We start from the raw sequence: 144,179 nt of genomic DNA on the forward strand, positions 1-144,179 counted from the left end.
TTTCAGTTCCAGAAAATATGTATAATAGCCATTTATAATGCAGGCATTGGATATAGAAAGAACAAAGAATATAACTTGAAATTAGTATCAATTTGAGATTTGATAGACTTCATAAATGCTAATTTTATTACAGATAAAAAAAAAAAAAATGCAATGAGCTTTGTGAGAATGCAATTGCCCAATGCTGAAGCAGCATTCATATGCTAAATCTAGTTCCTGCAGATGGACTGTACATGTGCAGGCACCACCCAATGTGAATTTTTTTTTTTTTAATTACTTTCTTGGTCAGTTATGAGAGAGCCATCATGCAAAATTCGAGTTACAAGAGAAATTTAAGTCTTAATCCCCTAAAATATAGTTTGATCGGGTGTAATGCTTGTACTGTTTAGCGAATTAATTTTTTTTTAAAATTTAAATTAAATGCATCAACATCCCATTATAATAAAATAAGTTGATGTTCTAAACCATTTGTACATCTAAGAAAATGAAACTCGTTTTCTATTTTGTCTCGTCTTTTGGAACACTTTATACTGAAGATAATTTGACTATTAACAGATAATTATTTTTGTTTTTGACTTCAGTAGCATTATCGTGAAAATCACTTACTGTACACACTACATCCCACTTAAAACTGATATGAAGTGAGGATTATGTAACAATACTTACATGCCACTGGAAAGTTGTTAATGCAAGAATGAATTTAAAAAGTTTAGGGTCACAAATACATAGAAGCATAACTACTTTACTTTCATTTGCTTTCCATTATTGTTGCAGAAAACATGGCAGGTAAAATTAAGACAAGACAGTAGAATGACAAAACTTCCAAAAATTAAAAACTTCCTATGGAGTATATAATCTGACCAGATCTTTCAATTTCAACATTATACATTAAACTTATTTCCACGTGTGCTATAGTCAGATCATGACTGCAGTAGCTGAAAATCTTTACCGATGATTCATTCTGATAAACTGACACCACACGATATTTCACGGCCATTTGATTTTTTTTTTAATTTTATCTAGTTCAACTTACAGTTATACAATAGGAAAGTCCAAGAATTTTTTTATGGACTATGATTCATGCAACTTATAATTTGTCCAAATATTGATCAAGATCGGGTAAAGCTTCCTTCAGGCCTTTGCGTTTACGTGTTTTCATTACAACTTCATGAGGACGAGACTTGCCATCAAGTGGGTCTCCAGGAAGAACTTGCCAGTGATCAAATACACACTGAGGGAATGCTTGACCACCAGTATTGGAACGCAGATCAGCAGTGAAACCTAAGGAAAAAAATTAAATAAAATGAAAAATAAGAAAATTGTCATTAACTGCAGACAAATTTTTTAAATGCAGTGATATCTTAGCAGACGAACATTCACAGATTTCACTATGTGCTATAACAAAAGCTTAGATCTATCATTATCAAATTTCTGCCGTGTATCCTCAAGGGATGTACAGAATATGATAGTACCACATGAAAGAATTACACCATTACAAACTGCCTATCTACAATTTTCCTCCAAATCAATCTGTTACCTGTCAAGACTCCAACATTATCATATCTTATATTTCTATCATCTAAGACTTTGTACCGTATCAATCCACTTATATCTTAGTCTTCCTTTGGGTCCTTTTCCTGCCAACCTAGTAGTGAACACTTGTTTTGGTAATCTTTCCTCTACCATTCTGTTTAAGTGACCAATACCACCTGAGATTAGCTTTGCTAATGCATTCCTGGATGCTGACAATGTCAAGTTCTTTCCTAATATCCTCGTTTTTAATATGATATTGCTACTGCCATCTGTTCACGCCTATAATCTTTCTCAGGACTCTCATATCTGCAGTCATTGGTCAAGTGTGTTACTTCTGATTCAGCTCTCAGATGCATAGTTAAAACTGGTGTTTGAATACTCTTGTATACAGCTAATTCCTCTTATTCCACATGAATTTATTCAATCGACTTCCTACCATAGTAGCTTTGTTGATTCGGTTGTTTATATCCATTTTTAATTTACCATCTTCACTAAAAATCGTACCTAAGAAGGTGAAACGTTTCACTTGTTCCAAAGGTTCTCTGTTCAGAACGCAGCTAACATTTTCAACGATTATGAACATCGTCTGCATAAAGCAAAGAGCTGACATTAACATTTCCAATTCTGATATCACGTTTAATACCACTTTCCTTCATAATGTGATCCATATACATAATGAATAACAGAGGGGATAATGTACATCCTTGTCTCACACCAGATTTAACATTAAGCCATCTTCCTGTACTTCAATTCTAACTGCTGACTTACAAACAAATAAAGACTAAGTATTGCTTGATATAATGCCCCATTGATACCATATAACTGTAACGTATTGAATAGCTTCTCTCTTGGTCATATGCCTTTTCTAAATCGACAAAACTTGAATACAGATCTTTGTTATATTCCCATGCTTTCTCGGCTATTTGTTGTAAAGTGAAGATTTGAAACTGACAACCTCTATTTGGCCCGAATCCAGCTTGTTCTTCGCCCAGCTTTTCTTCCACAGTTCTTCTCAACCATTTCTCAAGTATACTTGCATAGATCTTGCCAAGAACACTCAGTAGGGAGATACCTCTGTAATTCTCACATTCAGTTTTATTTCCCTTTTTATATATGAGTACTATGAGAGTTCTACTCCAATCATTGGGAATTTGTCCCTCTGTCCAGGCTTTCTGAACTATGCAGTGCAGCCACTGTAAGACTTTTATACCAACATACTTGTTGGTATAAAAGCCTTGCAGTGCACGCCCGAAACTAGCTAACTTGGCTATGTCTGAGAAAGATACTCAAGCTTCTCACGTCTGCTACGGGGATCGAACCCAGGACACTCCTTTCCCAGGCATATGGTTGCAAAGTGCATAGCCACGTGGCTAACCGTGCAGGTATAAAATATTAAACACTAAAATCTACACTAATATGATTATTGAATTACTTAAGGAAGTAATTCAATTCTTAAGAATTGAATTACTTATATGGATCACATTATAAAGGAATGTGGTATTAAACCTGATATCAAAATTGGAGATGTTAATGTCAGCTCTTTGCTTTATGCAGATGATGTTATACTTCTAAATAAATCCGCTACAAATCTGCAAGATTCTCTGACTAAATTGAATAGCTGTTGTAATAGATATGGTATGAAGGTCAGCAATAAAAAGACAAAGACAATGAAAATAGGCAGAATCATTGAAAATGTCAACTGTGTTGTGAATGGAGAACCTGTGGAACAAGTAAAACATTTCAGCTACTTAGGCACAATTTTTACTGAAGAACTAAATATAGAAATAGACAACAGAATCAGCAAAGCTGGTATCGTGGGAAGTCAATTGAATAAATTCATATGGAATAAGAAAGAAATTAGTCGGAACACTAAATTAGCTGTATACAAGACTGTGTTCAAACCAATTTTAACTTATGGACCTGAGAGCTGGGTCAGAAGTAAAACACTTGACCAAAGACTAGAGACCGCAGATATGAGAGTCCCGAACAGATGGCATCAATGGCAATATCATATTAAAAATGAGGATATTAGGAAAGAACTTGACATTGTCAGCATCCAGGAATGCGTTAGCAGAGCTAATCTCAGATGGTATGGTCACTTAAATAGAATGGGAGAGGAAAGATTAGCAAAACAAGTGTTCTCTGCCAGGTTGGCAGGAAAACGACCCAGAGGAAGACCAAGATATAGGTGGATTGGTACGGTACAAAGTGCCTTAGACGATAGAAATATAAGATCTGATAATGTTGGAGTCTTGACAAGTAACAGACTGATTTGGAGGAAAATTGTAGATAGGAAGTTAGTAATGATGTAATTTTTTCATGTAGTACTGTCATATCCTGTACACCCCTTGAGGGTACATGGCAGGAATTTGATGATGATGAACTATTGCTGTTGTGTTTCAAGCCAGGAAAGATACAAATATCAGAGAAAGTAAACTGAGATCCATCTTTGCAACAATCAATTGTATTTTGGTTGCAAAGACCAGGTTTCTGTCAACCCACTTGAAAGATGGTATGGAGAATGCTGTTTAATCAACTAGCTGTAAAAAGATATTCATTGATATTCAATCCTTCATTGATGGAGATGCTTACAAATCTATCCACATAATTATGAAGTGATCAACCAGATAAAACTAGATATCTAGCTTTCTACATCTAGATTAACACGTTCGCTGCTACGTTCCTCAGGCATAGTTTGTTCCTACACACCAAGCCCTTTTTACGTCTTCAAGGTCACTTTGAGTAATCTCGTAGCCAGCTTATCAGACAGAATTTTGTTTCAAACGCCAACTATGAGTAATCTCGTATTGATGAGTCAATGGTGTTGTGGCACGATAGACTGGCGTTCTGGCAATACATACAAAACAAAAAAATGGTGTGAAATTCTATGAACTATGCGAATCGAATGGATTGGTGGTAAAAATAAAAATTTGTACAGGAAAATCAGAATCCTCTGTAGTGAAAATGGGTCACACATATGATATTGTATTCCACTTGATGGAAGAATATTTAGGCAGGGGTTATGTATTGCATATGGACAATTTTTATAATTCTGTAGCTCTGACGGACTCGCGTACCGACAGAAAATTGTGTGTGTGGAACGCTGATAAATAATAAGAAACACAATCCACCAGATGTTATTCAGAAGAAACTAAAGAAAGGGGAATTTGTCTGGCAAAGAAGAGGTCCTGTTGTAGAAAGCAAATTGAAGGATAAAAGGGAAGTTCTTTCCATTTCAAATATGCATAAATTTGAAATGTTTGAAACGCAAAATCGGAATGCTAAATTTCAATTAAAACCAAACATCATTAGGGATTATAATTTGGGGATGTCAGGCACTGATCTTTCTGATCAAATGCTTTCTTACTGTTCCACCTTATGAAAGACAATTAGATGGCTTAAGAAATTGGCAATACGCATTTTTGAGGTATACATTCAAAATGTGCATAAATTTATAACATGATTACTGGAAATGCAATGACTGCGTTAAAATTTAGAGATCAATTTATCTCAGTTTTTGTTGGAATGGATGAGCTTACAGCATCAGAGAATATCAGGATTTTCATTATTTGGAAATTTTTTTCTCTTACCACCAAGAGAAAAAAAAGAATCGCCTGACAAAGCCATGTCGTGTGTGTACACGAAACAAACGAACATGCGAAGCACATTATTATTGTCCTGTTTGCCAGGAAAAACCATTGTGCGTGAAAAATTGAATGTTGTACCATTCTTAATTTGAATAATTTTTTTTATTTATTTTATTGATTGGTTTTTATTTTTACTGATTTACAAATTACGTGTTATACTACGGATTAACTCGTGCTTGGCATAGGAGGTTGGTAATCGACATATGAGTATATTCATAGTTGGCTTCTGAGGAACATATATAATATACAATATTTTAGTTGAAATTATTTCCCATCTACCAAGGCCCACAGACGTGCTATCTGCTTTATTCAGAATTCAAGGGTCCAAATTAAGGTAAATATATTAAGGGTTACCTCGTGTTTGACATAGTAGGTCCCTAAATCGACATACGAGTATACTCATAGTTGGCAGCGAACGTGTTAAAAGACAAATTTACAGATCAGTCAAAAAATCTTTTATGGTATATGTTCGATGATAGGCTAACAGATTTGCTATTAATCCAGTGACAGAAACCATACTGTTGGCAAGCATGAGAACAAAGGTGATGGCAACAAGAAGAAAATCTTGCTTCCATTTACTGGGATAGATATCAGCTGAATCATAAATGTGGAAACAGAACAAATGCAGTTATACAGCAAAATTAGTGTAACTGGGGAAATACTGTCAAGATCTGACAAATTCTTGGTTTGCAACATTTAGAGCTCGTCTATTTTATTTCATAGGTATTGCATCGAGTAATAATAAACTTCAAAAGCCAACGGGAGGAATATATGAAAAAGATAGTCCAGCAAATGCAATGCTATAACACATGAAAATTATTCAATATTCATACCTTGGCACAGAATGAACTATATTCTTAACACTGGATAACAAATATAGATCAATTACACAAGCATTTTAAACCTGATATCCAACTCATTATGTTTCTATAATTTATAAATCCACTAAAAAATCCAAATTCAAATAAATATCAACAATAAAAAGATAAAACCTGAAAATAGGTAGAAATAGGAAAACTACTGGGGGTTACATTAAGGATCAAAGCTGTGATTATGTTTATGGCTTAATATGTGATTAGTAAATTGAACCAAAAGATTTTTTAAACTTTATAAATTAGTGTAGGAGTGTTTAAGGGTCAAATGGATAAACTGGTAGACCTTCCCATAGCTTTTTTTTTTAAGGAATATAAAAAACCAACAAGGCTTCTTAATTAATGTGCAATCCTCAGCTTTGTATTTTGCCTTGTTAGTAGATATCTATCCAAATAGCAAATGAACATGAACTGGCCATTTAGTTGGTATTTAGCCAACCAAATTGAATTCTTATTGGCTTAAACCAAAAATAAAATGGCAAGACAGAATCGCATGCCAGTTGTAGCAATGACTGGGCAAATAAAGTCCATGATATTTTCATGGACTTCATTTGGGGAAGCAGTGAAAATCAACTAACAAAATGAAACCCAACTCACTCACTCACCACCATCAACATAAAAGGCATCAATAGGAAAAGAAATGAAACTAGCAAAATTGGATGATTGCAATACCAACATTTTACCAGGTAAGTATTCAATACTAAATACAAGAATATCCTGTACTGACAGGTAATATCAAGTAGAGTGATCTTGGCAAATATCAGAATAGAGAACTGTACAATGAGACAAATGTCTATGTCCAATCCTAGTCCCACAGAAGGCTTTAATAAGAAAAAAGTGGAGGACAAGGCAGCTGACAAAAAGGAAAAGTTGCTTCTTACAGCTGTAGGAAATGGATACCAGACAGCAATATTTTGAAAAAAAAAAAAAAATTGAAGAGCAAAGTTAATAATAACAGTAATTACTCGCTGGATTTCTGTTCAGGACATGGACAGAAGAAATAAGAAAATGTCATTGGTGATATATCTTTATTATGGTCTAGGATAAAAGTACACAGGAGATTTTAAATAAAGAGAACTTAGTTTTAAACATGAAAAAATGAATATCACAATGAAAAGGAACAGTCGAGTACATTTCAGGTGAAAAGTAGACTCAAATATACAAACATTGAAGAAAAAATTTGTTTGAAAACAAGAACTGAATATTGGAGTTTCAATTGCAGGCCCTAAAGAAAAACACTAATCTGGCCAGGAATGTGGCAAGACTGCTACAATAGATAAATCAAAACACCATGGTGGACTCAGGAAGTCAAGAAACGTTGAAAAAATAACTAGCTAACAAGTCATGGGAAGAGTGGTAAGAACAAAATAAATCAGGAGGGTGACAAAATATTCTAGAGGTTATTAAATCAGAAATGAAGGAAAGTACTGCAAAAAGGAATCAGATTAATAAAGGTGGCATAAAACTGCCAAGAAAGATATTCTAGACGTCTGAAGTAATTATTGTGAAAGATTGCTAAATGAAACAAGAAGTCATAAAATACTCAAATGCTGTGGAAAGGCAGTAAGACAGAAAATCTGCAGAACAGTAACTTGAAACTGAGTTCAGGCCAAAGACAGGCTTGTCAGGATCAGATGTTAACATTTAGACATAACTAAGAAATCACAGGAATATGACCATGATCTGTATTTAAAATTTCGTAGATCTGGAAAAAGGCATATGGCAAGGAAAAGCTGCTTAAAACAAATACAATTATAAAGAGCAAGTCAGCAGTTAGAATTTGGGATACAGGATGATAAATCAGACATGAGAAGAGTACACAAGATTCATTGTCTATGTGAATCTCAGTTACAGGAAATCCTAACTAAATAACTGCTGTACTAAATTGGCATTTAAATCATCAATAAAAGACTGAGAACAACTAGGTTGTAAATAGGGAAAAGCTACAGAAGTAAAGCATCGAGTAAAAATGGTAGATTATATATGGAAATAGACAACAGAATTAGCAAATATGGTACAGTAAGAAGTCAATGAATAAATTTATATGGAATAAGGCAGAAATAAGTCAAAAACACTAAACTAGCTCGACTGAAGACTACAGATAAGTTCTGAGAAAAGGTGGCATCAATGGCAGAATATTAAAAATTAAGATACTAGGAAAGAATCTGGCAGTATTCATATGAAGTTCCATGTCAATGCGATTTGGTCTACTATGGGTTAACAGAAAGATCTGTTAACTTCCTCTGAGAACAAAAAATACATTAGCTATCATTATTATGGTAAGTTGAGACTGGCAGACCATGCTTTGGACTGCTCTTCTTCACACAGGATTAGAAGAAAACCAAAGTGCTATTTACAAATCGTTAAGGTCAGGAAGATTATTTTTTAGTAAGCCAAGGGAGATCTTAAGATAAACTCCTACATGGCCATATCTCATTAGGATGCAATCAAATGATAAATCAGCATAACTTTTTTGTGATATGTGAAAGTTTATGCTGATGATAATGTAACTAGCACAATTCTAATGATATTTCAGATCCAATATATTGCATGATTTAGCTAAACATGCTCATAAAAAGGCAGTAAGGGATTATGCTATGTACATAGTTTAAACATTTTGTAAGTTCAGATAGCTCCTGTCATGGCACACCAATATTATAACTCCTATGCCAAACATCCTTTTACAATTCATCTGCTGATGCACTGAAACTGCAATTCATCTTTCAGTTTACCCCAGTTTTGTGAAACAGCCTCCCAAAGGACTACAATCTTCAACTCTTTAAGAGAAATATCAACAGAATATTTTGCTCTTAATCCCAGTCCACACATAGGATTTCCTATAGTCTTGTGGCTTTCTTGTGTGTGTGCTGATATAAGAGGTATGGTCCACAGGTTAATTAAATTGAATTCTTTGGAAAACAATTCTCTAAATTCGAACTAACAATGAAACTACTTGTATAATGTTGCTGTCCCTTAACTTTTATTCCCAAACAAATCTGTTTAGACCTATTTAAGGAGACTGAGGGGGGAAAGTTCAATCTCCACCAGTAATCAAATAAAAAAATAACTAGCCCAAAATAACTGCTAATTATGAAATGGCATCCAGTGAAGAGATAGCTGACAAGTGCTGCCATCATGTGGTCCCTAATTCTTGGATAGTGTGAGTTCCACAGTCAATTTTCCAAGTTTCCAGGAGAAAAACCCTCTTGCACAAGTCAGAGGCTTAGAAAATATTCAAACCAAGGTCTTTCTTCGGATGGCCAAGTGCAGCAGAGCAAATGCCACTTCTGATCTACAGGCACTCTGTATAATGCCAAAGATTAAAAATTACCTACCACCTAAACTAAATACTTTTGAAACATTCATACATCAACAAGTCAAAATTCTAATGGGTACCTTAACCTAGAGTTAAGGTACAAGGTTCACTGTGAATTATTTGCCACAACGCAATATAACAGAGGAGTGTTCAGTGTAAATAAATGATTTTCTAATAAGCTTCAAGTTATTAGAAATCAGTCACCACAACTTTTCCATTAAAATATGGCAAGCTTCCTTTCAGACAAGTGCCATGTTTTGTAGTAAGGGTCACTACCCAGACAGGTTTCAACATTTTTAGTCTCATCAACAGGAGCTACACCTGTGGAGATAGTAAGAGCTAAAATGAATGCAAAGTCATTTTTCATATACAAAAAAAAAAAAAGGTATATGCTGTAATAATGAGGCAAGATGTTTTAGGAAGTCCCCTTCCCCGAGGCCATTTTTGTTCACACTTAAGGATAAAAATGGAATGTAATTTCTGATGAATATAATTTAAAGACTTTTCTCTTCACCATTCTGACATAGAGTACAGAGAAAACACTCAATGAATACTGGAAACAACGATCATAACTGGGAGCTGAATCATGGTAATTCTAGAGCTATGACTGCAAAACCTACGACTTTTGCAGTATGTGCAAGTGTGTGTAGACATTCTGGAAGTTCATAAATATACTGACTAGTTACCAATGATACTGTACAATCTTTCAGATAATGCAGCATTACTAGATTCATTTGATTTTTCTTTCAAATTAATTATTCCATTGGCTATGATATCCAGCACTAATTTCTGTAGAAAAATACTAAGTGGACTTATTAATTTTAAAATTATATTAAAATTTCGAATTAGATCAAGCTAACATTGCAAATTCTTACATATACTGCAAAACTTTAATTTATAAGAAATAATTATGTTACAAATTTTAAAATAAAACAGCATACCAAAGGATTCCATTACAGGTAAGTATGATTTAACAATGAACATCGGTGTGCCAGCAATTTGTCCTTCCTCTATTACATGGCCCCTTCTGCGGTTTAATACACCATAAATGCCTCCAACAGCACTCTCAGGACACTTTAAAGAAAAGAAAAATTCTATAACAATACATTTACACAACTTACTAAAATGTATATTCTGGAAGTATAGAAACAAGTAGCAACTTAATCCTAAAACTTCAAAAATAGGTGTCTAAAACTATAGTGACATCTGATAACATCAGAAGGCACCACTGTCATTACAATGAAGCTCACATATTTTTCATTTCTAGGTTAAAAAGAAACTCAAAATTTAAGAAGGACAACCCACCTGTGTTTCAACTAGATATACTGGTTCCAAAACACGTGGTTGTGCAGTAAGTACACAAGCATAGAGACACCTTCTAGCAGTTGGAATTATTTGGCCACCTCCTCTATGAATAGCATCAGCATGCAACGTGACATCATAAATATTAAACCGAACACCCCTCATGTTTTCTTCACATAAGACACTCTGAAATATTAACAAGATTTGTAAAATTTCTGCATTAATGATTTTATAAGGATGCAGAGTAGAACAAATTGTAAAAGAAAGACAAAATACAAAATAATCTTAAAAATAATGAGTAGAACAGCATAAATATAGTGCGACACCCCCTTCATCCAAATTAAAGCTAACATAACTGAAAAATTCATGGAATCCTTCACTGTTATATAGCAATGTAAAGCAACAATAAATACATTAAAAAGCGATTATTGCCATGCATATATGCAAGTTGATTCTGTCGTACAAACACACAAAAGGACAAACAGAACCAATAAATGACAGTTTAAACCAAACAATTCAAGATAATAAAAATTTAAATTAGGCATATCATCTGAATAGTGTACGAGGTCTGTGCGAAGACAAATACGAACACAGTAATGGAAACAATAATGAAGCTTTAAAATGAACTTAAAATTCACATAGTAGATAAAGCAAGTTACTTTTCTAAAATGAGACTGTACAAGGAAAAGCTTCATGTTAAAAATACTTACCTCCTTTGTTGCCCACTGAAAACCTGCTATCACACTATCCTTTATTTCATTTAGATATTGTACACCTTTGGTAACATCCACTAATAGGTTTGGTCCGGTACCTTCTGGACCAAAGCACCAGATTTTACGTGCTTCAGTTGCATCCCAATCATATGTGTCAGACAAGTAACGTGCACGTGCCTTAAAGTCATCCTTTGGATTAACTTTGCCCTACACAAAACAGTGAAATATTTAAAATCTTACAGTGAGAATATTTTTTTATATACAGATATTAGGACATTATGGAATATTGACAAGGATGTTCTCTAAGTCTGAGAATGCCCTATAAACATTAAATCACAGCCACTAAATATAAAAAAAAATGCTGCTGAAAGATTAATTTAATTCATTATAGTTCAAATCTTCAAATTTTATCAGTTTAGTTAAAAAAAAAAAAAAAATTTAGGTTGAATGATGCCATTTGACTAGAGATGCTCAAATATGGGTAAACTTCCAGTTCCTGCACATCATTCTGAAGGTGTCAGGTCAAATTCTGGATGATTGGACTCGTTCGTGGTATCCCCATATATATAATATACAGTGGTAAGCTATGGAAATTTTAACAAAGGGCTCGCATCGCCAAGCAAAAAAAGCCTAACTTAGCCCTTATAATACTTATATTGTGACTTTATAGAGCTACTGACAGATATAATTCCTATAGGATATCGATCATTAATGCTAGATCTTTTAAAAATTCTGAATTGAGAAGTCGGTTTAAAAAGCCCTTATATTTATTGTTGGATGCCAAATGTTTCCATAAAGCTGGGTAATTTCTCCACAAAGCAAGAGCCGTTCGTAAACTGCAAGCTGACCATCGTGGGCCAAACACACGGCCGATCTTTAAAATTCTGATACCAAGGTCTTTTGCAATCTTATTTAATTCTCGTTGATTTTTTGGTGATTGATGATAAAAAGCATATAATTTATCCATAAATATCTCAAAATGATTTATTTCTTTAATGTTTTTTTTTTAGTGAGTCGTTTAAACAAGAACAAGGGGCTCGCGCGAGCCCCTTATAACTCACCAGTGTGTGAGTGTGTAAAGGAAATAATGTCAAGATCAGAAGAACTTCCATATCAATTGTTTCAGGTAAGATTCAAGAGTACAAACAATGAGTCTTTGGAGGTGCCATGTAATAACAATAATACTCGAGAAGATGAGAAAACCCGGATCCAGGAAGAATAGTTTGTAAGGATATCTCAAACAATTCTGTAAATCTAGAAAATGCATGTGACAATGTGCCACAAGAATAGCTGTTCAAAATGCTACACAGAATGCCTGAGTTGTAAATCAAATTAAAATTGGAGGTGTGATCTAAAATAAGATGCACGCATATTCACTGCTATTCATCAGCACTGATAACAATGAAGGAAAGTTATATTAGGCTTGATATCAAACTGGAGAACTCTGCTTTTTACTTTATGCAGATGTTATATTCTTAAATCCACTATGCAGGAAACCTTAAGCAAAACATTTCTTCAGCTAATCTTGGAGGGTAGGCAATCAATTGAATATATTTATGAGAGAAATGTCAAAATATTGTATATAAGAATTCAAATGAATTTTAACTTATATCTAACCCAACTTTCAGTAATGTAACATTTCAAAGATGGAGACCATATACAGATCTGAGAAAATAAGATTCACTTGTGTTTAAAGGAAACGGATCTCATCCACAAAGGATGGAAGTTGGACAAGGTTGGCTGGTAAGTACTCATCTAGAGAGAACATCAAATGTTCTGCAAATATCAAGAATAACTGACCTTTTACAAACCTTTCTATGGCTTGTATCCTACACCGTTGAGATGGAAACAGTGAGATAATAGATATGACAGCAATCTTCCTTTGGAATGGACTGAATATAAGCTTGCCTCCAGTAATGTATGAATATAAAAGGGAAAGAGTATCATTAAAATCAGAATCCACTGATATTGAAGGATTCCCGATGGTTGTTCTTTGTACATTTGGAGGCAATCTGCTTTGGTTTTATAGAAAGAAGAATAATGCCAAGAAGCCAACTTAACCTTTATTTAATTTAAAGATAAGCTATACTGCAGGCCCAATATGAAGATGGAGTTTGTCTAGTCATTTGATATCTTAAATTTGAGTGCCTTCAAGATTTCTTCTGGAGAAATCATCGTCTCTTCAGCCTACTATGTGGAATGTAATTTAGCTTGTCTCTGTATATACAGGTATCATTTGCTCAATGCGGCCAAATTAATTGAGGCAATCCCTTGACAGACGCGACAAGTTTTGATTAACGCGCCTTTAACCCTACGGAGCTCGCAGCTAATGATAGATACATGCAAAATGTTTAATATAAATATTCTTACAAAATCCAGTGTATAGCTTGGAGGACATGAGTAGTTGTGCATTCATGTTACGAGTGATATTCCGCACTGTTTGTTGTTGCTGGCAGTTTGGTTTAACACGTTATGTAAAGGTTTGTGATATTTGACAGTAAATTGTATCTGAGAGATGCCACAATCAGTATGGTATGGCTTAGCTTTTTTTTTTTATTATTTTTTTTTTTTAATTCTTTGTTCAATAATTTCTAGATTGTAGCTGAAAATAAATAAACCATCATGTATTACTGAAATAAAGAGCCAAAGGCTTATTTATCATACATGTCCTAAGGAGATGTGCTTAACATTATGGAAAATACTAAGGAAAGTGATCTGGAGCTTACCCCACCTTTACTACAAATTGCTCATAAGGTTGCTTATACTTGCATCTGCAGAAACTTTTAGTTTCTATATTCAGTTATGAAATAATGTTGGATTCAATATCCACTTAATTTGTACCATCATGTATTATATTTGCAGTATTTTTTCTTTATGGTTTATTGCTTGTTTCCCGAGGTCTAGAGTCATTTTGCTTGCTATAGTAGAATTTATGTCGATAAGAAAAAAAAAACCTAAAACTGTTCAAATGACTCTTGATAACTTCTTTTGATAAAAAAAATTTGCATAAATAATGTAGGTACAAGTATTTATTAAACATTTACTTTGCATTCATTTTTTATCTTTCATAAAAGAGTACCATATAAAACTAATTATTAACACAGTAATCGATCATGGACGAATTGCAATTTTTACCATTGATTATTGGATTTGATTAAAGCAATTTTGATTTACGCGGTAACATCGAGGGATACCTGTATATGTGTATACTCCAGATGACCTTAATATGAAGGTCGAAACGTCAGGAAATTAAAATTATTTATAACTGTTTTGTTAATTTGTGTAAAATGAATGGGAGAAATCTTGATTCGAATTTTTATGAAGAGCTTTAACTGATTTTGCATAGGATGATAAATCAATATGGCATGACATTCAGTACAAGATAACCATATAATTCAAGCTTTCTTTCCTTTTCTGGAGAAGTATGCGACCATTTATGAAATTTAAGATATGCTTGACAGGAAATTGACTATTATAAAAGATTTATGTTAAATACTTTTATCTAGAATAATCAGCATTAAATTAACTGAACACTTACAAAATAGATCATAACAGAAATATATTATAACTACTTTATTGACTTACTTTATCAATATCTTCAGGAAGGCCATCAGGCATTGGCATGGCTTTCATGTACAAACGATTATGCTTATTTGGAGATTTAGACAAGCATGTAATACCAGATTCTTCTGAAACACTTTCACGATATGAGACAACAGGATCAGATTGTTTAATTGGAATGCAAGCATGGTCTTCTTCAAGATCTTTCAAGCAAATCTCAAGGTGGAGTTCTCCAGCACCTGCAACTATATGCTCGCCAGATTCTTCAATAATGCACTGGAAGGCAAATTTTCTCATTACTTATAAATTGAAGGTTTAAAGCTTTTAATACTACCCAAATAATTAAGAAACTGATTATTTTACAGAAGTAATATTTTACTGAGTAGGGGGGGGAAATGAATATCTAGAAAGATACACATACCTGAACCATGGGATCTGACTTTGCAAGGCGTTTAAGTCCTTCTACTAACTTAGGCAGATCTGAAGGATTCTGTGGTTCTACAGCAACTCTAACAACAGGACTCACAGAGAATTTCATCACTCTCATATTGTGAGCCTCCTTGAATGTAGAAATGGTACCAGTCTTCACTAAAAATTGGTCAACTCCTACAAGGCCACAAATATTGCCACAAGGTACATCTTCAATGGGTTCAACATAGCGACCCATCATTAAAACAGTCCTTTGATATAAGAAACAACAAAAAAAGTATTTCAAATTGGGAAGGAAGAAAATATTTAAATATGTTTACTCAAAATAAAAAATTCGTGATAATTAAAATATTTCAACAATAAAGATATAACTGGTAATATAAAATTTGAACTCCTTTATTAGTTTCCAATCATTGAAAGTATTAGTATAAATATTTCATTGTAGAATTCAATTTTTGTGTGCTGAAGATAAATTATTGCATGTGTATATATTTGTTTACATATCTGAACAGTTTTGTTTCAGAGCAACATCAAACTTCATTTTTAATGCATGCAGCAAAATACTAGTATCCTGACCAGGGTAGTTCATTTCTCAATTGCAAAATTTTACTGCTGCCAATAAGAAAAGGATTCCTTCATGCATGAAATTTTCACAATCAATGTTTTTTGATTGAGAAGAATTGGGTTCAAATCCTAAGTAGGAACCTGAAATTTTAAAAGGGCTTATTAATCAAAGGTGAATTGTTTTACTCTTGTAAAACACAAGATTAAGTATTTTGTATTAATTAGGTTTCCAAGGATCCAAGTTACATGGCTGTTACAGTTTCTGAGAGAAACCACCACTATGAGACTGGTTAACTCATCCACACATGAAAAGCTGATTAAGGTTCTTGGCATCTTAGATGAAATTTGAACCCAAGTCTTTCCCTCAAGGGCATTGTCAAACCAACTGAGTTAAGTAGGCTGCAGAATTAATATCGGTTAAATTCCAACAAAAAATGAAATGAGAATGTACTTCAAAGGATGTCTGAAAAACATTAAATATTCACCAAGACAAAAGTTACCGCTTGCCAAATTTTTGCAAAAAAAAAAAAAAAAAAAACCCTAGCCTGAGCCACAGAATAACATGCATATAAAATGAATCTAACACACCTAAAAATTTTGCAAAATACACTTGCAAATAGACAAAAGGTCACATCCTGCAGCTCTTATGACTATCAAAACCTCAACAGTATGGCTATATCAAATTGCCTCTCATATGGGAAACCCTCATTGGCAGACAGTTAGCCCAACAGCTAAGAACACCCAACTAAAGACAATAGATGGCATAATTATAAGACTTTAGGTCTTCCTGTATCTCTCCTGATTCCACCTTTTGTTACTGAAGTGTGCCTGAATGTATGTGTTTAATATCACTGTATTAATCCCTAATCATTATAGTAAATGGTGTTTCTCTTTTTTGGAATCAATTGAAAGAAAATGCATACACTAATGTTTAATTTGTAAGGCAACCCATCATTTGAGTCCTACAATTATTATAGTCACTCAAATTTGCAAGAATAACAGGAATAGTTTGTTAAGGTAAAACATGACTATGTTAATTCTATAATCAGTCATGCACTGCATGGGATTCTTTAGTAGCTTGGTAAAGAGAGAAAGTTCAGTATAAACAGTAAAGAGATGGCTTAAAAAAAATGTTTGAATTATGAAAAAGTTCCTTTAAAGCTTTCTTTCCCCCTCTTTTTTTTTAACGCAAACTTACTGATAAATCAAGCACAAAGTTCTTTGAATGAAATTACAAAACATCAAAGACATTTGTGTTTTTTATGTTTCATACAAATCAAAACATTTCCTATGAATATACAAGATTTGAGTAAATTTTATAGCCAGAAAGTATATAATAAGACATATCCAGATTTAAAACACAATAAGTAATTTAACCCACAAAGCTAAGGTAAGAAAGCTAAACACTGTACAAAACTAGCTAAACAAAAGTCATGGGGGGACTTTGGCAAGAAGATAACAAAATATTCTGGAAGTTGTTGAAGAAGCTTAGAAACAGAGGAAAGAGTGCTGTAAAAGGAGTTAGAGATGATAAAGATGACACGAAAACTGGAGAAAAAGATATCCTTGAAGTATGGAGTAATTACTTCTAAAAATTGCTAAATGAAACAAGCACTGATAGCACAGCGGTAAAAAACACTCAACAGGCATACATATCCATACTTGAAGTAGAAAAAGCCATTAAAGTCTTGAAATGTGGAAAAGCAGCAGGAGTAGATGATATTCGACCAGAAATGCTGAAGTATGGGGGTATAAAAGTCTTACAATGGCTGCACTGCATAGTTCAAAAAGGCCTGGACAGAGGAAGGAATTCCAGATGATTGGAATAGAGCTCTCATAGTACTCATACATAAAAAGGGAAATAAAACTGAATGTGAGAATAAGAGGTATTTCCCTACTCAGGGTTCCTGGCAAGATTTATGCCAGTATACTTGAGAAATGGTTGAGAAGTATTGTGGAAGAAAAGTTTGGCAAAGAACAAACTGGATTCAGGCAAAATAGAGGCTGTCAGGATCAGATCTTCGCTTAATGATAATTAGTTGAGAAATCGTGGGAATATAACAAAGATTTGTATTTAAGGTTTGTTGATCAGGTAAAGGCATATGACAAGGTACCAAGAGAGAAGCTATTAAATGCGCTACAGTTGTATGGTGTCAATATGAAATTATATCAAGCAATACTTAGTCTTTATTTGAGTTGTAAGTCAGTTAGAATTGAAGGAAGTACATGAAGATGGTTTTAATGTTAAATCTGGTGTGAGACAAGGATGTACATTATCACCCGTTATTCATTATCTATATGGATCGCATTATGAATGAAAGTGGTATTAAACATGATATCAGAATTGGAGATGTTAATGTCAGCTCTTTGCTTTATGCGGACGATGTTATACTTCTAAATAAATCCGCTACAAGTTTGCAAGATTCCCTGATTAAATTGAATAACTGTTGTAATAGATATGGTATAAAGTTCAGCAATAAAAAGACAAAGACAATGAAAATAGGCAGAATCATTGAAAATGTCAAATGTGTTGTGAATGGAGAACCTGTGGAACAAGTAAAACATTTCAGCTACTCAGGCACAATTTTTAGTGAAGATGGCAAATTAAATATAGAAAGAGACAACAGAATCAGCAAAGCTGGTATGGTGAGAAGTCAATTGAATAAATTCATATGGAATAAGAGAGAAATTAGTCGGAACACTAAATTAGCTGTATACAAGACAGTGTTCAAACCAGTTTTAACTTATGGATCTGAGAGCTGGGTCAGAAGTAAAAACACTTGACTAAAGACTAGACTGCAGATACGAGTCATGAGAAAGATGGCATCAATGGCAATATCATATTAAAAACAAAGATATTAGGAAATAACTTGACATTGTCAGCATCCAGGAATGCATTTACAGAGCTAATCTCAAGTGGTATGGTCACTTGAACAGAATGGGAAAGGAAAGATTAGCCAAACAAATGTTCTCTGCCAGGTTTGCAGGAAAAAGACCAAGAGATATGCGGAATGATACAGTAAAAAGTGCTTTAGAAGATAGAAATATAAGATCTGACAATCTTGTAGCTTTGACAGGTAACAGATTGATTTGGCAGAAAATTGTAGGTAGGAAGTTAATGATGATGTAAATTTTTCATGTATTACTATCATATCCTGTACACCCCTTGAGGGTAAATGTCAGGAATTTGATGATATATTCAAAAAGCACTTCAATTTTATGGAAATTTCCAGAAATTCTAATTTCAACTGGACAAAAACTTGTATTTAACCTTAAAATTTAACAAGCGCATGCACACATACATACCTCTGAATTGCTTTCTCTGCTAAATCTTCTTTCTTTCCAGGTGTATAATTAGGTCCCATAATTCTAACTTTCTGACCAGATGACACGGTTCCTGAGAAGACACGACCAAATGCATAAAACCTACCCTTATCTGATGTAGGTACCATTTTTGAGACATACATCATAAGGGGTCCATTATGGTCACAGTTCTTGATAGCTATGAAAAACAAAACGAAAGCATTTAGTTTTTTTCCTCTTTGAGAAAGTCATTCATACTAACTACATACAAAAAAAAAAAAATTACAGCTAATGCTATGAAAACCTAATATAGTTAAAATAGGGAATAGCACAAATAAATATACTTTCATGCATGGAAATTAAATCAACGTAATGTTATCCAAACAATTATTATAAAGCAAAGATGATATGTGCCTTGGATGTCATAAGCAGCTTTCAAGGTACATGCGATTTAAAACCCAATTTTTGAAGTAGTCTCAAAATCATAGGTTTAGGCATTCGCATGTAGTTCTCTCCATCTCCTGTGAAAATACCCTACACTTCGGAAGTGGTTTTTCTTCACGTTATTCTTCAATCTCCTCTCATCTCTTGATGTACTTATTACCCTTTGACTGATATGGCAGCGATTTTGAAAACTTATTAGAATACTGTTTCAATATTCTACTCACACTTGCTTAAGAATATTTCAATTCCTTAGCTATAAACTGATGAGTTTGGCCTTCTTTGTGTAGAGACACCATACAAAACTTCTTGGCTTCTAATTACATTTTTATGTCAAGTACATAGATTTAGATAATGCCAATTCATATTTGGTAACAATTATTTTCTATGAAATAAATTAGAATTGCAAATCACATTTTCTCTGATTATTCTATTTTTTTTTTTTTTAATTCAAGTGTATTATCTGAGTCAAGGACCTCAATAATAAACACTAATGAATATTTTTTGATCCCACTGAGAACAGATGCCATCTAAACAAGTGGCAGAGAAGCCTGAATACCAAACCTTATGTTAGGAAACTTATTTTCCCATCCAGATGAAAGAAAAAATATAGTACAGCAAAAGTTGTCCACAACAGCTTTGGCCAGGAGACCTGAAGGCTTGACTTCAGGTCTCCTGGCCAAAGCAACAGGTTGGTTAGTCTGAGAAAAATTCTCTCCTCTTGCTATTATGGTTACTGTTCAACTTTCAGAGATAATCAAAATCAAGAGTAGCAAAACCCACCATAGATTACAGGTCCAATAGTGTCCCACTCCCTCAAAGCATTATCTGGCAGAGTAAAAAGCAACAGAATTATTCACCAAATGATCAGAAAGCAACCAAAATGCTATCAATGGATATGATCCCATGTATTACTGGCAGCTGGCTTGTAGAAATCATTACTGTATTTTTGAACAGAGGAAGTATCTGCTCCCAGATGAATTATGGTGCAAGAAGTCCCACTTGCTGTAAGAAGGGAGGACTAGAGACCCAAGTCCCCACTCTAGAGAAAGTCATGTCTTTAATAAGCAGGGCAGTTGTGTAATGTATTTCACTAAGTTTTTTTGAATAGTTCATGCAGTATGTGTTGGATTTCTGTTGTCCCCATTTAAACAGATACAAAGGCAGAGAAAATAGGTGAAAAAAAATGTTGATGGAACAGTGATTATGTCTTGAACAGAAATCTGTAGGTACTTTAAGCCTTGTTCTTTTTTTCAAAATTTTCCAAACATTTGTTACATTTTCTGCTGGTTAGCTCTTCATTTTGAATTACCATTTCCTTTTCTCCAATGAAAAAAATCCTTTGCTTTTTTCCAAATTATACCTTTTTCTAAAAGGTGCGCAACCTCAACAAATTTGGATGCATGAGACTGCCCCAAATTTGGGAAATGTACATCATCAGAACTTCAGCCCAACGGCCAAGAATACCTAATAGCCTGCTGGGGGGGGGGGGACCATCAGAACTTTAGGAATAACAGTAGTCTGCTCGCTTCTATCCTATTTGATGTTCTAATGCCTGCATGCACGTGTCTTAATCTTAAATTCCTATGAAGATGGCATGACATTGCCAAAATATAGAAGTATATACATTCAAGTTTATTTTAATTTATGTTCCACTTTACGTTGTGAATTCCTTAAGTAATTCAATAATCATATTAGTGTAGATTTTAGTGTTTAATATTTTATACCTGCACGGTTAGCCACGTGGTTATGCACTTTGCAACCATATGCCTGGGAAAGGAGTGTCCTGGGTTCGATCCCCGTAGCAGACGTGAGAAGCTTAAGTATCTTTCTCAGACATAGCCAAGTTAGCTAGTTTCGGGCGTGAACTGCAAGGCTTTTATACCAACAAGTATGTTGGTATAAAAGTCTTACAGTGGCTGCACTGCATAGTTCAGAAAGCCTGGACAGAGGGACAAATTCCCAATGATTGGAGTAGAACTCTCATAGTACTCATATATAAAAAGGGAAATAAAACTGAATGTGAGAATTACAGAGGTATCTCCCTACTGAGTGTTCCTGGCAAGATCTATGCAAGTATACTTGAGAAACAGTTGAGAAGAACTGTGGAAGAAAAGCTGGGCGAAGAACAAGCTGAATTCAGGCCAAATAGAGGTTGTCAGGATCAAATCTTCACTTTACAACAAATAGCCGAGAAAGCATGGGAATATAACAAAGATCTGTATTCAAGTTTTGTCGATTTAGAAAAGGCATATGACCAAGAGAGAAGCTATTCAATACGTTACAGTTATATGGTATCAATGGGGCATTATATCAAGCAATACTTAGTCTTTATTCGAGTTGTAAATCAGCAGTTAGAATTGAAGTACAGGAAGATGGTTTAATGTTAAATCTGGTGAGAGACAAGGATGTACATTATCCCCTCTGTTATTCATTATCTATATGGATCATATTATGAAGGAAAGTGATATTAAACATGATATCAAAATTGGAGATGTAAATGTCAGCTCTTTGCTTTATGCAGATGATGTTATACCTCTAAATAAATCTGCTACAAGTCTGCAAGATTCTCTGACTAAACTGAATAACTGTTGTAATAGATATGGTATATAGGTCAGCAGTAAAAGACAACTACAATGAAAATAGGCAGAATCATCGAAAATGTCAACTGTGTTGTGAATGGAACAAGAACCTGTAGAACAAGTAAAACATTTCAGCTACTCAGGCACGATTTTTAGTGAAGATGATAAATTAAATATAGAAATAACAACAGAATCAGCAAAGCTGGTATGGTGGGAAGTCAATTGAATAAATTCATATGGAATAAGAGAGAAATTAGTCGGAACACTAAATTAGGTGTATACAAGACAGTGTTCAAATTTTAACTTATGGATCTGAGAGCTGGGTCAGAAGTAAAAACACTTGACAAAAGACTAGAGACCACAGATATGAGAGTCCTGAGAAAGATTATAGGCAAGAACAGATGGCATCAATGGCAATATCATTAAAAATGAGGATATTAGGAAAGAACTTGACATTGTCAGCATCCAGGAATGCGTTAGCAGAGCTAATCTCAGGTAGTATGGTCACTTAAACCGAATGGGCAAAGAAAGATTAGCAAAACAAGTGTTCTCTGCCAGGTCGGCAGGAAAACAACCTATAGGAAGACCAAAATATAGGTGGATTGATACAGTAAAAAGTGCCTTAGACAAAAGAAATAAGATCTGATAATGTTGGAGTCTAGACAAGTAACAGATTGATTTGGAGGAAAATTGTAGATAGGAAGTCAGTAATGATGTAATTTTTTACATGTAGGAATATGATGATGAGAATGCAAGTGTAAGAGCAAGAATGTTATATAACTGTGTTAATGATGGGAATGGGCTTTATCATGGAAATGTTGATGAGGAGAGAATGATTTCAACTGTGTTCTTCTTGTATGGGCCAATCAAATGTGTGCAAAGATGTCACACATGAGGCACTAAAGAATAGAGATCTGCAAGTTGTCCAACTGTGTCATGCAGACTGCCAACAGGAGTATACAAAACAACATGTAGATTATGTCTGTACACAAATGCTAGGAGTATCAAAAACAAAGGGTTAGAATTTATTGCCTTGGTTATATGTTGCGACCTCAGATTGTAAGCATTAGTGAGACCTGGCTATCAAGAATCAGACATACTAACTATATCAAGTGTAAAGGTACAGTATTTTTAGGAAGGATAGGAGAGGATTGAGTGCTGCTAATGATATGGAATGACTTGAATTCAGTTAGAGTTGAGACCTATGATTGTACTACTACTAACAGCATGTCATGTGGCAGCAAGTTTGAAGCCATCTGGTGTGACTGAGAATCTAACAAGATCACTTATATAGCAGGAAGATTTTACAGATGGGTGGATCTGTTGCTAGTGATGAAGAAATGCATCACCAAATACAAAAGATGAGTGCAAAAAACAGTAATCATAATGGAGACTAATTATCCAAATATTGATTGGTACCAGTAATCTCAATCTCATGAGAAAAATGAAATTGAATTTGAGCTGTTGCAGGACAACTTCCTCAAGCAGCATGTGATAGAAGGGATGAAGTCAGAATGTTTTGTCAAAATCAAAATGTTTGATTTCATTGTAGTGTCAGAGGGCATTTCAGGTAAAAAAGGTAATTATTGTGCCTGCAGTTGGCGACAGTAATCATGTGGTACTCACTTGGGAAGTGAGTAAGTTTATGAGTACTTCGTTCAGAAAATGGTACATGCTGAACTATAAAGCAGGAAATTATCACCAACTGAGATCTGTTGCTAGATGGGAAGAATAGTGACAGTGCATTTAAATCATAATAATATCAAAATGTGTCCTGAAAGTTCAAAGAATAAATAGGGTAGGAGTTAAATGGATGTGTAATCTTATTAATCAAGAGATTCATAAAAAAGGATGTGGAAGGAATACTGTGTGCATAAGGATGCCCATTATGAAAATTACAAGCAGCAGGCTAGAAGAGTCAACTGTTGTATGGAAAGCAAAGTCTGAGTATGAAAAGAAATGCTCTAGTTCGGGGATTCTCAACCTATGGTACACGAGTCACTGCCTTACTGGTATATCCAATATCTTGAATTAAATATAGTAGTACGTCACTGGAAAAGGTTGAGAACCCCTGCTCTAGGTGCTAAAGACAACCCAAAAGAATTCCATTATGCTGCAAGTAAAACAACAAATATGAAAGTCTGCTGAACGCAGAGTGTGTGAAGGTGACAGATGCACAAGATTGTGAAAAGCTATCAATCTAGAGTACGCAACATTGAGCTCACTGCTACCTCTTCATGGGATGAAGAAACTTGGGTGTATGAAGATGAGGTATTAAAATGAGGTATGCTGCACAAACTGAATAAGAATTCAGCAATAGGTACTGATGGGATATTAGCTGTTCAGCTGAACTGGTTATTCCTTTGACCAGGCTGTTTAATAAGTTTCAGAACAGAAGATTTTACGGGAATGGAAAGAATGCATGGTAATTCCACTGCACAAGGGTGGTGCAAAGACCAATATATCCAATTATCCACCAACTAGTATCTCGAGTGATGAAGATTTTCGGAATGTTGGTTAGGGCTGACAGTGAATCTCCTTTCACATGATCAACATAAGTTGACTAATGGAAGGTCATGTTTTAGCAACTTGCTCACATTCTATAACAACGTTACCATTGAACTAGACAAGGGGAACAGATACACCATGATACCAATCAAGTTTAGCAATGGCAAAAAAGTCTTCCCATTGGAAACAGAGGAAGCATCGCCACTGCATTTACTAACTTGTATGAATATTTCTAAATGTGAACTTCATAACCACCCAGAAAAGGTGCTATATAAAATACACGAATTTGACCTCTATGATCTGGTGTAATAATACCATGGGATAATAATAAAAAAAAATTTGGATTTTGCTAAGGCTTTTGACAGAATACAGTATGGTAGACTGTTGCATAAATTGGAAATAAGGATTTGGATTATAAAATTAGTGGATAAGAGGATAGCTGACATATCAGTGGTATATGTGCTAGAAGATTTAAGGTAACCAGTGGTGTACCACAAGTATCAGTGCTTGGTCCACTGTTATTCATCTGTATATTAATGATGCTGGGAAGGAATTGACAAGGGACATACAGCTATTTGCTGATCATGCAAAGATAGGTAGACTAATCAGGAATGCTGCTGATATGCAATATTTGCTAAATGATTTGAATAGGCTGGAATTGTGGGCATGGGAAAATGGATGTTAGTAAATGTAGTCATTCACTTTGGCATGATTAGATATCCAATGCCATATTATATTTGGTGGGATTATGCTAGAAGAAACTGATGAGGCTAGGGATCTTGGAGTGTTAGTAGTTGGAAGATGTTGAAGTTCAGGGAACATACAGCAAAAGATAATTGCAATGCTGAAACGAATGTTCACATGTAAAGATAAGACCTTACTTGGACTATTGTGCTTAGGTCTGGTCTCCTGATTTCTGTTGTGATTCTGATATAGTGGAGAGAATGCAAAGGAGAGTGTTAAAAATGATATCAGGATTGAGGAATACTGATTATGAAGTCAATGAGAATTTGTAGACTGCAGATACTAGCAAACAGGAGAAAGAGGTGATGAAAATTTTCAATTTATGGAGGATGTGGAAAGGACAAGATGGCATCCTTGGAAGTTAAGAGTGAATGATACTAAGAAGGGGTGAGCAGCTAGATTTTTCTCTCTTACAGTAGGGCATGATTGGAATGGATTGCCATTGGATGTTGTAAACATCCAATGGCAATTGGATGTAAACAGTGTGAATGAATTTAAGAATAAATATGATAGCTGGTGAGTGTAGTATGTGGCTTCCCTTGCTGAATCTGACTCCCTGGAGGTCTCTCTTAATAATAAAAGACCAACCCACAGTACTAATATACATAAGTTTACAACCTTTAATGGGTGGGAAACAAGGGAAGGCATTTTTTCACAACCTATAGTATTATAAAATTTGAATCAAAACTGTTTATATTTAAGTTACAAATATAGCATATTCCAAAATAAGCTAAAGAGCATGAAAAATTTTGTAGTAGTAAATGCATTTCATTTTGGATTAAATACTGTACTATATTATAAGGTAGTCCACAGTTTCAGAAAGAAACTGACAAAAAAGTGCCATCCCTAAAGGATTTTATTTTTTATTTATGTTCCTGGCAATATTTATGCAAGTATACTTGAGAAGGATTGTGGAAGGGAAGCTTGGTGAAGAACAAGTTGGATTCAGGTCAAATAGCAGCTGTCAAGATCAGATTTTCACTTTACAACAAATAGTTGAGAAATCATGAGAATATCACCAAGATCTGTATTTAAGTTTTGTAGATCTGGAAAAGGCATATGACAAGGTACCAATGGGACACTATATCAAGCAATACTTAGTGCTTCAGTTGTAAGTCAACAGTTAGTGTACAGGAAGATGGTTTAGTGTTAAATCTGGTATCAGACAAGGATGCACATTATCCCATCTGTTATTCATTATCTATATGGATCACATTATAATGGAAATTGGAATTAAACCTGATATCAAAATTGGAGATGTTAATGTCAGCTCTTTGCTTTATGCAGATGATGTTATACTTCTAAATAAATCCGTACAAGTCTGCAAGATTCTCTGACTAAATTGAATAGCTGTTGTAATAGATATGGTATGAAGGTCAACAACAAGTCAAAGACAATGAAAATAGGCAGAAGCATTGAAAATATCAACTTCATTGTGAATGGAGAACCTATAGAACAAGTAAATCATTTCAGTTACTTCAGCATGATTTTTAATGAAGATGGTAAATTAAATATGGAAATAGACAACAGAATCGACATAGCTGGTATGGTAGGAAGTCAACTGAATACATTTATATGGAATAAGAGAGAAATTAGCTGTATACAAGACAGTATTCAAGCCAATTTTAACTTATAGATCTGAGAGAGGGTCAAAAATAAAACACTTGACCAAAAATTGCAGATATGAGAATCCGGAGAAAAATTAGGGGCATGAACAGATGGCATCAGTGGCAATATATTAAAAATGAGGATATTAGGAAAGAACTTGACATTGCATATATCCAGGAATGTGTTAGCAAAGCTAATTTCAGGTGATATGGTCACTTAAACAAATGGAAGAATAAAGATTAGCAAAATAAGTGTTCTCTGCCAGGAAGATAGAAATATGTTGGAGCCTTTACAGGTAACATATTGATTTGGAGGAAAATTGTAGATAGGAAGTTAGTAATGATATAAGTTTTTCATGTAGTACTATCATATCCTGCACACTCCTTGAGGGTGCATATCAGGAATTTGATGATGACAACCTAGTCATTAATGATTATAAACCAATAGCACATGGCTTAAGGCTAGATCCTTCATGAATTAATCACAATTATGTAAACATGGGTATAAAACTCAACCTACTGGAAAATACCAACCAAAGCCCCATAGATAAAATGTTATGCTAAAAATTTAACAACAAACAATTCCCATGTTCCTACAAGTGTGGTTTAATGAGTCTAAACAGTACCATTTGCAACACTGAGTTTGTACATACCTATAGCAGCTTCATCATCATGAGGTCCTTCATACAATATCTCCATACGGTATTTTTGAGCAGTAACTGGAGAGGGCAAGTGTATAGTTATCATCTGAAGTAGAGCATCGCCAGCTGGTAACCAATTTCGCATAACAACCTGTAAGAGTAAAATATTCAAATGCGATTCTAGGAAAAATTGTTTTATCTGAAAGCGAAAAGAGTCATTCTTCATAATATAGCAAGCACAGGCAACTGTTCAAATCTCAAAGTATAGATGCTTGTAAAAGAACAAACATCTATATCTTAAACATGTCCTCAGAGTTATAAGGCTTGATTTAAAAAAAAGAAAAAATCTAAGGTTAAAGAGCAGATTTTTTTTTTTTTTATTATTGATGAGTACAAAGACAATATGAACTTAAAAAAGCTAAGCCTATTCTGTTGCATTATGCAAAATTCTGAAACTTACCACCTTAGAAGAAATCAAAATGAACTGCTATGATATAATCCTAACAATTAAGCCACAGACAACTTACCTATAAATGTAGGAATGATGGAAACACATTTAATTATGTACTACAAAAAAACCTGTGTAGTCCAATGAAATTCTCAAATTACTCTGGCATGAGCAAGTAGGGTTCACCCTCCTAGAAAATCAGGAATTTAATACTGCAACCTAAGGTCTGAGCAAGTGCATTATCACAGCAAATCAAATTTTCTGTTAACTACAATTTTATGATGCCATACCGTTGGAAGAAGTGATGGTGTGATTGCTGAACGAGTCTAGTTGTGTTTTTATATAAAAAAATGCCAGATCAATCTAGTCAGCATAAAATCAGAGCACATAGGAAAAGGGGATGCATTCTTTCTTTTTAAAGTGAATCTTCAAATGTTTACAGAAGACACAGGGGATAGAGACATCTACCAATTACACTACCACCCTCCCAACAGTGAGACAGTTGAAACTATAAGAGATTCTGGTATTGAGACTATGTTTATTAAATCTTATGATTTACATCAGGGGTATTGGTATATAAAAAAAGTTAAACAACTAACAAAGATTAAATTCATAGTCCACTGGATGTTTCAACTGTAACATTGAAAAAATTGAAACACTCGTTACTTGTTGGAACATTGTTTTTGTTGTCACGTTCTGTGCTTCATACGTGTTATGTCCGAGATCTGAAGGTAGATTTTTTATGAATGCTGACCACACTTGGTGTAATATCAAACCTTGGTTCTTGTGGGAATTCTAAGCATTTTTGCTGCTTCCTTGAATTTTCCTGTGAAATTTATCAATATATGACATGATCGGTTTTCCCCAAAGTACTTTATGGCTAGTGGAGGTTGTGTGGAAAGCTAGGCCTGATTTGTGTTCTCTTCTTTTTTTCTGTCTTTTTTATGTTCTGCCATACGGATTTCTCCTGACCGTCCCATCTGGCCATACCTATAGTAAATTTTTTTTTTATGCGATGGTGCGAAGGTTACGGTGGATGTAGGAATATTGATATTTTTTTCTAAAGGGAGAAAAGCTACTTTTAAGTTGTACTTGCAGAGCAATGTTGCTGATACATCAAGAATATCATGGATATATGGTAGTGAGATTGCGTTCTTGAAATCTTGTTTTGCTTGTGGGAGCTGTGTTGGGGATTTTCTTTACTGTTTTTGGCTCAAATCCATAAAATACTTTGGGAAAAATGATCGTGTATATATCGATAAAAACTATTTCACAAAGAAATTCAAGGAAGCGGCAAAAATGCTTTTCCAAAATTCCTATACAATGCAACAAAAACCAAGGTTTTTGTTGCTTGTATAGGAATTTTGTTACACCCCAAATGTGGTCGAATTATCATAAAAAATCCCTCAGATCTTGGATATAACATACATTAAGTGACAAATAAAAATGTTCCAACAAACATTCAGTAATGAATGTTTCAATTTTTTCAATGTTACAGTTGGAAACATCCAATGGACTATGAATTTAATCTTTGTTAGTTGTGTTTAACTTCTTTTATACACCAATACCCCTGATGATGTAAGTCATAGGACTTACAAAACTTCTCTGGTTTTCACTTATCCTGTTCGTATTTAATAAACACGTGGTTTCAATATACCGGAATCCATCTCTTAAACAATTGACCCACAGAAATCTTCGTATACAGTTGTAATTATAATTCAGCTCAGGTATGTTATGATTAACAACAGTATATCCTTACCAGATGATTTTTCAGCAACTGTCATCTATTCAGCTACAGGAATTCACTGTATGTTACAAAATTGACAAGCAATTTTTTACGGGGCTTTTTTTTTTTTTTTTTTTTTTTTTTAAACATACCAAAAGCAGCATATTTGGATAAATCTAATCAAGTGAATAAGGAGGAATGTTTTGTATTTAAATTAACACAATGCTAGGCTATGTTGTGCCTTATGTTACACTAATACAAATACAAAACATGCCCTAACATAAACTTGCATAAAATTATTTCTTTGATATACAAAACAGGATTTAAGAATTCTGGCATATTTACTAATGTATTTATGTACTACTAATTTAAGGAAGAATATAAAAATGGTACCCAAAACCTGTCAATAGCGGAATCAAAAGATTAATGCTATGCTAAAGATCAATCAAATGTCTATGCCAGCAACCACCTTTATCCTACCGAACAAAACCATTACATCGATATTCAATAATATTGTGGCAGGATGTGAAAGGATTGCCAGAAGTGAGCGAAAATTGTTATTCATTGTACAGTCAGAATCAAAATCATGGGAGGAAGAAATGTAAGGTATGCAAACAATGGTTATGAATCTGGTGGTGGGGGAACTGTACACATTTGGGGTTGGGTATTTTGCATGCATGTGGATTGAGGAACAGGATGAAATCTGTCCAGGTGGGACAAGCAGACCATAGGTGTAAATATATAAAAACATCAAGAACAAAGGGGTTCAATTTGCTACCTTGAATGTTGTGGTTTTGGATTGTTGTCATTAGTGAAAAGGGTGTGGTATTTTCAGGATGGATAGAAGCATGTGGAGATACTAATATCAGATAAATCAAAATTTAGAGTAGAAACTAACAAAAGCAATAATGTTCCATGCAAGCAGTGAGTGATGCTGCCTGGTGTTGAGGCTAACATGAAATATGGCATGATGTAAAGAGAATTTATTGAGCTGATACAAAACTTCCAAGCAAGCAAAAGAAAGAACTTGAGGTAAAAAAGATATAGCATCAAGATGGGATGTTATGGATATGACTTTTGCCAGTAGCTGGTAATTATTCTATACTGATCTAGAAAGGACTGGATGTTCCAATAAGGATACATGCTGAATTACAAAGATGGAAATTATGACGAACTCAGGAGAATACTCCTGAGTTTGTCAAGGAAAGATATGAGAATTGCATGAGAAACAAGTTTATTGAACAACAGTATCTGGTCACCATATCCACTTTCTAATAAGGTTGCAGGGTTTGAATCACACCATTTGCATGGATGTTTGCAACTGTCTTCAGATGAAAGATTAACTTCATACATGTGAGACCACTGCCCTGCTTATTGGGACCTGAAATGGCTTGAAAACTGAACACAAGAACTATAGGTTTACTAAACCTTTTGTTGTGGGAGGCACAAAAAAATCTGAATGAGGAGTTCAAGGACAAAGAGTAGGAATGAAATCTTATTTTATTCCTACTCTACAGATGCAGAAGGAACATTGATATGAAAGATATAGAACAGGCCAGAAAAGTTATGAGTAGCATGTATAGAAAACAAAGTGTTTACAAAATGCAATTGTGAATGAATGTGGAAGATAGCTATTGAATGTATATGATATGCATTTTCCAGAAAGCACTGTTCAAATAATCAGTAGGTATCACTTTAATCCTATCAATCTGATGTGCGAGTATGGATACAGTACCATCACTACTCTGGACGAGGTAATTCCACAGGAAAGCAGTTCTAGAGCTGCTACATAACCTGGACAAAAATTTGACAATAGGAAAGATGGGATATCAGCTGAAGGAATGTTCAACTGACCAATTGTATAATCTAAGTTTAAACTCATGCAAGATCTTAAGTGTCAGTAGTAAAAGAATGATGCAAAAACCTGATACTAATATCACTCAAGTAGTAGCGAATATTTCACAAAAGTTAATTTTGCATAAAGAAAGGGAGAGGAAAGATTAGCAAAACAAGTGTTTTCTGACAGATTAGCAGGAGAAAGACCCAGAGGAAGACCAAGATATAGGTGGATTGATATGGTAAAAGTGCCTTAGAAGAGAAATAAGATCTGGGAATGTTGGAGGCTTGACAGGTAACAGATTGATTTGGAGAAAAATTGTAGATAGGAAGACAAAGAAATGAAGCAATACTGATATGTAGAACTTATAGAATGATTTGAAAAGGCTAGAACCATGAGCAAATGATAACAGGTGTCAATTATCATTTGTTAGCAAGTTTAATATAATATTAATATGTAAAGTGATACACTTTAGTGTAATTAAATAATTGTCGCTTTCTACTGGGGATTATGTTTGGTGAACCTAGTGATGATATGATTAAGAAGTAAAAGGGTCGCATCCATATGAATGCAAATACAATTCAGAGGATAACTGCAATACTAAAACATTGCCTTATTATTTCAAGCCAATAATAAACATGGCCATGATATGATCCCACTTAGACAACAGAGTACAGAAAAGTTATTAGGATTGTGAGCTAACTGATTACATATACTGGCAGCCTGCTTGCTGAAGTGGTGACTAGATCTAGTGTGCGTTAGTTTACGAGAAGATATCGCAGATATCGTAATGTGTGGCCTCCTGTCAGTTACTCATAACCCAGTCTAAGATAAGGAAGAAGTGCATGATGAATACATAAAAGATAACCCTTTAAATATGCATGCTAAATATAAAGTCCCCATAGCAGATCCTTTTTTTTTAAACAAAATGTCACTAGTATAAAAATATAACTAGTCAAATGACAAATCAATTCTTGCAAAAACTAAACTAAAAAAAATTCAACAAACTGCTTGTATACCTTTAAGAGATTTTTTCCATCCTTTTCTTTATCATCTCCCTTTAGGGTAATCTTCAATTTTTCAAGCAAACGAGCTGTTTCTTCTTTTTTATAATTCATGATTGCATCAAAAATCTGGAATTAAAGGCATGTGTTACACTAAGTCTAATGAGGATTCCACTGAAAACAAACCATATGGACATTTTAACGTATAAGCACTTATTATATTAACCTACCTTAAATTAAGACACGAGAAATGTAATACAAAACTTTAATAAAATCGCTATAAAAATATAATTATTTACATGAAGTTCATTTAAAAAGATTCCATAAGAACAGCTTCCTCTCTCACACACTCATACTTAATTTCAGTAATAAAAAATGTTAACCAAAAGAAACAAAAATTCCTTTGGTTCCAAATTAAGTCATCTCACTCTGGCTCAAACTTAACTCTTTGCAAATAAAGAATCTCATTGTAACTCACACTTTAAGTGTAAACTATTTTCAGAAAAATTACCTTGCTTCAGTCTTCCATTAAGAGAAAAACTGTTGGTATAGATAATCTCTGGAAGATTTACCATGTTACATCTAAATAAATATTTTTAGAACTGTTTTGTCTTTTTTTTTTTTTTTTTTTTGGGGGGGGGGGGGGGGGGTAGGATATGTGGTTAATACACAAGGTATGCAAAATTTAAAACCAGGGGTTTTAAGGGTAGGCAGTGAAATTTTTTGGGGAAAGGAGAAGGATAGAATATGATGAAACAAGATTAGGGGTGAGAGCCATTCTGACTGGCATTGTCTCCGGAGTTAGTGGAGGCTATGTCATGGGTGCAGCTGTGTTGTTTTCTATTGGTCAGTCATGACCCAATTATGTTCGCGATTATACAGAGACAGATTTTGTCGTTTGAGTTTTTGTCACATTTTATGGCTATTGTTTCCGATATTCTAAGCATCGTTTCATTTTTCTGCATATTTCTGTTCAAGAGCATGAACTGCCATTTCACTTTTTACTGTATTTTGTATTCTGTTTTTCTATTTATTTCTTAGATGTTCTGGAATTGGTATGTTAATCATTGAAGTTTTCCTCATAAAGATCTGATCAATGGAACCTGTGTAGGTGACAGTCTTGCTGGCAAGGAAATTTGTATACCACATTGTGGCATTTCTTTGTATGTTTTAGAAGTGTTGGCAATTTTTAGTTCGTGGTGAACATTAATTTATCGTCGGTTAAAAAATGTATTTGTAGGCTTTCGTGTGTTCTGGATGTATGGCAGTTTAATGATTGTGTGTTGGGAAGTTGTGTGCGTTATTTTGACATTTTGTTGGCACAATTTATTAGCCGTGTTGAGTCATTTTGGTTTTCAAAAAACAATTTCTTTATTTCTATGTTGAGATAGTTACATGTAGTCGAAAACTTGTATGCATTAATAAATTGTACTAGAATGATTGATTTTGGCTTTAGTTCTCTAAACAATGCATTACATAATCACCAGTTCCTAATTTTGAATAAGTTTTCCTGTTGTGTTTAATATTCTGTAATAAACATTATCATGAACACTATTTAAAAGAAAGAAAATCAACTTTCTACTGAAACTGAAAAATCTCTTCAGTTTCATCCATTGAAGGAACACAAAGTATAAAGAAGCAGGTCACGGAATACATTCCTAGAACTCTTTCAATCTCCACAGCAATGTAAACAAGCAACTAATTATGTAAACAAAAAAAAAACAAACCCTAGTTCTGAGCATTCTAAGGGTGCCATTGATGCCAGCTGTTTGATAAGTTTGCTATACTATGAATAGAAGTCAACTTACTATTGAGCCACACCTATGGACTTCACAAATTTTGCTATGCAAGTTGACTTGTGGAGTGTCATGTTTATTCAGAGTACATAATTTTAATGAATCAGTTGACTTAAATATTATGCAATCTTGTATTAGAAAAATGAGAAAGACATTGAGAAATATCACCCATCCCCAAGTAATATAATGCAGTTTTATTTTATCTTGAAATTTAGCAGTCTTTATTTTTTATCTGTTGCGAAAATGATTTTATTTAGTTATTAAAACACTTTGTAACTAAAGTTTATGTTATAATCACTAAACTTTATGTTTTTTGTAATGTGACAAAATCTTGACACTTGCAGAGGTTGGTGTTTGTTCAAGTTAATTTATTTCTGCAAGCAGTTATAAGTTTGTTATTCTTTACCAACAAATTTAGCTTATTTTTCTTTCAAATTGTGAATGACCACCAGAATAGATAAAAATAACTAATATTTTTTAAAAGCACAAGAAAACCTCGCTTAACAAGAATTCGATGTGCGATAATCAGTTAGCACAAATGAGTAAAATGATACCATCTCCAGCTTTAAGCGAGTGATTAATCAAGTTAACATGATTTTTTTTAAAGTTATGCAGCAAAATTTTTTGTTGCCAATCTGCAGTGAATGGAAAAGTTGGGAGTCATTAACCCCTTAACACACTCAACCGAGTTAACTCGGGTCCAAGAAACTGAATTTTCCCCATGCACCTGAGTTAATACGTGTGACCGTGAATTTTGGTTTCACATATAAATACAAAAGAATATACACACTAGACAATTTTGTGCCTATTTCCTTTCAGCCAAGAAATGCCAACGGTATGTATGAGCTATTTTGTTTGCACATTTTTTGTCCACGATTATAACTGCCTAAATTTCTTCGAGCTTTTATTTGATGAACAATTGATTCAACATGTTGTGGATGAAACAGATATGCAAGGAGTCGTACCCGTGGTAAAGAAAAGACTTCTTGGTATGACACAAATCCAAATGAAATCAGAGTATTTTTGGCTGTTATACTTTTGCAAAGTATAGTAAGAAAACCAGAATACTATCATTATTGGACAAAATATCCATTATATACACCATTTTTCCCAGATTGTATGAGCGGGGAACGCTTCGAGGCCATAAAACAATTTCTACATTTTTCAAATAATGATAAATTTGATCCAGCAAATCACCCTCACCCAAAACCTGGCCAATTTATGTAGATTTATTATTATTTTATCACACCTCCAGGCCAAAGACTCATCGAGGGAGGGCATCAAATCTACAGCTCTTCATCGACCTTCATCATCTAACACCAACACCATCTACTGTCAACTACCACCACTAGTACTCTCACAGACAATCACAAACATCCATGCCCATGGCAGGATTCGAACCCACAGCCTTTTGGCTGGAGAACGGATACGCTAACCACCAGGCAAGATTCGGCATAAAAACATACTTATGTGAATCACAAAGTGGATATGTCTATAATTTTATAATCTATACTGGCAAGAATACCATTCTGGACAGAGATTTCAGCAATCTTCCAATGTCTTCACAAGTAGTGATGACTTTGACGAAACGTTTATTAAATAAAGGTTATTGTTTGACTATGGACAATTTCTATAATTCACCTGGATTAGCGGATCTATTGATAATAAATAAGACTGATGTTTATGGAACATCATGCGTATCATGAAAGGAAGTACCCAGCGAATTGAAGAATAAAAAATTGAAAACTGGAGAAGTAACTGGTTTTCAGAGAGGGAAAGTGTGTGTAATGAAATGGAAGGACAAGAAGGATATTTCCCTTATCTCTGACATCTAAAATTGCCATTCACACTACATCAATGGTAGATATAGAGACGTGCAAAGGAAGAATAAAAAAACTTGTGTTGGATTACAACCATACCATGGGTGGTGTTGATCGCATTGATCAACACCTGTCTTCATATGTTGTACTCAGAAAGAGGCAAGAAGTATTATAAAAAGATTTTCTTTCATCTCTTAGACCCTGGCACTGTGGAACGCTTTTGTGCTTTACCAAAAATCTAGCAGCAAGATGGATTCACTTAATTTTTGCCTCAAAGTAATCAAACTCTCCATTGAAAAATATAAAACTACAAGCATTTCAAGAAGTGGACGTCCATCAAATATCCCAACACCACTGAGATTATCTGCACGACATTTTCCATCTTTCATACCACCAACAGAAAAGAAAGAAAATCCAACTCAGCAGTGTTTCCTCTGCTCAAGAAAAAGGAATGAACACAATAAAAGGGCTCGCAAAGAAACAAGATATGTGTATTGACTGTTTACTAACTCAGTTTAGCAAAGTAGATGCAGTTTAGTTAACTTTTTTTGGCAAAAGACTTTTTTTTTCCCTCCAAGATTTGTTAATGTTTTTTTGTGTATAAAGAAAATAAAGAATAAAAAAAATTGGCAGAAAAACGACCACTTTCTGATTTTTAATTGGTTTAAGGGGTTAAGAGACAGCAGGCTACCTGGGATACAGTGAGTATCTGGACTATATTAAATAAGAGCAAAGAATACAAAGAACAAGGAACAGTTGATAATGCTTCTTTTAGCATGCAGATTACTAAGCCATTTAATGATTGAGATGGAGGGTCTTCTATTACACTAGATTGAGGATTATAACCAAAAAAGAATACCTTAGTACAGGGAATATTCAGGCAAAAGATCTCAATATTTTTACTTCATCGAAAGAGACCAAATTTTAAAGGGAATGTGAAAGCTTTACTCCGAGTTTAGGATGGTTTAACCATTTTAAAAATCAAGCTGACTGAATAAGCAAGAATAAATGGGGAATCTGCTAGTGCTGATAAAAATTGTGGCCAAGTGCAAAGCATAATTCAGGATGGTGATGATGATCATCAAATATTCAACATCTATGAAATCTCTCTTTTTGGAAGCATATGCCAACAAAAACTTTCCTAGCTAAAATTGAAGCATCTCAACCAGGATACCAAGCATTTAAAGATCGCCTTACATTTTTATTCTGAGGCAATGCAGAAGGCAACTTTAAACTCAAGCCTATGTTAATTTATTGTGTGCAAAATCCAAGATCTAACATTATCGAAGAAATCAGCACAATTGTAAAATAACTTGGATTTAATGAACTGGATAATGAAGATGTGAGAAACTTGCTTGATTCCCATTCAGAACAGTTAGGTGAGAATGATCTTCAACTGGAAGAAAATCATACATATGAAGATAAGGAGTGCGAACAAGAATGTTTCAACTTAGAAGCTAACTGCAAAAGAACTTGAAGTAATTTTCAATCACACTGAGTATGCTAATGAAATTTGTTTGATGCTGATCCTGATGTGGAAAGAAGATTCGAAGTCTGCCAAAATCCTTATAAAGCGATTGCCAGCTATTGCAAATTGCACAAGATGAAAAAGTCTAGCACAATTCAAACAACTTTAATTTTTTTGTAAAAAAGTAGCTCAATCAAATATTTAGACATTACATAAAAATTTAAGCAACTGATTTTTATTAACTTGATGATTTTATCCTCTAATATAGCCTATACTGTTATTTTTTTCTCCCAAATTTACGCTAACTGATGGATGATTCCTACTGCTCATTGTATTTGCTTAGCGTGTATTAATTGATGGATTAATTAATCACGTTAAGTGAGGTTTTCCTCTATCAGTCAATTTTATTGGATATAAACAACTATATAATTTTGGAAAAATTCTTCCAGCAATTTGATCCCATCTTTATAATTTGGATTGAAGACAATATTTTGTTTCAAGAAGATTCTGTTTTCTTTTAAATAATGTTAGTGTTCACCAATAAAAAATAGGAACTTCAGAACTTAAGGCCAATATTTTATTCTTTTTCTTAGTGGATAGTTTTTCTGAAACAGTGAAATTTAAATTTCATACACAGACATCTACTAAGGTGATAAAAATTTTTTCTCAATACTAAATTTCAGAGTGAACAGGTCCTTAAGTTCGTGACAGTGAATTGGAAAGGGATTAAAAAATAATTGTAACTGATTTTTTTCCAATTCTGAACTTAGTGTTCATGTTTTTTAACCAACTTCCTGAAAATAATTATAAATGCATGATGCTATGTTAACCCCACCCCCCTCTTCCTTTTTTTTTTTTTTTTTTACAATCCTTGCCTTTAAGGTCAAGATAAAAGGAAATGTAATAAATAAGAATTAAAATGCAGGTAAACTAGAACAGTAATCCCTTGATTAGTCATCATCATCATCATCTTCCTTATACCCTCTTTTACCTTGCGGTGTCGAGGGTCCATTGATCATCGGACCTCACGCCGTTTACAGGATAAGGTGATCAGCCTTATGCCTCTAAATTTAATGCCAGCAGCACCCGGTGTTCCCAGGTGGCACCCTCCCAAGTACTGACCAGGCCCAACGCTGCTTAACTTCGGTGATCAGACGAGAACCGGTGTATTCAGCCTAGTATGGCCGCTGGCCTTCCCTTGCACCCCTGATTAATGAGTCATTTTTTTTGATACCCAAATTTGATTAGTACGCCTCTAAAATTCAATCCGTGTGCCTATATACATTTTAAAAATAAATGTTACAGATATAAAGTTATTTTTAATGGCATACTACACTACTTCCATGCACACTATGTATACTATGTTCCAAATTTTTACTACCAAAATTTATGTCGTCTGCTATAGTATGCTCAGATTCGAGACCCTTCGACACTTCTGCTGCACATGTCACAAAAAGGAGATTCCATTCCGATAACAGGGTAATCAATCGGTCTTCTGGGATGAGTTTATTATCACACGTCAGAAAATTAACTTCTCTTTTATGATCATTGTAGTTTTTAAGGCGCTAACTATTTTGCTTTTATAACAGTTGGAAAATTTCATCTATAAAGCACGTGATTTCGCGTGTTGGCGACCAATTCCTACGTCCTTAATTTCTTTCGCTGCTTCAATGATAATATCCAAGAGTTAATTAAATCTCATTTTGAAGAATTGAGTGATTCCGACCTGCTAAATTTAGATGCACAGCGGAAAGATCCCGAAGAATATGAAAAAAATTTAACCACTGATTGTCAGCTAAAAGAGATTTCACAGAAATAATTTGAAAATATTTTTCGTACAATTGAAGTTTTTAAGCAGCAATGCTTAGAAGCTGACCCTGATGAAGAGAGAAGCAGTAAAATTTGCAGAAGAGGCAATAGGAGCATACTGCCGATTGTATGAAAAAAAATAAACAAAATGCCAGCCAAACTATATTAGCTCAATTCTTTGTTAAGAAGTAGAATAATAAAATTTATATTCTGAATATGTTTTATTGTCTTTCAGCTTCATAGTTTTCCTTTAACTAGGCCATGAGACATACCTTAATTCTTCTATAAAAAAATTAAGGTTCAAGAAAGAAATTTGAGGCACGCATTATAATCTTTTCCCATAGGTTATTGTATTCGATTAATGCGCCAGTTTTAAAGAACACATTAGGTGCACTAATCGAGGGATTGCTGTATATAAATTTAGATAGAACGTAACTAATACTTGTAGTACAAACTTTAATTACAGTAGAAATTTAAAAAAAATCCATGTTAAAATCATTGAATTCCTGCCATCTAACCTCAAAGAATGTAAAGGATTTATCTTCCATATAATTATTTTTTCCCAAGTTTTTAATAACTGAGCAAAGAGTAGACAGTTGTCTTATCAGGACATTAGCATGATGATGGAAGCAGATGAAAACTTCAGATGGAAGTTGTTTTTTCCCTAGGATCCTGAAACAAAGCAACAGTTCTGAATGGATTGGGAAGACATCTTCCAGAGAAAGAGATAAACAGATTCCAAGTCATGCATCAAAAACGATAATTTGAACACAATGCACAAAGATTTCATACTGTATGCGCTTTGCAACCATATGCCTGGGGAAGGAGTGTCCTAGGTTCGATTCCCATCAGGGACGTGAGGAGCTGAAGGATCTTTCTCAGCCATAGCCAAGTAAGCCAGTCTTGGGCGTGGACAGCAGGGTTTTTTTCCTCAGTTTATTCTGGGGTTTTGTCCCGCAAAGCAGGCAAACTGGCCTTGAGAACTTAACACTACAAGCCATAGGATATACCGGGGCATAGGGCTGACCACCTTATCCTGTAAACGGATTGAGGTCCGATGATCAATGGACCCTCGACACTGCAAGGTAAAAGAGGGTATAAAGAAGATGAGATGGGGATGAATAGCAAAATCCTCCTGAAATGCCTTCAATGTATCTGTACCATTGCATTCTGGTTTGCAAGATTTTTTCACGTTGTATAATGTGTCCAACCACAAAGCTACAAATGTGAGCCACTTTTTGACACACAATTATCCTAATCCTTCATCAACTTCCTTGCTCATTGGACTTCCTTCCAAAGTTGAAAATGAAGCTGAAAGGACACGAATTTGCAGATGCTCCAGCCATCCAAAAAGCTGTAACAGTGAATTAAAGGCAATCAAACAAACAAAATTTTACAGCTCTCCGAAAAAACAATAGTTCAACCATGCTAAAGCCTGTATAAATGCCACCAATGGATTGTATTTTGAATAATAAATGCAACCTATCACGTCTGATTTTTATCTCTCTCTCTTTTTTTTTTTTTTGTCCGACTGCACCGTGTAGAAGCTATATTTTGAAGTCCTAAGTATGGTGAAGAAATAAGACCTTACACACTTCAGGTCTGTGACATGTATTTTCATAAGTGTATATAAAATTGTTCTTCCTGGAATAAAGCTTCCATTGAACAACAGTTAAAAAATCTGCCGTAGTGATTCCAATTGGAATCACTAACTTTCTTGGCCTACATAGCCCATATTATGTGGCGAATGATTCCAATTCTGAAATGATTCACTGAAAATGAAATTTCCATGAATCATTGAAAAAAAAAAAAAGTTTCCATTTTCTGAAAAATGAAAATGTATTTTTTAGAAAAATACTTTATATCCTTGCTTTTTTAGACCTAAAGAAAAAATATAAATAGAAAGAAAAATTTTTTTCACTTGTAAAAAAAAAAATTCAGATCAGAAAGGGTTAACAACACTGCCCTAACATGAAGTAAACTCATGCCTGTATGACATTTGGAATGCCATATAGAATATCAGATATTTACTATTACCATGAACTATTACATAAAACAGGTGAATTGCAAATGTTTAGGATGCAGTACAGTTGCTCTCACCCCTTAATTGTGCATTTTAAGAACTGTTCTCAATGGTCTTAGTAGAGTTAATATTTGTTTACTCGTTATGGAACAAACATCTGTTGATGCCAAACAAACACATTATGTTCGTTTTTTTTTTTAAAAAAGCACAAACAGTATCTTATATAATATTTGTCCTAATGAAAAAACAGTTCAGGAAGTACTGCTTTTAAAATCCTATAAAATTCAATATTTTAAAGTACAAATCTAGTTTTTAAAAACATACCTTATAAATAGGATCCAAAACAAACATACAAAATGCTCTTTTGTAACCTTCATCGCCCTTTTTGGACCATTTCTTTTGTTGAGGATTATAGAAGTTCTCACCCCAAAGACGATTCATTAATTTCTCAACGTCAATTTTGAATTTCTCTGCATAAATCTCAGCAAACTGCTTAAGGGTAAATGCCCATCCATGTAATCCAGACCCAAAACCAACACTTCCTTTACTGGGATCAACCTGCAACAAATAATGTAATAACAAAAGTTTATACAAAGTATTATAGAGAAATTCATATGTAGATGAATTATTATGAATTATTATTGAGAGACTTCTAGGGAACCAGGGACTCCACATACCAGCTATCATACTTATTCTTGAATTTATTCACACTGCTTACACTCACAATATCCAATGGCAATTCATTCCAATCATGCACCACAGAGAAAGATCTAGCCCTCACCCTCTTCTTAGCAACATTCATTCTCAGCTTCCAAGGATGTACGTTCCCCACCCTCCATTAAGTGAAAAATTCTAATCAGTATCAATCATGCCACCCTCTCTTTCTCCTGTTTGCTAGTATCTGCAGTCTACAAATTCTCAATCTGTCTTCATAATCAGTATTCCAATCCTGATAATTTTTAACACTCCTTTACACTCGCCAATATATCAGAATCACAACAGAAACCAGAACTGCACATAAAAGTGAGGTCTTATTAAAGCCTTGTAAAGAGCCAAAATGACATCCTTATATGTGAACAGTCGTTTCAGTATTGCAATTATCTTTTGAGTTGTATTTGGAATTTTTGCTATATGGCTCCTGAACTTCAACTTCATATCTACTAACACTGCAAGATCCCTAGCCTCAGTTTCTTCTAGCATAATCCCACCAATATAATATGACATTGGATATCTAATCATGCCTTTACATTTACTAACATCCATTTTCCCATGCCCACAATTCCAGTCTATTTAAATCATTCTGCAAGTACTACATATCAGCAACATTCCTGATTACCCTACTTATCTTTGCATCAGCAAATAGCTGTATGTAGCTAGTCAATTCAATTATGCTGTAACCATTGTGAATACCCCATTAAACAAAATGTTATTTGTAAGAATCATAAAAGGTATTTTAATCTTATGTACATACTAGGGATAGAGGAATGACAAAAATTCACAAGAAGTACCCTTTTGATCAAATAAGCACAAGTTGCTTTGAGGGACATGGATGATCAGGTTTGGATCTAGACTTACAACATTTAAGATGTGTGCACAGTGCTTAAGAGGATGCTGAAAAAAAAAAAAAAAAAAAGGTTTGAGAAATGTCAGGTCGTGAACTAAGTGAAGCTGGATGAACATGACTGGCAATGGAACTTAAAAGTGCAATATTTTTCTTGTAAACTGAATTCTACACAAACATCCAATAACATAACTAGTTGATCTTATGAGATATGAATCCTACCAAAACAGCTAAAATCTGATTCTATGCTCAAGTTTAAACCATCTCAAATATAAAATGCACATCGCTTATTTGAAAAGCAAGAAAAAATTTTTCCCATGCAACAATGTTAATGAGATAGAGGATAAAATATGCCCAAGGTACACCGCCTCTTTGTATTATATGTGAACCCTACATAAGTGTAAATCGGACATTTTAGTGTCATTTGGTTGTTTCATGGATGCAAGGATCAAAGCCAAATAACCAGGAGACCTTAACATGGAATGTGGAGAACTGAACACCACCTCATGTGGTGCACCCCGTTAGTAGGTATCCACTGGGTACAACTGAGGATAGGCTGGCAATTTGGACTTAGATGATCAAATTGAACTCAACTGGCTTAAACCACAAACATGATGGTGCAACATGAGATTTCGTGCTGGTTCGGGTATTGTTCAGTTAAACAAGGCTCCTGCTGTTTTTGTCAGGGGACAGACTCGAGTTCAGTATCTTGAAGGATTCGAGATAGCAGCCATCAAATATACAGACTATTGATGAAAGGGAAATCAAGCTAGCAGAACTTGAAAAGTACCATGTGGACTTAACTGACATCACCAAAACAAAGAAGACTAACAGGTGAGATCTTAGTAAATATAGAATTGTCCAAATCATTAAAAAGGAACTTGACATTATTAGCATTCAAGAATGTGTCAGCAGAGCTAATCTAAAGGTATGACATGACCACTTAAATAGAATAGGTAAACATGAGTTAGCAAAACAGGTGTTTGATGCCAAGATGGCAGGAAAGAGACCCAGAGGAAGACCAAGTCAAGGTCAATGCTTGAGAAGCACGAAATGTTAGATATGACAATATCCAAGTGCTGACAATTAATGGACTAATGACAAAATTGTTGGTAGATTATTTATAATGTAAACTTAATCACAGTGCTACCATAGTAGCTTGTGTTAAATCTTGAATGAAGAGATTTCGTTGTGAAACATCTCATTCAGGATTTCACAAGCATCAAAAACACTGAGAGAAATACAAGTAGAGATGTTAATTGCTTGAAAAATTTTAAATAAATGCTTTTTGTATTGGGGTATGCCATGTAAGAAAAAATGTACCTGTAAATTTAACAATGGAAGAAAATTTGATGAGAACTATGTTAATATGTAAAAGTGAGTTCAAAGTTCGCAAGAGACATTTGGATTAGTAACATGCCCCATGGCAGTCACATAAGCACGGAGTAAGTTGTGCGCAGGAGTTTCCCGGAAGACGCAAGGAGGAGGACTGGAATTGCGTTCAAAGGAGTAGTGCCGAGCGGAAAGGTATGATGCTATAGGAGCGCCGTTAGCCTGCTGGTTCTCGTAGGCTTTTTTCTTCTCTCTCTACTTTGGCGCAGGTCACACGAGGGGGCCAAGCTCGAGTAATTCCCTGAGATGAATACATGAGAGCAGTCAACAGAACGATGTCTAGATGCAGTTCTGCAGCCGAGTAGCGAACCAAGTGCGAGCATTTAGTCAGTAAAGCGGTAGAATCGATGCAAGCTGATCGTCATGCTAGACCATGTGGACCAACTTAAGCAGAAGTGTTCTCATCTACATCGGAGAGGATAAACCCAATAAAGTCCGAAGGGTAACGTACGAATCTTTTAGTTTCCTTTGTGTGTAATAATGTGCAAAAAAATATTCATTAGTGGGACCTATATAGGGGAGGGGTCCTTGACCTATGTCGTCCTACTTTACAGGGTAATCCCATAAATAATTTAAAAAATAAATTTCGACTTGAAGCAGCGCAACGTAAAATTCAAATGTCACGGGCAAACTTGTTTGTGAGCGCGGATGAAAGAATACGCCGTTATGCAGCATTTGTTTGGGAGAGGTGGAGTCACTTGGATCCCAGCATACACTCTTTGGGTACCGCATGCTTTGTTTACATCTGCTCTCTCACTTTTGTGTTTGTTTTTTTGCGACTTTTTACCCTTCAATATGGCTCCCAAACGTAAGGCAGACTCTTCCCATGGCAGTGTGTCGAAGAATGTGTCATTTTTCTGTACTATACAGTAATTATGTTCTCCCTTTCATCTTCCTATGGCCTACTTCTGTTTTTTTGATATATATACGTATGACTTTAGGGTGTTTTAGGTTAGGTAAGTAACTTAGGCTATGGTAATTCCGACTTGCACCGAAAATCGCTTCGCGTAGGAGCGGATCTCTCTGACGTAACTCGAGGACCACCCATATAAGATATGAAACAGGACTTTAGAGCTTAGTCTGATAACAGAATGTTTTATCTCTGAGTGAATTCTGATATAGTGTGGTGTTTGTATGTAGTATGTTATAGCTTAGTAATGCTTGAAGTTTGATAAGGTAAGCATTGAGAAAAATTGTAGATCAGATTGTTAGAGATCAGAGATTCATAATTAATATTGTCTTGTGGTAGAATTCAACTTGGAATACTGAAGTTATGTATAGTTAAGCCTGTTAACTTAGAAGATTTACTTTAGTTATATGGCAAGTCTTGTAAATTTGTATTATGATAACTTAATGAATAAACCCCTTTTCTTTCACCTCACAAATTGCCTGATGAATGAATCCAATGCACCACTCATCAAGCAGAACCTGCACAGAACTAGCTAATTGGGGAAGACCACGACTGCAATGAGAATTTAAAATAAGGGATTTAGTTAAATTGGTAACTGTTATTATATAGATTGTATAACCGTGTGTCACTCTGAGAGTTCACTCCTTGATTAAGAAGCTTTTTCTAATCTAAGGGTTCTGGATGGCACAGCATTAACAAAGAAATTTTCCAGGACCCAACAATGAGACAGCTCCAGATTTTCAAACAAAGGAATTGGCTCAATCCAGGGACAGTTTCTTTGTTTATTGAATTCGCACACAGGAGCAATTTAAGTGATGGCCACAGAATTGATAGGACATATGAGGAATCAAAAAGAAATGTCCCCTACCTAAATAGACATCTTAGATCATAACAATAAGAAAAGAATAGGAACCAATATTTATAACACTTAAACACCCACTGAGGAATATATATCAGGAAATTTGTGATAAAAAAACTTTAGTAACAAGATAGCCAGATTTACAAAAACTGCATTTAAGTAATGGCACACTACTAGAACATAGAAATAAGGCAAGTATTACATTGTCTACATATCAGCCCTCGATATGAGATGACTTATGCAGGGCCTAATGAGAACTTAACATTGAATCATCCTGCTATTAGACCTGAAGTAGCAATGAACAAAGTATGTTCAGGTTCTAGAACAATACTTTCAGATGGATTAAGAAATGTAACTAAAGTATGTTGGAAGTTTATTTTCCACTTGGTTAGACTAATAAATTTAGTTCAATCCTTTATCCAAGTGTATGCAAACAAAGTTTATGCCTGAAGTATCTTCAGGACTGAGGCAACTCGTAAAGGTGGACCAAGCTCTCATCACTTCTTGTCTCAGTATCTCCCACAATGCAAAGCACATCTCATTATAAGTAAATATGACCTCTCCATTGCTTCTGCCTTAGTATCACCACTTCTGGGTCTGGCTCCCACTGACGAGACCTCAATAAAGGTCAAAACCAGTCTGGGTAGTGGCATTCCCTTAATGCATAGCATTATATATGTCTGCAGGGAGGTGCGCTTTGCATTATGGGAGGTACTGAGACAAGGAGTGATGAGAGCTTGGTCCACCTTTACTACAAGTTGCCTCAGTCCTGAAGATACTTCAGATGCCAACTTTGTTTGCATAAACTTGGATAAAGGATTAAACTAGTTATTATTGTAACTAAAGCACATAACAGGTTTACAATCTTTCCTGGATGGTTCTTCCCCCCCCCCCCAGACTAAATGCAGCTAAACAATTCATGGAGTAATTTATGAGCACATTCTAAATAAGAGTTTAAATGGTGGCCAGTTTGAGTGCTAGAGCAGAAGTTAGAGAATTAGAGCAGATATTAGAGAATGGATTCAGGACAAATACTAGAAAAAATGTATAAAATTAATCCAGTATTATCAACATCCTACATTCTGCCCTAACACAAAACTACTTTATTTAACGTAGATCTATTTTCAGGGTTTTTGCAAAAGAAGTGCCTGTATGGCTAACCTCTCCCCATTCTGTTTTAAGTGACTATATAGTGGCGGCCCATACATAAGCACTGCAACACCTCCAAGGAAAAAATGAAATTTTGTTTCTTTATAAATAATAATGCTTACAAGATTATATAAATGCAATACAACATGTTAAAGGTTACAGCTTATATTTCGACACTGATTGAATAGTCAATTGGAATTGTTCTATTAAGGCTTTAGATTACGAAACAAATGCACTGCGATCTAACGCAGATATTCGTTTGCACTTGTCATTGCATGTTACGTCATTACCACACTGCTCATTTAATATCTTTCGTATGCTTACGAGTGGTGCGTAAACTATTTTTTTGTGAACTTGGTTATTTGCCTGTATATAAGACGCACTTTTTTCTTCGAAAATAGGCCTGAAAAACAAGGTGCGTCTTATAAGCAGATATGCAGTATTTTATTATTTTCATTATTGGAAATTTCCTGTTCCGAGTTACGCAATCTCTTTATTGCTTCCTTGGAATGTGTAGAGCATTCCAGTTACGTAGAGCAGTGTTTCTCAAACTTCAGACATTCGCGTCCATATGATTGGAGTATTACCAAAAGATGGTGCTACTAAATGACAAAGACAAGCCGACAGTTGAGTTGAAATGCTAATTCTCTTCAACAAAATTCCTTGTATAATATCTGAAACACATTCACTCAAACAAAACCATATGTTGCACCGGAACATATGGTTTTACTTGAGTAATACAGCATTTTCTGTGGGAGGGACACGCGATTCATTAGTTAGTGCCATTTTTATCTAATTGCACTGTTTGTTGAGAAACATATTGCACAGCCTGCAGATGTCTCTGTACCTTATTCAGTGATACAATAGGAACGTTTTACGATCTTGAACTTCACGGATACATTGAATTTTATTCTATGCATTAATGAAGCATAGCAGAAAATTGCCACGGACCCCCTGAAGGCCTTTTACATACCCCCCCCACCCCCGGGGGTACACATACCACACTTTGAGAAACACTGACGTAGAGTTCAGTGGATGCGCATGCGCTGTCAGATGATCACAGCTGTGTCCTGTTCGTTTAAACTTTCCAATTGTTGTTGCAGTTGTGAATGTGATAAATTTCTCCCATTAAATGTTCTCTAAATTGTGGCTGAAAAAAAAAACGGCATTGTTACAATATTGCATACAACCTGTGTGTGATTGCGTATGCTAAAGAACATGGAAACAGGGCTGCAGAGAGGCATTTGGGACCACCCCAACTGAGAAAATGACCAGAACTTGGCAGAATCAGGAAGAGGATTTAAAAAAAGCAACTCACAGTAAACATAACCTATGAAGTGGAACTGCAAAATGGGCAGAACTGAATACTTGGATTTTAGACCACAGAAAAGCAGGATTTTCAGTGTCTACAAAAAAAAATTATTCATCAAGCGAAAGACACTAACAGAGGGATCGCCAACTTCTGGATCAACATCATGATGTTCAAAATTCATGAAGAGAAACCAGCTATGTATGTAGAAAATAAAAATATCACAAAAGATGCCAGCTGAACATGAAGAAAAAAAGAATTTCATCGATTCATCATTAAGGCAAGGAAACGAGAAAATTTTGAACTTGTGCAAATAGGAAACATGGACGAGGTTCCACTGACTTTTGATGTGCCTGCAAATAAAACTGTAGATTCCAAGGGCACTAAACGTGTTACTATTAAAACTTCGGTGCACGAAAAAAACACTACATGGTTGTTTTATCCTGCTGTGCTGATGGGACAAAATTGCTGTCACTATTGATTTTTAAAAGACGCTACCCAAAGAAAAAATGCTTAAAGGAGTGTTTGTAAATGTTCACGCAAAAGGCTGGATGGATGGGGGAATGAAGTTACGGATAGATAAAACGCCGATATTCGTTTGCGCTTGCATGTTACATCATACGATACACTGCTGTTTGGGCAGTGTATCATATGCTTCCGCATGTTATTTCTGTGAAAATGAAATGTTTATTATTGGTGCATGTTCACGGTGAACTATTTTTTTGTAAATCTTATTTTATTTTGTTAAAATAAGATCTGAATTATGACAAGTATCGCTGTTGAAAATATGAAAAAAATTAGATTTTTTTCAATCATTGGTACACGAAACAAATGCACTGCGATCTAACACCGATATTCGTTTATGCTTGCCATTGCTAAACTTTTATTATTGTTCGTGGTGAGGATGAAATATTTTTAATAAAGCAATTTTTAATATATAAATTTATTTATTAAAAAATTCGTTACTGATTACAAAAAAAAAAGTTTTTTTTTTTTTTTGTTTTTGTACATGCAGCACCCCTCTTAAAATTTTCACTGGCTGCCACTGTGGCTATACCACCTTAGAATAGCAATAGCTCTGCCTGAATGATTGTGCACTCAATTTTTCCCAGAACACTGTTACCTGTGGTTTCTACTCTTTGGTAACTTATTTCTAACAACTGAAAACTATACATTAAAATCGGCAGTTAAGTGTTGTAACTATAAATTTAATGATTTGGGCAATTTCTCATCTTATTCCATATAAATATAACTAGCTATGCTTTTTCCATTAAATATTTCCTGTATACACGATTCAGTGTTTTACTTTTCTATAGGTGCACTATTCAGAATGTAGCTATTTCCATATGAAGTTTATAACAGCAGTCACTTTAACCCCGAAGAGTTAAAAGTGGATTTATAATCTGCATAAGATACTGTGCTGAATATTTCTGATTTCAATACCAGATTACCACTTTCCTTCACAGTGTGATTCACATACATGAACAGGAGAGGTAGCAACATGTCTTATGTCTGATTTTACATTTTAATAAACTTATGAAGTTTAAACTTTCAGTTCAGAAGAAAGACGCTTTTTTTTTTTTTTCACATTTTTGAAAATGGCTTGACAGGATTAATCTAAAAGTTTAATAAGTGGCCCATAAGTCATGGAGGGGTTTAAACATTTATTAACTTATTTTTAAATGAAATACAGAACCTGGAGATTTAGTTATAAAAAACCATTTATTTAAAACCCCTTTGTGACTTATGGGCCACTCTGTATATGAGCCTTTAAAGACTACACTAAAGTCATGCCAATGGATATTTTTGCAAGAATGATGGTAATTAATGACTGCTGTTATAATTATTGCAGCAGTAAAGACAGTTCGCTTAGTGATAAGTGTATGACAAGATACTTTCAGAATATTCTATTCATTAGATGATTATCTATGAACAGATCAATAAAATTAACTGAAAGAAAACAACAGCGATCCTTCCAATGCATAGTATTTTACACGCCCGAAAGAACAAAGGCAAGCGATGTGAAGTCAGCCTCTATATACGAGTTGCCCACTTGTGAAGTTACTTCACTGGCAAACTTTGTTTGCTTACACTTGGATAAAAGATTAAACCAAGTGGAAAAACTTTTGATATCTGTGTCTAATCCAGAGTATGTTAATAATAAGGTGCGACACCTTTGGACTACTTGCATGTGGAAATATGACTTCTGCAATACATCAACCTTAATATCACTTCTAGGTATGACTCTCACTGGTGAAACCTCAAAAGTTGAAACCTGTCTGGGTAGTGACCTTCGCATAATGCATATCATTATACACATCTGAAAGGGTGTGTGTGCTTTGCATTATGAGATACTAAGGCAACTGATGTGAGGTCATTAACCTCTATATACAAGTAGCCCAGTCATGAAGATATTTCATGCACAACATTTGCTTCCACTTGGATAAAGGATTAAATCAAGAATATAATTTCCTGGCAACATCCACAAAACCATATTCAAACTTATTTTAACTCTATGGATCTGAGAAAAATTAAAGGAATAAACAAATGACAACAATGGTAAAATCATATTAAATTAACAATGATGTTATTAAGAAGGAACTTGACATTCTCAGACTAAGGTGATGTGAAGTCATTAGCCTCTATATACGAGTTGCCCAGCCCTGAAGATACTTCAGGTGCAGGCTGTTTGCTTACACTTGTATAAAGGATTAAACCAAGAATATAATTTCTTCACATCTAATTTATATGGTTGACTCACTACAATGAAACTATCAAAAATTCCCATCCAACATTTCACTAAAACATGAAGAGTCAGACATTTAATTGTTAATTAAAAAAAAAATTAACAATTAAATGTCTGCATTACAATAATATAAAATGATGTACCTTGATATCTCCCATTGGACCTGTTTCATCACAATATGTTGCAATTATAACATTAGTGTCTTCTATAATTCTTCGGAATGTTTGGAACAAATCTTCTTGTTCAAGTTGTAGCGTAAGAAGGGCTAAATCCATCTTATTCATGAAGAGTACTGGTTTTATGCGTTCTGCAATTGCTTGCCGAAGCACTGTTTCTGTTTGTACACAAACACCTGTAAAACGATTAAATTGGAATCAGTTAAACATACACTCATTCCACTATTTTCCTTTTACTATTAAAACACAAAACAATTTTCACCAAAACAGAACATGTTAATCATTTTCAACACTGAAATAATTTAACGTCAAGTCAGGTACCAATGAAACAAACTTTCACCATACCAGACTGTAGCTATGAGTATCACCATTCAAAAATAAAATAACTGTATTAGTTTCCAAATGACAAAAGGCATTTGGAAATTTTTAAAGATATGTTGCCTTAAACAAAAAATAAAATAAATTCTCACATCCTCTTACACCTTCCATAAATTATATTGACACCGTTTTCTTAGCATACACTTTATGACTAAGATGTTCAGTTTTTTTTTTTTTTTTTTTTATAGTACACAATTATGCTTCAAACTCAAGTGAAAATAAAATAGATTTTATGAAGTACAATTAAGTTCCTAACTCAGTACATTAATGACAAAAATATTTAGTGAGTAGGCTTGTTTTCAGTACATTTTTTTCAGTACATTTTTTTCAAAATCATGCGTTCTGCAATTGCTTGCCGAAGCACTGTTTCTGTTTGTACACAAACACCTGTAAAACGATTAAATTGGAATCAGTTAAACATACACTCATTCCACTATTTTCCTTTTACTATTAAAACACAAAACAATTTTCACCAAAACAGAACATGTTAATCATTTTCAACACTGAAATAATTTAACGTCAAGTCAGGTACCAATGAAACAAACTTTCACCATACCAGACTGTAGCTATGAGTATCACCATTCAAAAATAAAATAACTGTATTAGTTTCCAAATGACAAAAGGCATTTGGAAATTTTTAAAGATATGTTGCCTTAAACAAAAAATAAAATAAATTCTCACATCCTCTTACACCTTCCATAAATTATATTGACACCGTTTTCTTAGCATACACTTTATGACTAAGATGTTCAGTTTTTTTTTTTTTTTTTTTTTATAGTACACAATTATGCTTCAAACTCAAGTGAAAATAAAATAGATTTTATGAAGTACAATTAAGTTCCTAACTCAGTACATTAATGACAAAAATATTTAGTGAGTAGGCTTGTTTTCAGTACATTTTTTTCAAAATGTGAGGTGGACATGATAGTGCCACTCTAATTCCTTGGAATAAACAGTTAAGTTTATTACAAAAATTTCTCAATGGTTTTGCTGCCACAACAAAACAGTTCAGTATTTCAAATCTAATCGGAGAATGAGAAAGAATACATCCAGTGTAGTGACCTAGCAAAAAAGAGAAGCATGATACTCAAACCCATATATGCAGAACAATTGTAAATTGGAGAATTTTTATAACAATATAACCAAAATATAGAATGATGGTACAACATGACAAAATTCCATGCCGGCTGGGGCGTCGGCCAGTTAAACAAGGCCCCCCCCTGTTGTTTTCGCCAGGGAACCAGGGCGAACAGCGAAAAGTCAGCTACTGGAACAAATCTGAAAATAAACCCCAACTCAACATCAGAGTTAAAGATCGGTACTATCAACATAAGAAGCCTGAATGGCAAAGAAATGGAGCTAGCTGAGGAATTAGATAAGTACCAGATCGACATAATAGGGGTGACTGAAACAAAAAAGACCAAAACTGGTGAGATCTTTCTGAGCAATAAATACAAAATGTTATATTCAATCAAGGAAAAGAAGGAGTAGCCATAGTATTCAACACAAAATACAAGGCTAATCTTCTTGAATGGCAGTCAGTCTCAAGTAGAGTAATGTGGGCAAATATGAGAATGGGGAACTGGACAATGAGACTTATTTGTGCCTATGGTCCCACAGAAGGTTCTACTAAGGTAGAAGTGGAGGAATTTTTTGAGGCTTTAGAAAAAGCAACTGACACAATGAAAAATTGGTCCTTGTTGGGGATCTAAATAGCAGAGTAGGAAATGATTGTCAGACATACAAAAATATTTTGGGAAAATTTGGAGAAAAGAGCAAAGCTAATAATAATGGCAAATATCTGTTGGATTTCTGCTCAGGACATGGACTAGTTATTACTAACACCATGTTCCAACATAAAAATGTGCACAAATTCACATGGAGAGAAGAGGCTAGGAAGAAGAAACGTCTCATTGACTATGTTATTGTTGATAGTGATGTTTTCTCCCTGGTGCAGGACACCAGAGTGTACAGAGGATTTGAAATTGTAAGTAATCACTATTTAGTCTTGAGCAAGATACAAATTGAATTTCATTTTGAAAAGAATAACATGTAAGAAAGTTTTAAAGCGAATAAAAGTTGAGCAGCTCTCAGATGTGAGCTGTAGACTAAAATACACAAAGATTATCGAAGAAAAAATGAGAGTTTGAGAGCAGGAATCAAACCTTGGAAATTCAGTGGCAAACTCTGAAGAAAACATTGATTGATTCTGCCAGAGAGGCATGTGGTGAGGTTGTCTGTAAGGATAAAAAAAATCAGAACTCCCTGGTGGACACAAGAAGTTAAAGAGGCAGTGAAGGAAAAGAAGAAAGCATATCAAAAGTTCCTGGCAAATAAGTCAGCTTTTACTCTTACAGAATATAGAGACAAATATAAGAAAGCTAAACAGCATGTAAAACTAGCTAAACAAAAGTCATGGGAGGACTTTAGCAAGAACATAGAAAATAAATATCAAGAAGGTGGCAAAATATTCTGGAGGTTGTTGAAGAAGCTTAAGAATGGAGGAAAGAGTGCTATAAAAGGAATTAGAGATGATAAAGGTGACATGAAAACGGGAGAAAAAGATATCCTTCAAGTATGGAGTAATTACTTTGAAAAACTGCTAAATGAAACAAGCAGTGATGACAGCACAGTGGTAAAAAACATTGACCAGGCATGCAGTCAGGAATACATATCCATACTTGAAGTAGAAAAAGCCATCAAAGGATTGAAATGTGGAAAGGCAGCAGGAGTAGATGATATTCGACCAGAAATGCTGAAGTAAGGTGGTATAAGAGTCTTACAGTGGCTGCACTGCATAGTTCAGAAAGCCTGGACAGAGGGATGAATTCCCGATGATTGGAGTAGAGCTCTCATAGTACCCATATATAAAAAGGGAAATAAAACTGAATGTAAGAATTACAGAGGTATTTCCCTACTGAGTGTTCCTGGCAAGATCTATGCAAGTATACTTGAGAAACGGTTGAGAAGAATTGTGGAAGAAAAGCTTGGTGAAGAACAAGCTGGATTCAGGCCAAATAGAGGCTGTCAGGATCAGATCTTCACTTTACGACAAATAGTCGAGAAAGCATGGGAATATAACAAAGATCTGTATTTAAGTTTTGTCGATCTGGAAAAGGCATATAACAAGGTGCCAAGAGAGAAGCTATTCAATACGCTGCAGTTATATGGTGTCAGTGGGGCTTTATATCAAGCAATACTTAGTCTTTATTTGAGTTGTAAGTCAGCAGTTAGAATTGAAGGAAGTACAGGAAGATGGTTTAATGTTAAATCTGGTGTGAGACAAGGATGTACATTATCCCCTCTGTTATTCATTATCTATATGGATCACATTATGAAGGAAAGTGGTATTAAACATGATATCAAAATTGGAGATGTTAATGTCAGCTCTTTGCTTTATGCAGATGATGTTATACTTCTAAATAAATCCGCTACAAGTCTGCAAGATTCTCTGACTAAATTGAATAGCTGTTGTAATAGATATGGTATGAAGGTCAGCAATAAAAAGACAAAGACAATGAAAATAGGCAAAATCATTGAAAATATCAACTGTGTTGTGAATGGAGAACCTGTGGAACAAGTAAAACATTGCAGCTACTTAGGCACAATTTTTACTGAAGATGGTAAATTAAATATAGAAATAGACAACAGAATCAGCAAAGCTGGTATGGTGGGAAGTCAACTGAATAAATTCATATGGAATAAGAGAGAAATTAGTCGGAACACTAAATTAGCTGTATACAAGAGTGTTCAAACCAGTTTTAACTTATGGATCTGAGAGCTGGGTCAGAAGTAAAACACTTGACCAAAGACTAGAGACCACAGATATGAGAATTCTGAGAAAGATTATAGGCATGAACAGATGGCATCAATGGCACTATCATATTGAAAATGAGGATATTAGGAAAGAACTTGGCACTGTCAGCATCCAGGAATGCGTTAGCAGAGCTAATCTCAGGTGGTATGGTCACTTAAACAGAATGGGCGAGGAAAGATTAGCAAAACAAGTGTTCTCTGCCAGGTTGCCAGCAAAATGACCCAGAGGAAGACCAAGATATAGGTGGATTGATACAGTACAAAGTGCTTTAGACGATAGAAATATAAGATCTGATAATGTTGGAGTGTTGACAAGTAACAGGCTTATTTGGAGGAAAATTGTAGATAGGAAATTAATAATGATGTAATTTTTTTCATGTAGTACTATCATAACCTGTACACCCCTTGAGGATACATGGCAGGAATTTGATGATGATGATTATAACAATCTTGGACTTTAATGCAGTGACTACATTGTAGTCATAACCACAATATGTTGCAAGTAATTATATTGCAATAAGTGGGTGGAAGATTGAGTACACATGGGAGCTATACTCAAAAATTCAGCCCATGGCTTTGACCTCCACACCAGAAAGGCCTTGCATCCCAGTTTGAAAAACTGGTTACAGTGAGGAGACAGATGAATGCAAGTTCAATTTTTAAAGGCAATATTTTCAAAAAAACTAGTATAGCATCTATGCAATCTGAAAGAGTATATCATGTTTAACACTAGCACTAGAGGTGGAAAAAAGACAAGAATTAAACTATTTAAAGTATCCACAACACTTCAAAAAACATAATTGTCTCACTATCCTTTCTTTCTGGTAACACAGTAATCAATAATCACTATGAATAATTATAGAACCTCTACCATATTCAAAAACTTACTTTAGTTAAAATAAAATTTGATGTTTTGACCTTTTATGTTATTTTCATAAATACATATATACATAATGGGTCACAAGCTACACTGGTTGAGAATAACCACTTATTTGATTGTTGACCAGTCTCATCTCTGGTAAAAATTAAAAATAAAATAAGAAGGGGATACTTAAAGGTCAAAGCTGCATAACTGGGAGACCACTGTAGCCTTTTAAAGAATGCAGAGAACCAGGGCCTCTGACCCAACATCCAGTTCTCATCTTCACTTCAAGCACCTTGTTAGGTATCTACTTGGATACTGAAGTAATGAGGATGGGCAATTCGGGATTAACTGCCAAATTCTATTCTTATTGGCTTAAACCATAGTGCAAAATGGTACAACAGTACAAAATGCTGGCATCATCTGGTTAAAAAGGCCCCCATTGTTTTTGCAAAGGAACCAGTTTATTCAGATGACTTCTTACCATACCAGGCTTGATCAACACCAGAAACCACAAGAGTTCTGAAAGATTGGAGATGGCATCAATTGCAGCATATTAAAAATGAGGATATCATGAAAGAACTTGATATTGTTAGCATAGCAGTCGGTAAGAGAATGGGAAAAGAGTTGCAAGACAAGTGTCCTTTTGCCAGACTGGCAATAAAAAGACTCAAGGAAGTCCAAGATCTAGGTAAATTGATACAGTACAAAGTGCCTTTGGCAACAAAGATAGAAAATCTGATAATATTAATCTGCTACCTTGACAGATAGCAGATTAATTTGGAGACTCTTGTTAAGTTAGCAACGATGCAACTTTTTTTTCATATACTACTATCATAAACATCCTGTACAACCTAAGGATACATCAGGAATTTGAAAAAATAATCCATAATCATATTGGTAAAACTATATCAGTAGTTATTCATTTGCTACAGTCAGTGCTGTTAAATTTGTTTCCTGTCTGAGAGTTAACTGTCACTATCCAATTAAATTTCTTTCCTTCTGCTATTCCTGTGAGATAGATGAGACATCCAAATTCTTGGGACTTTCACAGGGTGTCTTTTATCTTTCCATCCCCCATCTTGCAAAAATGGAAAAAAGAAAATTCTGGCACATTAGAAATTTAGGTTTCAGCATGTGTGTAATACTACATAACAGCTGAACAAACTAGAAAAGCACTTGGCAAATAACAGGGAAGGTGAAAGGTGGGAAGGAAAAGGATCAAGAAAGCAGATATGACAAAAAATGTTAGTATACAGCAATTCCATGATTAGAGGTATACTGGACAAGCAAGCCACAGCAAGATGGACTGGGAATGTAAACAGCTAGATTTGATGTTAGGTACATACAAAAACTAATGTTCAGTGAAGCAGAGAATAACAAAGCTATAACTTGACAATGTCATGAATAGGTAAAATGCCAAGAAACTAGGAGGGAAGGCAGAATAAAGCATAGATGATTGCATAAAGTGGTAGAACTTGTGAGTATAACACGATAGAGAATGTTAGCAATAGCCTCGTATATTTTTTTTTTATTTTTTTTTTGTCAAGAAAGGTGTAAACCGTGGAAGGAATTCAGCTTAATATTTAACTCATCAACCCAGCAGTCAGCTGCCATATGGATACACTAATGCCAGAAGTATTAAGAATACACCTGAGTTCTTAGCATTGTATAAACAAAGGTTTATAAGCACTAGTTACAACAAATAATTCCAATCCAGTATTTATTAGTTCTTTTGAGTTTGTATATTCTCTAGATTACCATAAAAATCATGGAATGACAGCAATGTGGAGTAAATAAATCTCTAGGTGGTATAGGAATTTCATTGTATGCCATAAGACCACCACTTTCTTTATTACAAGTTTAAAAAGTTCATTTGGTCTAGAGAGCAAGGTGGTACTTGTACTAATGGCTGTGGACCAAATGTTAATCTGGTAACCTTGCTCTAACGAACTTTTTAAGCCTGTAATAACCCATAATTATAACAAGCTCTTGTAATATGTAAAATGCAACATGCTATAATTGTGGGGTACCACAACTCACATTTAACTCTTGGAGTTAAATTTTTGATAAGAATGACCACATACATTTTGCAATGCTGATTTTAAAATAATCACCAAAATTAACTTTCTCATAAAAACTTACCACTAACACAATCAACTACAACCAAGGCACCATCAGTAACCCTTAGGGCTGCTGTCACTTCAGAGGAAAAATCAACATGACCAGGTGAGTCTATCAAGTTGATTAAAAATCCATCGATACCCTTTTCTCTTTGATTTTCATCTTTAATAAAAATTAAATCCTTCTCTTGCAGTTGAAAATATAGAGACACTGCCCTATAAGGAAAGCAGAATAGAAGACAATATTATGGAATGTCTAAGTTATATATATATCTTTAAAGGCTAATAGTTCATTGAATATAATAAAACATTTAAGTCATACAAGCTTTAACATTTCAAGTAACTCAAGCCTTAATATGTTTGCAGTAATATGTTGGATTTCATATTGGATGTTTAATATGAATAAAAACAGCCAAGGAACAAAGTTCGTTTCCAATACTGCCTTGTATTCAAGTGATCCAAAATGTAACAAATAGAACAGATTCCACAAAGTAGAATGAAACATTAGAATGAAGTCTAGTGTTTTGCTAGGAAAAACAAAACACTCTGAACACTAGTGAAAAGCCTATTAGTAGTAGCAGTATTAGGATTAAAAATAGCCAATCTGTGCTGATGAGGCATCTCACACAGCTCAACTACATGCAGGTACACACCACCATATCTAATTGCTACACACTGCAGAGAGAAACAAAATATTAGTTTAGTTTATTAGAATTTGAATTATTTTCCACATTTATTTATTTAGTGTGCTCATCAGTTATAATCGTGCTCTGAATGATGGGTAGAAAACTAGTCAAATATTACTAAGTTTCACAAATGTGTTTTTTCCTCTTGATATTATGGTGTGACATGAATAATTAATGGAACCTAAGCCTTTCCATATGCAGCACCCAAAGGGTGTATATTTTCACTTTGGCTCTTTCTATTCATAGAAAGACTGATCACAAATCCAGCTTTGTTTAGTTACAAGATATTTCATAATCAATGCTTTAACCTCCCAACCGGCTGGTGTGGAAATAGTCAGCTCTTCCTAGCTTTTTTGATGGATCAAAACTTCGTCAGCATTCTGCCTTTTATCATGCCATTACCTTCCTCCGCCATTAATCTCGTTACAGCTATTCTATAGCTGTTAGTGGATTAACTGTTGCTGAGTGACCTTTGTGTCCCCCTGTCTTTACGTCTATTGTGTTGCTTAGAATTTCATTTACTGTCCTAAGTTATTTGACCTTTCTTGCCTCTAAAATAATTTATTGTGTTTCTTCCCAAAAATTGAAACAAATTTCACATATGCAAAAAAAAATCAATCCTGAAATGACCACTGATCAGCCTTTGCAATCAATCTATTTAGTGATAGTAAATTTGGTGATTTTATTCTACAAATCAGTGCACCAGAAGAGTTGCACTGATTGTTCTTTCACTTTACTTATAATTCAATAATTTTCGAATTTCAGAATTTTCAAATGGTTGCTTTGAAAATGTCAAATATTTATATTTTTAAATAATATTTATTGAAATAAATATGCCCTTTTGCTTTCGTTTCTAGCCAAATAGCATTATATGGATCATCACATTTCAGTTTTAGAAACAATTTTTTGTTATTCATAAAGATAAAAGAAATGTTAAAATGCTAAATTGCATTACTCTGTTTCCAATCATCTTTTTGGTATCAAAAATTTATATCCAATGATATTTTAGCAGTGATTCTTCGTCTTTTATTTATTTATTTGTATTATGCATATTACGATAATATCTAGTGCATATCCACGTAGATATGTTGAAAATATAACGTGAAAAATATCATATACGAAATGATTCAAAATTTTTGCTCATTTTGAAGATTTTCTAATGCTTTCTCCCCCCCCCCCCTATCCTCTCCTGGAACTCATATGCATAACTACTCTAAATTTCTATACAGCTTTGAAAGCTTTTCTAGACAGTATTCAAAATCAATTACTTCATTTTACCATTTTGACAAAAGATATACGGCAATCAGATTGTACCGTGAAGCTTCTAATTCTGTTCTATTTATTTGCAATCTAAAACCAACTGTTCTACTGTCCACTGAAATTATGTGAAATTTTAGAAATATGCTATATTTTCACCATGCAAAATTGTTTATATGCATACCACACAAAAGAAAGTTCAGTAGCATTATTTTTGTTTGTTTTTCTTTAAAAAAAAATCTAAATATTACTTCTGCTGCTGGAAGCTATTTCTGAAATAATCTACGTCTTATAAATACTTGTTAATATCCTCTTAGCTGGAGGAAAAGTTGAAGGCTTATTACTCAGTGCTATTGAGAAGGGGGATAACACTAAAATGCCTCAGGCTGTAGTGCAGAATATATCAAGAATGTCTTGTTTCCTTTTCGATTGTTGATTACCTATATCCTAACAGAAATACCGACATTTCATTCACATGCTTATACATTATTTATGCCAAAATAACTGCTTAATTTATAATGATCAGTTTCACTTTTATTATCAAAAATTAGAAATTAAATCATACAATTATCTTGAAAAAGAGGATTTGAATTATTTTCAAAGAAAAGGTGCATATGCGTTTCATAATTTTTTTTTCGGGGGGGGGGGGGGGTATATACCTAATCAATCTGCAGATATTTCAGAATTTATTTCATAAATCATTCGCAAGACAGCTGTTACAAACGTAAATCACTTGAGGAACCCATTCATTTTAGTGTAAAATAGTAGCAAAGGTTCAGTTACTTTAGATATGTAATCTAGAAGAAAATGTTATGTCTGCTGAGATTAGAATCTTACGTGAATAATTTTTTTGACATGATTTCTCTATTCGTTATAATGTAACCAATTTCCAGATTTTTTCCCTCCTGCAGACTCCATGTTATATGCAGTATTTTCTTTTCCACTGGCTGAATTTACAACGTTCTTTCTTTGTGTTTTGAAGAGAAAGTGCAAATGACTTTTTTCTTACTATTTTTGCCATTATAACATCTCAATTACAAGAGTGACATTTTACCGTTTTTCTCCCACAAGAGAAACGGAAATAAGGTAGTAATCATATTGTTGATTATGTCAAACTTCATTGTAGCAGAAATTTTTATTACAAAACTTTGTTATATATATATATATATATATATATCTCCGAAACAAGAAATTTGGAACCCATATCACAATGTTGAGTGTTGGCAAGGTGTTATTTATATATTTCATTTATTAACTGGGGGCTATGCCCCCCCAGTTAATAAATGTTTTCCGGTCTGGTAGGCCAGTTCTTGAATTCTGATGACTCGAACTTTGAAGACTCGAAAGGGGGTTGCCTCCCTGCCCCCAACCACCTGAGTTCGGACTAGTAGGCCAGTTCTCCTTCGATTCTGATAACTCGAAAGGGGGTGCGACCCCTTGCGCCTAGGGTAGCCCCTGAGTGTCAAGTGTTCAAAAGGGGAACTCACCCCACATGGCGCCCAATTCCCCCCGAGTTCCAGACTGGTAGGCCAGTTCTCCTTGAATTCTGATGACTCGACACTCAGGGTAGCCCCCGAGTTTCAAAATGTTTCAAAAAACATGACATAAAAAGGCTTATTTTATATATATATGTGGCGATCAGCTTTTACTCGGTTGTTATACATTTGAAAAAAATAGATTTAATGACTCCAAGACCGAGATAACATAAAGATTTTAATGATAAATACTACTAGTTTCGGCATATAGCAGCCTTCTTCAGGTATTTATAAAGAAAAGGAATACTAATAAACATTGAATTATTTAAACAAACTGGAAATTACAGGTACAAATTGCCTCGCATAATCAATACATAAAAACGTATTTTTCAAGTTGTTCCAACTGGCGTGTCATTGTTTGTTGCAATTGTGCGTGCAAGTTCACGCGAACGCCAATATTGAATAGCTGCAGCATGGCTATCTGGGATGTTATAACTTAAATTATTATTTAAGTGGACCGGGTTCAGTAGGATTTCCCTTGATTCTACGATTTTCCTTTCAAACTCATCTTCACAGCGAAAAATATTTTCTGATCTATTCCAGCATACAGAGTGGCTTTGTTGGTCATCATTAGGATTATTTGAAAAAACAACATGACTGGATAACGCAGTTGCATGAGATCTTTTGTATGAGATGTCTCTCTTATGCTCTTCTATGCACAAGAAGAGCATAAGAGAGAGTTCATCTTGTTCATTTCTCTTAAATGAACAAGATGAACTACAAAAAGAAATGAATCACCTCACTCTTATTTTTAAACAAAACGGATACTCTGAAAAAACAATTAAGAAATTTCTTCTGAACCCTTCTAAGCAGTGCACAACAGAGACTATTAATTTTAAAGGTAGCATCTCCATTCCATACATTAGCTATTTTCTTAGAGACTGTGCTAAAGTCCTTAAAAAATATAATATCAGGACCTTCTTCACCACACTTCCAAAAACCTGCTCTCTAATCAGCCATCCAAAACCTACTCATCACAACCTTAAGTACCCTGGAGTATATAAATTGTGGTGTGATTGCAATATCCCATACTTTGGTCAAACTAACAAATCTATTGAACAACGCATAGAAGAGCATAAGAGAACTTGCACGCACAATTGCAACAAACAATGACACGCCAGTTGGAACAACTTGAAAAATACAACGTTTTTATGTATCGATTATGTGAGGCAATTTGTACCTGTAATTTCCAGTTTGTTTAATTAATTCAATGTTTATTAGTATTCCTTTTCTTTATAAATACCTGAAGAAGGCTGCTATATGCCAAAACTAGTAGTATTTATCATTAAAATCTTTATATGTTATCTCGGTCTTGGAGTCATTAAATCTATTTTTTTCAAATATATATATACAGGGTGTTCGGGATAAATTTGACAGTTTCGTAAGGAAAAAGAAAATCTTCTTTGTATCTATAAATTTAATGAATTGACAAAAAAACATTACAGGCAGAGTTAATTACAATACTATCAACAAGATTTACTCAAAATAACCACCATTAGCATCGATCACAGCTTCAATTCTGCTTCGGAACCTCGAACAAGCTGATGCTACAGTCTCCCTGGGAAGGGCCGCAAAAACTGTTTTAATTTTATCCATTAACTGGGCTTTTGTATTACTGGAAGTGCGATTGGTGTCTTTTTCAACTGCGCCCCATACAAAATAATCCATGGGGTTAAGGTCTGGGGAGTTTGGAGGCCAAACATTTGGACTGGTGAAGTCGTAGAAATTTTCAGACAACCATTTTTGACTTTTCCCAGAGGTGTGGCAAGGGGCCGAATCCTGCTGCCATACATACGGCCTACCATTGGCTACCCTTGTTATCCAGGGCTTGACTACAGTTAGCAACTCCACGAACAAAGCCCGAATTCCAATGCCAGGGTTCTTCAACACCTGTTCCTGCAGATTTGCGAGGAATTCTGCTGTACGAACGCAATCAGATCGTCTGCTAGGGATCTTTCTTCTTGCTACATCCTCGTAGTCACCATTGCAAGTCTCTAGTTCATGCCTGATTGTTTTTACTGTATTCAGGGAGCATTGGGCAGCAGTCGTAATATCCTTATTTTGATGGCGGGCACGAATCATCATGATACAAGTTATTCTCTTCCATGATTCAGGTGGGTTCCAGCTATCCATCCTTTCTGACATCTTGTATATGAATGAAGAAGGGTCCAAACTTTTAAATGAAGAGAAGTGTGTGTTAATACATGTAACTTACAGAAAAATATAATTAATTATAAATATGTCAAATTTATCCCGAACACCCTGTGTGTGTGTGTGTGTGTGTGTATATATATATATATATATACACACACATATATATAGGGTAGATTTTATTTTATTATTTTTTATTGTTTTGGTGAAATACTTTACCTGGAATACTCTTTCCAGTTTCAGAGGAACTGGAAAGAGTATTTCAGTTCCTCTTATATTTTATTCCTTCAAAAATACCATTCTGTCATAAAAAGAACTTAAAAATTAGCCTTCAAGATGAAAAGGAAACAGTACATTCAGCTATCCCTCTATCAATATTTTTAGTCCTGAAAAGGACTGTTTTGATGGCCTTGAAACAAACATTTTTTATTTCATACTGTTCAGAATTTAAAATTCTTGAACAGTGTGAAACACCCTAAAGCAAGGGTAAACACACAAAACAGTTTTACACTCAGGGCACCAGATTTTTGTTTCCTTTCTGACATTTTTTTTATTACATACATAATATTTGCATGCAGGTTTTTTTTTATTAGCCGCTGGCAGTAGATTTTCGGGATAATGGTTGGAGTTAGCAGCGTTCAACCTCAATGTCTGGGAGGATTTCCTGTTTTTCTGATTGCTGAAGAAGGCATATGTGCATGCAGCAATTCTTTTGCAATTTCTGTATTCTAGATATGTTATGGTAGACAAACGTTTTTTCTTGTGCAGGAGGAAACTGTTCCAAATAACAAAATCCAATAATATGTCCAAACACTTTTTTGTAATATTTTTTATACTGTTTCCTCATTACAGAGTAGAATGATTACTGATCATTTGTAATGCAGTGACCTCCACCTGAAATCATCTCTTGTTGAGCAGACACCTCTCCTGACATTAGCACTTCACATCCATAACAAATTTGTCATGAAAATCAACAATAAAAAGACCAAAGTATGAAAATATGCAGAAATATTGAACTGCATTCTAACAGAGCCTATAGAACGAGTAAAATGTTTCAGTTATTTAGTGAAGATGGCAAGTTAAATATGGAAATAGACAACAGAATAAGCAAACCTGGTGTGGTGAGTATAGATTATGCAATGGGTTAAAAGTTCTGATCGGGTCTTCCCATCCATGAAGGGTTACTTTTCAATCTCAAACTTGCAGTCACTTGTATGTGTGAGTGCCAATATTACTGTTCAGCACCCAATTTCTCTTCCCCCTTTACTAATTTATAACCCAGAATATTGATCTTCTGTTAATTATTAGATAAGTAAAAGCCATACAGTTTTGGATTCAACATGCTGTTAACTCATCCCTGCCCAACTGAATATGCTATCTTATATAAAACTAAGATAGTAGAAAGAAAATAAAGCTCTAGAGAAAACTACAAAAACAAAACACATACGTTGATTTGATTGTGATACACCGTTCCTGTTCATCCTTTCGTGTATCTGTATACCGTACTTCTCCAGCTTTAGCTGCAGCAATGATACCTCCTTTTGATACTAATGAATCTGTAAGTGTTGATTTCCCATGGTCTACATGTGCAATTACAGACATGTTGCGGATATTCCGCGTCTTGTTCATAAGATCCCGAATCTCGTCTACCGTGAAGTTCACCTATACAAATAAAATGTATACCATCAAAATGCTGAAAATGAATTTAAGCACTATATACTCAGATTTTATAACAAATGGAATAATTAAATCTATTAACTTAACTCTTTAAATTGACAACATGCATCAATTATCTTGCGCCGTTTTGGGATTAAGTAATGTCCAACTGCACTAATTCTTTAATTTAGATGTCATTTTCATTGTAATAAAGTAAAATATGTTACATAAAGAATGCCAGCCGGCAGGAGACAAGCAACATTCAAAAGCTAAAATCTATGTTCAGTTTGCCAAAAAAATAGGTAAAAGTTAATCTTATGTAAACAGTTGTAGATAATGACTGAAAAAATTTAAAAGTCTGGCCTATAGAGAAATGACAAACAAATTTCTTATATCAAAACCCATTATTATCCACAACTGTGTTGGATGAAAATCAACCAACATAGTCATTTGTAAAATGCCTGACAGAAGGCAAAGCCAAATTCATAAATTACTTATACACCCATATCAGATACAACATCAAGCTTTTTATGAGTTATTCAAAACGTAAATGTTCCATGCTTGTGGCTGCTTATCACCTTTTAACAAAGTGCCTTTAATAATGAGCATTGTCACAATCCAAATAATTAAAACATAACACAAATAAAACACTTATCAAAATTATTACTGAAAATATTTAAAAAACTCAATTCTGGATTAACTCCAGTTCAAGCACATTCAAAAACAGAAATTGGCATTCATTCCTCATTTGTCATGTTCTAACAAACAGTATGAATGCACATAAGGTAGTAAGTAGTTCTCTTGAGAAATATCCTTTCAGTGGGAATCCCCATATCTAAAGTTTGGTTTGCTGGTGAAGTTCCTATACTAATAATAAAATGGTGTATTCAACAGAAAATGCTTGTCAAAATATATCAATAAAAAAAAAATAAATAACCATATTTATAAATGTAAAAACTCTATTTTGTTTGGAGGAATGGAGGTTATTCCATAGATAAATTTAGCTTTGCAGGCCTGGTTAGTTGTGTGGATAGCATCTCTATACTTAACCTATGAGCAAAGTGGGGTTCAAAATAATCAGCAAATCTTTGTTTATAAATTAAAGAAAGACTATAAGGCTCATATCTGGACTGGCAGATTTAAAGTGGCTTTCATATAACTAAAATACTAATATTTAGTTGTTAAATGGTCAGCATTTCTACTTTTAACTATATATGGATTTAAATTCATCCCACAAAACACATGCAATCAGGACACAATGGCATCACAGCTCAGTTACTTCAGTCAAAATTCCAAATCCAGATTCCAAGTAACTATGTGCATAACTTTTTCAAAAAACACCTTTCTGAAAAGCAATGATGCAAAAAGACATACTGCCTCCAGTGCATGTTAACTTTGAGTGTTTCCATTAAACTTAAACTACATCTTCATTCCCAAGATGTAGTTTAATTTCAGAATTCCAACTATTACCATTACAATGTTAATATTTGAAATTTTGGAACTAGAATAACCATTGATAAATTACTGTTCATTACTCAGAATTTTTACATAGCAATGTGTATTTACAGATAGGAAAGGAGAATTCAGGATATTTAATACACTAGCCTCACCAGATCATCCGTTCTAGTCTCATTTTACTCATTACAAATATAGTCACTTAAACAATCTTAAAAAAAAAAAGTTTATATTTCATTAATTGTTTAGGATATCAGGTGTTGGTCATTTGGTTTTACATGTTGTATCAAATTTGGTTCATATTTAGTTTTTCTTTTATTTTTGGTTCTTTTAAAATATTTGTTCCTATTCACATCTAATGTGCATTTCAGTTCTCATTTCACTTTTTTAAAATTCTTTATCTATTTCCAAATTTCACTGCCTACATATAATAATGTAGATACTGATGAAGTATATGTTCAAGCATGTTTCTTCATCAAACTCCTGATATATACCCTCAAGGGGTACAGGATATGATAGTACTACATGAAAAATTTACATCATTACTAACTTCCTATCTACAATTTCCTCCAAATCAGTCTGTTACCTGTCAAGACTCCAACATTATCAGATCTTATATTTATCTTCTAAGGCACTTTTTACCATACCAATCCACCTATACCTTGGCCTTCCTCTGGGCCTCTTTCCTGTCAACTTGGCAGAGAATACTTGTTTTGCTAATCTTTCCTCTCCCATTCTGTTTAGTGACCATACCACCTGAGATTAGCTCTGCTAATGCATTTCTTAAGAAACATACTGGATGCATTAGCAGAGCTAATCCAATGCATTCCAGTATGTTTCTTTTTGTACAATATTCAGATCAAGCATTCTAATTTTTGAAGTTTTTAATTCTCTTTTTCTCCTCCATATATTTCACATCCAAGATAAAAGTATTTATCATTTATTATTAATAAATAGTTTACTTCTAACTGGAGTTTTTCCACAAAATGCCATTGTTTTAGTTATCTATGGGTTTGCATTCCAAACTGTTCTACTATAATGTTTAGTTTAAAAATTGCTTTGTCAATTGCCTTCCTTATCTGATATTATCCGATCACCTGCAAATAATAGCATACTTCATTATTCCAAAAATTTCTATACCTAGTTAAAGTGTCACACTTTATTAATATTTTATTAATATAAAGTGTTGGAGACAAAGAACATCCCAGTCTTACTCCTTGGCTTATTGAAGTTTTTTATATATTTATTCTTTGTAATTTTTTATTTTATCAGCCTTTTTATAATCTAAACCAAAGGCTAGTTTCCACATTTTTCACCACAAGTAGTTAAAAAAAAAAAACTGTATCCATTGTACTGTTTATTATCAACATATTCTAATGAATGTGTATTAATAGTAGCAAATAATGTCTCATCTGTACACAAAATAAGGAGTTTGACATCTGTAGCATTTTCATATCAACCAATTAAAAGAATTTTCTTCAATTGTAAGTTTTATCTCCTACTCTTTTGAGGTCTTTCATGCAAGAACCCCATTAATAACACCAACTATTATTTGTAGCTATTTTTTCCCCCACCTTATCTTTTTACATTGACTTGCACATAAAATACCAGAAAATTGTACTGATGCTTCCCTCTATGATGGGTAGAAATCTGTGCAATTGCCACATGCTCAAATCTAATGCCCAATTTCTTATCTAAAACTTCCCCTGCACCCAGTAATGTATATAAAGTATTCTTATGCAACACAAATAGGTGGATAGGAGAGAGAAAAGCAAAAAAAAGTATGAATTCCATAGCAAAGAAAACAAATGCCTAGGAATATGCAAGAATGGCATATATTGCATACAACAGCTACATGAAATTAGAGAAAAAGAAAGTTTGTTAGAGCAGTTTCCAGATTATTTAACTTTGTCCACCCACTTGCATTAGACATATGTATGCTCCATGCCTCAGAGATGTACCAAACAAATACCCAAGTGTCCTATTGTAAGCTTTTGAGGTTTTGAAGACCAGTCATTCCAGACACCACTCAACTATCTCAAAGAATCTACCAATTCCATTTGTTCCAGGAAAGAATCTTAAGTCTAACAATCATTTCTAGACCTCTCCATTTGTCTGCATTTCAATGAATGAGATCCTCATCCCGGAGCACACAACCTACCTCAAGTAAATGATATAATTTCTGATACCGTTGCCTTTCCTCAAAAGTATCAAATAACAATTTTACATTAGGATATGAACTGCTTCAAAAAGTTTCCCAATGGATTTATTCATAGTTAATACTCATTAATAACTATGGTAAACCCAGCCTTTCTGATCATGTCCTGAATACTCTACATAAAACTGACTGGAAAGGCACCTGTTATTTACATCACACCAAAACAAACATGAACATAAATTTAAGGAGGCCTGTGAAATTCTTATCAACTACCCTAATCTTAACAATAATGATGGTCTAAAATCCCAAGAATATAGATGGCACATTCTACCCACAACCTTTTAATCTAAGAGTTAATCATAAATAAGTAATCCAGGTAAACTAATATAACTCATGTCGAATTGGGACACCACTTTTGCTGTAATGGAACTATATGAATTTGTTAGATTATTAGATATGTGAAGAGCCAAAGGCTTCAATTCGGCGACATATAACTTGTTTAAGTTAAGGGATATTACATCCCATATAGTTTCTTAGCCGAATAAGAAACTCAAAGTTTCATGCCGAATATAGTAGAAACTGTATAAAGTTCGGCGATTCCAAGCGTAAGCAAATACCTGGATACTGCAGCACTGATCCCAAAGGGTAGTGCAAGCTGGGGCAACTCGTGGTAGAAGTGGAGCAAGCTCCGATCACTATTCTTGATATTTGCCCATAATGTGAACTTAGCTCCTAGGAACTGTATTTTTGTTCATATTTGTTCGGCATGAAACTCTTTGAGTTTCTTATTCGGCTAAGAAACTATATGGGATGTAATATCCCTTAACTTAAACAAGTTATATGAATTTGTTCTCGATGTCATAAATAGAATATATATATATATATATATATATATTTCTCCCCACTAAAGGCCAGGCTAGTAAAATAATGGTTGATCAAACCATTGTCTCTTTGCTATACTGTGTGAAATGCAATATAGCTTGTCTGTGTGTGCACGTGCACGCTCCAGATGATGACCTTAATATGAAGGTTGAAATGTCATGAAATTGAAGTAATTATTTCTAACACAGCTGTAATCTCTATAATACAAAATGAAATTATTACTCATGAAGCTAAAGCCTTGAAGGTATTCAGAAAAACAGCAATTTAATAAATATAATTTATTAAACACATTCGAATGTTTCATTAAAAATAATTCTTGTCATTGAATGACTCACACCAGCCCAACTTATAAAATCACTAGTAGTGTACTGATATATACACACACACACACACAGCAAGTGTAAAAGTGAGAATCAGGCATGATTACTATGTTTCGTGACATCCTGAATCGAAACTAAGGGATCAAACATAGCATACAGATCTCAATTTGTCCCATTTTTTTTTCTTTCTTCCATACAATCATTTTCAAAGATTAGTACTACATTGATATTGAGTTTAAGCAATGTTGTACTTTAGTTCATAAATATTATGTTGAAGGAATGTAGCCTTAGAATGAAGGAATTATAAAATTTTCAGTTGTGTTCAAGCAATGTTTCAACATTTATATAAACAAAACACCTTAGAGAAAATGTTTTTAATGAAAAATGAAAATTTAAAACAATTTCCATTTTTTTAAAATAAAAGTTTGTGGTGAACTAAAGTGGAATGTTCTTATTGGGGGGGGGTCCTGGCTTAAGGGATCATAATTTTCTACACCTAGAACAAAGATAATTTCTTATATATCCTAAAAGAAAAGATACTTTTGGTTACAAAATAAATTATATTCATGTGTTTAATCTTGTGATGTCATCAGCCTCTACATACAAGTAGCCTAGAAAGCAAAATGAGGTATCTTCACGCACTTTGCTTTCACTTGAATAAACAATTTCTTCGCAAGTATATTTTAAGAAACCAGCTGCATTATTTTATCATTATTATTATGTGACACCTCCAGGGAATCCAAAGACTCATTGCAGGAGAGTGTCAACAGCATCAAACGATTTATCCCCTTCCAACTAAACTGCGCTCAAACTTGCTCAACTTTTTTTTGCGTGAGCCATTAGTAGCAGAGGCTCTACCAATCGACCAACACTTAAATATAATCATAATTCTCAGGCTATGGATTGCATTTCACCTAAAAAGAAATTCACCGATAAAAAAATAACCTATGCACAGATAATGTGCATGGCTGTCATTATGTACATAAATACCACAGGGGGGACCCTCAGAATTAGGAAACAGTGGAATATCTAAAAATGTATCAAAAGGTTGTACCTTATTAATCTAGCTGGTGAACAGTACTGTTCGCCACCTAGGACATTTAATGCTTCAATATTTTCTCAGTCATATCTTTAGTGAGTACAATATAAACCTTTCCTTTAGCGTTACACAGTGATCAGCATTCATTTCAGACAAATTATCAAGACAACCGTGTTAGAAATAATCATTTTAATTTCCCAATGCTTTGACCTTCATATTAAGTCATCATCTGGAGTATACACATACACACAGAAACAAGCTATATTATATTTCACACAGTATGCCAAAGAGACATGATTTGATCAATGGTTATTCTACTGGCCTGAGCTCTAACAAGAAAAAAAAAAATTAAAAAGTAAATAAATAAAATAAAATACATCATTTAAATTAAGGGGATATTAAATCCCACATTGTTTTAAAAACAAATAAGAAACTCAAAGATCGGAATCAAAGAGTTTCATGCCGAATATAGTAACTATAAACGTATTGGCAACTACTAGCATAAGCTAAAGCACGTAGTTCAAGTACGTAGTACAAACTAATATCCCCTTAATTTAAATAATGTTTTACATCGCCGAAATGAAGCCTATTGGCTCTTTATTTTAAATAATTTATGGGTGCACCTTTTGACAACTCATATAGCAGTTCTTTTTGCTATACCCTTAGTATTATACTTTGGTCTAGCTACTCACTGATGAGATCTCAATAAAGATCGAAACCGGTCTGGGTAGTGACCTCTCACCATAATGTATAACATCATACATCTAGGAGATGGGTTTCACATTATGGAAAATACTAAGAATAATGATCAGAACTTTCTCCACCTTTGCAACGAGTTGCCCTAGTTTGTACTACATACTTGAACTACGTGTTTTAACTTTACGCTAGTAGTCGCCGATACATTTATAGTTACTATATTCGACATGAAACCGAGTTTCTTATTCGGTTTTAATACCCCTTAATTTAAATAATGTTTTCCATTGCCGAAATGAACCCTATTGGCTCTTTATTTTAAATAAAATACATCAACTACATCAAAGCATATTCTATTTATGACATCATAGAACAATTTCATATAGATGGTTTTATTACAGCAAAAGTGATGTCCTAATTTAACAAGAGAGAGCGTTAAGATCTGGATTACCTACAATCCTATTTACAATCGACTCTTAGGCAGAAAGCAGGTAGAATACGTGCCTTCCATATTCTTGGGATTTTAAGACCATTATTAAGATTAGGGTGGTGAGTATTCATGGCATGATCGGAAAGACAGCTTTACTAGCTATTAAATTTAATGTGCCATTTATGCTCCTTTTCGGATAGGAATTGTGCATCCTGTTTCCCCCTATATAGGGCAAATTACAGGTACAATGAATACAGTATACTCCAGGGTGGGCCAGCAGAGGAAGTAGATCCTTGGATGAGTTGAGTTCTTTAATTTTGCAATTTAAAAGGTGGTTTAAGGTTGTATTTCTATAGTATTCTGTTTATTTAATCTGATATCCCTTTATGTATGGAATGGTTAATTTTATTGTAGTCTAGTTTATTTTTAGGTGAGGTTTGGTGAATTTTGACTGTAGCCTTTTTTTTTTTTTTTTTTTTTTTTTAGGAAGGTATTACTGATAACTTCATTTTAAGTGCTTGTTCATTGGAGCAAATCTTCAAAGCCCTGTTTTTAGTTTGTTAATGACACCTAGTTTTTGTGTTGGGTGATGAGTTTTGTATATATTGGCCAGTATGTGTAGGCTTCCAGTAAACAGTAAGGGAAAGATTACCATAAGGAAAGACGTGGGACAAGTGTATCTACAAAAGGAAGTGTTCTGCATTTCAATCTCAATTGTGAATTATATGCATCTGCATTGTTTATTTAGGTGGCTGGAGAAAGTGTCTAATGTCTGGCAAGAATTGATTGGAAAGGCCTGTTGTCTACATCACAACAAAACATGATATGAACATAAATTTAGGAGGCTTGTGAAATTCTTACCAATTACCCTAATCTTAATAATGGTCTAAAAATTCCAAGAATATGGAAGGCACATATTCTACCCACATGACCTTTCTGCCTAATGTCACAACTCGTTTAAATTAGGACAACACTTCTGTTGTAATAAATCTATATGAAATTGTTCTATGATGTTGCAAATTACTCTTTGGTATACTGTGTGAAATGTAATAATAGCTTGTTTCTGTATATGTGTATACTCCAGATGACCTTAATATGAAGGTCAAAACATCAGGAAATTAAAATAATTACTTCTAATAGTTGTAGTCTCCATAATTTGTCTGAAATGAGTATAATATAAAAAGTGAGACATTTTGGTAACCTTTACAGAAAGCTAGTAGAAAGTCCAGGTTACAACTTATGTTGCACAAGAATTACTGTTCCCCATATTTTGGTACCAACACATCCACATTTTTTAAAATTAGGTTGGTTTTTTTAAGGGCAGCTAAAGATTCTAAAAAATCTTTCACACTTATTGTAAACTTATTGCAAAGAAGCACAGCAAATGAAATGGGAAAAATCCACTGCATGATGTCCACAGTATGGTCCAGTAGACCTGACTGTCCATATTCATGATCAGGGCTCAAATTATACAAAATGCTACTCGCAACACAAAAAAATATGTACATAACCTGAGACCTATTTTTTTTTTTAATCCCATTAAGTCAATAAAGTTGTGCTATATGGGTTTTTTAAAAAAATTAGAAAACTATTTTTTTTCATTAAATAAAGCATTCTATTTTGTTTAGTATATAGCTACTCACCATATAGCAAAATCTACTCTCGTGAGCAGATGAGTATATCTGTTGAGCACTGCACATGTGGCTGGAAGACTATACGCAGATTGTATTTTTTCAAAGTTCTGGTGCCCCCTCCCCCCATGTACCCAAAAAAAGAATAGCAATTACATTACTGTCTATGGAAGTCAAAAATAAAAGGATTATGTATTTTGTTGATTCTGTTAAAAATGTAGTCATTACATAATATGCAGCATTTGCAACTGTGGGAGATATGCTTGATTGAAACAGATGAAAGGATAAAAGAAAATACTATTTGCTTTAGGTATAAACAGGTGGTTGGCCAAATGGATAATAGATTTAAACTCTGTGCACTGAAAGCTTCTCCGAAATGAACATAAATGGTCAAGAGAGAAATCAAGTCCATACATTGGTTCAAGTCATGAACAATGTACTGTGATCATTCTGATAGGTGTATCTAAATATGCCATTGTTGTACTAGTGGCAACAAGTCATGTTGAAAATTATTAACATACTTCATTATATTTGTACAGAATTTAATAATCATACTAATCAGCAGCTTATTATGGCTATCAGGACACCAATAAGCAGGGTTTAGTGATAGGTGATTTTCATTACCTATTGCCAACGATCCTGCTTATGAGTGTCCTGAAATAGGTAGATAAGCATGGACAAACATCAATACTAGTGAGATTCAAAACAGTCTAAACACTAAAGAGAAAAGATATTAGGTAAGATTTATTTCCAGAATGGAAATAAAGATTTAGCATCGAGATGGGCTAACCTCAAGTCTTCTAGATGTTAAGTCTTACTAAAAATTTGCTATTATCTGCTTGCCAAATGATCCATTACAAGATCTTCCCAACATCTATGGATCCACTGTTTCTGCAAAATCCTTTGACCAAAGTGGAAGATAAGTGCCAGCACAACTGGAAGAACATTTGAATATTGTAGCCCTTCTATTGGAAAAGACCTAAATTGATTCCTGTCATGCCAAGAGGAATCTGAGGTTTTTCAATTGAAGGCAAGTTAACCAACCTTATATGATGGTAATGGGTTTTTTTCTCCCAGAAATTCAGGTTTTTCATTCTGCATACAGCAAACTGGTCAACAGAACATCTACAATTTATTGACAAAAATACTATTGGAGGTTGGTGTGTTTTGATGGCAGCAGTGTCAGAGGTTAAGTAGAGGAGACAGCGAGTTATTGTGTTCTCCCACACTAAGTCCAAGGACTCCTTGGAGTTGTCATGTAATAATAATAATACACCATTATTTACCACTAGCTCTGCAGACCATGCCAGTTCATATTCAGCGAGATGAGGGGAAAAAAATGTAGATTTAAATCTGAGACTTCAGAATCTGACAACTCTAAATATAGCTGCTTCACTAGCAAAAATCTGGAAAGGGAGACAACTATCAATGATCTTACTGCATCCACAGAATAGAGGGCATGAATTAAGATTGTACCTTTCTGTCAGTTACATAGTGATCAGCAGTCATTAAAAAAAAAAAATTATGGAAACAAATACGATGTTATAGTTACATCTGGTTACTTCGTGTGGCAAAAGGCAAAATAACTTTTACCTACAAAAAGGTAAAGCCATGTGTTCACCCCCTCCCAATTGCTAACTTATATGGAAACTTTTGAGCAAAGGTGCTCTAAATTCCTTTTACTTTTATCTGCAGTTTGGCTTTGATACAGTGACTGTTTTCATTATCTGGCCATACGGCCACCAAACTTCCTCAGCCATATGAACACAATTTACTATCGAAACTGTAAATTAACACTTTCTCTCCTGCATACACTGGTCACACGTCTTCCCCTCTCACTATCCCTCCCTGTCTACCACAAGCCAATATACATACATACACGTTAACTCTTACCACACTCCAAAAAAAAATAGTCATTGACACCCTCAAAAACAGAGCTATAATAATGGTCTTCTATTATTATACAAACACCTGGAGTCAAGACTCATCAAGAGAGTTAATAGCAAGAGGCATTCTAACAGAATGTTTATCATTCCTCATAAATTGGTTCAAAGTTTGCACACTCACTATCTCATTTGGCAATAAATTCCACTCACTAACCATGTCATGCAAAAAAAAAAAAAAAAAATCTTAGGCACCACACCTTTATACAACTTCCAGGAATGACCTCGTCTATCTCCTTTCCTCCTTCAACCTTTTGAATACTCTGGATATCTATTTGATAAGCACCACTTAACAATTAATGTCTCAATCATATTGCACCAGCGTCTGCAATATACATTTTCAACCAGTCTTCTTGTCAGTATTCCACAATCCCGATATTGCTTTTTTTGATTTACCTATACTTTTTCCAGCTTGCTTCTCACCTACGAATGTAAGTAACCAAATGTAGTCCAGATGTGGTCTAATCAAAGCCTTGAGTGGAATGACTACATTCTTCTCTCTACTGGTTACTGTTGTTCTTAGTATACTGGCAATTATTTTTGCACTGTTATTTTTGCAATATGTTCCTTGAACTTCAATTCTTTATCCACCAATATCACATGCTTCCTCCACCTGTAATACGTTTCCAATATGATATACAGCTTTACTTTTTTTGAGATCCAAAAAGTGCAAAACCTCACATTTAGTGGTTAAATTGGCAACCCCACTTGTCAGCCCATATAGCCACTTTATTCAAATTGCTCTGAAGCCCAGTACATCAGCATTCATAATAACTTCCCCACTTAGCATTATCTGCAAAATCTGAATAACAGCTTGCAGACCACTTGCAATATCATTAACAAACAAATGAACAGCAGTGCCCTACAACAGAACCATGTAGGACCCCACTGATAAGTCCTCCGAGACCTCGCACCTTTATACACAACTGTTCAGTAGATTAGAAAGCCAGTTTGCTATCCAACCAACCAAATGATTTTCCAATACCATTTGCCATAACTTATTATTACATAACACCTCAAAGGAGTCCATGGACTTATCGAGGGAGGGCACTTGTCTACAACTGTCTCCATCACTAGCTCCATCTACACCAATGCTATCTATTACAGACCACCACCACTAGTATTTTCACAGACAACCAAAATATCCATGCCCAAGGCAGGATTCGAACCTGCAGTCTTTTGACTGGAGAGCAGATACGCTAACCAAATCAGTCAGCCTGGCTGGCCAAGTGGTTAGCGTTATACACTAATTTGTGGTAGCCTGTCAAATGCCTTTGTAAAATCCAAGTATCATTGCATATGAATCACCTTATTATAAAAAAGTAATACCATTGGCTATAGCAAAAATACCATAAATAAAATTCTTCATAAAACCACACCTAACGATGCAAATATAAATTACAGTAAAACCACAGCTATCCCATATATTAAAAGGTTATCAGAATAAATAGAATTCTACACCATTACAACCATAATGCTACTTTTAAACCACCTATAAACTGAAAAAACATTCCTCCAAGGATCCTACCTCACACTGGGATATACAGAATCCACTATACCTATAACTTACCTTCTATTGATGAAACTGGATGCACAATTCCAATCCATAAAAAATAAATTAAATTTAACGATTATGGTAAAGCAGACCTCTCAGATGAAGCTCATAAGTTACCAAACAGTTCTATACATCACACAAAAATCTGGTAAGAATGCAAATTTAAGGAAATCTGTGAAATTTTGATCAATCATCCTAATCTCAAACAACAATAATGGCATAAAATCCCAAATATTGATGGTACACATTCAGTCCACATAACTTCAAGTTCTCCAGCAAACCATTTTAGGACTAAGGAATAATTTTACCTCTTATTGGTCACATCAGTACTGTACTGTTTTTTATTCTAACTTATCTGCAAGTAATCAAGATTAATTTATCTCTTAGTGATTTCTAATACAATCTTTTTGGCTTTTTTTTTTTTTTTTTTAACCAGTCATGCTGGTAAGGTTAATGGATGACCAAACTAGTGTCTTTAGTTTACTATGCAGATTTGAACGTAGCTTGTTTTTTTTTTTTTTTTTTTTTTTTGTAAATGTGTATACTCTTGATAATCTCAATTTCATTTTAGTTTAATATAAATCAAAATAAAATTGGGGTTATCTGGAGTATATCTGAGGTGTTTTTTCTATTACAGTTTCCATAATTTATTTTTTTTTAAATGAAAACATCACTTGCTAGCCTTCTGTATGTGAATCTAAAATGTCAACATAATGCCGAAGCATTTTCTTATAAATCATTAAAAATTTCAAATAAAAAATGCTATATATGAATCCCATTACGATTTCAAAACATAGCAGTGTGGTTACTGGTATAGTTATTAATTAATAATATTTGTGAAATATCTTAAAAAGGCAAAACTAGCGATGGCAGAATCAAGTTTTTTTGTTTTGCTCAAATGTATAAGACTGAGGATCTGCAACAGGGGAAGCCCCCCCCCCTTCAAGAAAATTGCATTCAAAGTGATCAAAGAGTAGAAATGGTATTCAATTAATCCAATTGCCAATTTAAAAGAATAATCCTTTTAGTCAAGTTCCAATCAATGGAACCATTTCGAGTTTCCGTAATGATTGTGCAATCTTTCCAGAATTTTTTTTCAAGGTAAAAAAAAAAAAAAAATGCTTATCCGATTGCTTCAAAGGAAAATGGCAACAAATGTAAATGTTACAAATCTAAGAAAATAGCCCTCCACTGAAGATTAAAAATTAGCTTCAAAAGAGATATCTGTAGAATAGAACAATACATTTGTAAATTGTACATTATGCTAGCATCAGCTGTCGAAAAAAAAATAAATAAATAAAATGAGACTACCATTTTAATGAATTGCCTGATTAAACAACTTTATAACATTCGCGAGTCCTTAGACTGTAGACAAAATGACAATATGTTCTCATTCCTATTAATATTGATCACAGTACTACAAAATGTAGACAACGTAAGTCATAGCTTGCAGAGAAACATCTGGCCACCATAAATAATGTACATTCACACGTACTTAATCACATGTTAGACAAATAAACTTATTTCAGCTCATGTATATAATTTTTTTAATTTAACCTAACGGCATACTTTTTCATGAAAGATATATTCAAAATTAACAATTCGCAATAGCACAAATAACTCATAAAATGAAGATAAGTCAGTAACATGAAGAAGGAAAAAAAAAAATAGCATTTCGCAGAATTGCTGAAAGATTATAAAAAGAATGGATTATATTAGACTCCGGAGGAAAAATATCCCTTTCATATTAACAAATACAAAGAAAACGATAAAAATATCAATATTCATTGACAAAATTGAAGTGGATTGCTACTTACCATTTTGGATTCCTTTTCGTTTACCTCCCAACCTCAAAATTGACGTTTGGATAATGGCGTCCAAAACGTAGAAAGGACCGGTTTACGCAACACAGGCTAGGCAATGGAAGATAATCTCGCACTAAGGTGTCGTTATATAGGTAGCACAACGATAGGGGTAATTGCACCATCAAACCCAACAGCCACGTTGTGTAAGTCAAGTTTCGCAGAGTGTTGCAACATCAGTATAATTTTATAGAAATGATAAAAACCAAAATTTCATAATACAGAGACATTGCATTTCACATATAACGGAATTATTAAAATTAATTCACCAATAAATTTTGTTTCACATTAATATATCATTTATTGCAATTAATTGCCAGTTTGGGATTGTTTATAATAATAATATCTTTTGTAGATGTGACTGAAAGTAAGAGTCAAAAGGCTCACAAAATAGTTCTGTCTACCTACAGTTCTTTCTTTTATAGTATATTTCTAGAAAACTGCAAACACCCATTGTGATTCTCAGGACTGCAACAGATGGTTTTAAAAGTGACTGTAGATTTTATGTAAGGGTAAAGTGAAAGTTTCTCAGTATCAGGTTTCTACACCACTTAGTACTGCTGAAAGTTTGAACATAAAGCTTTTTACAGAGGTTGCATATTGTGATGCTTCCAGTACTAATTTGCAAAAGGAGTAAGATCATGATTTGATTTCTCAGGCCATGCTGTTTGCTGAGGTACAACGAAAACAAAAATGCAGAATTGCTGTTTAAGAGGAAAACCTGTTAATAGATGTCCTAGACACACCAGATAATAATAATGAGGCAGTCAAGTCGTTAACAAGTTTAAAAAGGTCAGAGCTGTCAGAAACTAACTGTCCACTGATTAAGGTTTCTTTTTTGCTCATTCAAGTGTATATCCTAGTTCACACCAGGAGTTACTTCCATCTGTGCAGAGTTCAATGTGTCGGTAGAATGATCACAACAAAGCGAAGATCCAGTAATTGAGATGGAGGCACCTCAGGCAGTGGCAGAAGATAGTGAATAATTATCTTCTGACAGTCTGCACCAAGATCCCGTGTAATTCCATTTACAAATAAGATGATTATTTTCTTACTATTGTTGAATTAGTTCCCGAGTTAGTCGATCTCTGGCACGGGCAAGCAGGTTTTTCCTCCCGGAAACTCGGGTTTTTCGTCCTGTAAACTCAAGAAAATCGACCGTAGAACCCACATTATTTCAGACATTAAATATGTTGTGTTAGGGTTAGGGACCACGAGATGGCGGCACATTTGAGCCGTCTCTCTTCACTGCGTACCGCTTAATTAGTGATAGCCTTGGGCCATCTGTCTCTGATTGGGTACCAGTGGAGATTGAACTGTCCACTCAGTCTCCAAAAGTTAGATAGGGCTAAATGGCCTCGCCTACTCCCGTATATGGGAATAAAAAGGCGTTAGCTGATTTTTTTTTTTTTGTTGAATTAGTCAAAACTTAGCCTTATTACATAGACTCAGGGCCAGTAAAGATAATTAAGTATGAGTTCTTTGTTCACTATTACCTGAGTTATCTATTTCTAGTCAAGTTACTAAAAGTATAATGCAACATATAGAACAACAATGTGCCTCAATCTAATTGGAAGGAACTCCAGTCACGGGTTGTGATTCCATGGTGATGATGTATTCGACTGTATCTGGACAGCCTACCCGATTGCGACAGGTAATCATGGAGTATATCATAAGCAGCCTTTGCTATAAGGTCAGAATATCGCTCAGGAGAAGGATGTAAGTCAGTTCATTATCCTTCTCCAACATCGTCTGATGCAGATGCTACACTGCAAAAACCAACTAGAATCATCATATGAGGCTGTGTGAGAATATCAGATATGAAATTCGTTTTGTGAGATATCGAATTAGGACTTAAAAGAGGAATTGGTGAAGATAAAAAGAAGACAAGATATGAAGTGAACGCGAAAGAAATTATTATTATCTAAGACCTCCAGAGAGTCAAGGAATCATTGATGGAGACTATAAATCACCCAATCTAGGTGTTATACCTTCCCTTAAATTCATTCACACTAGATGCACTCACTAAAGGCAAACTATTCCAGTCACTCACTGCTCTGTGAGAGAAAAATCTAGCTCTTACCTCTTTCTCGACTGTGAACAAACTTAGATGTCCTCGTGTTCTCTCTCACCTTCCATATAACGAAAAATTTCATCAGACGATCTCCAATAACACTTATTCAAAAGTTTATAGACCTCTATGATATCACCCCTCTTTCTCCTGTTAACCAGAGTGCGTAATCCACATAAAATCTGTCTTCATAATCTAAATCCGATGATCCACATATAATCTTTGTAACTCTTCTTTGCATCCTTTCCACAGGCTCTTAATCCCTATGGAACCCGGGAGACCAAATCTGTGCACAATAATCTAGGCTTGTTATCAAGGCCCTTATAAGGAAGCAAAATTACTTCCTTATCCTTACATGCCAAGGTTTGCTTCAACATCGCAAATCTCCTCCGAGTTGTATTTGCAACTTTTGCTGTTGAATCTTTGTACTTCAAATTCCTATCCACCATTATGCCAAGTTCCCTATCATCACCAGTTTCTTGTAGAATAATCCTACTAATAAAATATGCTCCTGGAAATATCACCATGCCAAAGTGCAAAGTTTGCACTCCATGGCGCTTGACCGCACGAAATACTTGGGTTCAGATCTAGTCTCCGACTACAGGACCACCAGCAAGTGGGTTTTACGTCCCGTAAACTCAAGAAAACCGACCGTCGAACACACACTATTTTCAAGCATTAAAAATATTGTGTTAGGGTTAGGGACCACGAGATGGTGGCACTGTTAGCCATCTCTTCACTGCGTGGAGATTAAATTAGTGATCGTCTTGGGTTAGCTATCTCTAATTGGCTACCAGTGGAGATTGAACTACCCACTCAGTCTCCAAAAAGTTAAATAGGGCTAAAACGGCCTTGCTATGCCCTAAACGGGAATAAAAGGTTAGCTGATTTTTTTTAATACTAAACTGAGAGCCATGTTCGTTTGCCCAAATTATCAGCCTATTCAAATAATTTTGTAAGTCTTGGATATATTAGTAGCATCCTTCATTGCCAATTCTATCTTTTCATTATCGGCAAACAATCGCACATCTCCTGATAGACCCTCCCTTATGTCATTAATGTATAAATTGAACAACAATAGCCCAATGACTGAACCCTGAGGTACACCGCTGGCCACCTTAAATCAACAGATTCACACCCACGAATACCATTTTTTGATATCTGTCTGTCAACCATCCCTTGATCCAAGTCAAGAGTTTATATTCCATTTTGATATTTTTCGGTTGATGCAAGAGCCTTTCGTGTGGTATCTTATCAAATGCCTTAGAAAAATCCAATATTATAATAGCGTATTCAACTTTATCCAACTCCGCGATAACATTGTTACGCGGAGTCGGATAAAGGTCATGTTTATGCAATTTGCTCATATTTTGTATGAGCAAATTGCTTAAACAGGTCCTTTCGTTAGTAAACCCATGCTGCTCTTTGCAGAGTGTACCTTCTTTTTCTACACATCTATATATGCTAGTTCTTACCAACTTCTCTAAAATCTTCACTGCCACACGACCGGTCGTTAGTTATACGCATTATATTTTTGCATCAATCTTGTACAATGGAACTATTACATATTCTTTACATTCCTACGGTATCATTCCTGAACTGAGACTCAAGTTGTACAATCATGTGAAAGGCCTAGCCAATTCGGCTGAACATTCCTTTAGCAAAGATGCTGATATTCCGTCTGTCCATATTGATAAATATTTATTCACTTTATGCAACAGCTCTTCAATCTCAATTTCATACACCTCTAACTCTTCATTCATTGTAGCAATAGCACAGTACACCATATTGCTACACCTGATTGATATAGCTTTGCAAAGTGAGCACTCATTAATTGAAAAATCAGATTAGCTTCTGACACTAGAGTACATTCTTTCTTTCTTTTGCTTATGAATAACGATAAAATTCTTTTGGAATGCTTTTTGCTTATACAGCCAATTTATTTTCATACTCCGATTTAGTTTTATGCACAACAGTCATTACTTTTCATTTATTCCTCTCACTCTTATTCTCATGATATTCTTTCCACATCATATTCTTCTTGTGGGCCTCTTGCTTAATAAGGTTGCACATCCATTTCAGATACCGCTTCATTTAAGCACTTTTTCAAAGATCCCCATGCATTGTTGACATTTTTACGATTCATAAACTGATACCGTGGGACCAAATATAGTATTCTCTTAAGTTGATCATAATTTCCAGCTTTGTAATTTAGCATGTAATCTATTCTAATGGGAACATCAATGCAATTAGATATTGATCTGGTAAAATAGTTATATTCTTAACAGAGATCCCTTCTGATGCAATGAACAATTCTCACATTCTTGGACCCCGAGTTCCTTCTTTTACACATTGCTTGAAAAAATTGTCTCACAACAATTCAGTCAATTTCTTTTCATTCTTATCATGATATTTCTCTTCTACCCAATCAATGTTTAGATAATTGAAGTCACCCATAATGATCACTCGTTTAGTATCCATAAGCTAAACTCGCGATGCAATTCTTCTCCTCTGCAACTGAGTCTGTAGCAACACCCCATCATATATTTCATTTTGTTAGTCTCCACTTCATACCAGATAGACTCAAACTCACCACTACATGGGACATTGCTTTCTTTAAGTCCAGTTTCTACCTTAACTGGACTTAATTCGTCTTACAGGGGTGGGGGTTCGAAATGTACCTAACAAATTTAATACTGTGTTATTCCTGAATGAGGAGGCAATCGTATCACAAAATTGTACACCACCTTGTTGAGGACGTCTGTTTTGAATAGCTAAGATTTAACGCTCGATAGATGGCCTTAGATCCTACAAAATCTTTGGATTGCTCTGATGCACTTTGTCTTTGAGATGTCCCCATAAAAGAAAAATCCAAAAGATTGAGGTCTAGTGAATAAAGAAGCCAGTCAGTTCCGCTTCTGTACTGCTTGAGATAATCCAAAGCAATGACATTCCCACTGAAATGTTCATTCAGAAGGTGGAAAATGGATGCTAAGCGATGGGGACGAGCACTGTCTTGCATGAAAAAGTGACTCGTGAGCCCAGAATCCCAGAGGCCCTGAAGGAAAGGAATGAAATTGTTTTCAGGCCAGCTTTGATACTTTGGTGCGGATACGGTCCCCTGAGTAAAAGTAGGTCCAAAAATGCCAACGTTTGACAAGGTACACACCATACAGTCACACGTTTTGGGTGAAGACTTGAAGTAACCGAAACATGCGGATTATCTGATTCCCATATTCGTCATTTCTGCCTGTTCACGAACCCATCAAGCCAAAAATGTACCTCATCTGAAAACCAGATGAGAATCAAGAAATTGACCCTGGTCTCAATTCTTCTGATCATTGTATTAGCAAAGTCCAATCTTGCAGCCGTGTTTGCCTCTATGAACGACTGTTCGATCTCGATTTTATAGGGAAACAAAAGACGTCCTTGCTTGAGAATTCGCTGAAGACTGCTGCTTTTGATCCGTAACACCTGCGATACTCTCCTGGTAGACTTTTTCAGGTTTCTTTCAAATGTTTCCAGAACTTTTTCAATGTTTTTTTTAGTCCTTGCTGTTGAAGGCTTGCCACTTTTAGAGTAATCGTTTGACACTGACACAGCCTTGCGAAATTTCTTGAGGAGGTTTAATATTGTGTTTCCGTCTAGTCCACCTTTGACACCAAACTTTACCTGAAATGCTTTTCGGGCTTTCTGATGAACGAATGTACTGCTCTTCGATGATGAATATCCACTGCACAGTAGTGTAGGCTGAAAATTTTTTTACCTTGCAAAATGAAAAGAAAACACAAATTGCTTTTATGGAACACAAATAGGCCTGTGTAGCTCAGTGGAAGTGGTGTTTGGGTCCTCTGCGCTTGGTCACTCGAAGTCTGACTTAAGTTCCAGTCTAGTCGCCTACAGGAGGAAATTTTTCTAAGCCTTTCTTCGACCGGTTCCCGAGTTAATCGATCTCTGGCATGGGCAAGCGGGTTTTTTCGGTTAGGCACCAAGAGATGGCAACACTTGTGTACCAGTCTCTTCATCGGTGGCTGCCTATAATTAGCGATAGACATGGGCCATCTATCTCTGATTGGCTACCGGTGGAGATTGAACTGCCACTCAGTCTCGAAAAGCTAAATAGGGTATAAAGGCCTTGCCTACTCCCTATAAGGGAATAAAAGGCGTTAGCTGAATTATTTTTTATTATTTATTTATGAAACACAAATGGCTTGATAGCTATAATGTTTCAGTAAAGTTTTTTTTCTAATTATACCAGCTAATTGCAGAGGAAATTGGATTTAAACTTGGTAGATAAGATTTGGACAATCCTGTATATCATTAGTATTACTCCCCCTTTCTCTCCTATGTCTTCTATCATTTCTAAAATAGTATATCCATTACACTGGTACCCAGTTACCCTATCTGATTCTGATAACCAGGTTTCACTAATGCCAACAATATTAGGTCATCATCATCATCATCATACATATCAAGGATTTAGGCCTAGTATGGCCTGTTCCGGCCTTAGAAGTCATCGTTGAATCGTTTAAGAGGACGTCCTGGTTTTCTTTTTCCTAATGGCTTGTACTTTAAGGCTTGTTTTGGTAATCTTTCTGTTTTCATTCTTTGAACGTGTTCCATCCATCTATGTTTATATTTTTTAATTTTTTCAATTACTGGTTCTTGGTTTAATTCTTTCATAATATCTTCGTTTCTTTTGTGATCAAATAGGGTATACTTTGCAGTTTTTCTCGTAGACTTAATTTCTGCCGTTGTTAATCTTTGTTTGTCTTTTTGTTTTATTGTCCAGATTTCGCTTCCATACATTAAGACCGGTAGGGCTAATGTATTGTATACTTTTAGCCTGGTTTGTTTTTGAACTAGGTTTGGTTTAAATATAGAGTTAATTACCCCTGTTATTTTAAAATATTTTACAATTTTTATGTTTATATCTTTTTCATTTTCATAAGTGATCATACATCCTAGGTAGTTAAATGAATTCACCTGTTCTAAGATCTTGTTATCTAATACTATTTTAGTTCTTGCTGGATCTTGTCCTTTAAAAGCCATAGTTTTTGATTTTTCCGTTGATATTATCATACCATAATCTTTGGATATCTCATTTAGATTTAAAATAGCTTTCTGTAAGTTATCTTCAGAATTTGTAATTATTATTTGGTCGTCTGCAAAAAGGAGAGTGTTTAAGTTAACTGTAGGTGAAAGTTTAATTCCTTGATGTAAATTTTTACTCCATTTTATTATTATTTCATTTAAGTAGATATTAAAAAGAGTTGCTGAGAGGGGACATCCCTGTCGGACCCCTTGGTTTATCTCTCTTGTATATGATAGCTCATGATTTAATCTTATTTGTATTTGATTATTTTCATATATACTTGTGACAGCTTTTAGGATATTATTTGGTATTTGTCTTTCTTTTAATATGTTAAATAATGTTTCTTTTAACTTTGTCTTTTAATATTAGGTCTCCATCGTATTCAATAAATCAACGAAATGAAGACAATTATGGACATTCACAGCAGGATGAAGAAGAGTGGAAAGAAAGATGGTCACACGAAGACGGTAACGAATGACGCGACTGCATAGAAATTCCATTGTTAGAGGTGTGATGAATAAGAAGGTGCCTAAGATTTTTCTTCCTGGAGTCAGAATGAGTATAGTGATTGAAGTGTTATATATGAGAGAAATAAGTGAGCAAAAGAGTTTCTGGAAACATGGAAGGAATGATTGATTTGGATGGGAACAAGTAAAGTATATGACTGATTGAATATCAGGAGATCGTTGAAGAGAGGAGAAAAAGAACAGTGTGGTAGGAAAAATAGTAAGTGGTTAGTTATCTTACCAAAGTCAGTATTGTATTGGATAAGGGTGATGCATGCTATTATAATGTCAGCATGCAGTGGTATATTTATATTTTGCGAAGACTTTTCATAAATTGCCACATGAAAAAAACTGATAATTAAATTGGAACAGATGGAACTAGATAGTAGATTAGTGCGCTGGACTGGAGATTAGTTCTGTGATAGGTAGCAATTTGTGTGAAGGAGCTATATCCCATAACATCAAGGGCACTAGTAGTATGCCTCATTGGTCTGTTTTGGGACTGTTGCTGTATGTTAATTTCCATACCAGCCAAGGTGGATGAAATAGCTAAGCCACCCAAGCATTTTTTAATGGATCAAAACTTCACTGGCAATTAACCGTCCCCCCTGCCGTTAATCCTCGAACGGCGATTTTAGAGCCCTTAAAGGATCAAATGTGGTGGAGCGACTTTTGTGTCACTTGTCTTTATATATATACTGGGTAACTTGAAATTTCCTTTACTGTCCTACGATACTTGACCCATTTTTACTGCAAAAATTTTTCAGTGGCCTCTTGTTTTTATATTATGAATTTAATATTTAAAAATAAGCATGTTATTTTGCAACTATAACTAGGCTGTTTTTATATTGTTATTTGTGAGGAGTAAGGTTTTAAATGTGGCTCCATAGAGAGTGAGGCCCCATCTTATGCCTAATGCGCCTTATTGTAAATGCGGCCCTGTCTATGGCAAGGAAGGCAACGGAAAACCACCTTGCGTCATATCTCTCTAGAAATTAATTGCAACCCGCTCAAAAAGAGAGAGTAGGTGACAGGATTAATATATATATATATGTGTGTGTGTGTGTGTGTGTGTGTGTGTGTGTGTGTGTGTGTGTGTGTGTGTGTGTGTGTGTGTGTAGAAAGTATTTTACCTTGAGCATAATAAATGTTAAAATTAGCAAGCAATTTAACCTGGTTTTATTCTATTTCCCAAGTCAGCAAACAGACAAACAAGTCAAGTTTGCGCCTGCAAGTGATGCAAGTCTAGCTGATCCTACAGGTAGTGCAAGACCAAGGCAACTCGTGGTAAAGGTGGAATAAGCTCTGATCACTAATCTTAATATTTACCCTTAATGCCAAAACACATCTCCAAGAAGGGGATGTATGATGTTTTGTATTAAAAGGCAAGGGGGCCACTACCCAGACCGGTTTCGACCTTTATTGCGGTCTCATCAGTGGGAGCCAGGCTAGAAATACCAAGATTTAGTAATACAGAGATTATAAGTATTTTACCAGAACAAGTTACCATAAGGTGTTTTAACCTTATAAAATTAAAAATCTCTGGAGGAGAGACATTAAACTTATATTCGTCTTCTTGCTGTAAAATAATAACGGATGTTTTAGAAACAAGATAAGTTAGAATTTCATTATGAACGAAAATGACTGTCTGTTTTCCCTTCATGAATCTTTTTTTTTTTTGCTTCATTTTATTTTTAACATTCTTGACTGATTACAGATACTTTATTTTACCATTGTATATCTCCTACATTTTTCCATTGGACGGGGATAATATGAAACTAGAAGAGATATTAGGTCTTTATGATTAGAGAATTTTTTTCCTACTTCTGTTTAACTTCTTACAAGAAGTTAAACAGAACGACCACAGAAGAAAAATCTACCATTATCAGACTCACAGAAATTCCACCCACCCAACCAACACACATATAGACATTCCAGATAGAGACATTTGGATTTCTAATGCTGTTAGTTAATTAAACATAAAACATTTTATATTTGGTTGTTTGATTATGGTGGAAAAATGAGGAAGGCGATAGACGAATGATGATGTTGCCATCCTGCAAGATCGTTTAACTGAACTGCTTAACCGAAATTTGGTTAAATTGGCAATGTGGGCAAAGAATATTCGTTATCAATTTAATATTGCAAAATGTAAGGTTAAACATTTCGGTATGAAAAGATTCCATATTGTGTATGACTTTAATAGTACTGGATTTTGGGAAATTGACAATGCTTAAGATCTGGGGATTATGGTGGACAGAGAATTCATAAGTTAATCAAATAGTTCAAAGACTGCTTCGATATTGATAAGAAAAGATTGGAAGTTATTATTCCTCTTTCTGAAGCTGAGTTTCTTTATATGGCCGAAAGGTGACTACTGTGTGCAGATAAATATTGTTACTTGAGTTTCTTTGGGTTCAGGAAGTAGTTGATTACGAGAATGGTGAATGAGTGGGATGAATTCCACACACTCACCATTTTAGGAAGCATAAAAAAACACCAAATCTCTATGATGTAAAAAAAAAAAGGAAAGAAAAAGACTAATCAACTTTCTGTCTCTCATGGAATGCAAATATTAGAAACAACTGAATAAATAAAAACAAGTGAAAATGAATTTGTGACGAAATAGTTTTGCTGCATGCTCTTCTAAACTTGAATTTCTTTCCCTTCTGCGAAACTATTATAAGGGCGTTTACACTACGAAATTGTCAAAAAACATACGTGCTCTAAACACAAAAAAGAAAAAATCAAAAAGATTTTAAAACAAATGTATCAAGTGTTCGCAGTTCATAACCATATTAAAATCATATCACAGTAATTTTGTGTGTGTGTGTGTGTGTGTGTGTGTGTGTGTGTGTGTGTGTGTGTGTGTGTGTGTGTGTGTGTGTGTGTGTGTGTGTGTGTGTGTGTGTGTGTGTGTGTGTGTGTGTGTGTGTGTGTGTGTGTGTGTGTGGAAGTGTTTGTTAAGCACGAAAACAAAGTCAACAACATTGATAACATGTTCAATATTTGCATAGCTAGGTTCTGTGATGTTCCCATTAAGCAAAACATATCGACATGTTTGAACTGCAACATTGTTGAAACTATCAACCGATTGTTCCAACAGTTGATTTGCTTTTAAAACATTGTTTAAGTCTTTCTTATTCTTGATTCATTTGTTGTGACGAATTATAGCGAAATTACTATTATTAGAGAATTCCGATTTCAGATGGAATCTCTACTAGCAGCTGATGAAATGTGAGACGGCAAACTTAATATAAATCAGCGTTTATTTATCTATGATATGCGAAGAGTTACGTCGAAGAAGAATTCGACTGAATAAAGGGATTTTGATTTAACAAGTAACAATGGAGGCTTTGTTTTCATGAGTGTTGGTGTCACGTAAGTATATTAAGATGAGAAATGAGTGCGTTAGATTTTAAGAGTTGCACACTGCTGTAGAGAGTAATGAATGCGACGAGGACCGGAGGAAGCACGTCATTATTCCTACACAGGGTGTTGCGTAGTTGAAAATTAGCGCATCCATTACACTGGAAGCTCGTCAAGAGTATACTGATATTGGGGAGGGCGTAAGGAAAAGCCTGGCGGATGGGCGAAAAAATGACACAGAATAACTGGATCCTGAGGATGTAGGGGACACGAGTCCGGCAGATATTTGCTCTTTAGGAGGAGAGAAAACAATGTATTGACTGTTTTGCACTGGTGTCCTTCCGTATGAGTAATCTCCATCCGAAGGATCCGGTTGAATAATCAAGATAACTTTTTTGTTTTTATATTTTCACGGAAAGGTTCATGAGAGAAGACTTGTATTAAGATGACGATAAAGGATATTGCACCGTTATTCCTCTAATAGCGTTAAACACGAAGTTTGTGTACACTTAAGAGAGGTTATTACGGAACTTTTCTTTCTGGCACAGCACATTCGAGAGAACTGAAGGCATCCGTTGGTTTGAAGAATTCTGTTCAAATCTCATCAAGAATACGAGCGGCGTTTACCACACTGTTCTCAACAAGGGCTAAGGTAACTAGTTTCAGACGATGGTGCTCGTATAATTTTCCCTCCACTAAACAGAACATTGGATTTAATGCACATGTGATGGATAGAGGTAATACATTTTCCGAATCGTTAAGGAGGTAATACATTTTCCGAATTCCGAATCGTTAAGGAAAAAGATGCCTGACTACCCGCGCACCTATTGTAATGAAGGAAAACAATAATATGACTGTTTTTTCGAAGCTGTGTTGTTTGTATAATCTCTTAAGATAAATAATATCTTGTGTATATGTCACTTCTTGTATTTGAATATATTGGAATTATTGTATTTGAATGGATCTTTAAATAAAGTTAACTCCGCCATTGCCGGTCGCAAGCCAGGATAAGAAAGGAGGAGCGTTTTGCTCGTGGCTACCAACCGCAGTAAATCAGAAATTGTCACGCTACAGAAACCCTAAGTATTAAAAGAAATCGGATTTGTTCTGCTGAAGAATCGCGAGATGAAATTATTCTGATTAGTGAACGCCCTCCTTTAGAAAAGTGAACAGGAGGAAGGTTTTTGGAAAACATATATCTTCACACCCAAACCTGTGCCACGTGCACCGATAATTATTCAGAGGATTTTGGTGTGCTTAAGCCACAGTCTGCCAACTTCGATTGCCAGATCTCGATATTTAGTAATTTTTTTGCAGTTCTTTGTTGTTCGTGTTGTTATCACTGGGTACTGCGATATCGATAATCCAAACGACAATCTTCTTTACACTTCTCTCCTCTGTATCAGAATCACAATGAAAACCAGACCAGCGCACAGCAGTCCAAGTGAGGTCTTTTCGATGCTTTGTAAAGAAACAAAACGGCATGCCTATCTTTGCATGTCAAAGTTGGTTTCAGCAATACAATTATCTTTTGAGTTTTATTTCCAATCTTTGCTATAGGGTCCCTTTAATTTTAACATTCTGCCTACAGAAATACCAAAATCTCAAGCCTGATTATTTTTTCTGGCATAATCCCATTAATTTAAAACGAATTGGATATCTTATCTGACCGATGTTTCATTTACGGACATTAAATTGATATCTATTTTCATATACTCACAATTCCAGCCTATTCAAATCATTCTTCAAGTAGTGCATGTCAGCTGCATTCCTGATTACTTACCCTCTCTATCTTTTCATAATCAGGAAATAGCTGTATGCCACCTGTCAAATCCTTCCCAATGTCATTAATGTACACATTGAATAACAATGAATCAAGACTGATCATTCTGGTACAGCACTGGTTACCTTAAATCTTGAACACACTAACAACCGCTATATACCATGCTTTGATACTTGTCACGGAGCCATCCTCTTATCCAAGCCAACAGTTTTTAATCCAATCCGATAGTTTCCAATTTATGCACAGTAATCCATGCTGCATTATGTCAAAAGCCTAAGCAGAATACAAATGTAGCATGATATTATTCCCTGATCTAGTTCAATGGTAACATTATTAGAGAATATGAATAAGTTGCTAGAACATAACCTTCTCTTAGTAAACCCATGCTGTTCATTGCAAAGTAGAGATTTTCTGTTAACTTATTTCCATATGGTAACCCTAACCAACTTTTACAAAATATTCACCAACAGCACTCCAGAGATACTAATTGGTCGAGAGTTGGATACATCAGTTTTTGAACCATCTTATTTCAATTCAATAGGATTACCATGTACTCGTTTCTCTACAATGGAATCCTCCCTGTTCTGAGCCCCAGGTTATATTTTAGTCAAAGGAATAGTTAATTGAACACTTGTTCAGCATCCATGTTAATATTGCCTCAGATCCTATTGCCGAATTCGTATTCAGTTTTCGCAACCTAATAAACCTGAGTTTCTTTATCCAGTGAAGAGATAGTAGTGAATACAATGTTGTATACACCAAGTTGAAAGCTTTTAGAAATTTGGGCACTCATAACAACCTCTTCCGCATCTGTTACCTTCACACCATATGCATTTAGTAGAGTTATTCTTTCATATTCAATTTTCTTTTACTTGTAGCACAAAGATAGAAATCTTGTAGGCTGTCTTTAGCTTGCAGAGTCAGATTCTTTTCATACACAGACTTACCTTTTCGTACACCAGTTGTGACTATTCTAGCTGATTATAAATTTCATAACCGACATTTCCCATAGAATTTTGGAACGTTGTTGAAAGAACTTAAAATAATATGCGGAGAACGAACAACAGCATAGAAGGGTTCCACAATGCAATGCAAAGCTGCATTACTAACATACATCCAAATATCTGGAAACTCATAGGTAAGTTGATGAGGGAAGAGAGTTTAGCGAAGAACAAAAAGTGTGATGCAAATCGAGGAGACATGGCAGAAATGAAGAAAAAAAATATATAACAATGTTAACACAAGACTTTGACTACAAGTGCTTCGATACGATCCGCAGCAAAAAAGTTAATTATTTACGCATTTCTTTTAATTTGTACGATTTTTAAATGAGTTCATTATGCTTTGTAATACTGAAATTGGCCTTAATAAAGATTTGCCTTTAATACCATTTATTATCCACTGATTATTTACAAAAATTACTGCAAAATGTTTTACGGCGTAAATGTTCACGCCTAATTTTCCTAGAACCCTCAAGGGCGGAGTGTAATCCAGCCAATTTCCGGGAATTGAGAGTATGCATAACGATGGACAAATCCTTAAAACCAAAGTGTCATTCCCAACAGTTGAGTTTAGGCGTTCCATTGAATTACATGAACATAATCACTTTTAAATATAATTTCAACAAATGTTCCCTTAAGGGATCCTTAGGGTGGTAATAACAAAAAGACATCCGGTATGGAAAGAATGCTGTGTGGCGGTGGAGTCGAACAGCGAATACTTGAACATTCTAAACAGGGATCGTGTGTCAAGTTTTCTATGTTACCAAAGGGGTTAACATAGCTAATTTGTATAAAGATTTTTTTATGTTGCACCGACCCACGAAAGGTTATTTGAAAACTTATATTATATTTTTTACCATCGGTGGGTTAGTAATTTGTTTTTCTATATTGGTAAATTTTATATATTTTTTTTGTATTATTTTTTAAAGTTATTTTTAGTCAGAAGAATAAACATGGAACTTTTTCAAGCAATTCAGGTCCCAAACAAGCGTATGAGGATAAGGTGGTTGGCCCTATGCCACTCGGTGTATCCTATGTCTGTAGAAGCGTTATGTTCTCAAGGCCGGTTTGCCTGCTTGCAGGAGACCCCCCCCCCCCAAGATAAACTGGAGAGAAAAACCCTGAGGTCCACGCTGAAGAATCGCTAACTTGGCTATGTCTGAGAAAGATCCTAAGCTACTCACGTCAGCGACGGCAATCGAACCCAGCATACTTTTCCAGACAAATGATTGCGAAGGGTATAGCCACTCGGCTAACCACGCTGCTATTCTTAATCAAAATTAATATATTTCTATTAATAGTCATACAGCATTAATATTACTGTCTAAAATGTTAAATAATGAACTGGTTTGTGATCGGTTGTAATTCATTGGTGCGTCTAAAAGTTTGTTTCATTAATCATAAAGAGAGAAACGCAATGCGAGTGTACAAACTCTATTCAAATGACACGTGCATAGGAGATGAAAGATGTTGCAGATGATATTAGCATAAGATTAGAGAGAGACAGCGAGAGGTACGGTAGCTGGATTATGAAGAGTTCCCTTCAGAGCAATATTCACTTTTTTGAGAAAGCTTTGAAAACGCTGTCATTTTGATGGTTACTTTTGCAAGCTAGTCGCAGTATTCGTCCTAATTTGAAAAGATCTATACTCCAATCCCTCTGTGGGCGTCAAGAAACGTTATAAGGGCTTTTCAACTGAAGTTGTAAATTATAAGTCGAAGGATAAGAGAAAAGGTTTGAATTCACGAAGAACATTAAAAAAAAAACAAACTTAAAAATACGTACTGTTTGTTCAGTTGGAACCATTTTCGAATTATGATCGAAATAACCACAATTCTGTGGTCAGTGAATCATGAGTATTCACTGCTTTATTTTCGATGTGATTGATTTAAGGAGTGTTAAAGCCTTCCCCCTCTGGATCAGACCCCTCAAATTCATATTCATTTGAAAAGTTCTTTTAGCGATTCTTTGTGGCCTTTACGGAATTTATTTCCATGCCAATCTTTGTGGCCTTTACGGAATTTATTTCCATGCCAATCTAAGGGCGTGTAGTTAACAAATAAGTAATACAAGCTCAATTGGCAACGACATGAAAATTAACTGATATTACTGACAGTAATTCCAACAAAACCAATAAGAACCTAAAGAGAGAGAGAGAGAGAGAGAAATCTCTTTAAGTAGTGCAATACCAAGACAACTCTTATCAAAGATGAATCTATTCTTTTAAGCTGTCGTTCCCTTTCAAAGCACTTATAAAATCAACATTAAACCTTTATTCATCTTCTTGGATGAAATTAACTGTCTGTTTTTCCTGCTTGAATAATTTCTTTTGCTTCGCATTATTTTGAACATTCTTGACTGGATTACAGACCCTTACTTTTGCCTTTCTATCTCCTGCTGCATTTTTCCATTGGGGGGGGGGGGTAAGAGATGATATGAAACTAGACAGATTATGACAACTTTAGGAATAAAGAAGTTTTAAATTTTATATTCTATGTAACTTCTTACAACACAGAAGGCAAATGTACCATTACCAGACTAACAGAAATTCCACCCCCTTCACACATACACACTCCAGATAGAGACATTTGGATTTCTAATGCTGTAAGTTAATTCAACAGAAAATATTTTATATTCGGTTGTTTGTTCATAATGGAAAAGTCAGGAAGGCAATAGACTAATGGTGATGTTGACATCCTGCAAGATCATTTAACGGAATTGCTCAATAGGAATTCAGTTAAATTGGCAGTGTGGGGAAAGGATATTCGTTATGAATTTAATATTGCAAAATGTAAGGTTATGCATTTCGAAATGAAAAGATTCCATATCGTGTACGACTTCTGTACTGGAATTTAGGATATTGACAATGCTAAAGATCTGGGGATGATGGTGGACAGAGAATTCATAAGTTAATCAAATAGTTCAAAGACTGCTTCGATATTGATAAGTAATGATAGGGAGGTTATTATTCCTCTTTCTGAAGCTGAGTTCCTTTATATGACTGAAAGTTGACTGCTGTGGGCAGAAAATTATTGTCACGTGGGTTTCATTCGGATTAGGTATCAAAAGTATAATGTGTAGAAGGTTTAGTGTGGGTTTCTTACAATGAGTACAAGTTCAATTCACTATACTTCCAAACAAATTTCTGCTTATGGGCCTAAAATAAAACGTGTTCAACTTTCAGATTTAAAATTTTAGAAAAATGTAAACGCGAGATCTCTATGATATAAAACAAAAACAGAAAAAGGCCTAATAAACTTTCTGTCACTCGTGGAATGCAAATTTCTGAAACAACTGAATAAATAAAAAAATTGAAAATAAATAGTTTTGCTACATGATGTACTAATCGTGAATTTATTTCCCTTTTTTTGGAACTCGTAAGGCGCTTACGCTATTTGCCCTGAACACACACACACACACACACAAATATCAAACGAGTACAAAACTAAAGGGGTCAAGTGTTCTCATTTGTTAACCTGATTATAAGCACATCACAGTAATTGTGTGTGTGTGTGTTTGTGTGCGTGCGTGCCTGATTCTGGGATGCTCCTATTAAGCAAAACATGGCGACGTGTTTTTTCATGCAACATTGTAGAAACTATCAGCCGACTATTCCAACAGTTAACTTGTTTTTAAACTTTGCTTAAGTCTTTCTGACTATTGATTCATTCGTTGTACCGAATTATAGCTAAGTTACTATTATTCGAGAATTGCGATTTTCGGATGGAACGTTTGCTGCCAGCTTGTGAAATGTAGTCGGTAAACTTAATATAAATCCCAGTTTATTTATCTATGATATGTGAAGAGTTTCATTGAAGAAGAAGTGAACTGAATAAAGGGATTTTGATTTAACAAGTAATGATGAATACTACATTGTCATGAGTGTTGGTGTGACACCAGCACTCATGACAATGAAGCACTCATCATTACTTGTTAAATCAAAATCACTTGTAAGTTAGGATGAGAGATGAGCGATGACTGCATTGGAATTTAATTGAGCGGCACAGTACTGTAGAGGGTAATGAATGCGAGGAGGATTTAGAGGAAGCACACCATTATTCCTACATAGGGTGTTCCGTAGTTGAAACCTGGCACATCCATCACACCGAAAGCTCATCAAGGGCATAGTGATGGGAGGGGGCGTAAGGAAAATCCTGGTGGGTGGGCGAAAAATGAGACAAAGCAACTGGATCCTGTAGATGTGAGATGGGGACAAGAGTGCGGCAGATATTTGCTCGTTAGGAGGGGGAGGAAACGATGCATTGACTGTTATGTGCTGGTGTAGTTCCGTATGAGTAATCTCCATCCGAGGGATCCGGTTGAATAATCGAGATTTCTTTTTTATCTCCTTAGGTTTTCATGCAAAAGATACTGAGTGAAGACTTGAGATTAAGATGAAGAAAAATGATATTGCTCTAATAACGTTCCTCTAATAATGTTAAACGCGAAATTCGTATACACTAGAGAGAGAGATCACTCCGAAAAGAAATGAAAGAAGTATTCTAATAGTAGAAGCAGGAAATTTTCTTCGTATTATGGCACAATTGTCAGAACTGAAAAGCACCCCTTTGGTTTGAAGAATTCAAATCTCACCAAGAATACGAGAGGCATTTACCAGACTGCTTTCAACAAAGCTGAGTTAACAACTCTCAGAAGGAAGTGCTGGTGTAATTTTTTTCCCACTGAACAGAATATTGTAATTAATGCACATGTGATAGATAGATGTACACCGACTGTCCAAAAACAAACCGAACGTTTCGAAAATAGAAGAAATTAGTGACGCCACTTGTATCTTTTTGTTGTCGAAAGTGGCAACCTTCATTAGTGTTGTGTCAAGTATTTATGACATTTGTTTCATTAGAAGCCGAGTTATATTGCCAAGCGTGACAGTCTGTTTTGACGAACGGTCGGAAAATGAGTTTCAAACAGAGAACTGCGATTGGCTTTTGTGTTAAACTTGGTACGTTTTACCGAAACACATCAAATGCTTCAAAACGCATACGGTGATGAATGCTTATCCCGTACTCAAGTTTACGAGTGGTTTAAACGATTTCAAAGTGGTCGTGAGACGCTTAAGGACGACGAAAAGCCAGGCCATCCAAAAACTGGACCGAGCAAAGTTAACATCCAAAAAGTGTGTGATGTCATCAAAGAAAACCCGAAATCGTCCGTGTGATTGATTGAAGATGAATTGGGGATTTCAAAATCAACTGTGCACAACATTTTGACCGAGAGTTTGTGCCTTCGTAAATTGAATTCACGATTTGTTCCCCACAAGTTGACCGAAATGTATCGAATTGAACACTGCAAGGAACTCATTAAAACTGCTAGTAAAGACTCAAACTTCCTTGAAACGATCGTTACTGGTGACGAACGTGGCTTTGAGTATGAGCCCGAAACAAAGCGCCAGAGTGCTGAGTGTAGACCACTAGAAGAGGGGCATCCAAAGAAAAGTCTCTTGGAGAAGTCAAAAGTAAAGACAGGGCTAATTTGTTTCTACGATTGCAAGGGCATTATCCACAAAGAATTCGTTCCTCCTGGCCAAACCGTCAATGGTGAGTTTTATCTTGAAGTTTTGAAGCGATTGATAGCGAGAATTCTTCGCGTACGGCATGAATATCGTGACGACCGACCGTTCGTCAAAACACACTGTCACTCTTGGCACTATCTTCTAATGAAACAAATGTCATAAACAGTTGACACAACACTAATGAAGGTTGCCGTTTTCGACAACAAAAGATACAACAGGTTTATTCTATTTTCGAAAAGTTCGGTTTTTTTTTGTTTTTTTTTGCACAGGGGGTGTGATACACATTCATAGCGAACCGCTAAACCGCAGAGGAAAGAGATTCCTGACTGTCCGCGCAGCTATTAGAATAAAGGAAAACAATAATTTAATTGTGTTATTGAAGATATGCCGTTTGTATAATCCCTTAAGATAAATAATATCTTGTGTATATGTAAATTTTTGTATTTGAATTATTGTATTTGAATGGATCTTTAAATAAAGTTAACTCCGCCATTGCCGGTCCCAAGCCCGGATGAGAAAGGAGGAGGGCTTTACTTGTGGCTAGCAACCACAATGCATTAAAATTTTCCTACTACAGAAATCTAGAGTATTGAAAGGAATTGGATTAGTTTTCCTAAAGAATCTCCAGAGGAAATTATGGTGGTTGGTGAAAGCCCTCTTAGAAAAGTGAACAGGAGGAAGCTTTTTGGAAAAAATATCTTCACACCCAAATCTGCCACCAAAATTTGATTTTGGAACATGAGGACAATGTATGAATCTAGGGAAAGGACATGAAATAGTAAAAGAAAAGGAGAGATACAAAATAGAAATACTAGGATTAAGTGAAAACAATTGATCACAGCAGAGACAAGAAAAGCACTATTGGTATGAACCCAGTATTAGAAACAATAATAAAAGCGAGGTTCAAAACCTGATATAAAAATATTACTATAATAAACATTTACGACCTCAAAACCGTGCCGAAGGGAAGAAAAACAAGCTTTTTATGACTTAATGCAAAGAGAGTTAGATAAGAGGAGCAAAAGAGATTATTATTATTATTAAAGAGAGGCTTCCAGTTAGTTAGGGCGAGGGAGCCAACATAATGTAAGCACCAGCTGTCATATTGTTCTTGAATTCATTTACACTGCTTGCAATACACACACAACATCCAATGGTAATCTATTCTAATCACTCACCACTCTATTAGAGTAAAATCTAGCCATCATCCTCTTCATATCTATCTACGTTATATCACCCCTCTTTGTCCTGTTTGCTGGTGTCTGCTTTCCACAAATTCTAAATCTGTCTTCACAGAATCACAACGGAAATCAGTACACCAGACCTGCACACAATGGTCTTATCAAGGCCTTGTAAAGAGCGAAATGACTTCCTTATCTTTACATGTCAAGGTTCGTTTCAGCATTGCTGTTATTCTATGACCTGCATTTACAATTTTTGTTATACGACCCTTGAACTTTAACTTGATCTCTACTAATACTCCAAGATCCCTCTCTTGATCAGTTTCTGTTAGCATAATCCCACCAATTTAAAACGAATAGATATCTTATCTGACCGAAGGGAGTGATTTTACATTTACTGACATTGAACTGACATCCATTTTCCCATGCTCACAATTCCAAACTATTCAAATCATTCTGTGAGTACTGCATATCATCTGCATTCCTGATTACCCTCTCCATCTTTCATAACCTGCATTCCTGATTACCCTCTCCATCTTTCATAACCTGCAAAGAGCTGTATGCCACTTTTGTAACCCTTCCCAATATAATTAATGTATAGACTGAACAACTGTGAATCAAAGACTGATCCTTGTGGTACACCACTTATTACCTTAAATCTTGCAGACTCACATCCCCGTATACGACTTCTTGCTATCTCGCAGCCTTCCTAGTATCAGCGCTAATATTCTATAATCCAATCCCATATTCTCCAGTTTATGCAACAGTTTTTCCATGCTGCTTTCTGTCAAAAGCCTCAGCAAAATCCAAAAGTATCATGGTGCATCCATTCCCCTTATCTAGTTCAATCGTAACATTGTTATAGAATGTGAGCAAGTTGCTAAAACACGACATTCCCATGCTGTTCATTGCAAAGCAGAGATTCCCTATCAAGCCATTTCTGTATGGGAACCCTAACCAACTTTTCCAAAATATTCACCATCGCTCCAGATATACTAATAGGTCGATAGTCTGATATATCTGACTTTGCAACTTCTTTGTACAATGGGACTACCATACGCTCCTTCCACTGCTATGAACTCTTCCCTGTTCTATGCTTCAATTTATATTTGAGTCAAAAGAATAACCAGTTCGTCTGAACACGCGTTTAGCATTCATGTCGATATCCCATCAGTCTCTATTACTGAATTCTTATTCAGTTTGTGCAACAGCTCTAAGACTTCGTCTTCATACGCCCGAGTTTCTTCATCCAGTGAAGAGGGTTGCAGTGAGCTCAATGTTGCGTGCATCAGGTTGATAGCTTTTAACAAAATGGGCACTCATTAGTTGAACAACCTCTTCTTCATCTGTCACCATGACACCATTGGCATTTGAAAGAGTTATTCCTTCATGTTCATTCACTGTTTTACTTGCAGCACAAAAGATAGAATTCTTGTTGGTTGTCTTTAGCACCTAGAGGCAGTTTCTTTTCATACTCAGATAGCTTTCCGTAAAACAGTTGTCACTCTTCTGGCTTGCTGCTTTAAATTTTCATAACGGACATTGTCCTTATGCACACGACATCCCTTCCAGGTCATCCTTTTTCTACGAATCTTTTGCTTGATAATGTCATTCTGATTAGGATTTCGTGTGTAATGGACCATTTTCAAATGAAGAGAAGAGTAGAATGGCGTTTATCAAAATGAAACAGTTCTTCTACTACTACTACTAATAATAATATCTATGAAAATGTTTCACCAGCCAGCTTCTCTGTCATCTTAATTCTGGTCATGTACGAGAGAGAGAAAGAGAGAGAGAGAGAGAAACCAACTCCATTATCATATGAAGTCAATATGAAGCCTTACATCTCAAGATCACAGTGTTAACCAGCCAAAAAGCTAAAACCATGGGTGGGTTATTAATTTATTTTTCCATTTTTTTAAATTTTATATATGTTTTTTGTATTAATTTTGAAATTTATTTTTTACATAGTCCGGAGACTAAACTTGGAAATGTTTAAAGCAATTAAGGTCTCCAGTAAGCGGTGCGATGGTCTTAGACCGAGAAATGAGATTAATCTCAGACCTGAAGGTGGTTTAGGTGGAAAATATTAATTGTATAATCTTGAAGATTAATATTCCGTGCATACACTTTTATACATGAACATGACACGAATAATAATTAAAAAATAAACATGATTATTTCGATTAATTCTGAGTGTTCTTAATAAGAATGAATATATTTCTGTTAATTTTCATACACCATTAATATTACCAATTAAAATGTTGAATAATAAATTCGTCTGTAATCGGCTGTGTTTCATTGGTGGGACTAAAAGATCGTTTCATTAATCGCATAAAAAGAGAAAATCAAATAAAAAATTAATAAAATTTAAAACATTCCAAAAAAAAATGAAAATGCAGTTGCAAATATTGTGTTTCTATGTGAGCGTGCAAACTCTATACAAATGATACGTGTGTAAGAGTTGAAATATGTTGCAGACGATATTAGTATAAGATTTAAGAGAGAGAGAAAGAGAGAGAGAGATGGTAGCCGGATTATGAATAGTTCACTTCAGAGCAATAGTCACTTTTTGAGAGAGCGTTGAAAACACTGAATATCTGTCATTTTGATGATCATTTAAGCACTTAATCTCAGCATTTATTTAGTTAGCATAGTAGCAAGGTAGTTGCGGCATTCACCCTAATTTGGAAAGATCTTTATTTCACTCCATTCCTGGATGTCATGAAACGTTATGAGCTTTTCAACTGTAGGTGCGAACTTCTAAGTCGAAGGATAAGAGAAAAGATTTGCATTTTGTATTTTATTTTAAGATAAATAAAATACTTAAAAATACGTACTGTTTGTTCAGTTGGAACAATTTTAAAATTACGATCTAAATAACTACAATTCTGCTGTCAATAAATCATAAGTGTTAATTTTTTTTTTCGATGTGCTTGATTTAAGAGGTGTTAAAGTCTGCCCCCTCTGGATCAGACCAGCAAGTTCACGTTCATTGAAAAGTCTCTATAAAGATACTTTGTGGCCTATACAGGATTTGGTTCCATGCCTTTCTCTTTAAGATTGTCTAGTTACCAATTAAGTAATGCAAGCACAATTAGCAATCACGTGACAATTAACTAATATTACTGACCTCATTACCTTCATTATTTCGACAATAATTTCAACAAAACTAACAAGAACCTATATATATAGGTTCTTGTTCTTTCCTCCTTGGCTGTCATGAATATATATTATGTATATGTTAGATACCAAGCAATTTTAAAAGCTAGGTTTTAATCCTTTTTTTCCCAAGTGAAGCAAACAGACAAATCAGTCAAGTTTGCGCCTGAACGTAGTTCAAGTCTGAGACAACTCGTAGTAAAGGTGGGTAAGCTCCGATCACTTTCCTTAGTATTTCCCCTAATGCAAAGCACATCCATTTGTGGAGATGTATGATGCTATGATTTTATATATATATATATATATATATGAAGAATTGAATGACTAGAACCGAGATTTAAGTAAAAAGGTTTTAATATAAAAACACTACTAGTTTCGGCCTGTAACAGCCTTCTTCAGGTGACATTATAAAAGAAGAAAAAACACTAAACATTGAGGGTTAAAAGACTATGAACAACATAGACAGTCTCTATACATAATTAGCCCTGAATGTGTAGTATTTTTTCTTCTTTTATAATGTCACCTGAAGAAGGCTGTTACAGGCCGAACCTAGTAGTATTTTTATATTAAAACTTTTTTACTTAAATCTCGGTTCTAGTCATTCAATTCTTCATAAAACTATGTATGTTAACCGAGTTAATGATCATTCCGTCATATATATATATATATATATATATATATATTGGAAAATCCCATGGGAAATCCTAGAAGAATATGAAATACCAAACCAACTCTTTAGAGCCTTATATAATATATATTTAGATAATAAAATGCGTGTATCTGTGAAGTACAATAATTCAACATCAAGCTGGAAACCAATAAATCGAGGAGTACGTCAGGGTTGCCCTCTCTCACCAGTTTTATTTAATATATACATAGATAAAATCATAAAAGAATGGAAGATAACTAATGAAGGAGGATCAAGATAAAGCGTAACATCAGATTAGCTACTCTTCTTTTTGCTGATGACCAAATAATCCTTGGAAACAATGAAGATGAACTACAAAAATCATTATGCAGTCTAAATAACCTGATAAAAACATATGGTATGGAAATATCAACAGACAAAACAAAAGTCATGGCCTTCAAAGGTGCTAATCCAATAAGAAGCAAAATAATAATAAACAACAAAATAATAGAGCAAGTAAATACATTCAAATATTTAGGTTGCGCAATATCATATGAAAATGAAGCTGATATAGAACCAAAGATATCAAACTTTTTAAAAGTAATAGGCATTATAAATAAAAATTTTAAACCCAATTATGTACAAAAACACACACGAATAAGAATCTACAATACATTAGCTAAACCAACCTTACTGAGTTAATCAGTCTTAGTGGGGATGCTTGTGTAATTTTTCCTCCCACTAAACAGAAAATTGGACTTAACGCACATGTCATGGATAGGTGTGATACATTTTCATAGCAGATTGTGAAACCTCTGAAGAAAGATATGACTGACTGACCTCACAGTCACTAGAATGAAGAAAAAATAAGATAATTTAATTGTTTTTTTTGAAGATATGTTCTTTATATATTCTTCTTAAGATAAATAATATCTTGCGTATATGTAAATTCTTGTATAATATTTGAATTATTGTATATGAATGTATTTGAATTATTATATTTGAATGTATTTGAATAATATGAATGAATCTGTAAATAAAGTTAATTCCGCCATTTCCGGTCCCAAGCCGGGTTGAAAAAGGAGGAGGGTTTTACTTGTAGCTAGCAACCAGATTGCATCAAAAATTATCCTGCTACAGAAACCTGAAGTATTTTAAGAAATAGGATTTGTTCTGCTCAACATTCGCAAGTGGAAATGATAGAATCGGTAATGCTATCTTAGAAAATCGAACAGGAGGAAGGTTTTTGGAAAAGATATCTTCACAGCCAAATCACCAAAATTGGGTGTCAGAACATCATGACAATGTATGATTCGGGGAAAGCATATCAAATAGCAACGAGATGGATAGATATAAAATGCAAGTACAGTACTAGGATTAAGCGAAACCAAATTGAAAAGTACTAGCGAAATAAGTCTAGCATCCAACAAATACATCAATATATTCTCGAAAGCCTGCGGGTGAAGAACATAGCAAGGATGTCGCTCTGGTGATGATAGTATGCCATTCTAATCACGCACCATGCTATCAGAGAAAACTCTAACCCCATGTTTAGCGACATTTATTCTCAACTTCCAAGGATACCTTCTCGTCATTTTCCTAATCAACTGCAATCCAGTCAACAAAATTTCAATGTGTCTTCAGTATTCCACAATCTTAATATCACTTTTGACACTCTCTTTTGCACTCTCTCTCCAATGTATCAGAGCGGAAAACAGGTGATCAGACTTGCGCACAATAGTCCAAGTGACGTCTTATCAAGGTCTTGTAAAAAGGCAACTTTGCATATCAAAGTTCGTTTCAGCACTCCGATTATCTTTTGAGTTGTATTTGCAATCTTTACTTTAAGGTCCCCTTCAATTTCAACTTCCTACCTACTAAAACACCAAGATCCCAAATCTGATCAGTTTATTATAGCATAAACCTGTCGAACAAAATCAATATAATACGATATTGGATGTCTTATATGACCGAAGTGCGTGATTTTATATTTACTAACATTAAAATATGCCCTGATTTCCAGCCTATTCAAATCATTCTGCAAGTAGTGCATGTCAGATGCATTCCTGATTGCTCTACCTATCTTGGCATCATCAGAAAATACGTGTGTGTCGCCTCAAATCTTTCCCAGTATCATTAATGTTGAAATTGATTAACAGTGAATAAAAGACTAATCATTGTGGTACAGCACTGGTTATCTTAAATCGTGAAGATTCCCCCGCCCATATACCACTTTTTGATATCTGTCACTCAGCGATCGTCTTAATCATGCTAATATTTTATAATCCAATCCCATATTCTTCAATTTATGCAACAGTCTTCCATGCTATATTCTTTCAAAAATGTTAGCAAAATCCGAAAGTATAATGGTGAATCCATTCCCCTTGTCTAGATCAATGGTAACAGCATTATACTATATGAGCAAATTTATAAAACATAACCTTCCTTAGTAAACCCATGCTGTTCGTTGCAAAGTAGAAATTCTCTGTTAACTCCATTTCTGAATGGTAACGCTAACCAACTTTTTACATCAGTCTTTGTACCACCGTTGTTCAATGGGATTACCATATGCTCGTTCAACTGCTATGGAATCATTAAGCATCATGTTGATATCTCATCACTCTCTATTGCCAAATTCTTATTCAGTTTGTGCAATCTGATACACCTGAGTTTCTTCATCCGGTAAAGAGGTAGCGGTGAGCTCAATGTTACATTCACAAGGTTGATAGCTTTTAACAAAATGGACACTCTTCAGTCGAACACCCTCTTCTGCATCTGTCACCTCACACCATATGTATTCAGAAGTTATTCTTTTATATTTATTTTTCTTTTACTTTCAGCACAAAGATAAAATTCTTGTGGGTTGTCTTTAGCTGGCAGAGACAGTTTTTTTCATACTCAGATTTAGCTTTCCGTATAACAGTTGTGACTATTCTAGCCTGCTGATAATGGACATCATCCTTAAGCCCTATGAATTCATCGTTTTCTTAATAATTTCTTGCTTAATGATGTCATTTTGATTACTATTTCGTGTGTTATGGATTATTTGCAAATACATGTACAGTGTAATCGGGTGTTTATCAAAAGCAAAACAGTTCTTCTACTACGTATTACTACTACTAATAATAATACAACATATGAAAATGTTTAACCAGCAAGCTTTTGTGTTATCGTAATTCTTGTTATGTACGAGAGAGAGAGAGAGAGAGAGAGAGAGAGAGAGATCGACTCTATTTTCATACTGTACTCTATGTGACTGTTAGATCTCAAAGGCAGAGTGTTAACCAGACAATTTTCGGAAATTCAGAATGTACATAATGATGGACAATCTTTATCTTTAAGACCAAAGTGTCATTCCGAATAGTTATGTTTAGACTTTCTTTGATTCATTCACGTGAAGGCAATCGCTTTTAAACATAACTTCAACAGAGATGTCCTTAAGGAATCTTTAGAGTGGGGATAACAGAACGACGTCCTGTATGGAAAGAATGCTGAGTGGCGGTAGAGTCGAACCGTGAATAGTTTAATATTCTAAATAGGGATCGTGTGTCAAGGTTTCTTTGATTCCAAAGGTAAGCGTATCTAATCTGTATAAAGAATTTTTCATGTTGATCTTACACCGAGGAATGACATTAACTAACTAAAATGAGAGGATCCAGAGGCGAGTGACTAAGATGATAACAGGTCTATGGAATGAACCATATGAGAACAGGTTGAAGATTTGTGGGTTGCAGAAACTAGTTGATAGGCGGAGGAGGGGAGATATGATTGAGACATTCAAATTGCTAAAGGGATTCTATAGGATTAATTCAGAGGATATTTTTGAGATCAGGACTGGTGGTGGGAGAACTAGGGGACACCTATGGAAGCTGGGCAAGAGTGTGGTTAGCAGGGGTGTTAGAGCTGGGTTCTTTACTTTTAGAGTGGTAAATGAGTGGAATAAGCTGCCAGAGTCTGTTGTGGGTGCTATGACGGTTAACGAGTTCAAGGCAAGGTATGATAGATACTGTGAGAATGTAATCGCATAGTTGTGTGGACATGATGTTTAGGGCCTCCCTCGATGAGTCTAAGGACTCCTGGAGTCGTCCGAAATAATAATAATAATAATAATAATAATAATAATAATAATAATAAAAGTGATTTAGGTGGGAAATATTAATTATATAATCGAAGAGATAAAAAAATTAATATTCTCTTCATACTTTTATAAATAAACTTTTCTCAAATAATAAAACCATGATTTTATCATTTAATTTTGAATATTCTTAATAATAATTAAAATATTTCTGTTAATCTTCATACACCATTAATAATACCAAATAAAATGTTTAAATAATGAACTCGTTTGCAATAGGTTGTGATTCGAGGGGGATGAGAGTTAATCGACCGTGAGATGCGGTGATTAATACCCTTGGAGGGTAATGGATGGCAATGCTGAAGCCAATGAACTGAGGCTTGGCTATTGCTGTTACCCTCCTGCCATGATCAGAGCTTTAATAGCTCAATAACACCTTATCCCTACACTGTCTTCTACAGATAACAGGGAAGATGAAAAGCATTCTTGCTTCGCCCCTTTAAGCCAGTCCTTGTAAGGTTGTGATTCATTGGTGCAAGTAAAATATAATCAATATGATACGATATTGGTTGTCTCGAATGTTGATGTTAATAGTTTTATCTTATATGACCGAAGTGCATGGTTTTACCTTTACTAACATTGAAATTACATCCATTTTCGTTTCATTAATCGCATAAAAACAGAAAATCAAATGAAAACTTAAAGAACATTTTAAATATTCAAAAAGCAAATGGAGTTAAAATACTGCATTTCCAATGTGAGCGTGCAAACTCTATTCAAATGATACGTGCGTAGGAGTTAAAAAATGTTGCAGATGATATTAGCATAAGATCAGAGAGAGAAAGAGATGATAGCTAAATTATGAATAGTTCACTTCAGAATAATATTCACTTTTTTAGTGAATATTACTCTGAAACTTTGAGCGAAAGATCCATACTCCAATCCTACTTGGGTGTCAAGAAACGTTATAAGTGTTTTCGACTGAAGGTGCGAACTTCTAAGTCGAAGGATAAGAAAAACATTAGCATTTTATGTTTTTAAGAAGATAAAAAAAATACCTAAAAATACGTACTGTTTGTTTAGTTGGAACAATTTTCAAATTATGACCGAAATAACTATAATTGTGCTGTCAATGAATAATGAGTGTTCTGTTTTTTTTTTTTTTTCGATATGCTTGATTTAAGGGATGTTAAAGTTTTATCCCCCCCCTTCTGGATCAGACCTGCAAGTTCGCATTCATTTGAAAAGTCCCTTGTGATTCTTTGTGGAGATTCTTAGAGATTCTTTGTGGCTTGCGGGATTTGGTTCCATGTCTCTCTCTCTAAGAACGTATAGTTACGAGTTAAGTAATACATTCTCAATTAGCAATCACGTGACAATTAACTGATATTACTGACCTCATTACCTTCATTATTTCGACAATAATTGCAGCAAAGCAACAAGAGAGAGAGAGAGAGAGAAAGAGATCTTTAAAAAAGCATATCTCTTTAAGTAGTGCAATACCAAGACAACTCTTATCAAAGACGAATCTCTTCTTTTAAGCGATTCTTCCCTTCAAAGCATTTATAGAATTAACATTAAACATTTTTATTCATCTCCTTGGTGCAAAATGATAAAGGATGTTTTAGAAACAACACAAGTCCAAAATTTCATTACGAATGGAAATAACTGTTTTCCCATCGTAAATAATTTTTTTGCTTCAATTTATTTTCAACATTCTTGAGTGGATTACAGACAGTTTCTTTTACCTTTGTAATCTCCTGCATTTTTACATTGGAGAATAATATGACGCTAGAACAGATTACCAGGGCTTTATGAATAAAGAATTTTTAAATTTCATATTCTATTTAACTTCTTACAACACAGAAGGCAAATCTACCATTACCAGACTCACAGAAATTCCATCTCACACACACACACACACACACACACACACACACACACACACACGCTCCAGATAGAGATTGGATTTCTAATGTTGTTAGTTAATTCAACAGAAAACATCTCATATTTGGTTGTTTGCTGATGATGGAAAAGTCAGGAAGGCAATAGACGAATGGTGATGTTGACATCCTGTAGGATCGTTTAACTGAATTGCTTAATAGCAATTCAGTTAAATTGGCAGTGTGGGCAAAGAATATTCGTTATCAATTTAATATTGCAAAATGTAAGGTTAAACATTTCGGAATGAAAAGATTCCATATCGTGTACGACTTCTGTACTGGAATTTAGGATATTGACAATGCTAGAGATCTGGGGATGATGGTGGACAGAGAGTTCATAAGTTGATAAAATAGCTCAAACACCGATTCGATATTGATAAATAAAGATAGAGAGATTATTATTCCTCTTTCGAAAGCTATTTCTCTTTATGTCGTCGAAAGTGCCTACTGGATGCAGAAAACCAGATTTTCAGGATGTGAGATGGGGCAGATGTTTGTTGGATAGGAGGGGAGGTCAAGATACATTAACTGTTTTGTGCTGTGTTGTTCTTCCCTATGGATAATCTCCATCAGAGGGATACGAGTGCGGTTTCGACAATGTTGCAATATTTGTGTGTGTGTGTTCGCGCCCGCGCGTGCCCGCGCTCACAACATATCAATATATTTTGTACTGCAACATTGTTGAAACTCTCAGCCGATTGTTACAATAGTTGACTTGCTTTTAAAACATTGTTTAAAGTATTTTTTACAATTGATTTATTTTTTTGTAACGAATTGTAGTGAAGTTACTATTATTAGAGAATTCTGCTTATCAGATGGAATCTCTGCCACCAGGTGAAGAATGTGGTCGGCAAACTTCACATAAATCACAGTTTAAGCTATCCATGATATACGAATAGTTGCACTGAAGAAGAATTGGACCAAATAAAGGGATTTTTATTTAACAAGTAACGATGATGGTTTCGTTGTCATGAGTGTTGGTGTCGGGTAAGTATGTTAGGATGAGAGATGAGCGTTGAATGCGTTGGATTTCAATTGAGCGGCACACTGCTGTAGAGAGTAATGAATGCGAGGAGGACTGAGGAAGCACATCATTATTCCTAAAGATGGTGTTGTGTAGGAATAATGGAGGGGTTCCTCAATCCTCCTCGCATTCATTCATTCAACTAAGGAAAAGCCTGTTGGGTGAGTGGAAGAAAAATAAGACAGAATAACCAGATTTTGAGGATGTGAGACGGGGCAGATATTTGCTGGATAGGAGGGGAGGTCACTATACATTAACTGTTTTGTGCTGTGGTGTCCTTCCCTATGGGTAATCTCCATCAGAGGGATTCAGTTGAATAATCGAGATTTCTTTTTTCTCTCCGTAGGTTTTCATGCAAACGATACTGAGTGAAGACTTCAGATTAAGATGAAGATAAAGGATGTTGCATTCATTCCCCTAATAATGTTACAGACGGAGTACACTTGAGAGAGGTTAATCCGATAAGAAACGGAAGAAGCGTTCTATAATAGTATAAACCGGAACTTTGTTTCATGACATGGCACATTGAACAAAACTGCAAAGCAACCCCTGGTTTGAGCAATTCTATTCAAACATCATCCAGAATAGGAGGAGCGTTCACCAGAGTGCTTTCAACAGAGGATGAGTTAACCAATCTCAGACATAGGAGCCGATATACTTTTTTCTCCCACTAAACAACCTATTCGGCTTAATGCTCATGTGATGGACAAATATAACACACGCTTCTATGAAACTGTTGAACCTTCAAGAAAAGAAATGCCTAACTCTTCGTGCAGTTATTAAAATTAAGAAAAAAGTTGATGCAATTGTTTTTGAAGATACGTCGTTTGTGTAATCCCTTAAGATAAATAATATTTGTGTATATGTAAATTCTTATATTTGAATTATTGTATTTGAATTATTACATTGGAATGAATCTGAAAATAAAGTTAACTCCGCCATTGCCGGTCCCAAGCCCGGATGAGAAAGGAGGAGGGTTTTACTTGCTAGCAACCTGGCTAGCAATCAGAATGCATCAAAATTTTTCTCTCTGCAGAAACTTCAAGTATTGAAACATTAGTTCTGCTGAAGAATCGCTAGAGGAAATGATGATAGTTAAGAGAAACCAGATGGAACGAAACCGGACTAACATCAAACAAATATGGCATATATTCTGGAAACTCTGAGGATGAATAACACAGCAGGGGTGTCGTCGCTCTGATGATGACAGTGAATATATGAAAGGCACCATTGGAATGGAACACAGTATCAGAAAGAATAATAAAAGATAGGTCAAAACCTAATATAAAATTATTACTACAATAAACATCTATGCCCTAAAAATAGTGTCGACTGGAAGAAAAAGAAGCTTTTTATAACCTAATGCAGAGAGAGAGTTAGATAGGAGGCTACTTACTACACGTACCAGATATCATACTTGTTCTTGAATTCATTCACACTATTATTCATACACAATATCCAATGGCAATCCATTCCAATCTCGAACGACCCTATAAGAGAAAATCTACCTTCTTATGGCATTCATTCTCCATTTCCAAGGATGTCCTCCTCTTGTCCTTTCCCCACCCTCCATAAAATGAAAAATTCCATCAACTGAAATTCTGAATAATCCTTTCAGACGTTTTTAAGTCCAAATCATGTCTGTAGCCTACAAATTCAAAATCTGTATTCATAGTCAGTATTCCATAATCCTGAATATAATTTTTAACACTCTCTCCAGTATATCAGAATCGCAACGGAAACCAGGAGACCAGAATGTGCACAATAGTCCAAGTGAGGTCTTATCAAAGCCTTGTAAAGAGGCAAAATGACTTCCTTATCTTTACATGTCAAGGTTTGTTTCAGCATTGTATTTATCCTTTGTGTTGTATTTTAAATCTTTGCTACATGGTCTCTTCAATTTCAAACTTTCTGCCTACTAAAACACCAAGATCCCAACTCTGATCAGTTTCTTCTAATACAAACGTGGCCAACAAAATCAATATAATACGATATTGGATATCTTATCTGACCGAAGTAAATAACTTTATATTTACTAACATTGAACTGATAACCATTTTCCCATTACGCAATTCCAGCCTATTCAAATCATTCTGCAAGGACTACATATCAGCAGCATTTCTGATTATCCTACCTCAGAGGCGTAGCTAGGGAGGACGGAGCGGGCGGTCCGCCCCGGGCGGTACTTTGAACCTTTTTGAACTTTTGAAGTTAATTCTAAAATACAGTCTGTATTTTAGAATTAACTCATTTCCAAAGAACTCATTCTCAAATATTGTAATACTACTGCGAATTTTCCTCACAAATACTGTAACTGTTGATAGTTGTGAGAGGAGTTTTTCTAAATAAAATTACGAATTACCTACATTACTATGAAATAGACTTCGCCAATGTCATCGACGATTTTGCTAACAGAAAAGCAAGAAAAATAACATTTTAGAATGTTGAAATTAAAGTTTTACTTCAAAAATTAACATAGTTTAATTTATTTCCCTGTACGTCGTTTTGACTTTTTGTAGTATTTTTGGTGTGTATTGAGAGGGACGGCAAACTCAGGGATCACCCCAAGCGGAAAAAGCTCTAGCTACACCACTGCCTTACCTCTTTGGATCATTAGCAAACAGCTGTATGCCACTCTTGTCAAATCCTTCCCAATGTCATTAATGTCGAGATTGAATAAGAGTGGATCAAAGACTGATCCCTGTAATAATGCGTGGTTACCTTAAATCTTGAAGACTCCCCGCCCCCCCAGTATTTGGAGGAAATATGTCTTGTAAATCATGCATTATACACGGTGATACGCGCATTTTTATTTATTTATTTATTATTATTATTTTGTGTGTGTGTGTGTGTGTGTGTGTGTGTGTGTGTGTGTGTGTGTGTGTGTGTGTGTGTGTGTGTGTGTGTGTGTGTGTGTGTGTGTGTGTGTGTGTGTGTGAACCGAAGTATTCGCTGTTTGCGTTGTTATATGCGTTCGGATTTCTTGCCGTTTATTATAATAATAATAATAATAATAATAATAATAATAATAATAATGATTCTAAATACCGCCAGTGGCCAAAATAATTCATTGGCATGTTTGCAAAAAAATGCTTTCCTACTTCTGATAACTGGTGGCAGCATAAAATAGAGGCAGTATTGGAAAACGAAACAGCAAAAATTATCTGGGACTTTAGAATACAAACGGATCGGCATTTGGAACACAATAGACCTGACATCACAATTATGAAACATCGGCAGGTTTGGATTATTGATATCGCAGTACCCAGTGAGAACAACACTAACAGCAAAGAACTGGAAAAAAGTCACTAACTATCGAGATCTGGCAATTTAAGTTGGACGACTGCGGCTTAAACACACCAAAGTCATTCCCAATAGTTATCATCACACTTGAAGCAATTTCAAAAAGCTATCCGACTATTTACAAAAAATAAACATCAACGAAGTGGCCACATATGATCTACAAAAAACAGCATTACTTGGAACAGTCCATATTTTACGAAGCTACCTGACAGACTATTCTTAGATTCTTGGGCAGAATCTGAATTGTTCTGTATCACAATTGTTCTTTATGGTTGTTTAAATAATTTTGTTTAAATCTTGTTTTGACTGTGTATCAATTATATGAATAAAGTAATAATAATAAGAATGCATACCATAAATTAAAAGGTTTTAAGTATAATACCAAAGCAATTCATATCAAAGATTTCTGCCTTAATATTCTCTTAATTAATTTTGAGATTTCATCAGATTGGTGTTTACAAAAGAATGTTGGAAATTATTATTATTATTATTATTATTATTATTATTATTCATCCTACTAACAACAACAACAACAACAACGACAACAACCATAGTAATATACAATATATTAAACACTTCATTACAGATATAAAAATAACAATTTCTTCTTATTAAAAACTTTTTATAATGACTTTTACTTACTTTTTCATTAGTTTCTTCGATTTTTTTTTTAATTTTCATCTTCTGGAACGCAGAATTCCTACATGTATAAGGATTCCTACACGTATGGATTTTCATGTTTTTATTTTATTTTATTTTATTTTTGTATCCCTTCAAGCGTAAACTTTTATTTTTATTTATATTGGAAAATATCAATGTGGTATGCAGTATACTGTAAAACAGGCTTTCATAATTTTTGCAATGACGAAAACAAATAATTATACGGTGACACGTGCTCGACTCAGCGTTTGTTTGTGATTTTTATAAAAAAAAAAAAAATCTGTTTCTGACTATCAGTTTCAGTGTATATCAGTGATGGCGAACCTATGACACGCGTGTCAGCACTGACACACTTGAGGGTTTCAGGTGACACACCTTGGATGTTGAAAAATATTGGTATTCTGATGAAAAAACTAATTTCAGTAATTTCAGTTTATTCAATTAATTGTATAATACGAATTCATAGATTTTATATCAATGTCCTATTAAATAAATAGCCTAATAGATATGTATAAGTCACCATCTATGATTATGTAGTTACATTTATAATGCATGTATGCAAGTGGCACATCAACAATGTCAATATTTTAAGAAAAAAAGTTTGACATACCCGAGTAAAAAGGTTCGCCATCACTGGTGTACATGGACGTTTAATAATGTGAATCCTTACAGTGTTAGTTTAACTTCAAGTTCAATCAGAACTTTTTTCTACTATGTTTATGATCAGTTTTTAGAAGTTCAGATTTTCAGAAGAAAAGTTGGCTGTGAAAAATATGAGACGGAGGAAAAAAACGACGGGTATAAAAATTAATGACTGAAGTAATTGAATCAATACTTCATAATACCTCCATTGAAAAAAAAAAACTAACTAACTAAATAAATAAATTAGTTTAGTTTTTTTTTCTTGTTTTCTATTATCTTGACGTTAACTTTTCAATTTGAAGAATGGGTTTTGTTACGTCACCAACATAACATCACTGGCCAGAAGTGTGAAGCAAGATGCTTTTATTCCCAGTTGTCTGATAGGGAGGACGAATTGAAGGAAAGATTTATGAGCTGTACGCTCGCCCTGGGGGGGGGGTGCAGAGGCACGGAGATTAGTCACTGTTGCTAGTATTTAGGATGGCTTTTGGCCTCTTGTATTTGAAGAGGTCAGTTTCGTCATAGTTTGCTGCCTGTTTAACTAGATCGTTGGGGTGTGTAGAGATCTTTAAGAAGAATTTTTCCGCTGTAGTTAGTAGCAAGGAGTAGATGTAGGGGATGTTTGTATCTCTGTGCAGTTGGACGTTCCTTACAAACCACAGTGCATCCAAGATCATGCGCAAACACTTATTCTGCACTCTCTGCAGCCTGAGGATGTTGGTGTTGGATGTGTGACTCCAGGCTGGAGATGCATATGTCACTATGGGGAGGATCGTCAGCAGGTAGACGAGTACTTTGATTCTGGTATTTAGCTTGCTTTTTCCATTTCTTAGAGGGTAAAGTTGTGCGATGGTTTTAGATGCTTTCGTGCATAAGGCTTTGATGTGTGGGTTGAACGTTAATCTTTTGTTTAGAATTACCCCAAGATATTTTGTTTCTGTTTGCCAGGAGATTTTGGTGTTGAATAGATAAAGGTCCCCCTTGGGAGTTGCCAATCTTCTGGTGAAAAGTATCGCTATACTCTTTTGGGGATTCACTTGTAATCTCCATTTGGAGAACCATTGTTCTAGTTTTAGTAGGTTTTCTTGCAGTTTTTTAGTGACGAGATGTGGTCGTAGAGATCTGGCAAGTACTGCTATGTCATCCGCATAGAGCGCTATGATGGCTGACATTGGGTTGTGTGGGATGTCTGCCATATATATCAAGAATAAGATCGGTGCCAGTAGGGAACCTTGGGGAACTCCCGCAGAGAACCGTCGCTGACTGGAAACTGTACCGTTTATTTTGATTTGTATGTGTCTGTCCTGGAGGTAAGATTTAATTAGGTGGACGATTCTTGATGGTATGCCTGCTGAGATGAGTTTGTGTAGTAATCCGAAGTGCCATATCTTATCAAAAGCTTTCGCTATGTCGAGGAAAACTGCTCCAGTGTGCTGGTGCCAATTGTAGCCGGTGGAGATGTATTCAATTATCCTATGAATTTGTTGAGTAGTACTGATGTTGTCTAAAGCCGAATTGTTCCTTAGGAAGGATATTTAACTCGTTTATCGAGGCTTGGAGTTTGGAGAGGATGATTTTTTCGGCATTTTGTCTAAGTTTGAGATTAAGTTGATGGGTTCGATAGCTTTCAGGGGTGTGGATCTTTATCTGATTTATGCACTAGGACCACATCTGCGACTTTCCAATAGCTGGAGAAATAGTTAAATCGGAACATGGCGTTGATTATGGTGGTGAGATGTACGACAGCTCTTCGGGGAAGCAGTTTAATTATTCTATTTGTTATGCCATCTGGGCCAGGGACTTTTTTATTCTTTCGCTTCTTTAGAACTTCATAGATTTCCGCTGGTGAGGTGTTTGCAGGTTTGTTGTTGTTGCAGGTGTCGGTGAGTTTTAGTGCATGTCTGACATGGATGTGGATTTTATAGACATGCTTGATATCCAAGTTGTCATAAGTAGGGCTACACTGTTTTTCTAGGTTCTTTGCTATCTCTTCAGCTTTTTCTGCGTCCGTGTGTACTAGAGCCCCTGTCTGACTTAAGTGGGGTTAGAGATTTGTTTTTGTTTCTGAGGCTTCTTAATAAGTTCCAGATGGAGTGTTCGCCGGGTGATATAGAGGCTAGTTTGGCTTCCCATGTTTCGTTCCTGTGAGCTTTAAGTGCTTCTCTAACTTCATTGTTCAGTTTGTGGAGGATCTTTTTGTCATGAGGTGCACGGGTGTTGTGGTACCTTTTCCTTGCTTTGTTTTTGTCCCTAATTAAATCCATGATGTCTTCGGGTAATCGGTTTGGCTTAGTGGTTTTGGTAGAGGTGACAACCTTTATGGCTATGTTGATTTGCTGAGTCAGGCTTTTGACAGCATTTTCAATTTCTTTTATGGATCTGATGTGAGGGACAGGTCTAATGTGTTCCGATAGTACTTATGGTAGTTTTTTCCATGAAATGAAGGAGTGAGGAGGGGAGGCAGCAGTTGTTCTTGCTTTCCCTACTGAAGCAGGATTGGATTGTGATCGGATGTCAGCTCATTTAAAGAATCTAGGCTATACTGTAGCTTAATATTTTGTAGGATACCAATGTCAAGTATGTCGGCTGTGCCATACGTACTATGATGTGTTGGTTATGCGGGGCCTGCCACCCCTGCATAATTTGAACTGGAGTAGCTGAAGAGGATGTAGCCGTTTCTGTTGGTGGTTTTGCTGTTCCATGCAGGGTGTGTCGCATTTAGGTCACCAGCAATGATGACTTGCTCTTTATTGCCCAGGACGGCATCCAGATCTGAATGTAGTAGATTCTTTGATGGAGGGTTGTAAGCTGCATAAAGTGTTAGTTTCCCAGCTGAGGTAGTGTGTACTACTATTCCTGTGAGCTCTAGATTTCTGGTTGAGGGGCTGGTTACAGAGTGGTGATCGATGTGGCTTTTTATGAAAATGGCGGTACCACTTCCTCTGTAGTTTATTCTGTCGTTGTATCTTGCAGCATATTTGGGAGGGAGTTTGTGATAACGGCTGCTAAATTTGGGAGGTATTGTTCCTGAGTGGCCTTTGTTGAGCGGACTACATCTGCGTAGGTATTCGTCTGCCGTTTGAGGTTTGCTTCGATTGGGGCTTCTGGTTGCGGCAGTTGGTTCTGTATCGTGTTTTGTCGACCACTGGTGGGTTGAGAAGCTGGGGCTACTGCTACTGGTTTTTGTAGATCAGTAGAGGGAGCAGATCGTCTGTTTTTTTGGGTGTTGTATACATCCTTTGTAGTTTGCTGGATGCTGGCCCCTGCAGTTTGCACATTTAGCCGGGGTGGATTTGTGGATGGGATTCGGGTTACGTTATACACTATTCTTTTGGGTTGTTTATAATAAAGTCAAAGCAAATAAGCCTTATGATGCCAGTGTATTATATAGGGTGTAAAAATAGTTTTTAAACTTTTTTTTAAATTACTCTATTACATAATAAAAAGGATGGAAATAAAAAAAGAAGTTAAAATTGACAAAAACAAAACTGAAGAAATAGTTGTTAACATAAGGAATTCGATGAAAACAAAAGCTAATGTAATCCATTGCTTTTTGTTAAATTTACATGATCGAAGAACAAAAGGCATTATATCTTTTGATTATAATAACTTAATAAAAACTGGTATTTAAATAATAGAAATATTATTTAAAATAAAATATCAAAATATTTCAATAGTTCAGCAATCGTGAACATAATCTTTCTCTCTCTGTCTTTTTCCACATTCTGTGAGTATCATGAAGAATTCTATCTTTTTTTTTTTTTTTCCAAGATTCTCTAATTAACGAAGTACGAGAGCATCGTGTCGTCTAGCTATTACTTCGCATTGATCTTCAGAACTAAAGCAATTCTTAACTTCTAGGTGGAAGAAGATACTTCTAGAAAGGTGAAAATTTACAATGGAAGCAACAGCATAAAATGGGAAAATACCTAATTGCAAAATAAGAGGAGAGAATACAAATAAGATGTTCAGAGTATAACTCTCCCGAATTCAATACTAATAAACAAAAATGAAAATGCTACAAAGTATTGCTAAATTAAAAAGAAACGATCAAAATTATGAACAACATAGAACAAAATACAAACAAAGCATGCTTAAATAGCTTTGAATCTGAGAATACCCAGTTTTCTAAAGGAGTAAATAGCATTTGTATTCGCTAACATACAGACTTAATGCCATTAATGGTAGACGAATTTTATAATCTGCTGGGAGGCTAACTCTATTGAGGCGTGAAGTTCCTGTTTAGCATCTGGAGTTATTCACAGTTGGTCTAATTTGGGCACTATATATACTATATATACTATATATATTATATATTTATAAGCTTTCGTGATCGGAATTAACATAAAAATAGTCATTAAATTATATTGACCACGAATATGATGGTTATTTTCTTCTGTCACGTAGATATTTTCCAGAAAATATCGCAGATCCTTTTTATATATTCGAATAAAATGGTTAGAATGATATATATGTATTTTTATTCTAGAAGTAATTTGCATATTTTGGTAGACTGACAGATATGTTAAAACGATAGGTACTATTAACACTGGTCGGAGTATTGTCGAAGTGGCAGTTTGCATACTGTTTTATGTCGTGAGTTTGTCTTTGTTTCAAGATACGAAGGGGATCTGGAAACTTCTAATAAACACCTACAACAAGAATGATATTTAAACAACTGATATAACTACAAGAAAGAATATACTAATAGTGGAGTTATGAAGGTAACTATCGTTCTTATATGCTTAAATCCTCGTGTGTTCTTTCTTGTGATTATATCAGCTGCTTTAATATCATTTTTGTTCGAGTTGTTTATCAGAACCTTCCAGAAAAAGGTTCTGATAAACAGTTCATAAATAAATAAATTTTGACTAAAACTTGGAAGGTAAGCCAGTATTTTTGAATGCTCTTGATGTTGATATGGAGAGTCCTTTTCTTCGGCTAGTCTCTTATTTCCATTCAGTTACCGTGTATAAAAGTACTAAATTTTTTAGGTCGACTTATACGCTGGGTCAAAAATTGATTGCTTTCCAAGAAAAAACTAGTACATATCATACTCTGTTAAATTTATTAGCAATATACAAAGAGGGTAAATAAATAAAAATATTTCAACTTATATCAAATTTATTTACAGAAAAAAATATTTACATGTTATATAATTATTTATTTACGAAAGAAAATAGATAGGTAACTACATAATTAAAATTTAATTTTCACTGTTTGAATGTATGAAAAGTTCATTGTACTCTGGTTCTGTAATTTCTTCCGGTATATCGTCATATAAATTGTATTCGTTTTCTCCATCAGATTTAGCATCAATTTCAAAGCAGATAAAAGAATATTATTTCTCGTTATAATGAGTCCATTTTGGCGATTTTCTCGAACCCAATCTGCAACATTATTTTCCAGAATAGGCCACTTACAAATTCCTTTCCTTAATGCGCACTTATTTTTTGGCATTTTCATTATTAAAGTTTCATTTTTTCTCCAATCGCGAACTAGTTTTTCGTTTACTCCGAACTGACGTGCAGCAACACAGTTAGTATTTTCTTTTCCAAATTTAATCACTTTGAACTTAAAACTCGCTTCATATTTCATTCTTTTAAAAGGAGCCATTGCACTTTAGTTCACTATTGGTCAACTGGTCAATACGAAATCAAATTTCTTTTGTCAACTAAGTATTTTATATCTTTTGCTAAAACAAAGAATGGAAGGACTAAAAACGCAGTTATGATCCTAGTGGTTGACGCCTGTATAAAAATTTTACTTAAAAGCTGTCATAAGTTTTATTTTTAAAGAAATTTTTCGAGTCGACTTATACGACGAGTATACTATAAAAACTCAAAAAATTCCAATATCGACTTATACGCCAGGTAGACTTGTACGCCGGAATATACGGTATTTAGTTTAGAATGTGACAGCTGAAAATTCAGTTCGTATACCCGGAAAATAATCTCAAGTGATATTCAAAATATTTTGGAGTTAAGAAATCATGAATTTGCAATAATTTTTGGAAAAAAACAAAACAAAAAAAACATATTGTGACTATAACGAGAGATGAAGAGAGGGTGATGCAGAAATGTGGACGTGAAAGCTTAGTCGAAAATTACACTCTGCCTTTCTCCTTCTTTTTCATTCAATCAGGCTAATTGAATGGCAAGTTGAAGTCAGAGTGTAATTTTCGACTAAGCTTTCACGTACACATTTCTGCATCACCCTCTCTTCATCTCTAGAAAGTAATAGAAAAGGATGAAAGAAAAACTGCTTATTGACTTTAGTAAAAATGTACATCATGTTTAATTAATACAGTTATGATTATTTTAAATGCTTTTTCAGATTGGAAATATCGTCCATTTAAATGGAAGTATGCATGGACTAATTTGATTATAGATTGATTGGTCTTAGCGAAGTAATGATAATATTTATTTGTTACGATTGGAATTGAGTGCTTTACCAATAAATATAACTTAGTTTGCTCGGCACACTAAGTGATATTTAATGATTCCAATGCTCCATTTTGACGATTTTTTTTATATTCAGTAATGATTTAGGTTGAAATATTAGTAAAACCTCTTTCGCAATCAGATTGTCAAAAAAGTGTGAACTTATTACTTTTTCTTTGCTGCAGTAAATTCGAAATCTATTGATTTGAATCCATTTGGCAATCATTGGGTCTTTGGTAGTAGACGATTTGTCAATGTTAAATGAGACCACCTTTCTGGAGGACCGAATTTACTTGATAAAATATCAAGTTGGAACTACATTGATCTTCCTATGCACTAAATGCATGAAAAGTTAACATTTCGTGTTTTAATATATGATTTGATTAAAAAAAAGTATTATTACATGGATACGTTTATGCATGTATTATATATAAGCATTGGATATTTTGATTATTATGAAATTTTAGGTCACGAATCATGTTGATTAGAGATACTTGTAAATCTTAGGCAAAACTTTTTGGCCTTAACTAGCTTTTGGAAATCGGTAAGAAGATTTCACAGGGACTGAAGAAGCCATGATTCCGAAAAAAACGTGACTGCCGCCAACTTATATTGTAAAGCACTAAATGACACTTTTTTTTTTTTTTTTTTTGAGTAGGAGAGTTAGAACCGGATACCGGATTTTCTGGAAAAATAAATAAAAGACCCCCCATCTGGTTTTGTCAAACATCAATTAACTCGAGATCTAGTTTGAAAAAGATTTGAAAAAGTTCCTAATTTGTCAAATAGAATCAAACCTGTGTATATAAATCCTTCACCAGATTAGCATTAACGAAATTTTACACATGTAATGGTGTATTATTCTGACTTTTAGAATGTTTTATTTTATTTGATAATGCAAATATTCATTTCTTTCGTTGACTGAAAAGTAATGCAACACTTTAGTGATTCAGAAGACAGCATATTTTGGAATAAACAAAGTAGTTTCTTTTTCTTTAAAAAAAGGTTAAAAACGTTGTTTTAGAATACAAGGAATTAATACTTTTAATTATTGCCTTATATAATTCTTTACAAGCTGTAGTTGGTCAATTAAATATATTTAGTAGGATATGCATTGCCGCATTAAAATCGCGTCTTCCCTAGTTGAAGGAAATGTCATCTAGATCACTAGGTGGTGGATGCCTCCTCGCGAAGTGAAAAGCACAGTCACGCTGACTTATGGAGCCATGAAGTGGCTATTGCGATATTTCGTTTGAGTAGCACTTTCGTTTTCTTTCTGGTTTCTTTGCATATAAGAAGAAAGGGATAAGCAGAGGTTCCCTGTCCCTCCACTGTTAGACGCATGGCTAGTGGTCATGTTAGGCTTGCTATACCTCTTTCTTCAACTAGGGAGCAGGCGTCTCCTCTGTTAAAGGGTATAGCAGTAAAGCAGTTTGTGTAGACTTCGGGAGGCTTCCCTGTCAGCTGGCCAATAATCGTGCTGCAATATACTCCGCTCGGACCTGACATGCACTTTTGTCAGGTCTGATATCCACTGGCTAAGCGTATCAGACCTAAAATCTCCTTTATGTGATTTGCTTTAGCTCAAAATTTCCTTATCCCTTTGTTGCCGGCATTTGTTGCCTGTCTTCTAATTCTAAAAACTATATTGACATTACTGAATATCGATCTCTGAAAGTTTATCACATAATCCCCAAAACAGATAATGTTCCTCTTAATTTAAGATCCGCAGTTCTGAGTGGCTCCCCTTCTCTAATTTCACAGATCACTCTGGAAGCGAAGTTGACTGGTTTGTTGTCAGTAATGATCTAAAGCAAATTATCAACCTTCCTACTAGAATTTAAGATAATCTTCATCATTCTCCCAACATCCTGAACCTTTTCTTAATCAGCTCTCTCTCAAAAGTGATGGTGAAAATCCAATAATTAGTTATCATCAATATGAATTCCGCCACTCTTGTTCCACAGCAGACCTCCTCGGTAACGTTACAAACATTTGGAGACAGGCCATGGAAAGATTTGGAGAATTTCAATGGTCTTTTTTGATATTTAAAAGGTATCGAATCTGCACCTCGGCTTTCCTTCCCGGCTGCAATTTTTGGTTTCCATGATAACTTTTGTAAAGGATTTTCCCCTTCTTTCCTAATGAATCTGTCAATGAATCTGGTGATTCATTGCCAGAGTATCCCAAGGCTCTGTATTTTCAACTCTCCTCTTTCTTCTATATACAATTGATCTTCTCTGACTAATGCCGAATTCTATTCATAGCTTTGCTGATGAGAGTAAAAGGCATTCTTTTCCGACATTCACAAAACCTTGTAGTAGTCAGATGATTCAAGTTTCCAGACTTTATTTTCAATACCTTAAGCCCAGATCTTCTAGGCATATCGAAGTTTCGTGAAGATAATTCAGTAAATTTTAATTATGGACGAGCTAGTTCATGTTTACTAATAAGTTCTTTCTTCAATGTGTCCGACCCTTATCCATTTATATGGTCGAGATCAGCACACTTAGAAAATCTGGCGTTTCTTTTGTGTACCACAAAACAATTCTGCTTTATTTCTCCGAAGAAAGATCATGTTCTTCTCTTTTGACATTCTGCTAACTAACCAAGATCAGTTTCCTCTTCTTGGACCGACTTTCACATTTAGCCTATCCTGGCCTATCTTCTTCTCCAAATATTCCTGCGTTTGCATTCTTTTTCTTTCTAAACATTTCTTTTCTTCTTCTTAACTTTTAAAACTTTATAAATTCCAAATTTATCCAGCCATAAAATATTGTTTTCACCACTGAGGTGGCACATCAAATAGCCTTCACCAGAATGCTAGACTTTATCTGGAAGAGAGATTCGCTTAATAGATGATCCTTATCTAGTTATCTCCAACTAGTTTACTATGGTCGTTCTGTTTCTCCATTATGTATTTTCTATAAGCATTTCCATGGACACTGCTCTACTCCATGGCCACAACTATTCCTCAACTTCCTTCTAATCATGTAAGAAGCATAGACACTAATCGTCAACATCTAGACCTAAAGACGTTCAAGTGAAGATGAATTCTACTACGGCATTCCATGCTTGTAGTTGGATCTAGACCCAACACTTTTTTGGTTGGAAAGCAGATATGCTATCCACTTGGTCAACCAAGTTGGCAGTAAAAAAGCTTATTTGAATATCGACCTCTTTCCTCAACTTATATGCTGAAGAACTTGCTACCAAATGCATAAATATGTCTAGGAATACTTGTTAAACAGTAATACTTTCAAATGAACGAAAAATGACATATTATCCATTTATATCCTGGCCTATCTTTGAACATTTGAACATTTGAACATTTCCATGAACTTTAGTTCATTTGATGTAAGCATTTTTCAGAGAATTAGCTTTTCTATTATTTGAAGTTCACGCGAAAGATACTAAGGCTATGAGGCAAATATATCTTGTCATATATGCATGCATTTTAGCCCTGTTGGTGAAGGTTAAATTAGTATTTCTGAGAGGAAAACGTCTTATCAATATAAGATCAGCAATTTCATCTTCAATTGAAAAGTTGTTTTAAATGGTTCGTTTCACATTGGATTCAAATCCTTTTTTTTTTCTAGAAGAAAAACATAAAACATTCATGTAGTGGTTGGATTTCTCCAACCACTACATGAATGTTTTATGTTTTTGCATAAAACATTCATGTTTTGCACGTTACGACATATTTCTATGTCATCGAACGTTCCAAAAGTGGATGAAAGGAGTGTGACGGTCAAAAATGGTTATGCGCTTTATTTAAGAGGTGTAAGATCAGTTGATATCACTGTTTTTTTTCCCTCAAGTTGTTCGGAGCATCACACTGACACTGGTGTCTGCAGCACTCTTGGATACTGCATACTTGTTTTGGGTTGGTTAACACAAGAATATATCTGACTTGGATGAATAGATAAAAGGTGGTTCTAAACTTCTAATTTTGTACTCAAGTCCCTCGAAGAAGTCTATCCTACATATGGTAGAGAAGTGTGTTTTTTATATTGTGGTTCTTCGCGGGGAGGTTTTTCTCGAGATAACAGTAATTTCTTGATAATTTTAATCCAGTGCTATTGCTTATGAAGGCATAAGATTGGTATTCTTGTGTGCCAAAGATGACCAAGTAACCTTTTGGCAACTTGTTTGGCATTGTGCTACATCTCCAAAAGAAAAACTGACATAGATTCCATTGTAAATATAAATTCGATCAGAGGAATTTTTCTAGGTCTTTTTTTTCAGCCGGTTCCTGAATTAATCAATCTCTGACACATACGCACGCAGTGGGGGTTTTTTTTTTCTCTCGATGACTGTTTTTAATGTTGCATTTCAAGAAATTGGCCGTGGTACTCACGCTACTTTAGACAACGACACGCATGTTAAGGTTTAGGAATACGACATGGCTGCAGCAGTTGTTGCCATATCATTTCTCCCCGATGCCTGTAAAATCATCGATAGCTTTTAGGATCAGCTTATACTAAATACTCGGAGTGGAGGCTTTCTAAAAAGTTATTCGAGAATCAAAGAGTTTCCCTTACTCCTTAAGGGGGGGGGGAGAAACTGGTTGGAGAACACACATTCACATGCAGTGGTGTAGCTAGAGCTTTTGCCGCCAGGGGCGATCCCTGAGTTTGCCGTCCTCTCAATACACATAAATAAATTAAAACACTATCATTATTTTTGAAGTAGAACTTTAATTTCAACATTCTAAAATGTTATTTTTCTTGCTTTTCTGTTAGCAAAATCGTTCGATTACATTGGCGAAGTCTATTTCATAGTAATGCGGGTAGTTCTTAATCAATTTTATTTAGAAAAATTCCTCTGACAATTAGCAACACTTACAGCAATTGTGAGGAAAATTCGCAGTAGTATTACAATATTTGAGAATGAGTTCTCGAGACTGTATTTTAGAATTAACTGCAAAAGTTCAAAAATACCGACTGGGGCGTACCGCCCACTCAACCCCTCCCTAACTACGCCTCTGTTCACATGCATTATTTTTCTGTATAATTATGTAAATATTTAATATTTAGATAATTATTTACATAATAATTTCTTATCTTATTATTATATATTAATATTTCTGTACATAAAAACAAAATGGTGTATTAATTCATTCTAATGAAATTCTGAAAATTTTTTGGATAAATAATTTTTTATATTTAAAAAATGTAACATATGTGAAGAAATTACATTTTATTTATAAGAATAATTGGTGAAATTGTTGTAATACAATGAGCTGTTCGGTGTTTTTTTTTTTTTTTTTTTTTCTTAATTTTCAATTAGTGGCTGATGCATTTCACATCTCCTTTGCCAGACAGCTTAGTATATATCCTTATAAGGACTGGCTTAAAGGGGCGAAGCAATAATGCTTTTCATCTTCCCCGTTATCTGTAGAGGACAGTGTAGGGATAAGGTGTTATTGAGCTATTAAAGCTCTGATCATGGCAGGAGAGTAACAGCAATAGCCGGGCCTCAGTTAGAACTTCATTGGCTACAGCATTGCCATCCATTACCCTCCAAGGGTATTGGATTGAATGAATCAATCACCACATCTCACGGTCGATTGATTCCTCTCGACAGCTTAGTATTAATTAACAAATTAATGTTTTAACTATTTTATTTATTTATTTATTATTTTTGTGTGTGTGTGGATAAGTTAAATGCTAATTTTTCTGTTCGATGTTTTATTATTATTATTATTATTATTATTATTATTATTTTAAATCTAATGAAACAAACTGGTATTTGTTTCTTCTATATTCTGTATTTGCTATCTAGTTCTTATTATCACGTTATCTTGTCTCATTGCGAAATATATTTATTCAGTTGTTCCTCTATGATTTTTCTTTTGTTATATTTACTACGTGGCTTATTTGTTTTTATAACCTATTTTAGTAATATTTTCTTTTTCTTATCTTAAAATGATTTTGCTTTCTTTTCAGTGTTGTTAATATTTATCGTTTTCTTTATCTACATGTGTATTAATATTTTAGATTTTCTCTCGTTTATTTTTATGGCATTTCTTTCCATAATTTAGAAATAGTACAGCCCAACTGAACGCATAGAAGACAGCTTGAATGAATTCACTGTTCATCAGAAATTTAATTTTATACTTGAGCTTATTATATATTTCTACTCACTTTAAATCGTTTGTGTTTTTACTTTGAAGTCTTCATACATTTATTAGTATGCATTCTTTTTATTGGAAAATCCGTATTTATTTTATTAGGTTAGGCTTATTGTTATTGATACGTATCAATATACTAAGCCATAAACACCGCTTTATATTGATAAACTATACAAGATGTAACAAAAGTCCGTTGTCATAGAAAAATAAGATATATTACAGATCTAAAAAAAAATATAAATAAATAAATAAAATAAAACATTTACTATTTTTCTGTTGAACCAATTGATCACTTCCTTTTACAAGTCACTTAAATTTCTTAATGAGTTAAAACTCGAAACAATTCATTATTTAAAAAGGGGGTGGAAGTATATAAGCAGAAATTAACAATGATGCTGCAAAAAAAAAAAAAAAAAAAAAACAGTAATATTAAAGAAAGGGCCAGAAATCAGAGAAAAATTGTGACACCAGAGAATACGTGAGGTTTTTTTTTTTTACGTAATGAATGCTCGTTTGCTGCATTTTTTTTTTTTTTTCATCAAGAAGGAGACCATGAAATGTAGCTTTAATATGACCTTTGTTAGTATAATTTTATGAAAATGTTATGAAAGTTTTATGAATCCTTGCATAACATTTTGAAACTTTACCAGTCCAATTAAAACCTGATCGTTACGGATAAAGTTATGTAGAATGCAAATACTATATGAGCTTGTGTTATCACTGCATTGATATGCTATAAGGTGGTAACAAGTTTATCCTGAATAAAAAATTAAACTATATTCTAGTTTTATTTTTTATTCTGAATTTCAACAAAAGAATGCCGGTATTTTAAATGTAAATATTGGTAAAGAAAAATTGTTGATAGTTATCTAACCCGAGAAACTTGTTCACCTACTCAAAAGGTTTTGTATGCGTGCGTGCACACTTACTCATTTTATGCTAATTAGTGGGTGTCAAGATGCTTACAGTTGTAGAAACAGTTGTGTGTTATATGGAATTTTATTCAGTGATTCGTGTGCAACAACAATTTAGGCGAATCCACTCTACCTGCTGACGAATGGTTTAATAAATTAATAGAAACTGGATATTAAGATATGTATATTTGCAAGATGGCGGACGAACGCTCTGATCAACATGTTGTACCAACATTAAATCCTGTGATTTTGGAATTGTCCACATCAAAAGTGACTTTATTACAATAGGCGAAAGGCAAAAAAAACAAAAAAAACAGATACTGTGCGAGAGCTAAGTCATAAAGCATACCGACCTAAGCATAGCGCTAAAACTGAGCTTGTAAACAAAAAAACCTTTACACTCCAAGCTGTTATTCAACGCTTTACTATTTTATCTTAATTTTTTCAACATATCTTTGCCTTTAAAATACCAGCATTGCTTTAAACTGTGTATTATTTCCTTATGAAAATAGGTTTCTGTGACCACCCTTCGATATAATGCATATACTTATCAGAAAGTTGTCTGGTAACTATTACATTTTCAATACTGATTTTTTTCCCATTTTTTTTTATGTTGTTCATTTTCTTACTTTCCTTTAATAATGTTTTTTTTTTTTTTTTTTTTTTTTTACTCGAAAAATAAAATGGCTTTACTTCTTATTTTTCATGCATCCCAATCATTCTGGAACGTAAATGTGTAGTCATTAATCTGCTTCCCCTACCTTTAAATAAAAATCCTAAATTATATGAGTTTACTGTCAATAGTGCTTATATTCACTGTAGTTAATGCTACTCGTTCACCGGAAGTAGGACAAAGGAGAATAGTTGTCTTACTTCGAGTTTGATAAAGCAAAAAAGAAATATGGCGATAGTCTTATGCTTTTATTAATCTTTACTGATTAAACAGATTAAAACTAAATTTCTTAAATTCAGTTGCGAGCTATTTTGAAAGTATATATCTACAAAAATACATAAATAAACTTGAAAATCTCATCTGCAAATAGATGAAATTTCAGTTATTATTATAATAAAAGATAATGTTGCATATGCTTCCTAGAGGGCGTGCATTTCTATTACAATCAATTACAGCAGGAGTGTTTCATTTAGTCAATTGCTCCTGTATACATTGGAAGCGGTAACATTCTTTTGTTCATAGTTTTTGACGTAAAATGGGCATACTTTAAATTAATAACTTTATAATCAGTACGTGTTTAAATGATTTAGTTATTGGCAAATGATTGTTTTATCCAGATAAGATGTAACCATGTGTTGATTATGCAGAAGAAATACTTTTCTTGATGATATAATTATTGTCTTCTTAACAATTATTTCTGTAAACTGCGTACATTTTCTGGACAGTATACCCTTTTGATGAGAATATACTTATTATGAGGGATGTGAAATCCAAGATTCTGGAAGGGAATGGGAACCATCTCAGTTTGAGACTAGTTCAACTCAAGGTGAAGATTTCTGATAAATATTACCCTTGTAAAGCGATGAAGATTGAATCCTGGTATTTGCATCCAGTGGACATTGTCGATACCAACCAATGCTAGATTATGGTAGTTGCTAGCGAACACATAATTTTATAATTTTCCTTTTTATTTGCTTTCATATACACGAATATGCATTATTTTATAAAATCTTTTCTAAAAAATTAAATTAACTTTTATAGAAAAAAATATAGAGTTTCTATTTCTAAAAAAAAATGGAAATATTTTTATTAATTGAAAAATATCTTCCAACACCAGGCAACTAAAAGATTACAAAATAGCATACACACCTTAGAAAAATGGATGGCAGACTGGAGGATCCAAGTTAACCCCCAGAAAAGCTCAGCCATACTGTTCACTAGAAAGAAAATTCACACCATGGAGGATATTTATTTATTGGGAGTAAAGATTCCATGGCAGACTGAAGTTAAATATCTTGGAGTGATTCTTGATAGTAAACTCCTATTCAGCAAACATATTAGTTACATTACCTCTAAGACATCCAACGTCTTAGCACAGCTCTTCCCTATGATCAACAGAAAAAGTAAACTGGATATGCAAACAAAATTAACAATCTACAAGATGGCAATTAGACCGGTTATCACTTACGCATCCCCAGCTTGGAGCCACACCGCAAATTCAAACATTCTAAAACTTCAGAGATTACAGAATAAGAGCCTGAGGATGATTCTGGATGCCCCCTGGTACATAAGAAACACCCAGATCCATAGAGAAGTTAATATCCCTTATATCTCTTCCCTTCTCAAAAATCTAGCTGAGAAGTTCTTTACCAAGACAAGTAACCACCCAAACCCTTTAATCAAGGAAGCCTCGGAATATAATGAAGAAGAAATCAACAAATATAAAAGACCAAAGTCTATCTTAAGTTCAGCTGAACACAACTAACTTCACTGCCCTCAATGGGCGAGCATAAAGCTCACAAACATTCCATTTAAAGTCCTACCATTAAAAGACAAAGGGGAATATGAAAAGCAATTTTGCTTCACCCATCTAGCCAGAAATGTTAATGTTTTTAATGTTAATGAGATAACTTATGGATTGAGAAAAGTCCTTTTTAGGACTTCCAGGGTAACAATTAGCAATGCTGAACCGAGGAAGTAAACTGAGGTTCGGCTGTTGCTGTTATCCTGGGTGTGAGTTTTTGAGTTTGCTCCCTTAGGGTTTTTGCCTTAAGGGAGCACTTTGAGTCTCCGGGGAAGGTGTTCTCCGCACGGCCCGCTGAGGGGTTCTTGTCGGTGAATTATTTTCCTCGGAATTTGAGCGGTTCTGCTCAGTGGTCGGGGAGCCCGTCACTGAGTGGAACCAACGCTGAGATATGGACGGTCTTTCGCCCACTAAGAAGTGGCCTAGAGATCGTCCGATTTTTTGAGATTTTACCCTTTACTTACTAATCAGGGTAACAATTAGCAATGCTGAACCGAGGAAGTTAACTGAGGTTCGGCTGTTGCTGTTATCCTGGGTGTGAGTTTTTGAGTTCGCTCCCTTAGGGTTTTTGCCTTAAGGGAGCACATTGAGTCTCCGGGGAAGGTGTTCTCCGGCACGGCCCGCTGAGGGGTTCTTGTCGGTGAATTATTTTCCTCGGAATTTGAGCGGTTCTGCTCAGGAGTCGGGGAGCCCATCGGGGTGCTAGGATGGGGCGGCCGTCAATGAGTGAAACCAACGCTGAGACATGGACGGTCTTTCGCCCACTATGGAGTGGCCTAGAGATCGTCCGATTTTTTGAGATTTTACCCTTTACTTACTAATCAGGGTAACAAATGGCAATGCTGTAGCCAATGAAGTTTTAACTGAGGCTCGGCTATTGCCGTTACCCAGCCATGACTAGAGCTTTTTTAGCTCAATAACATCTCATCCACACAGATTTTCTTCATTCAGATGACGGGATAAAGAGTCAAGGACTCAGTCCATCGCCCAGTTCTTTTAAGAACTTAAGAGATAACTTAAGAATCCAATACCCTTGGAGGGTAATGGATGGCAATGCTGTAGCTAATGAAGTTCTAACTGAGGCTCGGCTATTGCTGTTACCCTCCTGCCATGATCAGGGCTTTAATAGCTCAATAACCTTATCCCTACACTGTCCTCTACAGATAACGGGGACGATGAAAAGTATTCTTGCTTCGCCCCTTTAAGCCAGTCCTTATATAAGGACTATAAGGAGATAACTTAAAGAAGAATAGTGATAGTACATCATTCAGCGCTATAAGCTGGTGTGAATTTTTTGGATGATTCTGAGTTTTGAGATGATTTTGTATAACAAGCGATCTACTATAACCAGTCGCGAGAGATTGTATTAATATATGTATATATAGCTAATGCTCAGTTGTTGATAGGGCATTCAACAGGTTCAAAAAATCAACTTAGTAGGTAAGTCAACCTTTTTTCAAACAACGGCGATACGCTAGGCCTCCTGCCATCAGCATCGCCATTGTTTCATTGCGTCAGCTACTGCATTAGAAACTGTCTATTATTATAATACTGTGGAAAAGGAAAGTCTTGTCCTGTTCCACAGAACAAAACGTAAGTTCCTCATACGGAGCATAGATGCTCCGTATGAGGAAATTAACTTTAAACAGCTCCTGGCAATTTTCAAGCATATTGGAAATCTGCTTCACACAAAATGGCCAGGTAAGGTTGTTCATGAAATACAAGAAGTTGATACAGACGACGCTCAACTTTTAGAACTACTTCAAGACAGCGCTACTGAAAAAGCAACAACGGCTGAAGATCATTCCCTTACTGACCACACTGATTATCAGGAGGTTCGCGCACGCAAAACTGCGACCTCCGAACCACCAAATGTGGATGTAATGGAAGAAGATGGCTCTGTCCCAGACTCTCCTACCTCCTCAAGGGAAAAGATCCCCCCGATTATTCTACGTGAAAAGAATAAATGGATGTCACTAAGGAATACAATGAACAACTTAAAGATCTCTTACCACAATGCAAAGAATGTCACAGATGGTGTTAAAACTCACCCCAAGACTGTTATGGACTATCGTCGGTTAACATCTGAATTAAATACCAGAGGAATTTAATATATTTAATTTAATAATTTACTATCATACATTCTCACTTGGTTCTGAAAAAAACCTCAAGGTAGTGATCAGAGGTGTACCTGAGGATGTATCCACAGACGAAATCACTACAGATCTGCACCTGAATGATTTACCACCAATAAAGGTCAGCAGAATGACCAGGAGGGACAAGACTCCAATGCCACTAGTGTTGATTGATATCAGTCAAACCTACAAACACATATATGACTTGACGACCATCTGTGGATTGAAAATCTCGGTAAGGAAGAGAGCTTCTACTGGGCAATGCCATAGATGTCAAAAGTTTGGGCATGCCCAGAAAATGTGTAGAGCCGAATTCAAATGCTTGAAGTGTGGGGTCGGTCACCCAACCAACACATGCTCTAAACCAAAATCTACTCCGGCCAACTGTGGCGGTCCTCACACTGCCAACTACAGAGGATGTCTGCATAATCCACATAATAGGAAATCTGAAGAAGGAACATTCTCCTCTTCAATTAGCTCACCTACATCAGCGGCTACTTTACAGCCTCCTAAAGTTCAGAAAAAAGACTCAGAAGCCCATCTGCTGAAAACGGAGGCTCCCCAAAAGACAACTCAAAAACAGCAGTGTAGGACATATGCGGATGTAACCCGCCCTAAACAGACATCCCTAGAACAGTCAGCATCACGCCCAAATTTGACAGCTATCATTACCGCGTCCCTGGCTAATATGCTATTAGATTTTAGCAGATCTAATCCTTCACAAAGTTCTACTAACAGATTTCTAAAAGGCACCCAAGTCATCATTTCAGCGCTCACTAATGAACGGTAAAAAATCAAAACCAGAATCCCTAGAGATAATAGCCTGGAATGCAAACGGCTTGAGAAATAAGATCCTAGAACTTCAAAATTTTGTCCATAGACATCAGCCAGATGTCCTTTTACTAAATGAAACGCACCTAAGACCGGCAGACAATCCCAAAATTTATGGATATCAATTGTACAGAACTGACAGATCAACTCACAGAGGTGGAGGCACGGCAATTTTCATCAAGAATTTTATCTCTCATCACTCCACAAACATCCCTCCTACCTCCAATCTTGAGGTCACTGGCATTGAGATTCTCACGAGTTCAGTAGGCAAATTAAAAATTTTTGCATCATACCATCCCCCACAAAAATCATTATTATTTTCGGACTTGAACGCCTTATTTGATACTGGAGAGCCTACCATTGTGGCAGGTGATTTAAATGCCAAGCATTCTACCTGGAATAGCCATTCCACCAACAAAAATGGACAGATACTAAAAAACTATGCTGATTTCAACAACCTTCATGTAATAGGTCCTGTTGATCCCACACATCACAATACTTATGGTAGGGCTGATGTATTGGACATAGCCATACTGCAGCACATCAGACTCCAATACAATTTAATGAGAATCAATGATTTATCATCAGATCATAACCCAATACGGTTAAAATTAGGAAATCTTGAAAAAGTATCCCCCCCCCCTCACTCATTTATTCCTTGAGAAAGGCTCTCCAAGGTGCTTCCAAAATATATTGGTCCTGTTCCCATCATTAAATCAAAAGAGGAAATTGAAACAGCTGTCAAAAATCTAACAGAGCAGATTACACCAGCCTGTGCAGTAGTTACTACCCACAAATCCAACCACTTACCTGAAGATATTATGAATCTGATTAGGGAAAAAAATAAGGCTAGAAAAAGATATCACAACACCAGGGTGCCACAAGACAAGCGGATCTTAAACAGATTCAATTCTGCAGTGAGAGACGCACTCGCAGCTCATAGAACTCAACTCTGGGAAGAAAAACTGACCTCCATCTCCACTCACAATCACTCTGTATGGAATCTTATCCGAAAGATTAAAAACAGAAATAAACCTCTTCTCCCCCCCTTCAAACAAATTCAGGTCTCATCCACACTGGTGCTGATAAAGCTGAGGCAATAGCAAATCATCTTGAAAAACAATGCAAACCCGCATACGACCACCTTGATATTAGTCATATCTACAAGATCCACCGTAACGTCAGATATTCGCTCAATTCAGCTCTCACACATTCCACTGAAATTGGACCCACCTCACCTGCTGAAATACATGCTATTATTCAGAAATTCAAGAATAAAAAGTCTCCCGGACCCGATGGTATCTCCAACAAAGTTATAAAACTTCTACCTCGTAAAGCTATTGTCCATCTGACAAATATAATTAACTCCATTCTTCACTACAAATATTTTCCTTCCTACTGGAAATTGGCGTACATAATACCAATTCATAAACCTGGAAAAGATCCCACTTTGCCTCAAAAATTACAGACCAATCAGTCTCATCTCTAATCTCGGAAAAATTGCCGAGCAGGTAATTCTTACTAGACTTCAAGATTCTGTACTCCGATTAAATATCCTGCCTTAGGAGCAGTTTGGATTCCGACAGTTACATAGCACCACACAACAAATACACAAATTGGTGGAGCATATCATCAGAGGTTTTAACTGGCGTCAATGCACCGGGGCTGTTTTCCTAGACTTAGCCAGTGCATTCGACAAGGTTTGGCATTATGGTTTACTATATAAACTAATATCATCCGGTGTACCGATCGGAATCATTCAACTCATCAAGGCATACCTCTACGATAGGCGCATGCAAGTGAGATTAAGTGGAGTAGTCTCTACACAAAAACACATCTTGGCTGGAGTTCCACAAGGGTCCTTACTAGCACCAACCCTATTCTCCTTATACTTGCATGATATACCACACAACCCATTATCTTCAATTAAAGCTCTTTACGCTGATGACACAGCGATATTGGCCAGATCATTAAAGCCTCACCTAGCCATCAAGAAACTGCAAGAAAACCTACTGCAAATTGAACAATATTTTGCCGAATGGCGACTCCTGGTGAATCCTCTGAAGAGCGTAGCCGTCCTATTCTCTAGAAGATCAGTGCTTCCTAAAGAAGATATTATCCTATTTAACACAAAAATTAAGTGGAAAACAAAGATCAAATATCTTGGTGTAGTACTGGACAGAAAACTGACTTTCAACTCCCATATCAAGACTCTCTGTGCAAACACATCAAAACCCACAGCCCAGCTTTATCCGTTAATTAACAGAAACAGTAAACTGAGCACCAGAATCAAACTTCTCATATACAAACTGACGTCCAATACTCACCTACGCTTCACCGGCCTGGAGCCATACTTCAAACTCGAATATTATCAAATTACAACGCATTCAGAACAAGTGTCTTAGAATGATACTGGGCGCCCCATGGTTCATCCGAACTGTCCAACTGCACCGGGACAGGGAGGTACCTTATATTTATACTTTCATGCAGACTATAGCAACCAAATTCTTCTCAAAAGCAACTGTGCACCCTAACAGACTGATCCAACTGGCTGCTGACTATGATGCAATTGACTATTCTAAGCACAAAAGACCTAAAGCCATCCTCAGCCACAACACTGAAGATTAATCTCCCAGCCCACTCAGGGCGAGCAATTGGCTCATAAACTCTCTCAACTCACAATTTCTATTAAGATAGCCGGGAATATGAAAAGCTTTTGCTTCACCCGTTAAGCCAGTAATGTTACTAGTTACTAGTTACTAGAGATAACTTAAATGTTATCTTAGTCTTTTTATATGCTGCAAAGGCTTTTGATAAGGTGTGGCATCAATGTCTTCTCTACAAGCTCATCACATTCAATATGCCTACTAATCTAGTTAAAATAATTCACTCTTACCTCAGAGACAGATACATGCAAGTCAAAATAAGTGAAACTGTATCAACCAGACGCAAGGTTCTGGCGAGAGTGCCGCAGGACTCTCACTCTTGGCCCCCCTTGCTGTTTTCCATCTATATTGCTGATATCCCTCAAAACCTAAGCTCAATCACTGCATTATATGCTGATGACACTGCATTATTAGCAAGATCTCTCAGCCCCAAACTAGCTATTAAGAGACTCCAAAGCAGCATTCACATGCTGGAAAGATGGTTTATGGACTGGAGAATTCAAACCAATCCACAGAAAAGCTCAGCCATACTGTTCACTAGAAAAAAGCCTCAAATCAAGGAAGATATACATTTACTAGGTGTTAAAGTCCCATGGCAGAACACAGTCAAATATCTTGGAGTAATTCTGGATAAAAAAACTACAATTCACCGATCATATAGAGCACATAAGTTCAAAGACATCCAAAGCAATAACGCAGCTCTACTCCATGATCAACAGAAAAGTAAATTCGATACTCAGAACAAACTGCTCATATACAAGATGGTAATACGCCCAGTCATAACTTATGCATCTCCTGCATGGAGTCATACTTCGAAACCAAATATTCAGAAGCTGCAGAGAATACAAAACAATTGTCTGAGAATGAGTTTGGACGCTCCGTGGTTCATCAGAAACTCTCAAATTCACAGAGACGTCAGCATTCCCAATATCACATCTCTTCTTCATGACCTAGCTGAAAAGTTCTTCAATAAGACAATTAATCATCCGAACCCACTGATCAAGCAAGCTTCAGACTATAATGAAGCAGATTTCTGCAAATACAAGAGACCCAAGTCAATTCTATGCTCAGCTGAACACAGTTAATCTCACTGCCCCTTTCAGTGCGAGCTTAAAGCTCAATAATTCTCCACCCAAAGAACTTTCCTTTTCAGATGAAGGGGAATATGAAAAGCATTTATGCTTCACCCATCAAGTCGGTACCGTTATGCGTTATGCGAGATAACTTACCCATACCTCCAAGACAAACATCCTGAAGCTACAAAGACTACAGAACAAATTCCTGCGAATGATTCTGGACCCCCCGTGGTTCATCAGGAACACCCAGATCCACCGGGACATAAATATCCCCTACATCTCTCCACTACTACGCTCTCTAGCAGAAAAATTCTTTATGAAGACATCTATCCATCCAAACCAACTAATACAACAAGCCGGAAACTATGACGGTAATGACCACTGGAAACATAAAAGACCGAAAGCCATCCTAACACCCAACGATGCATAACCACTTCTGCCCACTCAGGGCAGCTAAAATAGCTCACAAATCTCTCCCATCACTACTCCTGAAACAGACAACAGGGAATATAAAAGGCGTCAAGCTTCACCCTCTGCGACATATATGTCCTAAAAGATAACTTGCGGCTTGTTCGGAAATATTAACTGTTGCAAGTATGATGATGTGAAACTCTGGTTTTGTAATGCAGCTGCTAGATTAACTCGCAGAAACGCCATTATAGTTTTTAAATTATATGCAAGAACAGCAAGTTAACATCACAGGTAAGTGGACGATTCAATAGGCCTAACCGCCGTTGGAATCGCCATTGTTGATTAATTACTAAAAGTAACTGAATCGTAGGCTCATTGCCCGTTGTTGAGGGTTTTTTTTTTGTAGCCCTTACATAACTCCAGGAGACTCTCGATTGGTATGGAAGATATCAAAGAACAGATTAAGACTCTAAACAAGAAGTTGTAAAACCTATCATGGCAAAGTTTGAGGCTGACTGGCCGGGTTATTTAAACCCGTAAGCCCAAACAAATGATCCAGAAGTAGAGGATGGAGCAACCCAAGGGGAATTCATAACTCTTCCACCATCTAAAAACCCCGTCATAACAATTTACAAGAAGAGCACTCCAACAAACGGAGAAGAGCATCAGACGATCTTATGGAGAATGACTCACCCACAGAGGAAGAGTCGAAAAACTTGGAGAAGGTCCCTCCAGATATTCTTCGGGACAAGGACAAATGGAATTCTGTCATATCAGAGCAAAACATCACATACTCCTGGGCAAAAAACTCAGATAAGGGAGTCAAAATCCAGCCAGCCACTGTCATCTGCCTGTAGTCAGGTCTGATTACAGGCAGATGACAAGGCTACTGGACACCAAAAATCTTCCTTACCATACATTCACTTCACCGAGTGAAAAGACCTTAAAGGTAGTAATACGAAGAGTCACAGACGGAATCACTCCAGAAGAAATCTCAGCTGATTTAAGGAACCAGAGCCTGCCCCAATCAAAGTAAGTAGGATGCTCAGGTCTGATATAAGGCCAATGCCTTTAGTACTCGTGGAGATTGATAATACCCAGAAGAAAATTTATGAGCTGATTGCTGTCTACAGCCTCAGAATTACTACAGAACCTCTAAGAAAGAGAGTGTTAGCAGGACAGTGCCACAGATGTCAGCAGTTTGGGCACGCCCAAAAGTTATGCCGGGCCAACTGCAGGTGCTTAAAATGTGGTGAAGGCCACCAGACCATCATATGCTCCAAGCCAAGATCTGCACTAGCTAAGTGCGCAAACTGCAGAGGTCCTCGCCCCGCCAACTATAAAGGATGCATAGCACACCCAAAGAACCGCGGGTCTCCCAAAACTGCTCATCCATCACCCAGCAGCGACACCCTAGGCAACTGTGCAGATCGCAGATCCAGTTCAACTAATCTCCACTTGACAGCTCAGAAAGGAAATCAACCTGAAACCAGAACCAAAACATATGCCGAGGCAGAACGATCCAAGAATACTTCCTCCAACGAATTTACAAACTCCAACCTTACATCAGTTCTAACTGCCTCACTAGCTGCCATGCTTCTGGAATTCGGCAAAACAAATCCAACGCCATCCTCCACGAAGAAATTCCTTCAAGGTACCCATTCCATTCTGACAGCCCTCAATCATGAACAACAGGAAATATAAGCCTAATCCCCCTCACAATAACTGCATGGAATGAAAATGAATTGAACAACAAAATCCTTGAACTACAAGAGTTCACTCACAGATATACTCCTAATATAATTCTAGTAAATGAAACACATCTCAGACCAGCTAATCACCCTAAATTACGGAACAATGCAATGTACAAAACAGACAGACTCACTGCCAGTGAAGGAGGCACAGCCATATTCATTAAAAACTACATAAGCCACAATGTACTGACCAATACACAAACCAAGAACCTAGAGATAACAGGGGTTGTAGTTGATACAAACAATGCTGAGAGTATCAAAATCTATGCAGTATACAACCCACCCAGCATTCCATTACTGGTATCTGACTTGGACTCCATTCTCGGCTCCACACATTCCATTATCATGGCTGGAGATTTCAATGCCAAGCATACAGCTTGGTATAGCTCCACAATCAGTGACAAAGGTCGCACCCTAAACCATTACTCAAAGCAAAATTCTATTGTTTTAGCCGGACCCACAGATCCCATTCATCACAGCCCAAATGGAAGATCAGACGTACTGGACATCGCAGTCCTTAGACACATCAGATACCAATACCAACTGGAAACGCTAAACGAATTATCATCTGATCACAACCCCATTCTGCTCAAGCTCGTTATACAAGAACAATTCTCTCCTCCACACTCCTTTATATCATGGAAAAAGCTCTCCAAAACTCTCTCAGACCACATTGGCCCAACACCCATCATCCATAACAAAGAGAAGATAGATATAGCCGTCAACAACCTTACTTACCAAATAAAAAAAGCACTAGCTTCATTCACACAAAGCACAGTTTTTCATTCCAGTGGTCGGATTCCTGAGGAAATTATGGACTTGATCAGGCTGAAAAACAGAGCCAGAAACAGGTACCATAACACAAAAGCCCCACAAGATAAAACAACTGCGAATAATCTAAATAAACATGTCCGAGAAGCTCTACAAAAACATAGAAATCGAGATTGGGAAACCAAACTGAACAATCTGAACCCAGAGGATAACTCCATCTGGAAATTCTTGCGAACCCTCCGCACTAAAAGGCAACTCATACCTCCAATTCAGACCAAGAAAGGAGCAGCTGACACTGACCAAGAAAAAGCAGAAGCTTTGGTTGACAATTTGGAAACTCGGTGTAACCCCTCGGTGTAACCCCTCTTACGAGAATTTAAACATCAGTCTAATCTACAAGATTCACCGCAGAGTCAGACAGGTTATAACAGAACAAAAAGAAAAGGCAGAACCAATCACACCCACCTCTCCAGCAGAAGTTATGAATATCATAACCCATTTGAATAACAACAAGGCTCCAGGTCCAGACGGAATCACAAACAGAACAATCAAACTACTCCCAGAAAAGCCATTGTGCATCTAGTCAATATAATCAATGCTATCCTCAGATTCAAATATTTTCCCTTAACATGGAAAACGGCTGACATCACGCCAATCAAAAAGATTGGAAAAAAAACCTCAGCTCCCCGAAAGCTACAGACCTATCAGTCTGCTCTCCACCCTGGGTAAGGTTGCAGAAAAACTTATCCTTACAAGGCTTCAATCAGCAACAGATAAATTAGGTATTATCCCTAATGAGCAGTTCGGATTCAGAAAAAAAACATAGCTCCACACTTCAGATATACACCGAATGGTTGAATTTATCATCACAGGTTTTAACTGGAACCTCCACACTGCTGCGGTCGTTATAGACGCTGCGAAGGCTTTAGACAAGGTGTGGCATCAGGGTCTTCTCTACAAACTCATCAAATTTAACATGCCAACTAATCTAATAAAAATCATAGATAGTTACCTTAAAGACAGATTCATGCAAGTAAAAATAAATCAAACCTTATCAACCAGACGCAAGATCCTTGCAGGTGTGTCGCAGGGTTCTTTCTGGCTCCCCTGCTGTTTTCTACCTACATATCTGATATTCCACAAAATCCAAGTTCAACAATCACTGCATTATATGCGGATGATACTGCTTTATTAGCAAGATCTCTCAGTCCCAAACTACTATCAAAAGACTCCAAATCCTCCATGATCTAGCAGCAAAGGTCTTCACCGAGACAAACAATCATCTAAACCCGCTGATCAAGCAAGCTTCAGACTACAATGAAACAGAATTCCACAAATACAAAAGACCCAAGTCAATTCTATGCTCAGCTGAGCACAGCTAATCTGACTGCCCTTCTTGGGCGAGCTTAACGCGCAATAACTCTCCACTCAAAGAACTCCCTCTCAGACAAAGTGAAATATGAAAAGCATTTATGCTTCACCCATCAAGTCAGCATCGTTCTACATTCTACGAGATAACTTGCATTGCAAATTTATGCTGTTCCTAATAGGCTTCGCTTTTATATATAGATAGATAGATGTACTCAAAGTCTGATGAATTGAGGTGAAGAACAGGCAAGAATGGACAAAGAAATACCAAAGTGAAGAGTGCAACTAAGTGTTATTGCAGCTTTTTTGTTTTTGAAAATTATTTTTTATTTTCATCTAAGGTGTAAAATTCCTACAGTAAAGAGGACGGTAGGTTCACGTGTAGTGTGTTAGTTTGTAAAAAAAAATAAAATTGCAAACAACTGATAAAATTAGGGATCATTCTTAGATGTTAATTTTTGGACTTACTTTTCCCCTCTCACAGAGTATCACAGCTCTTCGCTCTCCCCCTTCCTCCACGTCACAAATTAAAAAAAAGAAGAAAGGGTAAGACAAGAATTCTGGTTGCTGAAGGTTCATGAGAGTAAGCAAAGATAAATTATAGTAAGAAGGGTTAAAAATGAAAAGAAGAGGGCATATGGTGGAGAAATGTTTACGGAGAGAGAGAGAGAGAAAGAAAGAAAGTAGTAGAAGGATGAAACTTATCTTCAGACTAAGGTCATTGAAGAAAACAGGGATGTTTAGCGAAAAATATACATCAGTGAGAGGATTTAAAAAAAAAAAAACAGTTAAAATAATATCATGACTAGGATTGGGAGGTGTATTTTTTTTTTGTCATTTTTTTAATGAACAGTATGCAAATTATTTGTTTTCTTCAATAATTACTGTACGCGTGGACCTGATGTTTGGGCGAATGAATGACCTCTCGTTCTATTTCTTACGGGCTATGTTTTTTTTTTTTTAATATCTAGTTGATTATTATCGCTCGGTTTGAA

At 35.2% G+C, this 144,179-nt stretch overlaps 1 protein-coding gene and 1 non-coding gene across 2 annotated transcripts; both read right to left on the reverse strand.

Annotated features, from left to right (window-relative positions):
- Nucleotides 1-985: 985 nt before the first annotated feature.
- On the reverse strand, nt 986-80,292 carry eEF2 (eukaryotic translation elongation factor 2). The gene is made up of 14 exons (XM_090392009.1): nt 80,184-80,292; nt 66,052-66,266; nt 58,998-59,191; nt 51,764-51,972; nt 42,019-42,252; nt 32,794-32,907; nt 27,776-27,914; nt 19,244-19,439; nt 15,366-15,624; nt 14,969-15,220; nt 11,381-11,590; nt 10,674-10,856; nt 10,310-10,442; nt 986-1,281 (listed from the first exon to the last, which is right to left on the reverse strand). Exons 1-14 carry the CDS (start codon nt 80,184-80,186, stop codon nt 1,088-1,090), a joined length of 2,535 nt encoding a protein of 844 aa, XP_090248135.1. The 5' UTR covers nt 80,187-80,292; the 3' UTR covers nt 986-1,087.
- LOC150107695 (5S ribosomal RNA) lies at nt 38,937-39,054 on the reverse strand. The gene has a single exon (XR_016548287.1). It is a non-coding gene; the product is annotated as a 5S ribosomal RNA (ribosomal RNA).
- Nucleotides 80,293-144,179: the final 63,887 nt, after the last annotated feature.

The sequence above is a fragment of the Typopeltis vanoorti genome, chromosome 4 (genome assembly GCF_054136105.1).
Source record: "Typopeltis vanoorti isolate ZY-2024b chromosome 4, IOZ_Tvanoo_1.0, whole genome shotgun sequence".
NCBI classification, from domain to species: Eukaryota; Metazoa; Arthropoda; class Arachnida; order Uropygi; family Thelyphonidae; genus Typopeltis; species Typopeltis vanoorti.

What these genes read in the sequence shown, in the direction of transcription:
- eEF2 (XM_090392009.1), bottom strand. An exon ending in TGATGATGAAGCTGCTATAG is followed by an intron (nt 19,440 to 27,775) that starts GTATGTACAAAC and finishes TGTTTTTCATAG; the next exon opens with CTATCAAGAACTGTGACCAT. An exon ending in TATATCTAGTTGAAACACAG is followed by an intron (nt 10,443 to 10,673) that starts GTGGGTTGTCCT and finishes TTTTCTTTAAAG; the next exon opens with TGTCCTGAGAGTGCTGTTGG.